This window comes from Pecten maximus, chromosome 10 (genome assembly GCF_902652985.1).
Source record: "Pecten maximus chromosome 10, xPecMax1.1, whole genome shotgun sequence".
NCBI classification, from domain to species: Eukaryota; Metazoa; Mollusca; class Bivalvia; order Pectinida; family Pectinidae; genus Pecten; species Pecten maximus.
The window spans coordinates 10,633,927-10,778,105 of NC_047024.1; the positions used below are offsets into that span (position 1 = coordinate 10,633,927).

General features: G+C 35.9%; 5 protein-coding genes across 8 annotated transcripts; 1 reads left to right on the forward strand and 4 right to left on the reverse strand.

Annotated features, from left to right (window-relative positions):
- Nucleotides 1-7,020: 7,020 nt before the first annotated feature.
- LOC117335376 (acyl-coenzyme A amino acid N-acyltransferase 1-like) lies at nucleotides 7,021-25,720 on the reverse strand. The gene is made up of 9 exons (XM_033895335.1): nucleotides 25,554-25,720; nucleotides 22,729-23,065; nucleotides 20,560-20,823; nucleotides 18,459-18,628; nucleotides 18,174-18,287; nucleotides 11,507-11,592; nucleotides 10,495-10,579; nucleotides 9,609-9,858; nucleotides 7,021-9,100 (listed from the first exon to the last, which is right to left on the reverse strand). The coding sequence occupies exons 1-9, from the start codon at nucleotides 25,605-25,607 to the stop codon at nucleotides 9,000-9,002; spliced, it is 1,461 nt and encodes a 486-aa protein (XP_033751226.1). The 5' UTR covers nucleotides 25,608-25,720; the 3' UTR covers nucleotides 7,021-8,999.
- A 4,174-nt stretch (nucleotides 25,721-29,894) lies between these two features.
- Nucleotides 29,895-55,613, reverse strand: LOC117335378 (tRNA (guanine-N(7)-)-methyltransferase-like). Of its 4 annotated transcripts, none has more exons than XM_033895340.1 (6): nucleotides 55,406-55,568; nucleotides 53,846-54,009; nucleotides 53,012-53,196; nucleotides 52,454-52,567; nucleotides 51,032-51,133; nucleotides 29,895-30,070 (listed from the first exon to the last, which is right to left on the reverse strand). In XM_033895340.1, the coding sequence occupies exons 1-6, from the start codon at nucleotides 55,486-55,488 to the stop codon at nucleotides 29,924-29,926; spliced, it is 795 nt and encodes a 264-aa protein (XP_033751231.1). In that variant the 5' UTR covers nucleotides 55,489-55,568; the 3' UTR covers nucleotides 29,895-29,923. The 4 variants fall into 4 exon arrangements, with proteins under 4 accessions (XP_033751231.1, XP_033751230.1, XP_033751229.1 ...); XM_033895339.1 differs by lacking the exon at nucleotides 29,895-30,070 and adding an exon at nucleotides 49,826-49,999; XM_033895338.1 differs by lacking the exons at nucleotides 29,895-30,070; nucleotides 51,032-51,133; nucleotides 55,406-55,568 and adding exons at nucleotides 51,154-51,788; nucleotides 54,244-54,488.
- LOC117335375 (bile acid-CoA:amino acid N-acyltransferase-like) lies at nucleotides 32,103-46,567 on the reverse strand. The gene is made up of 9 exons (XM_033895334.1): nucleotides 46,409-46,567; nucleotides 43,988-44,324; nucleotides 42,266-42,529; nucleotides 40,235-40,404; nucleotides 39,937-40,050; nucleotides 36,409-36,494; nucleotides 35,907-35,991; nucleotides 34,827-35,076; nucleotides 32,103-34,345 (listed from the first exon to the last, which is right to left on the reverse strand). Exons 1-9 carry the CDS (start codon nucleotides 46,463-46,465, stop codon nucleotides 34,245-34,247), a joined length of 1,464 nt encoding a protein of 487 aa, XP_033751225.1. The 5' UTR covers nucleotides 46,466-46,567; the 3' UTR covers nucleotides 32,103-34,244.
- A 160-nt stretch (nucleotides 55,614-55,773) lies between the features above and the next one.
- Nucleotides 55,774-60,976, forward strand: LOC117335377 (molybdate-anion transporter-like). Its single transcript, XM_033895336.1, has 2 exons — nucleotides 55,774-55,880; nucleotides 58,478-60,976. The coding sequence occupies exon 2, from the start codon at nucleotides 58,564-58,566 to the stop codon at nucleotides 59,920-59,922; it is 1,359 nt and encodes a 452-aa protein (XP_033751227.1). The 5' UTR covers nucleotides 55,774-55,880; nucleotides 58,478-58,563; the 3' UTR covers nucleotides 59,923-60,976.
- Nucleotides 60,977-78,042: 17,066 nt separating this feature from the next.
- LOC117336219 lies at nucleotides 78,043-109,345 on the reverse strand. The gene is made up of 5 exons (XM_033896676.1): nucleotides 108,882-109,345; nucleotides 101,074-101,188; nucleotides 80,093-80,167; nucleotides 78,783-78,862; nucleotides 78,043-78,177 (listed from the first exon to the last, which is right to left on the reverse strand). Exons 2-5 carry the CDS (start codon nucleotides 101,175-101,177, stop codon nucleotides 78,134-78,136), a joined length of 303 nt encoding a protein of 100 aa, XP_033752567.1. The 5' UTR covers nucleotides 101,178-101,188; nucleotides 108,882-109,345; the 3' UTR covers nucleotides 78,043-78,133.
- Between the last annotated feature and the right edge of the window lie 34,834 nt (nucleotides 109,346-144,179).

The following is a 144,179-nucleotide window of genomic DNA, read 5'->3' on the forward strand; positions in this document are numbered from 1 at the left end:
GGGCCTGTGTATAGTGTAAAGGAGGCCACAGACCAGGGTAATACGGAAATATAGTTTGTATTTCAATGGAAGCTGTATAAAGCTTGTTTCGTGGTCCTGTGGTGTGTCTGGTTGTTCTGTAGTCAGTACCCCGGTTCGATTTTTGGTGGTTTTTCTGGTTGTACTCTTGTCCCTAGCCCGGTTCGGTGTTCGGTGATGTATTTGGTTGTTCTGTTGTCACTACCCCGGTTCGATTTTTGGTGGAGTTTTTGGTAGTTATCTTGTCCCTAGCCCGGCCCACTGTCCTGTGTGCGTGTTTTGACTCATTTATATAAATGATTGCTCTTGACCTAGGTTTTTTTTTTAGATTAAGGCAAGAAATAAGGGGGTGGGGGAGATAGCATTGAGTTATCTCCCCTTGATCTTCAGGCTATATCTTATTTGTTTATATTTTTCAGTAGTACAATATCAATACTCTTGTATGACCAAAAGACATCTGTCTAGATTCAAAATTCATCAAGATATTTATATTTTAATTAAATGGCAGTTAGTTTTCATGGTTACTCTACACAAATATAGACTCTGAGTTACAATTGAAATAAATATTTTTTATATGAACATCGAGGGGTGTCATTTCCCCGAATGTTCGTTCATTTAAGAGCCAATTCCCAACTTCCAAATACACAGGTTACTGAGTAGGCCTAACAGTTACTGACAGTACCGTAGAGTAAACAAATTCCAGGGCCCCCTGCTGACGCAAACGGAACCATTTCATAGGTTGTGACGTTTGACATTTTCTTTTTTATATTTTTATATGTATGGCTTTTATTTTACTTCCTGTCATTGCCAGGTGATTGTGTGTGTTTACATGTTTTTATTGACAAATGACAAATCTGTCGGGTAGGCAAGTCAGATGAAATGTCTAATCGTTTAACCGTGTAGCCCTATTATATTGATTTACTGCTGAAATGATATATATTTATCTAAGAATGTATGTATTTTTATAGTAAGTCCAACGTTTCAAAACCGACACCGACGATAAGGACTGTCGGATGTGAACACAAGCAGACGACGTTGTGAGAGTTGTCCCCCTTGAACGCAGATTAATCCGCGCGCGTGAAATGCTATGTAAGATAGATTTATCTTACATAGCTATCTTACATGGGCAAACTCTATCCAACATGGCGAGATATGAGAGAAAGTATGATAATGAGACCGTATACTACAGTTAGTAATGATCCAGTCAGTGGAGAAATACAACTTGAGGTGTCCAAAATAAACAAATCGGGTCGCCATTCACTTTCGGTGTCAATAATCCGAGATTTCTGAATTGATGAGCCTTCAGTGTTATCAGCCACAAAGACAAATTATTACAATATGAATCTATTGACGCAGTAAGAAGTAACTTCAGAATTAGAAGGCAACAAAGTCCGGCAAGTCCAGAGTGCGTCGAGGAGTACCATTATTCATTTTGGCACAAAACAACAATTCTGTGGCACCAAGTGGCAAACTAGCCAACTGAAACATGTTAGAATACCCCAACAGGCAATTCTGGTCGAGTTCAGTCTTTACTGCCTCCTACCAGTGGCTTGGAACGGGTACCGGTGTAAGGTGAGCGACAGGTTTTGCGACGGAGTCCATCACGAGCTTCGTGGGAGATCCATTCATAAGTGGTATTGTCTGATGTTCACATGTGTAGAATGTGCTAACCTTCTATTGATTGTTAAGGTAATCCTTAAAACGACCAACGTTTTTTGGATGTGGTAAAAAAAGGCAGATGAGCTCGTGCGAGGTGTCATCTGTTTGGGCTTATTGGTGTTACCTGCATTGTCCTTCCGACCAAACGAAAAACAGTCGCCTCAATGATCTTGATATCACCGTATATTGGCATCGGTACCGGTATGAGTTCAGATTTCCGTAGAAAAAGGCTTTGGATAAGTTCAAGCAAGCGAGGCAACCAATGTCAGCCAGAGCCTGTGTCAATGTCAATGTAAAGCCTTAGGCAGCGTAGTCCATTAGCCACAATATTAACAAATGGTTGAGGTTTGGAGTAGCTAATTCTTCATAGACACGGAGGTCAATGCAGATTTAGCGTTCGATGCCAGAATCACTAACGGTATAATGTTTATATCGATATGAGTGTAATGTGTCGTACAAAGCACTTTCAGAAATGTATCACAGTCTGTTTGGATTTATTCTTGCTGCTACGTACGATTTCGAAATGATGTTCGTGACGACAATACCCATGTGTGTCAATATTCTCTTTGCTCTCTTTAACGTATGCAAGCAGGAGCAGATTTACTCTGGCCCTTTTCCCACAATGTGTACATTGCCCTGCTTAGTTGAAGGTGTCCTTGGACAAAGGTCTATCAGCCTTGCCCTTCCGGCACGAACTACTGGAAATATGTCTTCATGGTTCATGTCCTAGTTTTTGTGTCCATAGAATGAAATGTAATTGGCGTGGGCTGTACAATCACAAACGTAAATATTTTGTCAGTGACACTACCACCGGCTGATTGTGTCAACTCTTTCCCAAAAGGTTCGTCATAGCCTTCTAGAAGCTAGACTACTTTCTCGCGTCCAGTAATTTTGTGGCATTGACAAAATCCGATCACCGTGAAAAGAAATATACTCGCTCCTCACAAGATCATGTGGCACTAAGCGCGAGTCGCTTATTTTTCCCAACCTTAGAAGCGTGCTTTGGTTTTTCTATGTGTACAGCCGAGTGAGCCGTGATAAGTAACACGATGTTAGTTCATGCCAGGCCATCCGTGGCAGCCTGTTATAGGGACCACAGAACCAAATCAAAAAATAGATTGTGGCTTTTCCCCGTTTGGGCAGAAGATTTAATAGGACGGTGAATGCATCGGGGCCTACTGATTGGATATTTAGGTGAGAGAAGTTTCCAAAGTTTTATGTGTGGGCTGGGCAATACATGTAGATGTAAAATATATAAAAAAAAAAAGGGGGTAATTTTTTTCCTAGCCTGTTTTTGTCAGGGGCAGTTAATTAAGTGTGTATTTTGTTGTAAATTTAGATGAATTTTTGGTGCTGAATTCAATACAAGATGGTGGCCCCCATATAAAAAAAGTTCAAATTGGTAGAATTTTTAATCCTTCTATTTACAGGTTTCCGAGATGACATTCTTCAAAATTATGGCTATAGGACCAGTGTTGAAAACTCCATTTAAGCAGTACAGTGGTAAACGTTAACATTACCGTCTATGGGAAATCATTTGGTTCCGTGGTTCCTATAGGGAACTACCGGACATGATGTTTCTTTCAGCGTCCATGGAAACAAAATTATGGGACCCATCTGCACATTTTCGGTTGGGATTTTCATCATGGAGGTATTTTGGCAGAATTTAAGGAGGAAATTAGATTCTGGGATTGTTTATAGTGAAAATATGGGCCTGTGTATAGTGTAAAGGAGGCCACAGACCAGGGTAATACGGAAATATAGTTTGTATTTCAATGGAAGCTGTATAAAGCTTGTTTCGTGGTCCTGTGGTGTGTCTGGTTGTTCTGTAGTCAGTACCCCGGTTCGATTTTTGGTGGTTTTTCTGGTTGTACTCTTGTCCCTAGCCCGGTTCGGTGTTCGGTGATGTATTTGGTTGTTCTGTTGTCACTACCCCGGTTCGATTTTTGGTGGAGTTTTTGGTAGTTATCTTGTCCCTAGCCCGGCCCACTGTCCTGTGTGCGTGTTTTGACTCATTTATATAAATGATTGCTCTTGACCTAGGTTTTTTTTTAGATTAAGGCAAGAAATAAGGGGGTGGGGGAGATAGCATTGAGTTATCTCCCCTTGATCCTCAGGCTATATCTTATTTGTTTATATTTTTCAGTAGTACAATATCAATACTCTTGTATGACCAAAAGACATCTGTCTAGATTCAAAATTCATCAAGATATTTATATTTTAATTAAAAAAATGTTTCAATTTCATGTCTTTTTCTAATAGGAATCTCCATCTCGGGTACCAATAGAAGACTTGACCTACCAGCCCAAGACTTGCAGCTAGCCACTTCTTATTTGGACATCATACCCTATGGTCCTATCCAGTCCCAGAAAACGTAAATTTGAAAAATGTGTACGATTCTATAGGGACCATAGAGCCAAATCAAAAATAGATTGTGGCTTTTCCCCGTTTGGGCAGAAGATTTAATAGGAAGGTGAATGCATCGGGGCCTACTGATTGGATATTTAGGTGAGAGAAGTTTCCAAAGTTTTATGTGTGGGCTGGGCAATACATGTAGATGTAAAATATATAGAAAAAGGTTATTTTTTTCCTAACCTGTTTTTGTCAGGGGCAGTTAATTAAGTGTGTATTTTGTTGTAAATTTAGATGAATTTTTGGTGCTGAATTCAATACAAGATGGTGGCCCCCATATAAAAAAAGTTCAAATTGGTAGAATTTTTAATCATTCTTTTTACAGGTTTCCGAGATGACATTCTTCAAAATTATGGCTATAGGACCAGTGTTGAAAACTCCATTTAAGCAGTACAGTGGTGAACGTTAACATTACCGTCTATGGGAAATCATTTGGTTCCGTGGTTCCTATCAGGCGTGCTACAGCTGGCAGTGTGGTGCTTTGGGCATGTGATGATGTTGGAGTTCAGCCAATCACGCTGTGTAGATAAATTGGATTTTCTTCCGTTTACCTATTTTTTCAACAATGAACACGGTCTTGAAAGACGTATAGTGTAGTTGTAAATACAAATCAATGATAAGTATTAATTATGTATTTCAACTAATCATAACATACAATCCACTTACTTAATTACTTCAATACTGATCTTAACATCTCTTCATAAGTGGACGCCGGCGCTAGGGTATTGCAAAATGCCCATCAACGCTTCAATCATATCTGAAAATCACGACGATATCCGGGTGAAGGAAATAATGACTTACGATTTCTACCATTTTCTACATTTTGCGAAATCTTATGTTTGTTAAAATACAAGCAAATAACATCAATATTTGTACTGGTAAATACAGTCATGTAATCTCATTGACCATTTCTCCTGTTGTTAGTATAAACAGTCTCTCGATAAATCTTTCACTCTCGTTAGTTAATTTTTCAAAAGTTACAAAAACATCAAAGGGCCGAAGGCCCTGAGAAACGTCAGGGTCTGAGGTCATAAAATAAGGAATTTAAAATTGAATTTTATAGTCAGACAGCTACATTTGTATCAAATGAAATGTCTTAATCTGGTTATTCCTATTCTATATATATTCAAGAAAACATGTATAACATATTTATCTGCTGAAGGTTTTCCAATAGTTGAATAAAGTGCTTTCCCTGACCTTTTTCTTTAATGTTTGTGGAAGATTATTGATATACTTCAGTAAAGCTGCTTGTAAACTTTGAAAACAATTAACTGAAGGACAAATCGGTCTATTAACAACATGCAGAGATAAAATCCAAGATGACTTAGATGTACACAGCCTAACTTTTTTTTTAAATTTCTATTATAACATTTTAACATTGAAAATGCAAATATTTTTCCTCCGATAGAAAACTGCGGTCGCGCTGTCGGTCACGCTGTCCGATGAGACATATATAGGCCAACAGTTTTGACAAACAAAATGCTAGTGCTGTGGTACATCAGTCATGGATCATATAATCGTTAGATTTTTTTCAAATAAACAAATAATAATATTATCTAATAAAATCCTCATGAAAAACGGCAATGTAGTTTGTTACAACTTGCCTTCAATTCATGTTGATATTTCTTGCGTATTCTAGCGACATACAAATATGGTTTAGTTACATTAGACATAACCGTCATTTTGGCCGATAAGTGATGATCACGTGATTAGTCACGTGACAGCTGAAGTTATCCAGTGTAATGTATGGCTGCAAAGCTATTTATAGATAGTAAACATTTGACTATGTAAATAAACACGGTTGGTATTAGGTTTATATGAAATGTTCTTGCATATGAACTCAGAATGAACATATGAGTCTAAGACATGTGGATAGTTTCTCTGTGGACGCATGTAAAGTTCAACGACGATCAAACTGATTTGTTTTTACTTTCGTTTTCAAGGCAAGATTGAGACAGAACTACGTAATCCTACGCCAACAAAATTGCATATACTGATGTAAAAATGTTTATATTTAAAATCTATAATAATAATGTGGAACACCAAACATTCATATTTCATTTTTAATAATTGCAGTTAACACGGGAACAATCAGTTAAATCGTGTCAGTAATTGCTGCTAAAATAGGAACTATATTAGGCTGCAGATGTATATCATTTGTATGACAGAAAAGAGAAGTTGTAAGCCGGAAACAAAAGTGTGACTAACAAAATTTACCCACCACGACTAAAACGGCAGGTGCCAAAGGCATCCTGACGTTAAAAAAAACAAAAAAAAAAAAAAAAAAAAAACACAAACTTGAGCGAGTTTCCGTTTCAAAGGGCGCTTGGTGGTCAACCATTTAGCATTTATTCCACCTGTAGTATAAACTGAATGTGTTAAAACAGTTGTAACGATCATTTGATGCATTGGTAGTTGAAACCACCCACTTTTGTTGGTAGAAACATATATGTATCATACCTGTATATGTATATTATTGACCACAAATCGAATATCCAGAATCCGTCATTTTGCATATAAGTGTAGAATGTAATTTGTTTCCATCATCGGGCGTTGTTTCCATGTAAAAGTTTTAAAGAACAAAAATGGAAATTAGACTGAAACACGTGTTTGAACACGTCCTTGACTTTATATACCCTATATCATTAAATGAAGACTTTATAAACAATACATTTAGCGAGAAAACTGAACTGAACGAAAATCGTAGGAGAACTGGATTATGATCTCTGGAGGCAACTAAAGCAGGTTCCTGCCGAATAAGTCAATTTTAGAGCCCAAGCTTGTCCTGCCCATTTTACCTTTTCTTTTCTGCCGTGTAAGCTCTCTCTTACTTTTCTTTGTTTTCCTCTGTTAGTGTCTCGTTGACACCATATTTTATATGGCTATACAAGGTCTCTGAACCCAGTACAATAAATATTACAACATAAATTACCTCTTTCAAACACACGTGTTTTATTGGATACAGTAACAGTTGTTACAATAACATTAATTATAAAAACAAACATGTATATAGAAGACTTTACAAAAATGGGGTTCAGTTCAATAACCCGTTTTGTTTGTTTGTTTTCACCATGATTTCCATATCGCAATAATTAAACAAACTCGCATGTTCCTGCTAGTTCCACACAGGTACATGCACAAACATTACGATAAGTATAAACCAGAGGCACAGAAGGCCTGTATCTCTCACCTTGAAGTTTTGACCAAACGTCAAAATACTGTTCATAGTCTATTTGTTAATAGCTTTATTTGTTGATGTCTAACAATGCTATACATGGTTATGGGGTAGGGATCTCAACTGTTTCAAAAATATAAACCAGGAACGAAGTCCAGAATCAACATGATTGTGTTTAAAGAAACCAAAATGGGTGGGCAAACACTCCTTAGGCTATTTTTGCATCAGGATTGTGTTTATCTCTTGATGTTCAGCAATGCTATGGTTATGGTGTGGGGATATGAAGAGATATAACAAAGAAACTGAGCCCCTGGGGAAAGACACCAGGGACCCATTTTTATAGCGTGATTGTATTTATCCCATGATGCCAAACAATGCTACAATGTATTTATGGATATTGCATAGGGATCTCCACGGTTTCAAAGATATAATAAAGGAACTAAGATTTCAGGGGTAAGGCAAGACCCCTGAGCCTTTTTACAACATCAACGTGTCTACCTTTAAATGCCTAGCAATTCTATACATGGTTAGTCAATAATGTCAATATCGCCAAATGGACCCCTTTTGGCCAGGCCCGTCAAGCGCCTGAGTGGTCCGTCTCATCATTTGTAAAAATTTGAATCCTAGCCATCTAGGGTTGTTAACACTGAAATACCTATTTCATACATTGCTTAGTTCCAGAAAAGAAGTTGTTAATATCAATTTTGCCAAATGGGTCCCTTTTGGCCCCGCCCCCTAGACCCCTAGGGTGTCAGCCCGAATCATTTGTACAAATTTGAATCTCAGCTACCTAGGGATGTTACTACTTAAATATCAACGTCAGACATTGGTTAGTTCCATAGAAGTTTTTAATATCAATATTGGCAAACAGACCCATTCCAGCCCTGTCTCGCAGGCTCCTGGGAAGTCAGCCCCATAATTTATATCAATTTGAATCCCAACCACATAGGAATGATTCGTACAAAATTTTGTTAAATTATTATCAGTGGCTAAGAAGGAGAGTTCAATTGTTGACGGACCGACGACGAACGCCGGAATCCGGACGACGGACGCTGGATGCCGGACGCCACGGTATGGCATAAGCTCACATTGGTCCTTCAGAAATAGTGATCTAAAAATTATGTCTTGGTAAAAAGGAAATAATTTGAGGGGTATCAATGTGCACAAGGAAAGCAAGCGCAATCCAGAAAGTATGTGCTATGGGAGACAATTCCTACTGAAAGAACGAGCTTTTGATTACACTTTTCATTTAAAATCTTATTATGTTTCAGACGTACAGTATGCATGTCCTGTATGATCACAGACAACGCAATAGTACTTGGAATATATGCTTTATCCATCTACGTCTATGACAAACCTGATTACGATATAGTAACAGAGAGAAAAAGTTCTTGCCTAATATTGCTTTTAAGTCAAATTCATGTTCTGTGGGAATATCACACTAGTTTTCCGTACAGTTGAATATATTTTCATTTTTTTTTCTTTTATCATTTTACAATTACAATGTTATTCATATGAATTAATAACAAATATCAGCGTTAATTTGAGATAACAAAAATCATTAAATTGCAGTGTCAATTAGACTATTGTAGGATTTCGTTTAGTTGAAAATGATCAGATATACTTATTGTTTTCACTATTAACTGACCACAAGTCATAGCGCTCGTGTACAACTCGCACCTGGCTTTGATGCTATGACCTTGAGGAACAACTTTTAGGTTGCTGGGTCCTTCCTTCACCACAGATGTTTCCTGAGGAAGTTGAGTGATCGTTGCCAGGCGCCCCGTTGTGCCGCTGCGTGTTCCTTTGGATATCCTCCAGAGAGCAAGAGGTTATCTAAAAAAATCAATGCGTCAGGAAATGCCATTCACATAGAATAATTCGTAAATGATTAAAGCATGTCTAAGAGGTTATTAGTTTGGCCCTTTCTACATGTAAGGGATATGATAAACACAGAATGGCATACAAAATGCAATAGCAATGTTTCTAAATCATAAAAAGGTTAACAAACCAAACGAATTATAGATCCAAAACATAACTTAACGATCACTTCCTGGTATGAACACTTATTTGTTCTAGCACCTATCAGAAACAATTCCTAGCTCTGTAAAGAAGTTTCAAATTATTAAATGTTAACAAATTCTTATTACAAAGAATGACTATCATATTAAGAATAGACAGTCGATGACAGCGAATGATTCCGATTTGTTTAATATAAGAACAGCATTAAAAAGATATACAAGTAACACTGGTACAACTAATGCAATTTGATGTTTGTGATGATAAAGTATATGCTATGAATTAAACTGTTGTTTTTTTCTGAAAACAGTAACTTCCAACTCACTATACTGGTGTTTCGGGTTCGTCATGTTTAGAGCCTCTTGTATCTTGTCAGCTCCCTCGACCACTCGACATAAGGGGGTGTTTGGCAAATGTATCAGGTGTCCTGCGCCTGGATATACAACGAATTCCGTCTTCTTTTGGCGGTAATCTTGTGGCATGAATTCCTCATAAAATCGGATATTATGTTCCATCCGGGTCATTAGATCATCGCCACCCGATATTGTGAGGAGATTGGCGCCATGTGACCACGGCTACAACAGTAAAATTATTGATCACTCTACAGCTGAACTAAGTAAGGATATTTCATAAAAACAGTAGAGTAGTAACATCTAAACAATGTGAGCTTAGTTCGAAAGAAGGTAAGATAACTCCTCTGGGATAAAATGAATGCGACATGATATAAAACATACAACAAGTATATGTACAGTAATGATTAGAACAATATTTCGGTCCTCAGTGTTTGCTTGGTTGGCGTATAAAGTAGTTGTTTGATCTGTTAAGTTGTCTCGGACTGGTTGTTTTTAGATATGTTAAGTGGTCTCTCATTAGTTGTTTCGCCAGTATAAATGTATTTAGTGGTCTCATTTGATATTTTGTCAGCATTTAGTGGTCACTCTTTGGTTGTTGGTCCAGTGCATCATGTGTTCTTTCATTGGTTGTTTCGCAAGTATATTAAATGGTTCCTCTCCTCATCACTTAATCATTCAGTATTAAGGTTGCGGCCTCTCTTTTGTTCTTTGATGATAATATTAGCAACAGTATATTTATTGTGTGTTGTTGGCTGTAGTCAGTACCAAATGTATATTATTTGGTCACTGACCGGTTGTTAGGCCACTTTACTTTTAGTGATCTCTCATTTGTTACGTGGTCAGTGAATCAAAACTTACCTTTAAATACGAGTCATCATGGACCACAAACATGTACTTTACCGACATCCCCTCGTGGTTCGTTTGGATTAGTGAAACATCAGTTCTAGAAAATGAAGAAAATGCAAGTGTATACTAAATACAACGATATCACAAGAAGTTGAGGCTGTCAAAGCAAAACAGGGAACAGCTGTTTTGATACTGAATAATTCTTTAGGATTTTTCTATAGCTATTACGAAATTCATACTAAATAGCGGATATATTCCACGGGGCTAATATTTGGCGGTTTTCCAGTTAGAACTGGTTCGCGGGTATTAAATTTCGCGGAACACCGACTTGTACACATTCTGAGTAAACATTTTGGTGTGTCTGTATATATATAATGCTCTGTATTTAATGACCACGAACATAGCGCAATAAAATCCCTCACGCGTCAGCGCGTCATGTTGAAATATCTGTAAAAAAATGCCGTTCATACACCAGTGAACAACAAAAAATAACAATTATTTCTTATATTGACATTTCAAAACTATTTTTCAACGTAATCTTTGAAAAAAATCGAACAGTATTCTACGTTCGTTATACGTAGTGACGAAACAGCTGAATGATCGATGTAACAGCGTAACAGATATTTCCAATTTGGCGGGAAAGGTAATCAAGTACACGAGTACACAAAATATAGTTCTACACAAATTCATTATTTTAATCATCATGAAAGAAAAATATTGAAATTTTGTCTTCAATTTTACAATTATTACAAGTTTTAAAGTTGATAAAACATTATTTCATGTGTAATCAAACGCGATTTTATATTCACACTTCTGCATTGGCACCGTCAACAATGTACTGTATGTATTCATACGCGGCAGGTTAATTGTTCACCTAGGAATGAACGCTAATTTTGTTAGTAACTTCATATAGAGAACACACAGTGGAAATGTAAATATATATAAATGTGCTACTTTCTGACCCTGTAGAAACCTACAAATATAAGTACAGAAAGTATATCATTTGACGCCATTCCAAAGTTACCTTGTTTTGCACCCAATATCCACTCCATTATGTGTCCAAAACCGGTGAGTATATGGCATCCCATTGATATTGACGACTGCTCGGATCTATAATAAGAGATCCATATGCATTTACCAGTGCGCAAGCGAAGTAACATTTCATGTCAATATAAAATGTTCATGGCATCACTACCGACTGCGACAAGATGATAAATTTAGTCAATCTTAGGACTATCTACACTGTTCAAGTTACAAGTTCTGTTAGATCTATGGCAGATTTCATAACAAAACTGACGCACTATAATATATATATAAATCACATAGCTTGCCTTTTCAGCTACGAATACACTAACACCATATGATACTTGTGTATTAACACTAGTATGACGTCGTACATAAATGTTGTCAAACGAACATCTGATGTTTAAATTATTATACATTAGTATAGGATAATAAATCGATCAAAATGTTTTGTGAGTAAAGAGTTATGCTAGTGTGCAAACTCGTGAAATCCGCTACGACAAAATGACAGAATACACATGAAGATCCTCATCACTCTTCTCGATCATATCTACGGTGTTTATTTGTTTCTGACAACTTAGTAATTATATACGTTTCTACCGCAATAGGTGGGTGTTTTGATTGGTTGACAAGGTTACCTTCGACGGGGACTATTTTTTAATCACATGGTTGAATTCACTCGAAGGCCGCTTCGCGATGTCCGGGAAATGATAACGCACATTCTTTAAAATATATAAAGATTTTTATCAATTTATTGCTCTGAAAGAATAAACATACTTATTATTTTGTTATGATTTGTAATGAATTGTTATACTTCTATACAACGCATTTGTCAGATGTGCATATTAATTAGCGGCATTTGAGATTAGGTTATATCCTTACACCACACTTGATATTGCGGAAAGAACAAAATTTGACACAAAACAGGTCAATTCGTCCTCAGAAAAGCTTTTCAATTGTGGTAGAAACAGGTCACATAAACTCGTTAGTATTATTTTAAAAGTTACAAAAACACCAGAAGCTGGAGTTTTTGGAACTTTTGTAAAACAACTAACTCGAGTGAAAGAATTACCATATACAACAACCACTCGTTGTGTTACCTCTATATCCATAGAATAAAACAGTATTATTATGACCGAGTCGTTGGAGGAGGGACCTCTCCAAGAAAAGCCAGATACACTATTAGTGTACTTAAACATTTTTTTTTTTTATATTTTTTTTATCTTTAAAGACATTTTTAATACATAAATACATAAGAATCACACACACAAACACACATCGATTCCAATATGAATGGTTTGCTATCAACATAATCATAATATCATCTTCACTGTCATCATAACCTATATTTTTCATCATCATAATCTCATCATCCTACTTAAACATTAAAATCATCATCATAAAAATAATCATCATCATAATATCATCATCATACTAATCATCATCATCAACATACTCATCACCATCATCATCATCAAAAACATCATTATCATCCTCATCATCATAGTCATCATCATCATAATCTCATCATCATCATCATCATCATCATCATCATAATCATACTAATCATCCTACTAATCATTATCATCATAATCATCATACTCATAACCATCATAATCTTATCATCATCAGTCATCATCATAATAAACTTCATCATCATCATAATCTCATCATGATATCATCATCAGCATAGTCATCATCATCATAGTCATCATCATCATCATCATCATACTAATCATCATATAATAATAATCATCATCATACTTATCATCATCATCAATTTAACTACAAGGATAAATACATACAAACCATACATATTCCTATACCTGTATACATATTCTGATAAACATACATCCATCCCACACACACATACATATGTAATTAATAAATTTATTTGAATGGTGAGTTAAATTTAAAAATAGATTTTGTTTTAGGAAATAGAAGCATCAAATGGCATTTGTCAGGGACTGGTGAAAGAGTAACTCAATTTACTCAAGACTGTTCAATGATATAATTGTTGTTATAATAATATATACATGTAAATAGTAAAGCAAATACCAATATTAGAAAAAAGTTACACAGACGAAAATTAACATTTTCATGTACTTTTTGATGTCATATATTATATACATGCATGTACAATAGTAAGCATGTCATTGTAAAATTTGTATTAATTTTCCCACTTCCTCCAATCATTCACAATTTTTTCTTTAGCTCCCTCCCCTTTAATGTTAGTGATGCATTTCTGTACTTTATAGTGATCAAGTATAGAATAAATCAATGCATTGATGTTGAGAGACTTATGCAGACATCTAGTTCTGTAAATATATTGCTTTATTAGTAAAATTATTTGATTGTCAATTTTGTATAATGCAGGGTTATAAGTATTAATCTTGCCAAAAGGTATTGTTTGTTTAAAGTAAAAGGAATAAAAAGAGCTTCCAATAACAAATCTAAACTTTGTAAAAGATTTTGAACTTATCACATACCCAAAATAAATGTTCAATGGTTTCTCTTTCAGAGTTACAAAGATTACAAAGAGGACTATCTTCAAGTTTTACTTTAACAAAAAAGGAATTGGTGGTTAGAATATTGTGGAAAACTCTAAACTGTAACCACTGAAGTTTGGAGTCTTTAGTAATTTGATAAGGCAGTGTGTATACACTCAACCAGTCCTCCTGATTAAAATTAAAGATTTCTTCCCATTTTTCTTTGCCTTTGGCGACTAGAGTTTTTTTATTGTTTAACAAATCATAAAATACTTAAGAACCTTTAGTCCTTTTAAGAAATATATAGAAATGTTGGCCGGTAGAATAGGACGAGTTACTTTGTTTTCTACAATTACCTGTACATTATTTTGTAGACATTTTCTAATGGATGCTACTATTCCATTATATTTTAAAAAAGTCTGTTTGAATGTTATATTTATGTATAAATTCATCATATGTAAAACATGTATTAGTATTATGGTCCTTAATGAAGTCGCCTAAAACATAAATGCCTTTTTCATACCACCTGGGATATAATACTGGTTTGCCACCAATGGTTACACTATTATTAAGCCAAAGAGGTGTTTGCAAGAGTGACTTCCCCTTTACTAGTTTCATATTATCAGAGTTATCTAGTCTATACCAAGCACCTAAAACATCCTTCCAAAAAATATATTATTACAGTGTTCTTGACAAATCTTTATAAAGTTACCTCCAATATCTAACAGTCTTTTTATGTTCACTAATTTCTCCAAAATAATTTTCCATTTACCAGGGGATACATATAGTCTCTTGATCCAATTTAAATTCAATGCGTCAATAAAGTTATAAACATTAAGCATTTTTAGTCCACCCTAAGCATAATCTTGAACTATAACCTCCCTTTTAACTTTATCAACTTTACTGTGCCATAAAAATTCATATATAATTGCGTTTATTGTTTTCAATATTTTCTTACCTGGATTTGGAAGGGAAATAAATAAGCGATTGAACTGGGAAATCATTAACGATTTTATCAAGTGTACTTTTCCAATTGGAGTTAAATTTCGTCTACTGCAAGTTTTAATAAGACTTTTTAGTTTCACAATTTTTTTGTCAAAATTCATCTTTATCATTTCATGCAGATCAACACTGAACTATATTCCTAATGAACAAAATTGGTCCCGACTATATTGTTTACTCCCAATCCATACAATTTCAGTTTTGTCGATATTAATCTTTAAGCCAGAAATTTTTGCAAAAGTATTTAATTCACTTATTGATTCTCTCAATGACTGTTCAGTACCATCTTGTGTCAGATAAGTATCATCTGCATACTGAGAAACTAACACATTTGTACCATACCATACCAGGGATATTATTATTTTCTGTAAAACTCATAACATCATATAATAGTCTAGTGTTTTCACCTATATATCGCCCTTCAAGAAATCCTGTTTGATCCCTATTAATTATTTTATCTAGTACTGATTTTATTCTGCTAGCTATTACCCCGGACGCTATCTTATATGCAATATTCAGTAAAGTAATTGGCCTCCAGTTCTTTATAAAATGGTGCGGTTTATTTTTTTTAGGAATACAAGTAATAGTACCATGACGTTGTGTGATTGATAGTTCCCCTTTAACAAATCCATAATTTAATGACCGAACAACAAAGATACCAAGGTTTTTCCAAAAGTGTTTGTAAAATTCAACTGTAAAACCATCTGATCCTGGGCTTTTGTTATTTTTCATGTTTGCCAATATTTTACTTGCTTCATTTGTTGTTATTAATCCTTCTAATTTTTCAGAGTCAGAATGATTAAGTTTAGGTACGTTTTCAAAGTCAAGAAAAGTAGTAAGGTCAACATTTTCAAGATTTGTTTTAGAATCATAGAGTTTTTCATAAAAACATTTTACTTCATCTAGAATGTGTTCTTGCTTTGTAATAAAACTCCCATCATCACACTGTAATTTAGGAATAATTTTTGAAATGAAATTTCTATTTTTAAGACTAAAAAAGTAACTAGTAGGTTTTCCCCCTTCCTCTTCCCAACGAGCCCTAGATCTTACAATGCTACCTTTAATTTTCTTAATTCTAATATCTTCTAATTATTTTTTCTTATTATCCAACTCTGTAACATTAATTGTATATTGTTTTTCAAGTTCTTCTATAGATTCCCTAAGCTTATTTTCTTGTTCATTTTGTAATTTCTTCTTATAGGCAGCATATGATATAGTTTTACCTCTTATATTCATTAGTAGAGTTTCCAGAAATAACTGATCATCTATATTCAACTGCAAAAGTGAATCGGACAGATCATTAACATTAGCCAAGCTGTAGACAGGAAGACAATATTGTAATTTAGTTACTTTGATTACATTTTCAACAATCTCTGAATACTCTGCATCATATAATAGGGAATTATTAAACTTCCAAAGACCCTTGCCTTTTTTGAATTCATGGAGTTTCACAGTTAATTTTGGAAATGAGTGATCTGAACGATATCCACTTTCTATGGTTGAATCATGTATGCTAGCTAGTAAATTATCTGAAATTAAAAAGAAATCTAGTCTTGATTGTTTCAATGGGTTTGACTTTCTCCATGTTTATCTAGTACGGTCTGGGTGATATTCTCTATAGATGTCGATAAGGTTTTGATTATGAATTATTTCTAAAAGTTTTTCTCTTGCTTTTGGATTGTTTATGGACTTATAGCTGCTGTCATAATCTTTATTAGGATTGATCACCAAGTTAAAGTCACCACAGATAATTACTTTATCATTTCCAAAACTGTCTATTGTGTCAGTAAGCAGGTTGTAAAACTCTGGTTCATCAGAATTTGGACCATATAGTGTAATGAGTGTAATACTTATATCTTTAATTTCTACCTCAATAGCTAAAAAATTACCTGACAAGTCTTTTTTCTCTTTCTTCACCTTAAATTCAAAATTATTGTTAAAAAAATTGCAACGCCTCTTGCATTCGAATTGAAAGAATTGAAATAGCATTCATACCCCCACTCATTACGAATAATATTTTCATTTTCCTGAGTAAAGTGAGTGTCTTGTATACAATAAATGTTATGTTTTTTCCCTCTTAAGTACGAAAAAATATCTTTACGTTTGACCCTGTCCCCCAGTCCCTGACAATTGGCCGAGAGAATGTTTAATTCATCCATAATTAAATAGGTATATACAAATCATAATCCCACAGTTCGTACAATCACCATAACACTCAAATGTAATAGAGTATATCACTCGATAGAACAGAAAGGTACAGAAAGGAATAGAAAAGAGAGAAAGTATGTTTACAATCATGGGGTCTCGTTCATTGTTACGATTGCTCCGAGGCTCTGACAGAACTATCGAAGCAATCGCCGCCAAGAACATGACATAAACAGTAAAAAAAACAAAGATAAAAAATCATAACAATGTTGTCCAAGGTTAATGCAATTACCAACTCTCGCACCGTACCTAATTCTTATATCATCTCTACGTATGTCATGCTGCCTAGCGGAAGTGCAAAATAACCGGAAGTAGTATAGTACTATTAGAACATAGCGGTTTGTATTTTCCGGATATAATGCATACTACAAATAAATAAATAGAAAAACAAATAAATAAATGAATAAATAAATAGAAAAATAAATACATAAATAGAAAAATAAATAAATAAATAAATAAATAGAAAAATAAATAAATAAATAAATAAATAAATAAATAAAAGCAATTCAGTTGATGAATAGAGAAACTTTAGGTGAATAATAAAAACATTTAAGGCAATCACGCAATATAGAAAAAAAAACGTACTTAAAGTGTACTTAAACATTGTACATACACGCAATTACCTTATGACTAACCAATCATCATTACCAAATATTGAAATTATTTCAGCATACTTAATATTATCAATAAAGAAAATACAATAGTTCTTATAAAACGCCAGTTTCTCTGTAATAGGTTTGCAAAGACGCTCATCAAGTTGTTAGTTATTAGGGGAATAATAACAGCAATTAAAAAGAAAGCATTGATCCTGAATGGGTTAAACAGTTTTACTTTGGTGTACCAAAGACGACGATACTTGAGCAAATCATCATTTCTGAAAGGCTAAATACCTTAACAGCAGGTAGGTTATTTTCTTATTCTCGGTCTGTAAGGTTAAACTCTCGTGTGTTATAAATATTAAAGTATACATACATTCGGAATGGTCTGCGCCATCCACAATGCCATGGTTCCTCCAAGGGACAAAGACAATACTCCCAGACCATCTGAACGTACTGCCGGTAAACTGGCAAACCATTTCGCCGCTTCCTGTATACCAAATGTACCAGCAGAATTAGTGTATTAATGATAATAAAAAAACAAGACCACTGAATTACTCTTTTTCAATGAATTTCTACGTGTATATAAAATGGGTATGTCAGTCATCTTTTTAATTCCTTATTGGTCATTTGTTAAATCTGAAGTGGCCGTTATATTCACCTCAAAATAGCTGAGTTCAAAGTTCACCATCGTCTGTGGCAGACCCTTCCCCTCTACATAGGACAAGGACAGCGTGGCGAAGCCCCGGGATGCGAGGAGAGCGGCTCGTCCCTCCACAATCGGCACTAGACCGCCGTACATTTCGATGACTCCCGGGAATGGACCTGGCCCTGTTGAATGAATACTACTTTCAGATTACGTAATGCCGTCGAAACAGACGATGGCAATTAACCCCCGACTTATGTAGCATAAAAAATGACTTTGTAAATAATTGAAACATATCGTTTATAAATTGACAGATAGAAATGGTTACTTTGTCATAAACATGTCATAAACATGTCATAAACATGACAGTTAAGATATTGGCTACCAATAGCTTTACGATGCTTCAGAGATACGGGGAAATAATAGCTCTATTGAAAAAAGAAACAAATCACCGTTATGATGACCACCTTAGCGTACAACTTCTTTGTAGCTTTATCTATAATAATAAGTCAGGACAACAACTTTTAAAATGATAACGTGAAAATCAGCAATAGACTTAAGGGGATAGGACATGGTCTGACAATAATGAACCGATTATCTTGAAAATTGACATGGGTGATCTTTGAACCACCATTTGCTTTGCTGCAAAACTCACTTTGCTTTTTCGATGTTTATTTTCTCGATATCAAGACTTTTTGGGGAAAACAAATGCGATGATTAAAAACAACGCAGCGATTCTCTGTAGAAGGTTAGTGGTTACAAGGATAGTCCTAATTTAGTTGAAAAACTGAACGTACAAGTATAAACAAATATTTTGGGTTGAATTTTTATTTTTAGAAAATTATGTAAATTTTAACGTTTGAAAAAAAGGACTGAAATCAATACACTTTTTTCCAAGTGATAGATTATGATAAATATTAAATTATGGGAGAAAAAACATGAACTTACCATGTAAATAAAAAAGAATACAACACACATTTGTGTTTTTCTTTGTATCCTCAAAAAGAGTCATCTCCACTTTATATTTCATGATGTTGTTCTGTCGTTTTCTTGGTGTCCCTGACCAGCATGGCTTATAACTACATTAGCATATGTACTCAAACGTAGGCCTGACATTCGGTTAGAAATCTTTTACTTAGGAGACACCATCTTAAGAGAATTTCATATCACAGTTATGAGGACGTGAAAATCAGTAAATGTCTAATGAAAATGCGAAAACAAACAAATATATAAATGAGACCGTGAAAATCAGCTAGACACTTAATGAGAACATGAAAATCAGCAAGACACTTAATAGGAAAGTGAAAATCAAGAAAACAACGAGAACGTGAAAAGCAGCAAGGCACTCAATGAGAAAGTGAAAATCAGAAAGGCACGTTATGTTAACATGAAAATCAACAAGACACAAAACTAGAACGTGACAATCTTAAAAACACTTAATGATAACGTGAAAATCATCAAAACACTTAATGAGAACGTGATAATCAGCAAGACACTTAATGAAAATAGTGAAAATCAAATATAACAAATGAGAACATGAAATAAACAATCACTTCCGCTTTGGTTTTTTGTCACCGAAACGATGCCGCCTACCATTAGGATACGTCTTACTGGTGTTAATTCAGGGTTCATGCGGATTATGTCAAACCAAATTTAAATATCCAAGGCCCATTTTACCTGTTATCTAAGTCAGCTTGAGAAGAAACAAGAGAATAAAAAGCAACTTATAACTATCAACTTGATTAAAATACAACTTGACATGGTAATTATTCTTATCAAACATTTATCAAAACGGTAACGTCTGTAGGGAAGGCATCATAGACAACGCTGAATCCATATGACCAGTGACCAGCTATGCAGGGTTTCACTTATCGTAATGAAACTTTAATATTCAAAGATTTTTCAAGGCTGTAGACCAATTTTCAAGGCTTTTCAAGGCCAAGAATGAAATGCAAGGCTTTTAAAGGTCCAAGGTGTAGCTCAAGGGTTTATCAAGGCCCGTGCCAACCCTGTAATTAATAATTGGCTTCACATGAAAGCTCGCCAATCTTCATAGTGAGTAGTCAGAGTTATCATATACATGTATATCCGATTTAATTCATAGTGAAAAAGTTACCTTCCGGTAGGAAAACAGTGCCTTGAAGTCGTGGATGGTCGATAGGAATTCGTCTTGTGTTGGAAGATTTGTACCATCTTTTGTGTTCAATCGATGCTAGTAATTTCGTTTTGTCTGTGAGGTAGTCAGAAGGGCTATCAGACTCTGGGAAGACACTGAAGGTGATTATCCTAGGTTTGATAGCTCTGGATTGGAACATTCTCGTGTGTGCTGGTAACCATGGGGCTGCCACCATGCTCCAAATCAAACCCATAGGATCAGTCTCTGTGGATGAGAATAGTTATATATAACACATTTTCGCGGATATTTTACAAATACATGGACCGTATAAAAGTTACAAGTGAATACAACACTGAGAGAACAACAACATTCGTGTGGCATGCGATTGATAAGGAAATCACGGACGATTTTCTACTCCAGATCTACCGGGTAGTTCTTTCATTGAGCAGTATTTTACATGTGTAGACGTAGTATTTGAATTGTTTTAATTCGTCACAATGTATTACCCTATATGTACTTATTTGATTATGTTATCATTCCATATCCAGCTAGTAATCACTTTGTAAGGCGTTGTAAGACATTGTCGGTGGAATGTTGTTATACCATTTCTAGGAGGACTTGGTCCAAATATACGAGGACGTACAATCTCCAAAAACACTCAGGGCCTATATGTCCCAGTGTGCACACCATCAAACTGCCATCCCATAATAATAATTCTAGCCAAGTTTGAATCACCTTAAATGGTTATTTAACAGGTAAAAACTACAGTGAGTGTTACCTTCTCCTGGGGGAAAATGTAAGACACCGAGGTCATGAAATTCTCTATTTTAGAAACGCACCTTAAGACCGTCATCTATTTGCTAATGTATACATTGCAACAGTTAATCATATATTATGTGTCTTCATGAGGATTTTATAAAATTTCAATCGATTTGACCGTTTTGGCCTCGCTCATCATCCCTTGGGGGTCAGTAAGAGCTAGTAGGTACATAACGTCAACCAGACATCCCATACTGGTAATTAATATCAACTTCAGAATTTTTTTCAATGGCAATTCCAGCCAAAGGAATGGTGCTCAAAATGTCAGTTTTCTATGCAAACTACGGTAAATTGTACCTCTCCTCATGTGGAACTTAATATCCTATAGTCATGAAATTCACAATTTTTGTAAAACATCTGAAGACTAATCCATCTATGAAAGAGTTGCGAAATTTCGGTTAATTTGACCATGTTTTCTCCACAGCTCAGACCCCTAGAGATAACTTGACAGAGACCAGATACTTCACATTTTATTCACAATTTGGTTGACCCTTGGCCATGGAAGGTCTCAGCAAAATGTTATTGAATGTGATTTAGGTAGCAGACTACAGTAGGATTTTTTTGTTAAGTAAATAACTATTGTATTATGATATGCATAAAAAATGAAAAAATAAATGTAAACTATAACTGGTATATTCAGTGTGAAGTAATACATACAGGCTTCACATTTGTTAAAACAAAAATTAATAAATTGGTTCCGGATTTTAAATTTCCGGATTTTCCGAAAGTGTGTTTACACAGGAAATTTAGTTTTGTCTACAGCGAAAAATGGAAGCCCACAGAAAAGGTAAGATAGCAGGAAAACTTAATTTACAACATATGTCTAAACAAGATTCATTCTGTCTTTAAGATAGAGATATTTAATTTTAAATAGGTTTCAGAAAAAAAATTGTGTAGAGAATTGTGTCATTTTGGGTCAAATATCATAATATTTTGCAATTTTTGAGCACTTTTTAAGCTGTTACCATGGTATTCACAGCTCTAAAAATCACAGAAAAAATAAGTGTACTTATCCTTCAGAGCTGTATTAAAATTGCAAATGTTGTAAAGATTACAAATATATATACTTTATTAAAGGTAATATGTAGGGTTAACTGGCAATGTTCACATATTTAAAACATGTGCCATATTTTTCAGAATTGGGCATTTTTACTGTACTCTGCTACCTTAGGGGCTTATGAAACGAAATAGAAAATGTAAATTCTTTACGGACTGACGATGCATGAGGACGGTCAAAAGGCGATTCAAATAAGTCACTTCCTGTCAGGTAACCTAAAAAAGGTTTGTCGTGCAAATTACTGATAATGACTAGATATATATATGTATAATTGTGTGAAATTCCCACCATACCATCATAACTTCCTCTGATGGGTGAATCAGTACTCAGGTCTACAACACCACAGTCATTGGCGCGGAACAAGCCGTGTGACCAGAAAATGTTTCCGTCTCGGTCCATGGTTGCAAGGACAGTGACCCTTTCGTTAGGAGACAGTCCTGTGACCTTGACAGCGATGTCCTCGTCCATTAGACACTCGGACTTGTCCACGCCCAATCGAACACCTGGATTAGATGACGTCACGAATCCCATGGATTGCGTATAAGTAGATTGGCACTTCTGTGATTGTCGTGGACAACCCGAATGTTCATGAGCCAATAAATGCACAATGCGTTGTGTAGTCTTCAGAGTCTGAAAACAAGTATTTTATATTATATGAGCTTCAACGACACCCTCGTTTTCGAGTTCCTTGTCTCTAAATAGTATTTCGTCGACCTGTTACCTAAAATACGTACATTCATGTACATGTATGCATTATATATTGCAAAGACGACTGAAAATCCCGCAGGATGGAAAAACGTATATGTCTGTCCCTCGTTTCAATATTACATGCAGTGATGAGTCTGATAAAAGAGAACAAGTCAGTTACAAGGACAGTCAACAAAATATATATCAGCCTCAGAGAAATAATACACAGTTAAAATTATCCAGGACAAGATTACCATACCAGAGATACCAATACACTCAATCAGCATATGGAACTAGCACAAAGACGACGAGAAACAGGGCGTATTGTCAAACCAAGAGATCAAATCATAATCATAAAAATTGAAATAAGACAATTGAGCAACAGCCTTGAAAGTCACTTCCCAACTTTCTCATCAGACCTAGATGTCATATCTAAATAGCGCTGTGGAAAAGACGGGAGACTTAAGATCAGGAGAGCAGAGCAAGCAAAACAGGATTGTTGGAGTAACCAGCATGCATAAACCAAAGGCGTCTGCTTCTTGTTGATATTTAGTAGGAGTAGGGGCTTTTATTGCATTTTTGCCAGTGAAATATAGAAATGTATCAAACTAACCAAACTTATATTTTCACTGCAGCGAGGAGCAGTGAAAATATAAGATTTTGCAGTGAAAATATAAGTTTTGCAGTGAAAATATAAGTTTTGCAGTGAAAATATAAGTTTTCCGTTTTTGACCAATCAGAGCGGACCTTTGTATTCACTTCGTTTGAACTTGCCAATTTTTCCAATCGAAGCGGAGATAGAAAAATTGGTTATTTTGCTGTATTTCTGAAATTTTCAGACTAGTTTTTAACAAAATACTCTCTTGACGTTAGTTATTCACGCACATATTCTTCTATAACAGCGGAAAACGCTTAAATTGCGTTGATCAGTTCTTTCAAAATGAGGCAGTGTCAAGGGAGTGTCTGGACGGCGGACGGACGATTTCTGACAGATGGCCGAGTATGAATATTCGTTCTTGTTTAAGGGGCATCTAAACAGCAAATCCAGCCAAAACAATGATATTTTACAGGCTATACATCCCTACTAGGGTGCAATTTAATAGAAGTAACTTGATAAAATTTTGATATGTATCATGTCAAACTGTGGGCCCTGCTGTTGACATTTATTTTGTTCAATAGTTCGCAAATTTCAACAAAACATGAGAAAAATGCATGTTTCAGGGGGACATAATTAACTCATTCGTATCGCATTTATTGTGCTAAACAGTCATGTCGTTTTGCTCACAAGGGTCTAAAGCACAGAATAGGAGCAATGGTTTGACTAGATTGGACTTTATATGTATTAACACTGATTTCATTAAGACCTTGAAATGCAAATGGCGGTTGTAAATGATATCACACAATTATGGCATATAAGAAGGTATTTCAAACGTCAAAAATGCTCATATTAGATACTATAGAGAACTCTAGACATGGCAGGAAGACTGTTTTTAGGAAAAAATGTTCATCCGTTGAGTTTGGGGTAAAAGATATATATTTCTGAAAAAGGCCCATAACTCACCAGTTTGACAATTTGTCTTAAAAAGGTCATTCTTACTATAATCAGATGTCTTAAAAGTATGATATAGGAGCATTTTTAATGGCTGAAATGCCTCCCTTTATGCCATATTTGTGTAATATCATCCACAGCCGCCATTTGCATTTCAAAATATGTGTTTATACCTACATAAAGTCAAATCCGGTCAAACAAATGCTCCTACCCTGTACTATAGACACTTGTGAGCATGCCAGCTGGGTTATTTTTCAGGTTTGGTTATTTTTGTGACATAGAATTATTCCATGCTACAAGTTACCACAAAGTAACTCTATAGAAGAAATTGTTAGCATCTACATCAAATTATTTGTGATTTTAAGACACTGCATGTCCAAACAAACATTTTGGTATATTACAAGACTATTTTTGTGCAATTTTTAAGATATTTGTTCGTGTTTGAAATTCAACATCATTCTGCTATATAGATGACCCTTAACTTGACCTGTCAAAACTGCCTCGATATTGTACATGTTTACACATTGATTGCATGTACACGTTGAAACTCTGGTTAATTCACGTAGAACTGTATCGCACATGTCTGGCAATATACTCTTCTTCTATATATATATATATATACATTTCCTTTGTACATTTTGTACCTGCCACCACACATTCATGGCACAGGAGTTTGACGTTCTATCAATAATAAGATAATCCATATAAGATACTCTGTATCCACTATAAAAACAAGGTATGTATACATAAAGGGGTATTTTACATCGAATATTATATCTTCTTATTGGTGGAACGTGTTACCCTGTGTGCATATCCTGTTTACATACACACATACACTTGTAAGACCTACACCATACACACATAGTGACAAACAATACCTACAGGTTGCATCCATGCACGTCGTAAACCAAGTCCTAATGCTGTACAAGTTGTCATGGTGGATTGTATAATGTAAAAAGTATCTACACAACAGTGTTTATATTCACATTATATAACATGGCAGGTTACATTTCCTATCAGTCGTACAGCAACAAACCACACGGTATCAACGTACAGATTAGCCGTAGTTGCGTATTTTTGAGAGTGAAAGTGAAAGTTGATATGCAAATTCCGAACGCTAAAACCATTATTTCAAACTATACGTATTTACTTATATTCTTATATCGCAGTGTTACATTAAACACTTCAACACTAAATTGTTGAATTTTACAAAAATACAGATTCCAGCTCGCCTAGATCTTATTGTTAGGTATCTAAACTTATACGAGAAGGCCTGAATGTAATAAAAACTAGTTATTTTTGTCCTTCAGACTTTGACTTAAACAAAACTTTAAAATGAAGCAAAAGACTATAATATATACTGCTGTTTTATGGATTAACAAAAAGACGTTTGACTTTATAGATAGACAAAAATTATAAAGGAAAGACTAGACAGCAACATGTAAATTAGTGACCATAAAATTATATCACTGTATGATGGTGTTAAAGGCTGCATATATATTATGGCTTATTTAAATGTTTTCAAAGGTGAATTTCTTTTCCAGGGGGAAATTTTGTCACGGGTACTAGACAATTGTATGTAAATGATTTTGAAGTAGCTTTAATAAAAAAGATATATTGTTTATAAATAGACATGTATGTACTGACAATCAATATAGCTTTACTCGTGCATGCAGACGATATGGTTGTATTTTCTCAAGCCACAGATGCTCATCTCCCTACAGGAATATACAAAGAAATAAAGCTTTGCATGTTAAATATCAATGGTTTTGAATATACAAACGGGGCGGAGGGATAAGAGAAGCTGACAGGTGTTTTCATAACAACGAAGTAATTGAGGAAGTGGATGTTTCAATCATATAGATTTTCTGTTAAATTGGTATGTGTTGTAGGCAAAAGCATTTAAGGTGATATTGTATGCAATACAATTTTAAAATGTGATACATTGTACATGTATATGTAGTATATATACATCGTATGTGTATGTAGTATATAACTTGTATGTGTATGTAGCATATAAATTATTAGTGTATGTAGTATATACTATTGTATGTACGTTGTGTTATAACTTGTATGTGTATGTAGTATATACATTATAAGTGTACAATGTACGTTGTACATTGTATGTGTATGTAGTATTATATACAATGTACATATACATTGTATGTGTATGTAGTATATAAATTATTAGTGTATGTAGTATATACTATTGTATGTACGTTGTATTATAACTTGTATGTGTATGTAGTATATACATTATAAGTGTACACTGTACGTTGTACATTGTATGTGTATGTAGTATTATATACAATGTACATATACATTGTATGTGTATGTAGTATTATATACAATGTACATATATACATTGTATGTGTATGTAGCATATACATTGTATGTGTATGTAGTATATAAATTATTAGTGTATGTAGTATATACTATTGTATGTACGTTGTATTATAACTTGTATGTGTATGTAGTATATACATTGTATGTGTATGTAGTATATAAATTATTAGTGTATGTAGTATATACTATTGTATGTACGTTGTATTATAACTTGTATGTGTATGTAGTATATACATTATAAGTGTATGTAGTATTATATACAATGTACATGTACGTTGTTTTGAAATTGAAGCTCTTAGACCAAACTTTAGAAATGATGGGAAATCCAGACAAACTATACTTTTATATCTAAGTCAGCCACTGAGCATTACGTATATGTAGGTGGGAACTGGGGATGCGGGAATATTTGCATAATAACGAAAAACAATAATTCAAAAGAGTTTCTCCGATTAACCAACCAAAGCCGGTTAAATAATAGAAAATAGAGGTCGAATTATACATGTACATGCTTTTAGAGTAAAGTATTAGTATCCCTGGTTATGGTCTCTATTCGTATGACCACTATAGATAGATGTTATACGCCTAATGACATATTTTATTCTGCTGTACACTTGTCTGCGTCTACTTAATTAATACTACATTCTCATTTCTGGGGGTATTACTCTACGTAACATAGATACAAATGTACATGTACATGCAGTAAGATTCAGTATTGCACCACAACGTTTACTATTTCCCACACGTGCACAATTCTCACTTTCAGATTATTAACATGGGTGAAAGTACCCGGTATTTGTGTAGTTAGCATGTGTGCAAATCCCTCATGTCTGTGACGTGGCCAATATTCCCCCACAGACTGCTCAAACTTGATTCATGTCGCCTGTCATCGGACTGTGACGGCGGATTCGTCGACCGGATCCGCTGCGAATTCGCTGCTAGCACCCTGTGGACATCCCGCGGCTTCGAGCGACAGGGCTTAAAATGTTCCGCTCCCGCAGGGTTTGAGTACCAAATCACCCTTTGTATATAAGAACTGTATATTGACCGTTGTTAGGAAACTCGTGCCAAGCCAAGCCCCTGTGGTCTGTACCACCATTTGTACAAGTATACCGTGTTTGTAATGTAGTTTGTCAACGTCGTCTACTAGCAACGCTGAATATGTTTCTATCAAAATGTTCTATGAATCGTTGTCACCTATAGCTACTAAAAATAAACATGGATTCGCTTCACGGTTGCTAATTTCACTAAATGTGTGTTTCCTGTAGAATTGGGGACACATCCTGTCCATTTGGATCATTTTATTTCATTATTTTTCTACATGTACTTTGTTTTCTGCATCTCGTGTAGAGATATTTTCATTGAGCACAATACAAACAAAAATGTAACAGTATGGAGTATGGGGGCAGGCGCGTAGCCAGGTGTACGTCAGTACGCCCATGCTTCCACATCATTTTGTGAAGATAACTTTTTCCCCATTTGATTATTTAAAGAATTTATTATGTTAATAATAGATAAATTCTATCACATTAAAGTATTGGTATTCCTGTGGATGGTTTCCTGTCAAACTCTACGTGAACTTGCAAGGGTAGACCTATTTATCGGTGTCTAGATTATATAACTACCTGGTCAGCGTCCCACTGATTATTGCAATGTCTCCAGGTGTCTATAGATTATTCTACATATATATGTGTGCCTATTACGTCTGCGACTGTGAAACACTGACATACTGCAGATCAACCATGGGCGGAGAATGAATGTCCTCTCTGGCATTGTTAGATTTAGACACAGTGGTTACCATGGTTTTCGAAATTTATTATCATTACAAGATTTACAACATATCACAAAACATTAGCCATGGGTTTCAAGGTATGTTTTGTGAATGTTATTGAATTTAGGTCTGGCTACGCGCCTGGGAGGACTATCGCTCCTGTACTTATAGGTAATTAGTCGTAGACAGATCGTCATATACATGTCATATCAGACCAGGAACCGGCGCTTTTATTCCTCTGGTATCTGTGGCATTCCGTATTAGGATTCAGTGCATGCGTTAGATTGGAAAAACTCCTCAACTATCAACTCCACTTTATCTAATTCTCAAAATATGATGTACAGGGAAAACATAAACATTCATAAATCTACAGTGCATCGACTGAGACAAAGTATTACACGTTTTTAAACAAAACTTATAAACTTGCATCAATTACTGAGATTTTGATATTTGTAGTATTCATTAGCTTCTTGGAATTCCATTTAATATCTCCAAACACACAAATGCCTTTAACTATGCATATTTAAAGGGATATTCATTCTCCAAATTCTTTCCGACAATTTCTACAACACCTTCTACACAAACGATTTTGATTTTTGCACAAACTTTTATACATCCTTCCCTGCCAAATATCCAGTTCATGGCAAAGAAAGTACTGGTTGCATTTATACACCTAAAATATGCAACATAATCAATTCTTGGTACTTGATTAATCTGCCTTTATTCGAGAGCCTAACAAATTTATTGACATTTTGGCCAAAATGACTTTAATACAATGACCAAGATCTTTTTGACACAGTGAAATGAACTTTGATCCAGTGACCATCAACTTTAAATAGTTGATTCATGAATTTTTAATTCCTATCAACCTTGCTTCATAAGGTCATAGCTAAAATGTTTGTCAGTGAACAGATACAAAAAATGACCTTTAAAGCTTAGGATATAATATGTCCCTGGACCTAATGACTCTGACCTTTGGCCTCTGATACGGTGACCTAAATCAATATGTTATGTCCACATCACCATTTAACTTGACACCATGCAGTTTCATACAAAAGCATGGGCAGAGTACATACTCCATTATGGGTACAAAAATAAGCAAGATCAGCTATTCATCACTGACATTTATTAACAACATTCAACTTGGTGGTAGTGATGATGTGCTTAAGACTGCAGGATCCGGAATTCGTCTGAACACAGCCAAGTATTTATCTCCACAGTTCCTGGTGACCTTTTGACCTTCTTCAGTACTCGCATATAACTTCTCCACAACAATATCTGACTTCTGCGGCCAGAGCCTGTGTCAATGCCAATGTAAAGCCTTAGGCAGCGTAGTCCATTAGCCACAACATTAACAAATGGTTGAGGTTTGGAGCAGCTAATTCTTCACAGACACGGAGGTCAATGCAGATTTAGCGTTCGACGCCAGAATCACTAACGGTATAATGTTTATATCGATATGAGTGTAATGTGTCGTACAAAGGACTTTCAGACATGTATCACAGTCTGTTTAGATTTATTCTTGCTGCTACATACGATTTCGAAATGATGTTCGTGACCACAATACCCATGTGTGTCAATATTATCTTTGCTCTCTTTAACGTATGCAAGCAGGAGCAGATTTACTCTGGCCCTTTTTCCACAATGTGTACATTGCCCTGCTTAGTTGAAGGTGTCCTTGGACAAAGGTCTATCAGTCTTGCCCTTCCGGCACGAACTACTGGAAATATTTCTTCATGGTTCATGTCCTAGTTTTTGTGTCCATAGAATGAAATGTAATTGACGTGGGCTGTACATTCGGGGCACTTAATCAAAAACGTACATATTGTGTCAGTGACACTACCATCGGCTGATCGTGTCAACTCTTTCCCAAAAGGTTCGTCATAGCCTTCTAGAAGCTGGACTACTTTCTTGCGTCCAGTAATTTTGTGAAATTTACAAAATCCGATCACCGTGAATAGAAATATACTCGCTCCTCACAAGATCATGTGGCACTAAGCGCGAGTCGCTTATTTTTCCCAGCCTAAGAAGCGTGCTTTGATTTTTCTATGTGTACAGCCGAGTGAGCGGTAATGAGTAACGCGACGTTAGTTCATGCCAGGTCATCCGTGGCAGCCTGTTATAAGGCGTGCTACAGTTGGCAGTGTGGTGCTTTGAGCATGTGGTGATATTGGAGTTCAGTAATCACGCTGTGTTCATAAATACAATCAACAATGAACACGGTCTTGAAAGACGTATAGTGTAGTTGTAAATACAAATCAATGATAAGTATTAATTATGTATTTCAACTAATCATAACATACAATCCTCTAACTCAATTACTTCAATACTGATCTTAACATCTCTTCATAAGGGGACGCCGGTGCTAGGGTATTGCAAAATGCCCATCAACATCATTTAGATCCGCTTCTATTATATCTGAAATCACGACGATATATGGGTGAAGGAAATATGACCTGCGAGTTCTACCATTTTCTGCATGTTGCAAAACATTAGCTTTGTTAGAATGCATGTAAATATCATCAATATTTGTACTGGTTAATACAATCATGTGGTCCAATTGACCACTTCTCCTGCTGTTAGTATAAACAGTATCTCGATAAATCTTTCACTCTCGTTTGTTAATTTTCAGAAGATAAGAAAAAAAAAAACACGATCTTGAGCGTGTTTCCATTTCAAAGGGCGCTTGGTCAACCATTTAGCGTTTATTTCACGTGTAGTATAAACTGAATGTGATCAAACAGTTTTGATGCATTGATATGTATATAATTAGCATACCTGTACATGTATATTATTGACCACCAATCGAATATCCAGAATCCGTTATTTTGTATGTCAGTATAGAATATAATTTGTGTCCAAGTTTACTGAAACACGTGTTTGAACAAGTCCTCGACTTTATACCCTAACAATGCTAATCCCTATATCGTCTCATGCACGAACAAAATAAAGAGTTTTGGTCATTAAATGAAGACTTTATCAATATCAATCACTACTGTCGAGTTTCTAGTCCACACTCTAAATAATAGATAAATGAGCGAAAAAATTGAACTGAACTGAACGAAGATCGCAGGGGAACTGAATGATGATCTCTGGAGGCAACTAAAGCAGTTTCCTGCAGAATAAGTCAGTTTAAGAGCCCAAGGTTGTTCTGCCCATTTTACCTTTTCCTGTCTGCAGTGTAAGCTCTCTCTTGCTTTTCTTTGTTTCCCTCTGTTAGTGTCTCGTTGACACTATATTTCATATGGCTATACCAAGGTCTCTGAACCCAGTACAATCAATATTACAACATTAAATACCTTTTTCAGACACACGTGTTTTATTGGATACAGTAACAGTTGATACAATAACATTAATTATAAAAACAAACATGTACATAGAAGACTACAAAAATGAGGTTCAGTTCAATAACCCGTAGTTTTATCAAATACTGATAAAATAAACTTTGCTTTTCTTTCAACGATTCCGTGCAACATAGTCTTCCTGATTAAAAACACTAAATCATAGAAGCGAACATTTGAACATATGTAACGAAAATTTCCCATTCTTTCGGAGCGAGATACGTAGTAAAGCTAAAACGAATTCGATATAGTTTAAAAAGATTTTTTTCACCATGATTCCCCTATCGCAATAATTAAACAAACTCGCTTGTTCCTGCTAGTTCCAGGTACATGCACAAACATTACGATAAGTATAAACAAGAGGCACAGAAGGCCTGTATCGCTCACCTTGTAGATTTGACCAAACGTCAAAATACTGTTCATAGTCGATTTGTTAATAGCTTTATTTGTTGATGTCTAACAATGCTATACATGGTTATGAAGTAGGGATCTCAACTGTTTCAAAAATATAAACCAGGAACGAAGTCCAGAATCAACATAATTGTGTTTAAAGAAACCAAAATGGGTGGGCAAACACTCCTTAGGCTATTTTTGCATCAGGATTGTGTTGATCTCTTGATGTTCAGCAATGCTATGGTTATGATGTGGGGATATGAATGGTTTCAGAGATATAACAAAGAAACTGAGGCCCTGGGGAAAGACACCAGGGACCCATTTTTATAGCGTGATTGTATGTATCCCATGATGCCAAACAATGCTACAATGTATATATGGATATGGCATAGGGATCTCCACGGTTTCAAAGATATAATAAAGGAACTAAGATTTCAGGGGTAAGGCAAGACCCCCGAGCCTTTTTACAACATCAACGTGTCTACCTTTAAATGCCTAGCAATTCTATACATGGTTAGTCAATAATGTCAATATTGCCAAATGGACCCCTTTTGGCCAGGCGCGTCAAGCGCCTGAGTGGTCCGTCTCATCATTTGTAAACATTTGAATCCCAGCCATCTAGGGTTGTTAACACTGAAATACCTATTTCATGCATTGCTTAGTTCCAGAAAAGAAGTTGTTAATATCAATTTTGCCAAATGGGTCCCTTTTGGCCCCGCCCCCTAGACCCCTAGGGTGTCAGCCCAATCATTTGTACAAATTTGAATCTCAGCTACCTAGGGATGTTACTACTTAAATATCAACGTCAGACATTGGTTAGTTCCATAGAAGTTTTTAATATCAATATTGGCAAACAGACCCCTTCCAGCCCTGTCTCGCAGGCTCCTGGGAAGTCAGCCCCATAATTTATATCAATTTGAATCCCAACCACATAGGAATGCTTCGTACAAAATTTTGTTAAATTATTATCAGTGGCTAAGAAGGAGAGTTCAATTGTTGACGGACCGACGACAAACGCCGGAATCCGGACGACGGACGCTGGATGCCGGACGCCACGGTATGGCATAAGCTCACCTTGGTCCTTTAGAAATGATGATCTAAAAATTATGTCTTGGTAAAAAGGAAATAACTTGAGGGGTATCAATGTGCACAAGGAAAGCAAGCGCAATCCAGAAAGTATGTGCTATGGGAGACAATTCCTACTTAAAGACCGAGCTTTTGATTACACTTTTCATTTAAAATCTTATTATGTTTCAGACGTACAGTACAATTTGTATGCATGTCCTGTATGATCACAGACAACGCAATAGTCCTTGAAATATATGCTTTATCCATCTACGTCTGTGACAAACCTGATTACGATATATTAACAGAGAGAAAAAGTTCTTGCCTAATATTGCTTTTAAGTCAAATTCATGTTCTGTGGGAATATCACACTAGTTTTCCGTACAGTTGAATATATTTTCATTTTTTTTCCTTTTAACATTTTACAATTACAATGTTATTCATATGAATTAATAACAAATATCAGCGTTAATTTGAGATAACAAAAATCATTAAATTGCAGTGTCAATTAGACTATTGTAGGATTTCGTTTAGTTGAAAATGATCAGATATACTTTTTCACTATTAACTGACCACAAGTCATAGCGCTCGTGTACAACTCGCACCTGGCTTTGATGCTATGACCTTGAGGAACAACCTTTAGGTTGCTGGGTCCTTCCTTCACCACAGATGTTTCCTGAGGAAGTTGAGTGATCGTTGCCAGGCGTCCCGTTGTGCCGCGGCGTGTTCCTTCGGATATCCTCCAGAGAGCAAGAAGTTATCTAAAAAAATCAATGCGTCAGGAAATGCATTCACATAGAATAATTCGCAAATGATAAAGCATTTCTAAGAAGTTATTAGTTTGGCCCTTCTAAATGAAAGGGATATGATAAACACATAATGGCCTACAAAATGCAATTGCAATGCTTCTAAATCATACAAAGGTAAACAAACAAAATGTATAGATCAAAAACATATCTTAACGACCACTTCCTGGTATGAACACTTATTTGTTCTAGCACTAGCTCTGTAAAGAAATTTCAAATCCTTAAATGTTAAATTCTTATTACAAAGAATGACTATCATATCAAGAATAGACAGTCAATGACAGCGAAGGATTCCGATTTGTTTAATATAAGAACAACATTAAAATGATATACAAATAACACTGGTACAACTAATGCAATTTGATGTTTGTGATGATAAAGTATATACTATAATTAAACTGTTGTTTTTTTCTGAAAACAGTAACTTCGAACTCACTATACTGGTGTTTCGGGTTCGTCATGTTTAGAGCCTCTTGTATCTTGTCAGCTCCCCCGACCACTCGACATAAGGGGGTGTTTGGCAACTGTATCATGTGTCCTGCGCCTGGATATACAACAAATTCCGTCTTCTTTTTGCGGTAATCTTGTGGCATGAATTCCTCATAAAGTCGGACATTATGTTCCATCCGGGTCATTAGATCATCGCCACCCGATATTGTGAGGAGATTGGCGCCATGTGACCACGGCTACAACAGTAAAATTATTTTCTCGGATCACTCTACAGCTGAACTAAGTAAGGATATTTCATAAAAACAGTAGAGTAGTAACATCTAAACAATGTGAGCTAAGTTCGAAAGAAGGTAAGATAACTCCTCTGGGATAAAATGAATGCGACATGATATATAACATACAACAAGTATTTGTACAGTAATGATTAGAGAAATATTTCGGTCCTCAGTGTTTGCTTGGTTGGCGTATGAAGTAGTTGTTTTATCTTTTAGGTTGTCTCTAACTGGTTGTTTTTAGATATGTTAAGTGGTTCCTTATTGGTTGTTTCGCCAGTATTTTAGTGGTCTCTTGTTGGTTACCGGTATTCTGTCAGTATTTGATAGTCGCTAATTGGTTGTTTTGCAAGTACATTAAGTGGTCTCTCATTTGTTAGTTTGTCAGTATTTAGTGGTCGCTCATTGGTTGTTACGCCAGTATATCAAGTCGTCTCTCATTGGTTGTTTCGCTAGTATATTAAGTTGTCTCCCGTTGGTTGTTTTGTCAGTATCCAGTGGTCGCTCATTGGTTATTTCGCCAGTAAATTAGTTTGTCTCCCGTTGGTTATTTTGTCAGTATCCAGTGATCGCTCATTGGTTGTTTTGCTAGTTAAGTGGTTCCTCATTACTTATTCGTTCAGTATTAAGGTTGCGGCCTCTCTTTGGTTCTTTGATTATAATATAAGTATCAGTATATTTCTTCGTCTGTTGTTGGTTGTAGTCTGTATATTATTTGGTCACTGACCGGTTGTTAGGCCACTTTACTTTTAGTGATCTCTCATTTGTTACGTGGTCAGTGAATCAAAACTTACCTTTAAATACGAGTCATCATGGATCACAAACATGTACTTTACCGACATCCCCTCGTTGTTCGTTTGGATAAGTGAATTATCAGTTCTAGAAAATGAAGAAAATGCAAGTGTATACTGAATTTGAAGCTGTTTTTGCGCTGGATAATTCTTTAAGATTTTTTTCTATATCTATTACGAAATTCATACTGAATAGTGGATACATTTCACGGGGCTACTACTTGGCGGTTGTCCCAGTCGAACCTAGTACGCGGGTATTAAATTTCGCGGAACACCGACTTGTAAACATTCTGAGTAAACATTTTGGTGTGTCTGTATATATATAAACATTCGCCCTGTAATTAGTTTTGCTCTGTATTTAATGATCACGAACATAGTGCAATAAAATCCCTCACGAATATTAGAAATTGTACAGTACGCATATAAATGTGTTATTTTCTGACCCTGTACAAAGCTACAAATATATGTACAAAAAGTATATCATTTGACGCCATTCCAAAGTTACCTTGTTTTGCACCCAATATCCACTCCATTATGTGTCCAAAACCGGTGAGTATATGGCATCCCGTTGATATTGACGACTGCTCGGATCTATAATAAGAGATCCATCTGCATTTACCAGTGCGCCAACGAGAGTAACATTTCATGTCAAAATAAAATGTTCATGGCATCACTACCGACTGCGACAAGATGATAAAGAAGTTAGTCAATCTTAAGACTATCTACACTGTACAATTTAAAAGTTCTGTTAGATCTATGGCCGATTTCATAGCAAAACTGACGCACTATAATATATATATATATATATCACATAGCTTGACTTTTTAGCTATGAAATTCGTCTTTACACTAACACCATATGATACTTGTGTATTAACACTAGTATGACGTCGTAAATAAATGTCGTCAAACGAACGTCTGGCGTTTACGTTGCCTTCAGTATAGGGTAATAAATCGATCAGAATGTGTTGTGAGTAAAGAGTTATGCTAGTGTGCAAACTCGTGAAATGAATCCGCTACGACAAAATGACAGAATACACATGAAGATTCTTATCACTTTCCTCGATCAATGCAAATCAATGGTGTTAATTTTTTTTTCTAAACAAGTTTCTGACTACTTAGTTATCATATACGTTTCTACCACAATAGGTGGAAGTTATGGAATGATCATTACAACTGTTGAATAACAATCAGTTTATACCACACGTGGAATAAACTCTAAATGCGTTTTTAGGTCATATCCTTACACCACACCTGATATTGTGAAAAGAACACAAGTTGACACAAAACAGGTCAGTTCATCCTCAGAAAAGCTTTTCTATTGTGGTAGAAACAGGTCACACCAACTCGTGGTTGTTGTATTTGGTATTTCGTTCACTCTCGTTAGTTATCTTTTAAAAGTTACAAAAACACCAGAAGCTGGAGTTTATGTAACTTTTGAAAAATAACTAACTCGAGTGAAAGAAATACCACACACAACAACCACTCGTTGTGTAACCTCTATGTCCATAGAATACGTCCATACCATGTATATAAATAACATTATTAGTATGACTGAGTCGTTGGAGGATGGACTTCTCAAAGAAAAGCCTGCTACACTGTTATTGTACGTAAAGCCACTCCAAAGTAATGAGTTGTTCTTTGGGAAATTGGAAAAATAAAAGGGAGCGAACGAGCGAATTTTTTTTTAATATTTTTTGCCGGAAATTTCATTTAGAGATTTTAAGAGGCGAGGGTCCTGATGTCGTGCGAGCGATATTTTTTTTTTTTTTTTTTAACTTCATTTTTTAAATGCAACAACTATTTATGGACATACTGTTTCTGGATAAAATTATGCTTGTGTCATTTATAAAAAAAAAAAAAATAACATAAAAATACCATATAAAAAAGCAGAATATTGGGGAATGAGAGAAATGTTTTTGAAGAATTCACATTAAATGTGAAGTATTAAATAGTTGACTCAAACAACCCATTTTCCACCCACCCCACAATGATTACTTATATGAAATAGCCATAACAAAATATCATCAAGCTACATTTTTCTATCATGTAATGCAGTGAAATGTACATAATGAGTAATCTCATACCTAAACAGAACAGAGGAAGTAAATGAACTATAATAATTACTCTGGACCACATTACAATAAATTGCAATACTAGATCTCAAAGTGAAATTGTATACATCCTGGAAGATAGACGGAAAACAATACTGATTATTATATTACAACAAATTTACATTTCAACTCTGCACACACAGACAGGGCGATGGTTTTATAAGATATTTCTATCGATTCAAGTTTCAAAGGCGTAGCTGATATTTTAATCTTCTCCAGATTATCGAAGGGCATGTCGGATGCTGCGTTGAACGAATATTCATACCCTGCCTACACTGCTCTCCGGCAGGGTATGAAGGCCCTCCCATTGCCGATAGTGTAGCAAGCCCTGATGTGATTCAATGTGATTCACATCGGACAGTATTAAGCTCTGGTTATAATTTTCTCGGATAAAAAAAAACATATGTAAATTGATGATTCTTGTATCTATTATCAATATTCAATCCACAAACCTGCACATTACGTCAATTGTTTGAGAATAAATGGTAAAATCCAAAACGAGCAAGACACACGGAAATATCAGTTCAAACATACCGCCATCTTTGATACAAGCGTAAAGGTAAATTTCCTTATAAGGAAATCAAAATAACTTGATGCTAATGAGATTTCCCGCGAGATTTCAACAGATAAACAGATTCGGAGTTATATACATTTTGTACCTCGGTGAGGAAGGTAAATTCATTCTAAAATTGTTTAACTACACAAAGTAAGATGCGCTTTAATTTCTTCACAAGAGTTACAAAAAACTGGTTAAATATCTCTATGTATATTTTATCGTAGTAGCTTCATCCATATATAGTCACGGGAACCATATTTGGGTCAGCATCCTCGCGAGAGTTCTTCGAGAAGTATCATGGCGGATCACGGAGACAACTCCGAGCAGTATAATATCAGAATATGCGAATTAAAGATTTCCATATTAGACGGTAGGCTACGTAGATTGCAAAATAGTATTAGAAATGCTTAATTATACTAACTATTACTCCAAAGTTAAACGATATCCGCTATTTGTAGCATTTTCGAGGTTCACTGTTTTGCAACATTAGGAGCAATGGAAGGGAATCGTAGCTCTGACGACGACCATCTGTCAGAAATTGTCCGTCCGTTGTCCAGAGCTACGTTATCGCAGCTAGATGCTGCGCTGCGTGATGAATAAATCGCAACATCGTTGGCATCGATGGCCGTGTTAGACATTTGTGCAGCTGCGCCCCTATATACACTTACTATCAAAACACCCATATTAATACTAAAAGTATGCCCAAAGTCGGTTTCTTGTATTATCTATTTAGTTGTGGACCTATATCTCGTCTTCCCTCGCGGTTTCTGTCTTCCATTTTTTGTTATTATTCATCGGAATCAACGAGACGCTTATACGACTCTTGTTTCAAGCGTCTATGTGTGTTATAAATGACCGAGAAAAAACGGAAAACGGAAGAAAAGGGTGCGCGGCAAAATTTGTTTTTATTTTTTTCTGGAGATGGACATTTTCGGAGCGGGATTCCCGACGAATAACTGATTAATTTGGTGTGGCCTAAACATTGTAAATTCACGCATTTACTTTATGCTGACAACGGACAAACCAGTCCTCATCACCAAATATTGTAATTATTTCAGCATACTTAATATAATTAATAACCGTTACAGTTACAGTTACAATATAATAGGTTTGCAAAGACGCTCATCAAGTTGTTAGGTATTAGGGGAATAATAACAGCAATTAAAAAGAAAGCATTGGTCCTGGATGGGTTAAGCAGTTTTACTTTGGTGTACCCATGTCGACGGCACTAAGCAATTCATCATTTCTGAAAGGTCAAAATACCTTATTCGCAAACGCAGTGGGTAACAGCAGGTAGGTTATTTTCTTATTCCCGGTCTGTGAGGTTAAACTATCATGTGCTATAAATATAAAAGTATACATACATTCGGAATGGTCTGCGCCATCCACATTGCCATGGTTCCTCCAAGGCACAAAGACAATACTCCCAGACCATCTGAACGTACTGACGGTAAACTGGCAAACCATTTCGCCGCTTCCTGTATACCAAATATAACAGCAGAATTAGTGCATTAATGATAATTAAAAAATAAGACCACCGAATTACTTGTTTTCGATGAATTTCTACGTGTATATAAAATAGGTATGCCAGTCATTTTTTATTCCCTATTTGCGATTTGTTAAAGAAAATAATTTTCTTTCTGAAGTGGTCGTTATATTCACCTCGAAATAGTTGAGTTCAAAGTCTACCATCGTCTGCGGCAGACCCTTCCCGTGGACGTAAGACAAGGCCAGCGTGGCGAACCCCCGGGATGCAAGGAGAGCCGCTCGTCCCTCCACAATCGGCACTAGGCCGCCGTACATATCGATGACTCCCGGAAATGGACCCGGCCCTGTGGGTTGTATTATTGTATAAAATACTACTTTCAGATTACGTAATGCCTTCGAAACAGACGATGGCAATAAACACCCCACTTATGTAGCATAAAAAATGACTGTAAATAATTGAAACATATCGTTTATAAAACACAGACAGACAGAAATGGTTACCTTGTCATAAACATGTCATAAACATGTCATAAAGAGATTGGCTACCGATAGCTTTAGGATGCTGCAGAGATACGGGGAAATAGTAGCTCTATTGAAAAAAGAAACAGATCACCGTTATGATGACCACCTTTGCGTACAACTTCTTTGTAGCTTTATCTATAGTAATAAGTCAGGACAACAACTTTTTAAATGATAACGTGAAAATCAGCAATAGACTTAAGGGGATAGGACATGGTCTAACAATAAAGAACCGATTATAGGGGAAATTGACATAGATGATCTATGCACGACCATTTGCTCTGCTGCAAAACTCACTGTGCTTTTTTATGTTTATTTTCTCGAAATCAAGACTTTTTGAAGAAAACCGCATTTTTTTTCAAAAAAGCGATATTTAAAAATAGGAACGAAACAAAGCAGCGATTCTCTGTAGAAGGTTAGTGGTTACAGGGATAGTCCTAATTTAGTTGAGAAACTTTACGTACAAGTAAACAAAAACTTTTGGTTTGAATTTAAACATTAAAAAAAACGACTTTTTCATGAATGAAATCAATACAGTATTTTTCCAGTGATAGTTTATGATAAATATTAGATTATGGGAGAAAAAACAGATGAACTTACCATGGAAATAAAAATAATACAACATATATTTGTGTGTCTTTGTATCGCATAAAAGAGTTTATATTTCATCATGTTGTTTTCCTGGTGTCCATGGTCAGTATGGCTTACAACTTCATTAGCATATGTACTCAAACCTAGACCTGACATTCGTTTAGAAATCTTTTACTAAGGAGACACCAGTTTATGAGAATTTCATAACACAGTTATGAGGACGTAAAAATCAGCAAATGTAATGAGCATGCGAAAACAATCAATTACATAAAATCAGCAAGACAATTAATGTAAACGTGCAAATCAGGAAAACACTTATTGAGAACGTGAAAATAAGGAAACACTTGACGATATCGTGAAAATCAGCAAGACACTTAATGAAAATAGTGCAAAGCAGCAAGACACTTAATGAGAAAGTAAAGATCAGCAAGACACTTAATGAAAACGTGAGAATCAGCACGACACTTAATGAGTACGTGAAAATCAGCACGACACTTAATGAGTACGTGAAAATCAGCAAGATTAACTTAATGGGAAAGTGAAGATCAGCAAGACACTTAATGAGGTAGTGAAAATTAGTGAGACACGTAATGAAAATAGTGAAAATCAGTAATGTCAAATGAGAACAATAACAACAATCTCTACCGCTTTGGTGGTTTTGTCACGTGTTATAAACGTAAGTTCAGTTAAGAAAAGTATCTACGAATTATTGGGCAACTGCCGAGCGCTTTTACATTGAATATATGCCGCCTATCATTAGGATTCATCTTACCGGTGTTTATAAATAATTGGGTTTATGTGAAAGAGTTAGAGTTATCATAAATATTCGATTTAATACTGCTAGGGGCGGAGCAGCTTAAGAAGGTGAAAGACCACTAAATATTTATGTTAATTGCGGAAACTTTCACAATGCAAACAGTTGATCAACAATATTTTGTATCAACAAGTTAGTGACATATCACCTTCGTGACGACGAATGTGAACATTTGTATGAAACTATTATAAAAGTCGTAGTGAAGTGTTTCCGCTTCGTAGAGATAAAGGGAAAAGTGAGAAATACCAAATAACTGGAAATGATCATAGTGAAAAAGTTACCTTCCGGTAGGAAAACAGTGCCCTGTAGTCGTGGATGGTCGATAGGAATTCGTCTTGTGTTGGAAGATTTGTACCATCTTTTGTGTTCAATCGATGCTAATAATTTTGTTCTGTCTTTGAGGTAGTCAGAAGGGCTATCAGACTCTGGGAAGACACTGAAGGTGATTATCCTAGGTTTGATAGCTCTGGGTTGGAACATTCTCGTGTGTGCTGGTAACCATGGTGCTGCCACCATGCTCCAAATCAAACCCATAGGATCAGTCTCTGTGGATGAGAATAGTTATATATAACACATTTTCGCGGATATTTTACAAATACATGGACCGTATAAAAGTTACAGGTGAATACAACACTGAGAGAACAACAACATTTGTGTGGCATGCGATTGATAAGGAAATCAAGGACGATTTTCTACTCCAGATCTACCGGGTAAGTCTTTCATTGAGCAGTATTTTACATGTGTAGACGTAGTATTTGAATTGTTTTAATTCGTCACAATGTATTACCCTATATGTACTTATTTGATTATGTTATCATTCCATATCCAGCTAGTAATCACTTTGTAAGGCGTTGTAAGACATTGTCGATGGGATGTTGTTATATACAGGCAATATGTCTTCACGTGAATTTCACGTGAAAAGCGGTAAAAAAAGTGAATTTCACGTGAAGAAGAAATTTTTCATGTGAATTTCACGTGAAAAATTTCACATGAAATTCACGTGAAATTCACGTGAAGAAACATTGGCTGTGTACAGGTATCATTTCTAGGAGGACTTGGTCCAAATATACGAGGACGTAAATCTCCAAAAACACTCAGGGCCAATACATGTATGTCACAATGGGCACACCATCAAACTGCCATCCCATACTAATAATTCTAACCAAGTTTGGATTATCTTAAATGGTTATTTAACAGGTAAAAACTACAGTGAGTGTTACCTTCTCCTAGGGGGAAATGTAAGACACCGAGGTCATGGAATTCTCTATTTTAGAAACGCACCTTAAGACCGTCATCTATTTGCTAATGTATACATTGCAACAGTTAATCCTATATTATGTGTCTTCATGAGGATTTTATAAAATTTCAATCGATTTGACCGTTTTGGCCTCGCTCATCATCCCTTGGGGGTCAGTAAGAGCTAGTAGGTACATAACGTCAACCAGACATCCCATACTGGTAATTAATATCAACTTCAGATTTTTTTTCAATGGCAATTCCAGCCAAAGGAATGGTGCTCAAAATGTCAGTTTTCTATGCAAACTACGGTAAATTGTACCTCTCCTGAGGTGGAACTTGATATCCTATGGTCATGAAATTCACAATTTTTGTAAAACATCTATAGACTAATCCATCTATGAAAAGTGTTGTTATCAACCGTTTTTCGAAGAAAGAGTTGCGAAATTTCGGTTAATTTGACCATGTTTTCTCCACAGCTCAGACCCCTAGAGATAACTTGACAGAGATCAGATACTTTTATTTCACAATTTGATTGACCCTTGGCCATTGAAGGTCTCTGCAAAATTTTATTGAATATGATTCAAGGGCTTATGAAACGAATTAGAAAATGTAAATTCTTTACGGACTGATGATGCATGAGGACGGTCAAAAGACGATTCAAATAAGTCACTTCCTGTCAGGTAACCTAAAAAAACGTTTGTCGTGCAAATTACTGATAATGACTAGATATATATATGTACTAGTGTGTGAAATTCACATCATACCATCATAACTTCCTCTGATGGGTGAATCAGTACTCAGGTCTACAAGACCACAGTCATTGGCGCGGAACAAGCCGTGTGACCAGAAAATGTTTCCGTCTTGGTCCGTGGTTGCAAGGACAGTGACTCTTTCGTTAGGAGACAGTCCTGTGACCTTGACAGCGATGTCCTCGTCCATTAGACACTCGGACTTGTCCACGCCCAGTCGAACACCTGGATTAGATGACGTCACAAATCCCATGGATTGCGTATAAGTAGATTGGCACTTCTGTGATTGTCGTGGACATACAGCATGTTCATAAGCCAATAAACGCACAATGCGTTGTGTAGTCTTTAGAGTCTGAAAAAGGTATTTTATATTATATGAGCTTCAACGACACTCTCGTTTTCCAGTTCCTTGTCCACGTTAAATCAGTTTAACTTGTTTAGTGTCGCATTTATATGCAAGAAAACAAATTAAGCAAAGAAAAATATATGTGGCCAAATGGAAATTGGCAACATGATGCCATATTGATAGTATAAACGCTATATGTTTGTATTCTTACTCATTCATTGAAAGCATTAATAGGGAACATGAGTCATCTTGTATTGTGTTCTTAGAGCTGGTAAAATCATAGTCATTAATTTATTAACGACAAAAACACATAAAATTCACGGCTGTGGCAAATTCTCTAAATATGGTTTCGTCGACCTGTTACTTAAAAGACGCACATTCATGTATATATGCATTAACTATTGCACAGACGATTGAAAATCCCGCAGGATGGAAAAACGTATTTGTCTGTCCCTCGTTTCAATATTACATGTAGTGATGAGTCTGATAAAAGAGAACAAGTCAGTTACAAGGACAGTCAACAAAATATATATCAGCCTCAGAGAAATAATACACACGTCATAATTAGCCAGGACAAGATTACCATACCAGAGATACCAATACACTCAATCAGCATATGGAACTAGCACAAAGACGACGAGAAACAGGGCGTATTGTCAACCCAAGAGATCAAATCATCATCATAAAAAAATAGAATAAGACAATTGAGCAACAACCTTGAAAGTCACTTCCCAACTTTCTCACCAGACCTAGATGTCATATCTAAATACCGCTGTGGAAAAGACGGGAGACTTAAGATCAGGAAGTATCACAACTTTAACCTGTATGCAGATGGAGTGCATCCGAACAACCTACTAGGGAAAGTCTGGCTACAGAAGATAGATAGCAGAGCAAGCAAAACTGGATTGTTGGGGTAACCAGCGTGCATAAACCCAAGGCGTCTGCTTCTTGTTGATATTTAGTAGTAGTAGGGGCTTTTATTGCATTTTTGCCAGTGAAATATGGAAATTTATCAAACTAATAAAACTTATATTTTCACTGCATTCACTTCGTTTGAACTTGCCAATTTTTCCGATCGAAGCGGAGATAGATAAATTGGTTGAATTTGTGTGGAACTATATTTTGTGTACTTGTGTACTTGATTACCTTTCCCGCCAAATTGGAACTATCTGTTACATCGATCATTCAGCTGTTTCGTCACTACGTATAACAAACGTAGAATACTGTTTCTTACGATTTTTTTTCAAAGATTACGTTGAAAAATAGTTTTGAAATGTAAATATAAGAAATAATTATTATTTTTTTAACAACAACAATTATTTCTTAAATGAGGCAGTGTCAAAGGAGGTATAGCTACCGCTGTCATAGTGTCAAAGTCTGGTGTCAGGGTCAGAGGAAACTCGGGCTACCTACAATGTACTATGTAGTACATGTTACAGACATAAAAATTAGCATCTAAGATGTTAAACGAACATCTAAGATGTTAACCGATTCAATAACATGCAATGTCAAAACAGTGATACGTATTTGCCATATCATTGAATTGATAAAGTCCTATAATAATATTTGTTTGAGCGAGATACAATAACTTTAACTGCAATAATGTATTCTGGACGACGAACGGACGATTTCTGACAGATGGCTGTCGTCATGAAGAGATAGCAATTTATTGGCCGAGTATGAATATTCGTTCTAGTTTAACTTGACCTGTCAAATATGCCTCGCAATCGTGTTTACACATTGATTGCATGTACACGTTGAAACTCGGGCAAATTCACGTAGTATTTATCGCACATGTCTGGCAATATACTCCTCTCCTTATAGCCCAATTTTCCTTTGTCCCTGCCACCACACATTCTTGGCACATGGTAATACGTTCTATCAATAATAAGATAACCATATAAGATACTCTGTATCCACTATAAAAACAAGGTATGTATACATAACGGGATATTTTACATGGAATATTATATCTTCTTATTGGTAGAACGTGTTACCCGTGTGTATATCCTGAGTACATACACGCATACACTTTAAGACACACACCATACACACATAGTGACGAACAATACCTACGTTTACGTACGTACCTGTGATTGAATCCATGCACGTCGTAAACCAAGTCCTAATGCTGTACAAGTTGTCATGGTGGATTGTATAATATAAAAAGAATCTACACAACAGCGTTTATATTCAGATTATATAACATGTTACATTTCATATCAGTCGTACAGCAACAAACCACACGGTATCAACGTACATTGACCATTAGCCGTAGGCCTATGTGTGTCGACCAATGTTAACATTAGCCGTAGTTGCGTATTTTTTAGAGTGAAAGTGAAAGTTGATATGCAAATACCATAATTTCAAACTATACGTATTTACTTATATATCCTTATATCGCAATGTTACATTAAACACTTGAAAACAAAAATGACCCTGACATCATCGACCGTTCTTTTTTTCGGATAGAAACTGGTTTAGATATCTAAACATATACGAGAAGGCCTGAATGTAATAAAAACTAGTTATTTTTGTCCTTCAGACTTTGACTTAAACAAAACTTTAAAACGAGACAAAAGACTATAATATATACTGCTGTTTTATGGATTAACAAAAAGACGTTTGACTTTATAGATAGACAAAAATGATTAAGGAAAGACTAGATAGCAAAATGTAAATTGGTGACCATAAAATTATATCACTGTATGATGGTGTTAAAGGCTGCATATATATTATGGCTTATTTAAATGTTTTCAAAGGTGAATTTCTTTTCCAGGGGGAAATTTTGTCACGGGTACTAGACAATTGTATGTAAATGATTTTGAAGTAGCTTTAATAAAAAATATATATTGTTTATAAATAGACATATATATGTACTGACAATCAACATAGCTTTACTCGTGCATGCAGACGATATGGTTGTATTTTCTCAAGCAACAGCTCATCTCCCTACAGGAATATACAAAGAAATAGAGCTTGTTAAATATCAATGGTTTTGAATATACAAACGGGGCGGAGGGATAGGAGAAGCTGACAGGTGTTTTCATAACAACGAAGAAATTGAGGAAGTGGATGTTTCAATCATATAGATTTTCTGTTAAATTGGTATGTGTTGTAGGCAAAAGCATTGGAGGTGATATTGTATGCAATACAATCTTGAAATGTGATACATTGTATATGTATATGTAGTATATATACATCGTATGTGTATGTAGTATATACATTGTAAGTGTATGTAGCATATAAAGTGTTAGTGTATGTACATGTAGGATATACTATTGTATGTACGTTGTATTATAACTTGTATGTGTATGTAGTATATACAATGTACGTTGTACGTGTAGATGTAGTATATAAATTGTAAGTGTAACTGTACGTTGTACATTGTATGTGTATCTAGTATTATATACAATGTACATATACGTTGTATGTGTATGTAGTATTATATACAATGTACGTTGTATGTGTATGTAGTATTATATACAATGTACGTTGTATGTGTATGTAGTATATACATTGTAAGCTAATCAAGAAATTGAAATTGAAGCTCTTAGACCAAAGTTTAGAAATGACGGGAAATCCAGACAAACTATACTTTTATATCTAATTCCGCCACTGAGCATTACGTACACGTATATGTAGGTGGGAACTGCATGGGAATGCGGGAATATTTGCATAATAACGAAAAACAATAATTCAAAAGAGTTTCTCCGATTTACCAACCAAAGCCGGTTAAATGTTGGGAAATAGAGGTCGAATTATACATGTTTTTAGAGTAAAGTATTAGTATCCCTGGTTATGGTCTCTATTCGTATGACCACTATAGATAGATGTTTTACGCCTAATGACATATTTTTCTGCTGTACACTTGTCTGCGTCTACTTAATTAATACTGGATTCTCATTTCTGGGGGTATTACTCTACGTAATATAGATACAAATGTACATGTACATGCAGTAAGCTTCAGTATTGCACCACAACGTTTACTATTTCTCACACGTGCACAATTCTCACTTTCAGATTATTAACATGGGTAAAAGTACCCGGTATTTGTGTAGTCAGCATGTGTGCAAATCCCCCCATGTCTGTGACGTGGCCCATATCCCCCCCCCCCCCCCCCACTCCCCCCCCCCCCCCCCCCCCCCCCCCCCCCCCCCCGGAAACTCGTGCCAAGCCAAGCCCCTGTGGTCTGTACAACCATGTGTACAAGTATACCGTGTTTGTAATGTGGTTTGTCAACGTCGTCTACTAGCAACGCTGAATATGTTTCTATCAAAATGTTCTATGAATCGTTGTCACCTGTATATAGCTACTGAAAATAAACATGGCTTCGCTTCGCCGATCACGGTTGCTAATTTCACTAAATGTGTGTTTCCTGTAGAATTGGGGACATATCCTGTCCATTTGGATACCTGGATCATTTTGTTTCATTATTTTTCTACATGTACTTTGTTTTCTGCATCGCGTGTAGAGATATTTTCATTGAGCACAATACAAACAAAAATGTGACATTATGGAGTATGGGGGACTATCGTTCCTGTACTTACAGGTAATTAGTCGTAGACAGATCGTCATATATACGTGTCATATCAGACCAGGAACAGGCGCTTTTATTCCTCTGGTATCTGTGGCATTCCGTATTAGGATTCAGTGCATGCGTTAGATTGGAAAAAATCCTCAACTATCAACTCCACTTTATCTAATTCTCTTCTCAAAATATGATGTACAGGGAAAACATAAACATTCCATAAATCTACAGTGCATCGACTAAGACAAAGTATTAGACGTTTTTAAACAAAACTTATAAACTTGCATAAATTACTGAGATTTTGATATTTGTAGTATTCATTAAGCTTCTTGGAATTCCATTTAATGTCTCCAAACACACAAATACCTTTAACTATGCATATTTAATGGGATATTTATTCTCCAAATTCTTTCGCGACAATTTCTACAACACCTTCTCCACAGATTTTTGCACAAACTTTTATACATCCTTCCCTGCCAAATATCCAGTTCATGGCAAAGAAAGTCATGGTTGCATTTATACACTCAAAAATATGCAACATAATCAATTTGAGCACGACTCTTGGTCCGTGTTCAATCTGCCTAAATTTGCTAGCCTAACAAAATGTATTGAAATTTGGACCCAAATGACTTTAACACAATGACCAAAATCTTTTTGACACAGTGAAATGAACTTTGATCCAGTAACCATAAACTTTTAATAGTTGATTCATGAATTTTTAATTCCTATCAACCTTGCTTCATAAGGTCATAGCTAAAATGTTTTTCAGTGAACAGATAAAAAAAATTGACCTTTAAAGCTTTGGATATAATATGTCCCTTGACCTAATGACTCTGACCTTTGGCCTCTGATACGGTGACCTAAATTAATATGTTATGTTCACATCACCATTTAACCTGACACCATGCAGTTTCATACAAAAGCATGGGCAGAGTGCATACTCCATTATGTGTAAAAAAATAAGCAAGATCAGCTATTCAACACTGACATTTATTAACAACATTCAACTTGGTGGTAGTGATGATGTGCTTAAGACTGCAGGATCCGGAATTCGTCTGAACACAGCCAAGTATTTATCTCCACAGTTCCTGGTGACCTTTTGACCTTCTTCAGTACTCTCATATAACTTCTCCACAACAATATCTGACTTCTGTTCAGAGATAAAAAGGTATTTGTTAAATCATACATTACATGTACCGTATTTGACCTAATAAGGGCGCAGGGCGCGGGTAATTGACAGTGGGGGCGCCCTTATTAAGATTAGTTATTCTGAAGTTTTATGAAACAGACTATACCTTATAGCAGAATACCCAAGGTTGTGGAAACGGTAAAATATTCAGTCATAAAAATATTCCAGATGAAGATATCTATTCATTATCATATATTAAGCTTAAACATCACTTGAATACTCCTGTAAACTTGTAAACCATGCCAGCTGATCTTTAGACCAGAGAACGTGTGGTCCACCATTGATGTTCAAATGGATCTCTTTTGTGTTCTATTTATAGAAACAGGTGATTTCCCAGATCATATCAGACATCGTTTTCTTTGACCTCATAATTGATTTACAATGTCTTTTACTAGCTTTCTGTTCTGAACAAAAGTTATTTATCAACAAGAATGAAGTCTTTACTTTATCTTCAAATAAAGATGGTAAGTTATTATTTGTATGTGTGTTTAGTTTTGGGTGCTCTTTGCACTGACATGTCATCTGTAGCCTGTAGGAATACACAAAATGTGGCGAAAACATGTGTTCCAGTTACTTAATTTGCTGAGGAAAATTGAACACACAAAGTAGCAAAATATTTCACATCAATTATTACTTTTGAACACCATTTTGACACTCAGTCAAAGATTTATTTCCTTGAAAAAAGGTAGGGGCGCCCTTATTAGGGCAGGCGCCCTTATTAGGTCAAATACGGTATATACTTAATTTTAATAAATATCCACACTGTTTATCAGGAGAAACCAAGGGACAGAACAATATACATCCTAAAGTGTCAAAGGGACATAACTCTATGTATCATCATGCATACAATTTGAAAATATTGCAATAGTGACAGGCAGAATGGTTCAAAATGGGTCAAGAACCAATTGGACTTTTAAATACGTCAAAATGTGTGCATACATTTTAGGTAATAAGTCCAACAAAGGAATAGCAAGAAGATAGTATATGTCTTACCAGTTCCTCATCAGTAATTCTCTCAAATAAGGGAAATTCATCAAAGTGCTGTACCATCCAATCATGGAGGTCCTTCACATCAGTAAGAGTATACACAACACCCTGTAAACACACAGTAAGAGTATACACAACACCCTGTAAACACACAGAGTATACACAACACCCTGTAAATACACAGAGTATACACAACACCCTGTAAACACATCAGTGAGAGTATACACAACACCCTGTAAACACATCAGTGAGAGTATACACAACACCCTGTAAACACACAGTAGGAGTATACACAACACCCTGTAAACACACAGAGTATACACAACACCCTGTAAACACACAGTAAGAGTATACACAACACCCTGTAAACACACAGTAAGAGTATACACAACACCCTGTAAACACACAGTAAGAGTATACACAACACCCTGTAAACACACAGTAAGAGTATACACAACACCCTGTAAACACACAGTAAGAGTATACACAACACCCTGTAAACACACAGTAAGAGTATACACAACACCCTGTAAAGACATGAGTGAGAGTATACACAACACCCTGTAAACACACAGTAAGAGTATACACAACACCCTGTAAACACACAGTACAAATGTAAGTGCATACACAACACCCTGTAAACACACAGTAAGAGTATACACAACACCCTGTAAACACACAGTAAGAGTATACACAACACCCTGTAAACACACAGAGTATACACAACACCCTGTAAACACACAGTAAGAGTATACACAACACCCTGTAAACACACAGTAAGAGTATACACAACAACCTGTAAACACATCAGTGATAGTATACAAAACAACCTGTAAACACACAATTATACATTACTTTTCTAAACCACAGAAGTGCAAGCAATATATTAGTTGCCAAGTTCCACTGATGCATATCCTGTTAACATTGTTCCAAGAATAATAGCTATCTAGTGATTTATATACATTATCCCGACAACTGTGTGCAACACAATTCAAATCATTGATTAAATATATACATGTGTATGTACATGAAGTGCTTTTGTATTACAACCAAGTGAAACTGTATATGATTGCGCCTTTGTAGATTTCTTATTACTTACATTTCATGGAAGCAACATTTCACAATCGACCTTTCTATATTTTACACACCTTACCCATATTTTCCATGTAACGTAGAAATATATTTACATTGTGCTACTTCTTCTATAATATGACTAACATGGTCAGTAACCCACAGTAGCCTCATCACATTTTTTCATAGGCATGGGCTACCAACGATGTTAGACTTAATGTCCCCTGCAAAAGCTTGATTTACAAGAAAATATTCATACAAATATTGTCAAAACATTGTATAAATATATCAGCAATTATAAAGCCAGAAATTCTACAAAATACACTTAGCGAGAAAAAGGCAAATCTGTACACATACTCCAATACTCAGGACATAGGCATACTCCGCCAAAAGTGTCTCACTTATAATCCTCCATTTATGTTTGGTTTTCTTGAAGTGTGGGTCAGGAAACAGAAAAAACATTTTAGAAAGCTGAAATTTAAACAAGACACAGAATCAGTCAAAATCAATTGGCTTATCACCCTTAATGATAGTAACTTTATGGTAGTATCACAGTATAATTATAAATACAATGTACACTTTTACACTTGAAAATCATGTGTTTCCACTTTACAGTTTTATCATAACCCCCCCATTGAAGAGGTACAGGTGCCTGTCCCTGAGTGATACTATGCACTGACTAGGTAAAAGCACAATACCACCACTACTACTGTGAAATCATGAAACCAATCACGGCCAACAATAACTTTTAAGTTGCTGATATACTTTTTTTCGTACAGCATACATGTATGAATTGCCAAGATTATATTACTGGCAATAGTGATGCTGAATACTAGAACATTTTTTGGAGGATTTGTACCTTGTAATTTTATGATGCATGGATTAAATAACGTTGACTAAACTTGGTGAACTTACCTGACCCTTATGGAAAAAGTTTGGTAAAAATTTCATAGCATTTGTTCGGATGCATGCAACATTCTGGTATTTTCCTGGACTGTTTTCCCTCAAGGCCTTGATTCTGTCCTTTACATAGTCCGACACTTTCACTCGTATCTCCATTCCTAACATCAAGGAATCAGGAAATATAGGAGATAACTGGACTGGAAATTAAACAAGAAATATTAAATGTCATTAATTTTTTATATTTAACAAAATCTGGGTATTATATGTACTGGAAACCATGTTATACAAGGAATCACAATCAAACAAGTACTTAGATTCCCAAGACAGATATATTTTGATAACCATTTTACACCTTACCTAAGCACTGAAAACTTACACTACAAATTAATAAGCACCTATATATACTTGCTCTGGGTTAGAAGTTAATACAAATTATATATACATTTTATATCAATACTTACATTTATAAAGCACCAACACATAACACATAAATATTTTGTTTTTTTTTGTATCAAATCTAAATCAATTCATACAGAAATACATGAACTTCCTCTTCATTTCATTAATGTGCAAAACTATCAAAATTGTTCAATTCCAGACTATTTTTCCAGATTGACTTAATAATTTCCCCAAGGATAAAAATCAGGGGCATTAACTATACACCTTCCATTTCTGTGCTAGCTGTAAATGTGCTAGCTTCAGATATATTTGAGACACATAAACTGAATCTGTGGTCACTGAAGACACTTAATTTGCATATCAAAATTAGTGTCATAACTGCATCTGACAGTCGTTTAATTTACCTATCATTGAACACTAAAAACTAAATAGTTAAAGCAATATTACCCAATAAGCCTCCATATCCACATCCTATATCAGCAAACTCAACTCTAGGTAGTCTCTCCTTTCCACTCATTTCATCTTCTTTGTCGTCATGTTTGCTGTTTGGAGGAGGTTTACAAAACTCTGGGTAATACTCTGACCAATCCATGGTGTCCGGACTAAGGGGACTATAGAATCAATAAATAGTGTACGTAGGACAAATCACAAACATGGTACATTATGTATGCATTTGTGATCATCATTATTAGATAAATACAAATGCCACAATAATTGTCTATAAACTGTGGCTGAAAACTAAATATCTCCATTACTACATTTATTGAAACAGTTTCAATGAATGTTTATCTTATAACAAATTACAATGGGGTTTGACGCGTTCTATGACACAATGAAAAATTAACCTCAATGTGCAGCTCCCACATTTTTTTAGATCACTTATGTAACGGGACTGGACTGGGTCGATCATCGGTGACCAGGTAGCTCAATTGGTAGAGCATCCGGCTTGTGTTCGGAGGCCCAAGGTTCGAACCCCAGTCTGGCCGCTACATTTTCTCCTCTCCTGTTAGAAAATTGGCGCCCAGCTTAAATACCCACGGTGGTGGTATAAGGGTCTCGTGTGTCTTCGAGGGCGATGAGTTGGAAAAAAGGAGGGAGGTGTGTAGCGGGACTGGACTGGGTCGATCATCGGTGACCAGGTAGCTCAATTGGTAGAGCATCGGGCTAGTGTTCAGAGGTCCCGGGTTCGAACCCCTGTCTGGCCGCTACATTTTCTCCTCTCCTGTTACACTGTGACATTGGTTCCGGGATATCGGCATTTCAGCTGCATAGTCCAATAGCTAGCTTTTGTGGCTGTGCGGTTGAGTGTCGTATCTGTGTATCGTAGTTAAGCAACGTCGAGCGTGGTCAGCTCTTGGATGGGTGACCGCTCCGTTGTTCCCCCTGTGCACGTTACAACACTTACAATACAGGTATAATATACACAGGTACTTGGGGTCAGGAACTAAAGTTATAATGGAATTGTCTAATTTTAATTTGTAACATCATTTCTTGTCTATTAATGCACCGATACAACATTGGAATCGATTATAAAGCGCTTTAAAAAAAACACCAGTTTCTGGTTGTTATAATTAAAGCTCTAATATTATAACAACCAGAAACGGGTGTTTTTTTTAAAAAGCGCTTTATAATCGATTCCAATGTTGTCTCGGTGCATAAATAGACAAGAAATGATATTGCAAATTAAAATTAGACAATTTCATTATAACTTTAGTTCCTGACCTGTACTGTACCTGTGATATTATAGGGTTATTTTTTCATTCTTGGTCATAGCAGAGACCTATATACTATATACTAGTATATGTCTCTGGTCATAGGAACGTGTCGTGTTCCTGTGTTTTGTGCAGTACATGTCTAACTTCTGTTGAAGTGGAAAGGCATTCGTCACTTTTAAGTAGGCTATAGAGTATTCAATGCCAACTGAACAACATATAGTACACACTACTGACTACATGTACATAATGATAATCAGCTGATAATAACTTCATATCGTGTATCTAAACTTACTAATCAACTATATGGTCCGACATCGGGTTGGAATGTGCCCTCTGTCTGTAGTATTTCTTCTGTGGTAGCTTTCCTTCCATCATGTAGACTAAATATGCAACTATCCACAGAACTAACAACGGGACGACTGTTACACGTGTTTTCTCCTCCAGTTATTTACCCGGAAGTTAACATTTGTTTGTCTTCCGGTTTGTAGTACTCTTAAATCCAAATTTTGAAATAATGCAAATATTAATCGTTATCGGTACCTTACCATATAGATAAATGCAATGAATAAATTCGTGATTTTTTGATAATTCATAATGTAAACACTGTTGTGTACTTTAGTTATTTTAGCTCTGTTGCGTATTCTGTGCGGACGTCGTTTTGGGTTAGAGAGTTAATATGTGACATGTCACCAACCACAACTTCCTTTGGCTGTTTGGTCCTTACTGAAATTGTCAGTGATAGTTTGATACTACAGCATGCTCAAAAGGTAACATTAGAAACTATCGACTGTTTAAAATCGTTGTCGTGTACGGCATATTATTTTAGAATCAACTGTCGTCAAAAAATAAAACATTCTGTATTGAAAACCACGTCGCTCAATCCAGCCACTGGATCCAACCACAGGCACAGGTACTTGGGGTAAGAAAGTATATATTGTATGTATATAGTATATATATACAATATATAATTTCTTACTCCAAGTACCTGTGGATTCAACAGTCGTGACAGCTGCCTGCAGTTTTCATAGAAAAAAAATTATTAGCCAGTGGCCTAGCCCATAACTCATGCTAATCAACCTTTAAAACTTTAACTCTATCAACAAGGGTTGATAAAGTAGGGGTTAATATGCTTTTCTAGTAGAGTACAGTAGTAAATATTAACCAGATGCAGACGCATGTGCTGGCACCTAAATCTATAAATTTCATAAAAAAAAACCACTAAAGTAATAAAATTGTTATTCACACTGTAATTAAATGCTTACTCTAAAACAGAGACATATATAGACTATACTGACCAGTGCTCGAACACTTTGTTTATTTTTGCTTCTCCTTTCCTAAATCGTACTTTCCGTCCGTTCTTTCCACATGATTATTATGGGGTGTAACAGCACTTTCTTACCCCCGGTAGCGATAGCTCTCTATCAAGGGCGATAATCAAAATTTGAGCAGACGACAATGGTCATCATATAGTGTACAATCAAATATCATCAAACAAACATCGTTTCCGGAAAGGTTAGCATTCATGGAAAAATCTGTATTTTGAAAGAATTATAGTAAAATATATAATTCAAAAGTAAAGTAATGATTCCAATGTAGATCTGACACAGTTTTGAAAAAAATATCAAAATGACGGACGAAGACAGATTCTGGGTTGGGTGCGACAGGTGTGACAGCAGGTACCACTACGATTGTCTACCGTCACCTGTCCAAACAGAGGTTGACCTTAGCTTGATTGTCGACGAGTACCAATGGCTGCGTAACAGATGTAGACAAGAGGAATAAGTTTTGGCATTTCTAGCAAAAAATAATAGGTCTTTACTCGTTAACGCTACAATGATCTGAATCGGAAGACATGGGTACTGGTTCAAAATGTCAGCTTCCGCTGTGTTCCGATCTATATTTATCTCACGGGATGTTTGATAATCTGAACAATATTTTTTAAAGAAAGGATGTATATATGTATATGTACATTACAATATAACCGACTTTACCAAAAAAAAAACTGAAAACAAAAGTTTTATAGGGGTGTTCGAGCACTGGTCTGTACTTACGTAAACACCCGCCATTGCACAGGTGTCATGTGACCTGCTGCCAAAAATAAACCAACGTGCAAAAGTCATGGCGATAGGCTTGAAATTACTAACGGTAAGTCTGTCCTGTATTATTACAACTAAACTTTAACTTTTCAATAAGTATTGAAAATAAAACAACAAAAAACTATGTTTTGTGTTCGAGCACTGGTCGGGTGAGTCTATGTCTCTGCTCTAAAAGCACCAGGAGTGAAATGGATCCCTGAATACTAACAGAGTGTAGATCAGAGGATAATATTAAATATACAGCTACACAGATTTTATTCTGACTAGCTGTAGGCCTATATAGGAAATTGAAAAAATAAATCCTCTGCTGTCGGCTGTAATGTAAAGTTACAATAGTACATTTAGCTGGTTTAAACTGATTTGTACGAGTTTATTATATATAGTTGCACAAAGGCTTAGAGAATAAATTGATTATATCAACATTGTGAATTGAAAGTGTAGCTCATGCAAATACAAATGTTGGTATATACAAAGCAATAGCAATGTATATATTTTTTTTTCAACTTTTTGGTAAGATTTTGATGTCCATTGCAACTCTAGCTATGTGTTGGTCTTGGATGAGTTCCCTGTGGTTATGATTAAGTGAGTTCTTACAATGGCAATCAAGGCTATGTTCAAATGCGCGTACATGTATACAAAATGTATACTATATACATGTATGTTCACTTCTGACTGTTTGTGACATTACAACCTCTGATACCAGACTGTTCCGTATATCCACAGTTATGAATGGTTTACTGCACCCCAGTATAATTTTTTTTTTCAAAAAAAAAATGGCAGTGAAATGGATTACTGTCCAATGTTTCTGTTTTTTTTAGTTTTTATAGGGATTTATAACCTATTATATAAAATTCTTATCTTTTAATTCTTATTGATATCACAGACTCCTCAGTGTTTGAACTGTAAATGTTATTCAGAATATGAGGCATCAGAAATCTGACAATATATGAGCATTGACATCAGGGAATTCATACACTATGAAAAAATAAGTGTTAAAACATACAGTCCAATACAATTTCGCAATCAACCTGTATACATATAGCCTTTGAAGATTCTTGATTTAAAGATAAAAAGAAGATTGCTATAAAATGCTATTTCAGACACTGGTTTGTGATATTATAATTATGAGGCAGATTTCTATTATGTCAGAGAAGTTGTGAAAAACATTATATTTGATATCACAGTAATGAAAATAGCATTGTTTCACTGTATTTTAGTAAACTATTAATAATTATGTACTAATTGGTTGTTTTTGATATTGTTTTAAGGTTAGCATGGTCAAAAGACAAGAAATATTCCTACTGAGTCAACAGTTTTGAAAGATCTAAGAAAGGGGAGATAACTAGAACTAAAGATGATTGCTATAACCTACATCACGTTCTTTGTAATGCTGTGCCTGTGTGGAGGGTTTCAGTTTTTGGCTTATCAAAGGAGAAAAGATTTCTCGGAGGGGAACAATCCACAGTTCCTGAAATTCCAACGAGGATACTTTGCTGCATACCTAATGGCTGTGTTTGCTGATTGGTTACAGGGTCCTTACCTTTATAAACTGTACTCATATTATGGATACCAAGAGGCACAGATAGCCACTCTATATGCTGTAGGATTCGCTTCAACTATTATTCTCGGAACATGGACGCCAATCGCTGCAGATCAATTTGGTCGTAAAAAACTTTGTTTGCTGTTCACTGTCCTGTACTCTGTGTCTTGTTTGATGAAACTATCCACAAGTTATGGTATTTTACTTATAGGAAGAATTATAGGAGGCATTGCTACATCTGTGTTATTTTCTGCATTTGAAGCATGGTACATTCATGAACATTTAGAGACACATGACTTCCCAAAAGAATGGATTTCTGTGACCTTTGCTAAAGCCTCTACATGGAATGGTGTTTTGGCAGTACTTGCTGGTGTGTCTTCTAACTTGATGTCAGAAGGACTTGGGCTAGGCCCAGTCGCACCCTACATGCTTGCCATTCCATTCCTTATTTTCTCTGGTATAATGGTATCGACACACTGGACAGAAAACTATAGTGTCAATAAGATAAAATTTAAGAAATTATGTGGCGAAGGATTTAAGATGATTGTGACAAAGGAAGAAATCTTTATGCTTGGAGGTATCGAAGCGCTGTTTGAAAGTGTAATTTATATTGTGATTTTTCTGTGGACCCCAATCCTACAAACTGGTAATCCTTCTCTTGGAATAGTGTTTTCAAGTTTCATGGCAAGCATTTTGGTAGGGCAAGGATTTTTCAACATTGTGTCAACATCCAGACGTTTCCAGCCTTCTGTGTTACTCATGGTATCAATAGTAATGGCAGTGATAGCTAACATATTACTTATTATATCCACTCATCCAGAGAAAAGGGATGTATCGCTCTCTTTCTCGGCTCTAACTTTATTTGAGGTTGCAGTAGGAATATATTTTCCAGCAATGGGACATCTCCGGAGTCGAATTATTCCAGATACCCATCGCTGGGGTGTGATTAACTGGTTCCGTGTACCCATAAACCTTATTGCTTGTGTGATATTGATGTTATTACATGAGGATGTTTTTCAACATGGCAACAGGATGATCTTTGTCCTCTGTCTTCTCCTACTACTCCTTGCTGTCGCCAGTGGAGCTAGATTTCTCAAGGTCACAAAAGATGACGATAGGTTGAAACAGGATGCAGCATGGCTGGAGAGTGACCACATACATAACATTTTCTAAATCCTTTTTTTGAATATATTTAATTTACTGATGGTGATACTGAAATTCTTGCAGAATCTTTGTTGTCTGGTATTTACATTGTACGTGTACATGTAGATTACATGCAGACAGATTTTTGAGATCCCGGTTAAGGTTTTAAAATTTTGATACAACCCTAGCTGTTATATAAAATAAACCGACTAGGTACTGGAATTGTAATCACTGCATTTGTATCTGTTTAACTGCAATTGTATTAATGATATAATAATTATTAATGATTGAAAAAGTGCTAGCTACCTTATAAAATCCGTGGTTCATATATATGTATTCAGTAACATGATAGATAACAATTGTAACATTTTATTAGGTCATCATATAGGCCATCAGAGACAAATTATCATACATTGTTGCTTTTTGTGTTTTATCATACATTGTAATCGAAAAGTAGTTTTTTGACTTTTCAGAAACTTATGAAACAATTAAAAAATATCCTTGGGATCAATCATTGGCCAACCGTTACCGATACCTGTGACACGAGTTACCTATAGATACTCTCCTCTACCCAGTAAAGAAGGCTCTGAGGATTTTAGCAAATTCCTTTTGCTTTCAAAGTTGGTAAATTATTATGACACTTAAAAAAATGCCACTGTGACTGTGACCTCTTTCCTCATTAAAAATGATGCCATTTCAAGGGTTCTTGACCAGCTAAAATTCAAAATTCAATATTTTTCATTGATGTGTTCTTCAACCTTTAATCAGTCTTATATATGTACTGAATAGAAGATACATGTAAATGTTTTTTTTTTCTTCATTTTTTGACGGATAGCAGTTGTGAAATAAGAATACATGTGTTGAATTGTGAGATTATTTCTATGGGAGGACACAATGAAAAACAAAATCTGAACTCAGGTGACCTTGAGGCCCATATTGGCTTGTACATGTATTGCTTTATAAGGACATATCAAAATGTCCAACCTGTGGTTAAACATGATATGAACAAGTGTAACTGGTGTTTGATTGTTTGTATGGACAAACGTACGCGTGCACATGTCTTCAATAAAATGATAATTTCTGATTTGTTTTGTTAGTGTTTGTTACATAGGTATCAGTGTTTAGTATTAAAGCCTGAATTCAATGTTTTAAATGGAATAAAGATGCAAATTTCCCATTATTTGGTATCAACGGAAACATTTTTGTTTTGATAATTGTATGGGGAAGTTCCAGCATTAGTAAATCAGTAATCCTGAAATATTTAATGACCATCAAATTGATTGTTAGCTCAGGGCAAGTGAGTTTATATTTAATCCCCCGAGATGTTCTTCTGGTGGTCATCCAGCATTCTAACAACAGATATAGGATTATGATATAGGACCAATAGCAAACTAAGATGAGGGTCTGTCAAGTCAGGAGTGGATTTTCATCCAATCATACTCAACTTTGTCCACTAGGTATAAATGTACCTGCTCTGAAGTGCTATGAAGTTTACTCACTTCCATGACCTTGACCCATTTTCAAATATTTAAAAAAAAAAAAAAAGATCTCTTAAGTTCAAGAAGACTCGGGCTTATGCCGGTCAGTCTTGAGTACAGAGTGCAATAAAGCATTCATAAGTGGTTGAACGTGACCATTTTTCAAGGTCACAGGAGTCAGATAGGGAAACATCCCTTAGATAGTCTTCTCAAGTTGTACATGTACACTAGGTATATATGTACCTGCTACGAAGTGTTATTAAGTTTCCCAACACCTATGACCTTGGCCAATTTTCGAAGTCAGATGGGAGAAAAAACAAAAATCCAGAATCTTCCTCTCAAGTTACAGAAGAACCAGATGCCTTATACAAATGTACATGCATTTTGCCAGCGAGTTTCTAGGGTTGAGCACAATAAAGTGTGTGCATATATATACCTATAGTTGGCCTTTACATGTTTTCAAGGTCACAGAGGTCAAATAGTTAAAAACTCATTTGACAATTTTCTCATGTTCAATAATTCGAAGGTCTAGGATGCAAATCGTTGGTCAGTAGGTAAATAAGATGGAGTGCAATCAAGTTTTCTCATATGAATTAATGACTGATTTTCTCTGGTTTCAAGTATGCATTGACCTACTTTCAAATCACATTTGATTTCGGGCAGTAGCGTGCTAAGATTAATAACCTCCACCAAATTTCGAGGTCATAGAAGGTGGAACGATGTTAAAATCTTAAGACACTTTTTCTCATTAGCCAACAGGCTCATGATGGATAAAGAGCTAAATTTTGTTCGAATGAGTAAACTTAACCTACTCTTATATAAGTATATGATCATATGAGAAGGAACTATCAGAAAGAAGCAGCAAGGGGATACATGTACAGTAGTGCCGCCAATGGAAAATGAGGCAAGATAAGAATGACTGCAATGTGGATATGACATGGGGCCCCAGAAGGGAAAAGAGACAACATTGAGGTAAACGACGGAGAAAGAAAGAAGACGTACTGTAGGTTGAAGATCGTGGAACGAAACGGCAGCAGACATAGACCCGGAGAACTGGAAAAGCTCTATGAATCCCTTATGCATGTTTGTACATGTGTATGTGCCACAAGGCAGAGAATGGATCACAGGGGTATGTCTAGTTTTATATTTTTTAAAATAGTCAGAAATACCTAATATATTCAATAGATATAGGTATTTCTGACCATATTTTTTTAATATAAAACTAGACATGCCCCTGCGAATGGTAGATGAAATCTAACATATTAATCACAATAACAATTCGTATCATCGAATGGATTCAAATGGCATATTACACAAATATCGATTTTTTTTCTCTCTCTCTCTCTCTGTCTTTTTCCCCTGCTCTTGATTTCTGTGGGTTTTTGTTGTTTTTTTTTTCTGTTTTGGCCACATTTTGTTAGTGCTTAAGAAATTGCAGCATACATGCAACTGCAGTGGACTGAATATGGAAGACATTCAAAATGTCATTTGTTCACAAAAAAATGAGGTTTTTTTTCCCGCATAAAATGCTGAAAAAATATATATTATCGGCGGTATACTTACTGTTTTGGTATTTGTAAGTAGTTTATGGTTCAAACTTTCCTATTTCGTTGAAATGAATATTTAATTTTTATCAGTTTTGTGACAACAACTGCGTTCTTAGTTTGATAATTAGGTTACGTAATTAGTCAATTAGGCAAGTGCATCATCGGTTAATTTGGGTTAATTGTATAGCCAATTTTAAGGGTACCAACTTTGACGGCATAAAGCAATGTATCAGTGAGTGGTTTCTATAATTATATAAGTGTGCCGACCCCTATGGGAAATTAACATTGCTGGAAACCCAACCTCTATCAATGAATTCTTTCTCGAACCATGCCAGCTGACATATATGCCATCGCACGACCACATATATTTTCAGATGTTTTAAATATATGTTTTTAGCCCACCATCATCAGATGGTGGGCTATTCAAATCGCCCTGCGTCCGTGGTCCGTGGTCCGTCCCTCCGTCCGTCCGTAAACAATTCTTGTTATCGCTAATCCTCAGAAAGTACTGACGGGATCTTTCTCAAATTTCATATGTGGGTTCCCCTTGGTGCCTAGTTATGCATATTGCATTTTGAGACCAATCGGAAAACAACATGGCCGACAGGCAGCCATCTTTGATTTTGACAATTGAAGTTTGTTATCGCTATTTCTGAGAAAGTACTGAAGGGATCTTTCTCAAATTTCATATGTAGGCTCCCCTTGGTGCCTAGTTATGCATATTGCATTTTGAGACCAATCGGAAAACAACATGGCCGACAGGCAGCCATCTTGGATTTTGATAATTGAAGTTTGTTATCGCTATTTCTGAGAAAGTACTGAAGGGATCCTTCTCAAATTTCATATGTAGGTTCCCCTTGGTGCCTAGTTATGCATATTGCATTTTGGGACAAATCGGAAAACAACATGGCCGACAGGCAGCCATCTTGGATTTTGACAATTGAAGTTTGTTATCGCTATTTCTGAGAAAGTACTAAAGGGATCTTTCTCAAATTTCATATGTAGGCTCCCCTTGGTGCCTAGTTATGCATATTGCATTTTGAGACCAATCGGAAAACAACATGGCCGGCAGGCAGCCATCTTGGATTTTGATAATTGAAGTTTGTTATCGCTATTTCTGAGAAAGTACTGAAGGGATCTTTCTCAAATTTCATATGTAGGCTCCCCTTGGTGCCTAGTTATGCATATTGCATTTTGAGACCAATCGGAAAACAACATGGCCGACAGGCAGCCATCTTGGATTTTGATAATTGAAGTTTGTTATCGCTATTTCTGAGAAAGTACTGAAGGGATCTTTCTCAAATTTCATATGTAGGTTCCCCTTGGTGCCTAGTTATGCATATTGCATTTTGAGACAAATCGGAAAACAACATGGCCGACAGGCAGCCATCTTGGATTTTGACAATTGAAGTTTGTTATCGCTATTTCTGAGAAAGTACTAAAGGGATCTTTCTCAAATTTCATATGTAGGCTCCCCTTGGTGCCTAGTTATGCATATTGCATTTTGAGACCAATCGGAAAACAACATGGCCGGCAGGCAGCCATCTTGGATTTTGATAATTGAAGTTTGTTATCGCTATTTCTGAGAAAGTACTGAAGGGATCTTTCTCAAATTTTATATGTAGGTTCCCCTTGGTGCCTAGTTATGCATATTGCATTTTGAGAATTATCGGAAAACAACATGGCCAACAGGCGGCCATCTTGGATTTTGACAATTGAAGTTTGTTATCGCTATTTCTGAGAAAGTACTGAAGGGATCTTTCTCAAATTTCATATATAGGTTCCCCTTGGTGCCTAGTTGTGCATATTACATTTTGAGACCTATCGGAAAACAACATGGCCGACAGGCAGCCATCTTAGATTTTGACAATTGAAGTTTGTTATCGCTATTTCTCGGAAAGTAATGAAGGGATCTTTCTCAAATTTTCATATGTAGGTTCCCCTCGGTGCCTAGTTATTCATATTGCATTTTGAGACTTATCATAAAACAACATGGCCGACAGGCAGCCATCTTAGATTTTGACAATTGAAACTTGTTATCGCTATTTCTAAGAAAGTGCTGAAGGGATCTTTCTCAAATTTCATATGTAGGTTCCCCTTGGTGCCTAGTTATGCATATTGGATTTTGAGACAGGTCAGAAAACAACCTTCCCGACAGGCAGCCATCTTGGATTTTGACATTTGAAGTTTGTTATCGCTATTTTTCAGAAAGTACTGAAGGGATCTTTCTCAAACATTTTTGTAAGTTCCCCTTGGTCTGTAGTTCTGCATATTGCATCTTGGGACCAATAGGAAAACAACATGGCCGACAGGCAACCATCTTGGATTTTGACAATTGAAGATTGTTATCGCTATTTATCAGAAATTGCTGAAGGGATCTTTCTGAAATTTCATTTGTAGGTTGCCCTCTGTGCCTAGTTATGCATATTGGATTTTGAGACAGGTCAGAAAACAACCTGCCCGACAGGCAGCCATCTTGTATTTTGACAATTGAAGTTTGTTATCGCTATTTTACAGAAGGTACTGAAGGGATCTTTCTCAAATTTCATATGTAGGTTCCCCTTGGTCCCTGGTGTTGCATTTTGGGACCAATCCATTATCGCTAAATCTTAAATTTTTTATAGAGGTTCCCCTTGTTTGAAAAGTACTAGAGGGCTGTTTCTGAATTTACACAGATTAGTAAGACTTAGAGGAAGGGAAAAGTAGAGAAAAGATCAATCTGACATGGAACCTATAAAGATCATTCAATGGTGGGCGCCAAGATCCCTCTGGGATCTCTTGTTGTTATTTCACGAGACTCCATAATGTTATACTTCCTAACATATTCACTGCAACATCCAGCTGATGACAGCAGGTCTTGCTATTGAGCCCTCCATCGTCCTGTTCACAGAAGACATCGGCACCCTCGATTCCACAGAGATGCCTGAAAATCACCTCCCACAACAAAACAGTAAGATACAGCCTTTTACTCTCCTGTGTGGGTGTAAGAATTGTAAGTTCTGTACCCGTTGCCAGAACTGCAATGTTCGTAACGCTTGTTAGCGCACCCAGTGCTATTGGAGTGTGACGCTCTTAAGGTCGCAAAATGCAGCTTCATGCTATCACAAGGATGCTATATAACCGTACTAACCCACAAAATACACTGACCACACGCATGCCGCTCGCACTCTGGATGCTTTTCTTAATTCTGACCATAGGTCATGATGGAATATGAATCTTACTATCTGCCATAATCTTCCTTGTATAATCTTGCGCTTGATATATGCACTGAAGTTGCTCCTCGCGTTTCAGTAGATGAGTTATTTTCTGACTCCCTATCTCGTCTCGACGCCCAAAGCCAAGGTTATAATAACATTGATTTAGGTTTGATCAGTTCGAATAATTTGTTATATTCACGATTATTCATATTGTTTTGCTACTTATAAACACATTTGTAATAAGTGGTTTAAAATTGGTAAAATGGAGTTTAGAACAATCAAATTATATTACGAAGACTGTCTTTATAGCGCTGTTTACCTCATATTCCCACATCCCCAGGCAGTTTAGTGGCTGTAGAAGACATGATGGGAATTGAACTATATAATGAAATAACTTTTGGTATATCTTAAGGATATTGTTTGGGAGTAAAGTAGATTGCTAGCACCCCTAGAAAATATTGACTCATCGATCGACAACAGACATTAGAAACCAGCATTTTCCTTGCGGACATAACTGTCTTGTGAAGTGAAATATCATCCTGTTGGCGAGTTCAACAACCAAAGAGGGAATATTGAAAGCAACATCATGATCGTTACTGTTATACATTTTGATTATAGAATGCATTGACTTTACCATGATACGTGACCAATGCTATGTATGTTTCATTCCACACGATTTCTGTATCATAACTTTTTGATTATGTAATTAACATTTTCTATAATTTATTATAAAGTTTTGAAATAATTTCCTTTGCTTAGAGCATGTTTTAAGATATTGTTTTATATAGTATTAGATTGAGGTTTTTCTCGGCCATAGATGGATAACTTATAATGGGCCATGCGTCAAGCAACATGATTCAGGCACACGCTATATGCCTGGACTATGTAGTGTGACTTTCCACCCGGCCACACACTGACAACAATCTAAGCTTCCTTTAACAGTAACTTTTACTCGGGTCGACAAGCAGAGAGTAAGATGTACCAATTTCTTAAAGGTCAACCCGGGCCTTTAATTAGATGACGTTAGTCTTCACGTCTGGGAATAAACAGAATTGTGATACAAACATTGATAGTGATAGGATAGTGCTAAATATAAACAGCATTTCATTTTAAAGTTTTACGTTTATACATTGTATCTGTTCAAATAGAATAAGTCCAAATAAAATTGAGCTTGGCATGTACATGCAGATATATAGATATATCACATACCGTGGGACATCTCAAAACCCCAGTTATCTACAGAATTTCATCCGAATTTACGACCCAGTGATTCAGAAAATTTGTGATCAAGAACATCTTGTCTTTTTATGTTTAGTGATACAACTGAACCGATTGCGTAGTCAGGATTTGAACAGATTGGTGTCTGGAATACGTCAAAATATAATGCAAACAAATGTTTGCTTGTTTCAGATTTTACATACTTGGAACAGATACGGTCATATGACGAAAAATGTCAGGGAAAACCCGGCCAAGAACACAAGGAAGGTGTAGAAACGGAGCAGCGGGTCTATACTTTGAGGCCTGCCTAAGTGGAAGACAAAATGAGCCGATACTAAAGGGACACGATTTCAAGCCTACCATCACAATGCAGTGGGTTATGCCACAGGTCTTGATTATTGTGTTATTGAACTTCTCCTTGACAGAATACATCGGAGAGACCAACCCCGACCCTGTAGCAGCCCGCACAGTTCTCTTACGAGACGCAATGACACATGCAGAGAGCAGTCGCATACCGTCCGGTACATTAAAGATTGTGGTCGTCAAATCGAGATTGACAGGCCGATCGGAGGATCGGCGAGAATTATTAGTCTTCGCTGTATAAATAGTCCTCGTATTCCACGACGAGAGTTCCATTTATTACATTTAATTGAATATATACATGAAAACTTCGATCGACTACATTTATGTATATTGAATTTACAGTTTGATTGTTATGACTCTTAAATGCCCTCAGTCAGTCAATAACTATGTCAGCAACGTACGCGTAGTCAACGGAAAGCTATCATACGGCACTCCCTTAGTGACCAACATAATATGTTGCAGGTTAAAAGTGATAATTATGGAAGTTTTTGTTCATTAAGAGCCAGGTTTTAAAAAAAAAATGAAAAAGAAAAGAAAAACTGGTTAACAAAATATCACAAACTGAAACGGTGACCTGATTTTACGTCTGCTCTCTTTTGTTAGGAAGTACATTACAAAAGTTACCGTGAAACTTTCAAGATCCAGTCAACAGTAATCATGCCTCACATTTAAGTCATGATTTATATCTCGCAAGTTGCTGACCCTTTAGGGACCTAAAGGGACATGTTGGCTAGCCAATTTGAATTCAATAAGTTCGATCATGAGACCACAAGCCTGGTTTTAATCAAACATGGTGACAGCATTTGCCACCAGAGAACATTTTTTCCTCAACTGGTAAACATTACACCCGAATCCAACGAGTCAACGAGTGCATTTTCAGCATCACTTCAGCTTATTTGCCACTTGTGTTTCATTCTGACGAAACTTAAAAGTAAAAATCGGAGGGATATACTCGACAGATTGTCATGTCTATATGGGGGCGTGGGGGATGCAAAGATAAAAAAAAGTCTATAGTTGATTTCTGGCTAAGTGGTCAATGACTGCGTTTTCAACTTCGATCAACCTATCATATCGTTAGTTCTGACCAAACTTGGTAGCATAAATACTGTGTATATAGGACGTGATTCTATAATCACCGATATATGATTATATAAAGACAAAATACGTCTATTTATGTGTAAACTGAAGCCACAAAAATGCACACAAAAAAAACATTATAATTATGACCTTATTGTGACCACTGCCAACCATAGTCTCGCACCATCCCAACCCCACAACTGTCTAGTGAGCCATATGATGGGTATATAATCTGATTCCATCTACAGGGTATAATTGCAACCAAATTTTGTAAACATTGACCAAGCAGTATCATGAAGTTGAATTGATATGAAAATGCACTCTATAACGCCAATCTCAAATTACATTGTAGATTCATTGTTTGCCTCAGCATCCCTCTGAACCCTCAGAGAAGTGACCAAGTTGCTGGGTACAGATTATAATCTCAACTATCAAAAAATATTAGTGCTACCAAATTCGGTCAGTTGAATGTTACTCAGGCCCCTGGGGTCGGGTTTAACCAACTTGCTAGGCATATGTTTGTAGCATCATCAATGATCATTGCTACCTTGTTCGATCAAAATCAGACGTATGGTCTCAGTGAGAAGTTTGATTTAATCTGACAATGCACTAGGTAACCCATTATGGCCAATCGACTCTGAAGGGTCAGCAACTTGCCAAATATAAATCATGATCCGACTACATGATTGCTATTGAAAAGTTACTGGAGGGTGTATCATGGAAGTTTCTTGGTCACTTTTCTTAAAGTATTCGCTACCAAAATGGACATGACGTAGAATAAGGTCACTAGGACCTACTTTTTCAGTTTTTGACATTTTTAAAGTGAATTATTAAAGCCTGACACTTATGTATCAGAAACTTCCAACATTATAATTTTATTCAAATGTTGAATTTGTATGAGCTCGAACAGTGTTTGTTTTTTACAACCTGTGACCTTGACCCCTGGAATAAGTATGACCTCAGAAAAAGTCTGATGTTTCAAATACCATACCGTGTACAGCTAACCTTGAATCATCATCCTGGAAAATCTTGTCATTACTGTCATTGAGGGGCCACAGAATAATCTAAATGGGCAGTTTACAGAATCGGAATGGTATGGATGGAATTGCGATAAACATCAGATCTTACGTAGTTTTATTAACTCTCCATATAACGACAGTGACGATATCAAATGTTAAAGGAGTCCATTTTTGTGTTTAACTTTACTTCGCCTATTTGATTTAATAACTAATTGCAAATAAGACATTTTATCTGAAAGAAAACAAAAAAGAAATCCTGGAACCATCATCATCATCATCATTCTTTATTCCTCAAAAATGAGAGTACATGTATATAATAATAGTATTTACAAAGAAATTATGTTGTTTTGGTAGTCGTAACTACAATGTCTCTTATTTCATGGACATATATTTAGTTATCAATATTGAAGTATACGTTTGCAGCTTTTCGGAGGTAAAATGCACAGTCTAATATGAACTCTTGATGAATCGTTTCATTTTCAAAATATAGTTTTTCATGGTTGCCCTTAAAAGGGTCTTGACGAAATTTGTCTTCCGACAAGAACAACATATGTTTGGACGCCAAAATAATCAATTAGTTTAGTCATGAATGTGTCTCTCAGAAGAAAAGTAGACGTACAATTATTGGTGAAGTGTCTTATTGTATCAACCATGGGCCGCTCACAAATTCTACATATTTGTCCCTGTTCATTTGGCACACACGTCAACATTTTACATATATACAGTCTGGTTGAATTATGAATATTCGGCGTATTTAGCATAACATATGGTTTGCTATATGAATTGTGTATGTCTTTAAACCGCATGAAGTCACTATCAGCATTAATTCTACTTGTAAGTTGTTCATCTTCTCTAATTTCTATTGAACCTCTTACAATATATTTCCAGTTTAACTTAGATGGGAATTCCACACTATGAATGTAATCTTTGATAAATTCGATGAGGTTATATTTTTCCAGTATAGCTATCAGATCAGGAATAAATCCTATTTGTCTATCGTGAGTTCGTTATATGTATTTGTATAGTCTTCGGATGAATATTTGTTTTGGTATACTAGTTGCTTTGCAGTTTATTAAACATTGTAGAAAGTTCAATTTTCTTTTGTCTTTTACAGCAGTAATTCGATGAAGTCCGACTAGACTTTCACACATATCGGATCTTGTCGATGTTCGTAGGTTAAGGATCAATTAAACAGCATAATGTTGGAAGGTCTCTAATTTTTGTATATGGAGTTTTGTCATATTCGTCCACATTTCACATCCATATAATACTGATGGTAAAATTACTTTCTTATAGTAGCTGACACTATAAATCTGATGATATTAGTATACCTAAATGGGTTTCCGATTCCGATGTTTGTAGTGGGTAATTACTGATTTGCCATTGGAAGATGCAACAATTTCCTCCAAAAGTAAGGACAGAACATTTGTCCGAATTGAATTTGAATTTCCATTTTTCAGAGTAGTTACTTGCTACGTCAAGAAGGGTTTGTAATGCCTTTGGTCTTGTGGCTATTAAGGCAATATCGTCCGCCAAGCATGGGCTGCAGCTTTTGATTGAGAGGACACGGGCTCCGACATCAGTTGATTCTATCTCGTCTAGAAGGTCATTTATGTGAATAAGATACAAAAATGTGGAGATAACTCCTCCTTGTCGGACTGATCTTTTTACGGGAAACCACCTTGATGTAACATGATTGGTGACAACAGCACTACTGATTCCTTTGTACGAGTTGCAGAGTATACGGAATAGATTACCAGTTATTCTGCTATTTATAACGCTACAAACACCTTACTATTTTGTTCCAAGTTCTCGAATATAGTTTCATGTAGGTTAAATGACGCGGTAACACAACTTAGACCTCTCTGGAATCCTTGCTGTTGCTTATTAGGAAACGAAATAGATTGATTTTCCATCCATCGCGTTACGCGCGTGTATATCACTTTCTCCATCAGTTTATATAAGATCGGAAGCAACGATATCGGTCTATAATTATTTGGATCGTTTTTCTTCTTCTTTCCACCTTTATATACAGGAATTATTAGACCTCTTTTCCATGTTTTTGGAATATAACCTGTAGAGCGAATATTGTTGAAAAGAGTTGTTATTGCTTCAATCAACATTTTCCCACCATATCTAATGTGTTCGTTGGTTAATGAATCTATGCCGGGAGCCTTTTGCAGTTTGAGTTGTCGAATTGCCGTATTCAGTTCTTCGAATGTGAATGGAGTATCCAGTAACTCTACATTTGTATGCGGAAGTGTGGAGTTATAGTCGTTGTTCGTATTATCAGCATAGAGATGCTCATAGAAATCAGCAAAAGTTTCTGCGATTCCTGAAGGATCACGGATAACTGTATTTCCCGAAAGCAGTTGTGTGCATTGGTCTGGTGTTTGGTTTTTGCGTTTGCGAATAGTTCGCCAGAAGAGCCGGATATCCATATCAGCAGTTTCATCGAGTTCATTGTTCATATTTGTCATGTACGAATTATAAGCGTCAGTGTGCATGTTTCTGAAGTTATTTTTAGCTTCTTTGTAGTTCTTGTATGATTTAAATTCCATTCCCCGTGGTTTATTTTCTCTAATCCACTTCAGACGCATTATTATGCGCGTTCTCAAGGTCTTTTGTACAGTATGGCTTCAAGTAGTGTTTAAATGCTGACTTAGGGATAGCTTTATCGGATGCCAGGGACATACACAACACAAGTTGTTCATAAACTGCATCTAAACCAAACTGCGTAGTTCCATCAAAATCCTGGATTTTCGCAAGTTTTGCGGTTAATAATAATTGGTATGAAATCAGATTGTCTACACTTGCTTTATGCCATGCGATGCGGCTATCGGTATTTCGAATGTTTGTTTCGTGATGCGCGATGCCAAAGTCAAAGCTTGTCACGATTGGTAGATGATCCGATGCTAGTTCTATTTCTGCGTTGTTCATGATATAACTATTTGTGATATTTGCGACGGTAGATTGATCGGTGATGATATAATCTAGCGTTGTTTTACTCGGTCTAAACGTGGACTTTGTTCCAGAGCACAGGGATAGTTTATTTACTACACACATACACGTGTCATTGATGACGTCATTTAGTACAAGCGCTTTCTGTTTTGCCACGTGGTATTTAGGATTTTCAAGGATGCGCGCGTTGAAGTCGCCAGCCACAATGACTTTTCCTCTCTGTTCATAAAAGTTTAAAGCATCGCGGAGGTATTGCATCGTTTCTTTGTATGCATTGAGGTCATTGTTACTTTGCATATATACTCCAAATATATATAGCGGTCTTACATAGTTCTCTCCATATAATTCGATAGCTACTATACGATTGTTTATAATTTCGTCTAGTTGGCGAATGCTGAATTTCAAGGACTTTTTAACAAGAAGAGCCACACCGGTATTTTCCGTTGTTTCTATTGGTTGTTTGGCGTATATCGGATAGTACATGGAATTTATTGCTTCTAAGTATTGCAGCGAGTATTTGCATAGTTTATGTTCAGTTATCGCAATGACATCACAGTCCGTGTTTTGTATCAGTTCGGAGACACATTTGCTGGAGGAAAATAAACCTCGTACGTTCCATGTCATAATCGAGAACACCATAATCAAGGAAAGCATTGCTGGGATTGTTGATAACATTTTTGGATGTAGAAACAAGCAAACAATCTAGTTATAGTCGTCGCGATGCGGATTATATCTCCATGAGTTTTCAGAATCTCGATTGTAACAATCATAATAGTCTTTGTCTTCGTACCAGTCAGTATTTCCCTGTTCTATGATTGTCAGCAAAGATATTGTTATTTACTTTCCATCTAGATTTGTTACGTTCTTGCTTTTCTTTGTCGTCCATTCTTTCCTGCCATTCTTTATTACTTAGCCATGGTCTACAAACGACGCTTTCGGGCCAGAAATCGGTCTGGTCAATGATAACCGCATGGTCGGCAGCTATGTTAAGCTTGGCAGTGTATGAACCATTCCGCTGCCTGAATAATCTAAGGTCCGTTACTTTGACTCCTTTGTTTTGAACGTAATTCAGAATTCCCGTTTGAGTAGTTTCTGGTCCTATACCGCTAAGATAGTATCGCGCTGATCGTTTACGTTTTACGCCAATGAACACATCTTTACTGGGTATGTTTTCGTCGTTGATCGATGATTTATCAGACATTGTGTTGTCTTTGTCTTTGCAAAATTCATTACTGTTTCTTCCGTTCGTACCAGCCGGGGATGAGTTAAAACTACGGCTTATTATAATTTTATTCAAATGTTGAATTTGTATGAGCTCGAACAGTGTTTGCATTTTACACCCTGTGCCCTTGAAATCCTGGAACCATCTACTAGCCCGATTTCGTTTGTAATTTGTTGATCGACGCTAGTGTGTAAAGCGAGAGTTCTATAATGAACGGAAGTTAAATGCAACAAATGTATATTTGAGTGTTGTGTTTGTGTGCTACGAAGTGGAGAGAAGACGTGTGTAATGCGAGAATATAATAGAGGTGTTGATTGATAGATATACAAATGTAACAGGCGACGTTTTGTAATGCTTCACTCTTCTAATTCTTGTGTTTCCTCATCTTCGATACCTTGTGGATGAATCAAAAGGACCAGTTTCTTGAGGTCTTCATACCGTTAAATTGTCTGGCTTTGAACCTGGTTGTCCCTCCTCTGTGATATTTAAAATAAACACGTCAACTTAGCAATTTGTATTTGCCACCCGTCCCACTATGACTCTTGATATTGTCACGACATTTGATAACATAAAACAAAACAAAACAATAAATGTACTTGTGTATACTCTTTGTTCCATTGAAGATTAATTTTCCACTCATACACACATGGGTCAAGGGTCAATGTATTTATGACATCAACAGATAGTTAGTGCCTTCGATTTCGCCACGGCATTATGTATTCCAGGGTTAAAAGGAGCGCAAGTGAACGTAACCCCTGCAATATCGAGGTGTGTGGAAGTTGTATTGTGTGGTGGAAGTTGTATGGTCTGGTGGAAGTGGTATGATCTGGTGAAAGTTGTATGGCCTGCATCATGACCTCGATGGAATTGATATATTTCCTAGCGCGATCAGAAATCGGAATTGAGCTCGTTGCTTGGTTCCGTTATATTAATTTTCATTTTTTTCTTACTTTGTTACTAGACCACACTCGTCTCATCGAGTATTCACTCGTCGTATCGAGTACACCATCGTCTTATCGAGTACACACTCGTCTTATGGAGTACACACTCGTCTTATCGAGTACACTATCGTCTTATAGAGTACACTATCGTCTTATCGAGTACACACTCGTCTTATCGAATACACCATCGTCTTATCGAGTACACCCTCGTCTCATCGAGTACACTATCGTCTCATCGAATACACTATCGTCTTATAGAGTACACTATCGTCTTATCGAGTTCACCATCGTCTTATCGAGTTCACCATCGTCTCATCGAGTACACTATCGTCTTTTCGAGTACACACTTGTCTTATCGAGTATTATATCATCTTATCGAGTAAACTATCGTCTTATCGAGTACACACTCGTCTTATCGAGTACACACTCGTCTTAACGAGTACACTATCGTCTTATCGAGTACACTATCGTCTTATCGAGTACACACTCGTCTTATCGAGTACACTATCGTCTTATCGAGTACACTATCGTCTTATCGAGTACACACTCGTCTTATCGAGTACACTATCATCTTAACGAGTACACTATCGTCTTATCGAGTACACTATCGTATTATCGAGTATTATATCGTCTTATTGAGTACACACTCGTATTATCGAATACACACTCGTATTATCGAGTACACACTCGTCTGATCGAGTTGAATTGAATTACGATTTTATTTACTCTGTGTTGTTTTCCTTGATGAAGACCAGAACCCGCGTGTATCTAATAACATCACTCTTCTACGTTGTAGCATCCAAATACCTTTGATAAGGTCTATCATAGTTTTATTGACATAAAAAGGGAAAGGTAAAATGCAAGCACAGACTGGAATATTAGATAAACAAATCCATGATGTAAGTAACATTTGTGCATGCAATGATGCAAACTACTATGTGACGCTTTTGTAAATATGTTTGTAATTATACTACACTATTAAAATAATATGCATTAATTCATAACGTATTTAAAAAACTAAAAACATTTAAAGCAATTGTTTATCCATGTGTCAATTGCGTGCAAGATAGTTGACATTGTATGGTAATATCAAGGGGAACTACTTAATAATCGATTTTTTTATAAACACCCTGTCAACCAGCATTTTTTACCAGCCTTTTACTGCAAGGCCGGCCAGTGTGACTATATTTTATTGGGAATCACATCGTATTATTCAAATCAATCGTAAATTATGAAAAAGATGATGTTTATGATAATGTTAGTGGTTAAAAAATTTTCGTAATGAGATATTATGTCGCATATATGTTTATTATTAGCAATTTTTGATTGGCTGAAATCAGGTCGTATGATCACCTTTAAAACAATATTGACGTTGCTTCCCAATTTTTTTTTCTTTTTCTTTTTCTTTTTAATTTTTTTTTTTTTACAAAAATAGTGTATTGTTCGGTTATTTTTAGACATCTTTGACATCACAGACAGCTTAAAACAAGTGTTTTGCCGACCTGGACAAAGCGTAAACAATCAAAGATGGCAGACGACACCAGATTACCAAATCTATCAACTGACGATATTACTGCATTCTTGAAAATTCTGATTTAAAGAACACAAAGCGAGCTACTAGGGCGTCTTTCAGGCTCTTAAGAGTGTATCTGGCAGCCATGAATAAACAATTTCACTGCATCTTATTCTATTGATGAAGGTCAAGTCTTTATCTCAAAATGCTTGTCAAGCAACATTATTAGCGTATAGAAGCGGTATTCAAAGGCACTTGAAGAAGGAAAGACATGATGACATTAATCTCAGTAAGGGGATGTAATTTAGTAATCAAAATGTGTTTTCAACTCTATTACGAAGGAATTAAACCGTCAAGATAAAGTCTACCTACTCCCATCTATCAGGTGTTACTGATTTTGATCTACATACATAATAAGTGTATGTATCACCAGCGACCACGAGGACATACAGTTATTACAGAAAAAGATAGGACATGTAAAACAAATAATTGAAATATCAATCAAGTACCACAATAACAGGAATATGTTAATTTATATACTAAAACAACTTATCTGAAACATTCTTAAAACATGTCTGGAAAAAGTATTTTTGTTAGATTAAATTGTTATTGATGTAAGCTTTTATCGACGCCATGCATCAGTTCGGGCGCCCTGGGAGAGAGAATCTGACAAACTTCGGAAAAGTGCCACAATGTAACAAAACCGGCCCCTTCTTACTTTGTCCCCATGATCAAAATACCAGCCAGAGCCGCAGCAATAGTAGATCAGGAACGGACAAGTTACTGATATGGGCTCATTCCATCCCTTTTCTGATTCCCAAACAGAGAATTACATTGAAGATCTCTCAAATGACTACGACCATGTCGCCGACATTATTAGAACTGTCACTGTTCCTACCCACACAGAATATAGAACTTTGATATCTCAAACTATCAGATTTCAGCCTCCTGCACCTATGTTTAATTGTTGTTTCAATATAACAATCAATTACAATATTATCACTCAATAGATGAAATCTAATTAATTCATTATGCTAATTGTATCTGCAGTTATACGAATACATGCGGTGCAATGTCAATAATTATCTGTCCAGGAAGTTCATTCAGATATATATACTTGGACAATGTTAATGCTACATATATGTGTTATGAATACAATAAAATGCTATCGAAGATTAAATACCAATATCTAATTATTATCGGAGGATACTTTAGTCATAAATTTAAATTGATATCATATGATCGACCTCACCAAAATGCTATGTTTGTTATTGTTCTGTTTTATGATAATTAACTTATCTACAATAGTTTATGTTATTTGTTTTAATATAAATTCCTTTTCCCAGAATATGCATTAGGAACGTTCAGGAATCTTGATGCACGGCTTTTTGTTACCCTCAATATATTGCAAGGCCATTTAGTCTCATGGAACCAGAGCGCTTTATAACTACTTCTCCACCATGTATAGCCTAATGTTGCAAGCTGTTATGTTACATACAAATTCCGTCTTCTAAAAGAAATGTCTTGGGGTTTTTTTGTGCAGAAATAGTTAACTTAATGAGGCTTGGTTTCAACTTTTTCGAATTATCGTCCAAATAAAAACGTAAGTAATGATGTGAAAACATTCATTTTTATTCTTAAATGTTGCATGTTATAGTTATATGAAAAAAAGATATTTTGTCGTCAATTGACCACTGTGTTTGAACTACCTCCGGCCTGGGGAATTTCCGCTGTTAAGATGCTCACGGGCTGTAATCAAAGAAACATAAAGTACAGGCAAGTGATTATAACCTTAATATATTAATTTTAGTAATTGATACATCTAATCTGTATATTCCGAGTAAGGAATATAAAAATGCAGCGTGCCGCTTCCTGGACATTTTTACATGGTCGAAGTAGCATTTTTTTGATATGCTGTTTTATATAGGTATATGGTTACTGTGTTAAAAGGTAATTGACTAAACGTGAGAGCAAAATGATATACAAAAGCAATCTGGACAACCTTTCATATTTAATGGACGCTATTAGTAAAACAAATAATCGAATGCTAAAAGAAATAAAGAAATACAAATAAAATGTTATCAACGTACTTGTTGTATAAATTGATTTATAAGATATGGCGATAACGGGTGATTCCGGCTAAAAATCTTAAATCTCGCAAACAAGGCAAAATCTCAAAATACACCAGAGGGTTAATCATACTTTTGTATAACCTACATATGATCAAATCGAATCGCTGGGCCGTTATCATATACCTTTGAATGATAAATCGCAGGGTGGGGGTGGAGGGTGGGAGGGAAAGAGGGGGGGGGGGGGGGGGAATCAGTCTACTCCTGTAAGGAGACGTAACGTACCTAAGAGCTGATTGGTGAGCTGCTCTATAGACGCCCACCTGGATCCTAAACCTACGTCTGGGGTAAACCCACGTCTATCTCTGTAAAGAAAAAAGGGAAATGTGTTTACACCCCTGAACAAGTATGACAGCGACAACATACATTGACAGAAAATATAACAGTTGTTACACACCAATAGAATCTCCATCAAAGTGCCAACACCACATCCAGGGACGAAACACATCAAATATACCACAACGTAGTTACAGAGGTTTGGCTTGGCATGGTATTGTTTAAGGCACAATAAGGTCATTAAAGGAGCGGAACCACTGACATACACTTCTGTTGTCAGATTACACAGAATGTCACATTTAGACACAATAGCGTGCCCCTCCACTCGATCATATTAACTGACAATGGACAAACATGATCTTGCTGTCAGTTTTAAGCTTAACATCGAACAGAGAAAAGCATCTACCAGATAAGAGGCCAGAGCCATAAAGTACGAACGCTTAACTGAAGGCCAAACGTGAGCAAGTATCAAAGAAGACAATATTTATGAAAAAAACGGTTTTATGAATCATAGAAATGGACATCAAACACGTCTATCTGTACATCATCATCTGACAGTAACACAAACATTTCTCTTTTTTAATGTGTAATTTATAAATAATATAAATAATGTCAATGATTCACTATTACATTTCTAAAACGAAAACGAGTTTAACGAATTCCGGAAATGCCATTCGACACAATTGGAAGATAAAGTAATATTTGACTACACCATATGTATATACATGTATTTGATTTATTCGATAATACTGATTAAATGTTTATGGTTAAGGGAACTGCAACAAATCATATATACGATGTAAAGGATAACCATATAAATATCTCTATCTGGAATTTATACTCGATATGAATGACACTGCTTAACGTGAAAATATAATATTGTTCACAAATGAATACCAAATCATAGATAAAACAGTAATTCTAAACTGGAGCAAAATAGGAATAAATGAAATATTCACATGGCAATCTTGGAAATTACGTCGTTGAATGTCATTCAATCGCTAAACATTTTCTTGGTTTAATGTACGCCTATGCAAGAACCCCTAAGTACCAATATCAACTCTTTTTTAACACAATTAATTCGTTAGGTATAGACACATTATTTCAACCTGTGAAAATCCGAATACCAAAGGGTCGTTACGGGGCGGTTACCTTCCGGCAGTTGATTCATAATCACGCGGCCAAATAAAAAATAGAGATCACCTTAGTAATACATATAAATGCCTGTTCACGTGTCTCTACATGGACAAATGGCTCACCTTCCTAGGTCTTGTGTTGCTATTAATGTACTCAAGATATCATCAATGCTGTCAGCATAGTCTCTGTTTGCTGAGCTGAAAAGATAAAAAAAAACAAAAACATTTTAATGGAAACAGCAATATTATGGTGGGTATTTTGAAACGATCCCGACAATAACACGGTGAAAAACCTTGACACAGATTCCTCCTGAAAATATGTAAATAAAATCGGCATTTATGTAAAGAGACAAAAAAAGTATTCGCAATGCACGCGGTAACATATCTAACTTTACGGGAAATGAGAAAAAATGCTCTGTTCAGACCGGAGCTTATGCTTCATTGACTATGTTAGTTGTATGCTAGACGTTGGCTTAAGTAACAGTAAGTCAGAAGAAAAAAAATCTTCATTTCAAAGAGATAATTGCAACATACAAACATCATAACCATGTCTGCAGCTCAATAGTGTACCAATATTTTTGTAATTTCCATCCACCTTAACATTTACATAGCGTAGAAGTTGGCAAATTGTAAGACCTGTCTGCAGGTCGGTGGTGGGTTCTCCGATCTCTGGGGACATTGCGCATTGGAGAACACGGCATGTCGATTGTAGTAGGCGGATTTAAGCCTCCCGTGCAGAATCGGAAGGTTTCAATTCCAGTTATCTATTTGGGGCACATTGAAGAGATAAACAAATATCTATTACCCCCAATACAATACTAACACTGTGGAACTTGATGTATTTCCCTTCATTTCTTTTGTATTTCTCTCGTTGTCTCCTTGACACCGCAATGATTCTGGGTCTTGTAAGAACGTTTAATCCGTAAATAGAAACATATGATAATTGTATACATTATACTGGTAATCAATAATGCTCATATATTTCATGAGAAAACCAATTACGATAATATATACTTATATCAATATTATTACTCTGAATGTCATGAATCTGTCCATGCCGAAACCTTTTGGTGTCAATCCATGGATCTTAATACATGTCCTGCTTATATTGATGGTAAGGAATATATATCAAATTAAAAACCTGTCAATGACAGCCATATCCTTATGTCCCGTATCCCCAAAGACTATCGAAATGTTGTACTGACACGAAATGTCTCACACCGAACAAGAGAATTGGAGTCAAACATCTTTAACGAATCCCAGTGCTGATGTGATGCCATGGTGATATTGTTGGCAAATCTAAAAACCGCCATGCAGAACAAATCAATTCCACGTCTGAATCAACACAGACATCATGTATCGTACCACTAAAGATGGATGATGCTTCTGAAGGAGTCTACAAGGAGGATTTTATTAACTTTAGTTTGTTTCTGTCAATATCTGTTATTATATGTTCGTCCCAATGTCATGTCTTAAATATTAGTAGTTATCACAGATATATGATATATCTTGACATTGTGCATTGACATAAACTGTGTAATTGCTCAACCATTATAGTAAACGATATGCCATAAAACAAATCTCATTCGTCATCCAGCAAATATCAGCATCCAAATTGTTCCCATTAGTTTGAGATTGTATTTATATGTATATTACATTGAAAGGAAAATGGACCACGAGATATAACACAGTATACACATCACGTGACCATGAAAAGTCATTTTATCGCTTAAATATACCTGGGCAAGTCGGAAGTATATCGCCAATTTCCTGGTACCTTTTAGAAATTCAATTTTTATTCAAATGTATATAAGAATACAGCTGAAACTGGGAGATTCGCTTCAATAGTTATGCTTTGTTTGTGGGTCGGGGACACTTTTATACTGTTATGATATTTAGTGTCCATGTATCTTGGTTGAAATAATAATACACTATCCCAATGGTTTGAGAGATGGCTTTGGTTTCCTCCAATGCCAAAATCCATTTTTTTCTCAAGCAATACAATTCGTTGAAACAATGTATCGCAACAAAAGGGAGGCAGCTCTGAAACAAAAGACTCCTACATTGATGTCATAATATCGAAGAAATCTGAGCAGGCATTCAGCACGATAAATCGATTTACTATATAGTTTAATATTTTGTCAATAAATTGTATTCCCGAGTAGACGGTGAAAGAGCAGGTTACTAGGAACACATACATGCTGGAAGATAATACCGACATGCAAAACGAGACCGTTACTTTACCAAAAACCGGAACAGATTTTAGGGGTACCAATCTGCATCATTACTCGGTTATCAAATACTAGTTTCTAGTTAGTATTGTTCCAGTTTTCTGCCTTATTTGTTACTATAAGCAGCCATTAATGTTGAAAGATAAACAAGGGAAAGAAGAACAAACATAGAGAGGATATAGACAAACATAGTAAGGCTTTGCATTACCTAATTTCTTTGATGCAATGTCTAATTTGATTGGTAACCGCTTGGTATCGCAAAGCCGTACCTAACTAGAGGATACCCAAATTTCTGAGATCTAATAAAAAAGGTGTTTTCATAACAAGGTTCTTTCCTGTCCAATCGAAATCATTAACATTTATCAAGTGTGCAAGTCATCGCAAACACACGAATCATAACTTGACCGTGGATGTTTGAGCTATGTGTGCATATTATAGAATTTGTACAGAGTTTTGATTTTAGAAAGAGCATTTGGTAAAAAACATAAAGCGTATAACGGATATAATGGAGCTAATCGTGTCACTACATTTTCATAAGTGTATAGTTTTTATATAAATTTTACCATAATGCGTTTTAAACAGATTTATATAATTTCCTTTCGCAACCTGAAAGATGTCGTATTGTACAGAAGATGTGATATATTACAAAATTCTATTATCTTAAATGAACAGAGTACTGAAGTTTGTCTCTTGCATTTTTACGTTTGTTTGTTGTTCATTTACGGACTCTAAAGAACTTTCCTGTGTTGAGTCGTTAAACATGTAATGAAAATATCAGTTCTTAAATCTTTTCAGACGTTATTCAGGAAAATATCAATATCAATGCAACGAAGTGTTCTGAAGAGGAAGTGACCTATAACTAAATGAATTGCAGCTACGCCACGGTGTTATATTTACATTTGCTCCGCATTTCCCCATTGACACAATGCTTAGAGGCAGTTGCCACCATACGCCTATAACACCCAGTGCCTCGGGCTATAACACCCAATGGGTCATGTGACATTAAAAAAGGCGGGATTTTTCTTTGTGTTGGTTTAGTTTTTTCAAAGTTGCCGAAAATGGTAAGGCAATGCAAATAATTAAGTATTGAAAATTGGTTTTAATGTTATTAAAGTCAATATGGCAGCAAGATGTATGGTGGACAAATGGGTTCCCATGCCATTTGGCCACCATAGATCTTGCTGCCATATCGACTATAATCACATTAAAACCACTGTTCATTGCTTAAATATTTACATTTGCTCCGCATTTCCCCATTGACACAATCCTAAGAGGCAGTTGCCACCATACGCCTATAACACCCAGTGCCTCAGGCTATAACACCCAGTTGGTCATGTGACATTAAAAAGGCGGGATTTGTTTGTGTTGGTTTAGTTATTTTCCAAATTGACGAAAATGGTAAGACAATGTCAATATAAGTATTGAACAGTGATTTTAATGTTGTTATAATCGATATGGAAGCAAGATGTATGGTGGGCAAATGTACATTTGTAGCATGGGAACCCGTTCATTGCTTAAATCTTACGTAACTCTTTGCGGGAGGTGTGCAATGAAATGTAGTATTTTATAGGAATTATTTCTCAAAGAAGATAATTTATTGTATCCTATTCATAAGATTGTTTACTATACATATTTTATATTAAATATAACTGAAATGATTAACGTATGGGGAGCAAATTGCAGATAAAATATCCTGATACACTTTATAAAAAAATAGCCTTTAACACTGTTAAATATACATGCATTCAAAATTAAATACCACCCTAATTAATCGATGTTGTAAATAACACATGCTTTAGCACCCCTTGCTGACTAGGTCTTTACTGCCAATAGTATCGATAGCGTTGACCTGCAGATGGCACTATATCAAAGACAAACGACTTCCTGCAAAAATATCGTTTGATTAATGAAATGATAGAGAGCCCTTGAAAGAGCACGGGTTCATGGCAAATATCCCACTCACCAAATTTGAAAATGAAGAGTAGGAAATTATATTATATACGCTTCAGGTAGAGGGAAAGGATAAAGAAACCCGAGAATATATCTACAATAACCAGCAGGAAGATTAAGAAACAAGCCTTTATCTAATAATACCAAATCATTATCGGCCCTGGAACAGAAAGATGATGTTGGAATCAACTCGTATTAAATGAAACCTACTGAACACACGGAGTAGTGGTAGGGATTTATTTTGTCTCTGCTGTATCTTTCACTCAATTGGTATTGAAAGGTACTAATAATATCTGGTGTCTTTGTACAATCCCTTGACTTCAGAAACCATAAAATATCGCCGTCACGGATAGCTGTATTAACGTGTTGAGCATGTTTTGTACGAGATATAAGAATTGTATTATACATTGTTGCCGTTGTACTAGGGGAATTTCGCTATAACATCATTAGTAATGTTTGTGGAACTTTGAATTTTTTTTTTTTTTTTGCTGCTAACAAAGGGTTTAATAGAAATATTGATTAAAATATGCTATGATGATTTTCAGCGATGGACTAGTTCACACAACGGAGCGGGTTTTCATTTTAGTAATGCAATGTCAAAAAATATTTCAAGATTAAATTCGCCAAAACTGGCTAAATATCTTTAATCAATGAAAGATATTAACATTAACTCAAAACAAAAGAAAATATCAATTTAAGTAGTAAAACAAAAAAAATTAAAGAACAAAAAATAGATGTTATTATTCAGTTGCTCATTATTCCTAAAATATTGAAAATCTTCGCAATTACAGATGATGCTCTAATCTCTAAAGTAGCTTTTGTTCATGTCGCTTCATTTAATGTCGATGACTTGAAATGAGTAAGGCTATCAGGACGTCAGTATCATCAGTCAAAAAGTTAAGGGCGGCATCTTTTTTACTATTCCCTGAACAAGTCAGAGAAAACTACGAATCGATATTAATGTGTTTCCGTGTAAATTTTGTCAGTATGGAGGTCGTTATAGGATGCTAATGACCTCATTTAAATGGTAAACAAGTAATCTCACCACGATTTTACAATTGAAACGCGACATGGCACAATACTATGCATTACATTGACAGACTAATCAGTACTGATCCCTTCATTAAGAAACCTGTAAACAAGAACTTTATATATATAAGATACTCTATCGAAATAAACAATGCTACTCTATACAGGCTAACGTCAAACATGTTAGTTGGCATTGTCCGACTTCCAATCAACATAATAATGTCAATCTACAGTGGTGACTAGAAGAACAGATTTAAGGTGATTACCTTTTTATAGTGCAAGTTCACTGCAATGTCATGTCGTTAGCGCTTTTATCGACAGCAGAAAGAACCTGTTCTGTATCTTCAATGCTGGACAACAATCACGGAGCAACAAACGCCAGTTTTAATGATCTTGTCATATCCCAAAGTCAGTCGCCTCTTTTGAACTTGTGATTCTTGCGCTCTATTTTTAGGGCGCCGACTAATACTTTAAATGTTATGAAATGATTACTTCGAAGTATGATAATTAACCAGTTTACATTTGTTCGAGGAAGCAAGTTGCCTTACTTGACATAATCTGGCATGTTTCATGTTTTAAACTATTAATAATGTATTGTGAAGGCACGGGGGTCTAGTGGTTTGGCGCAGGGCTACATGACCGAAGAGTCGCTAGTTCGAGACCCAGCACGGTGGTCTAATGGTAGGACGCAGTGCTACGTGATCGAAGTGTCGCTAGTTCGAGTTCCGCACGGTGGTTTAGTAATAGAATGCACTTGCGCTGTGTTGTATACTTTATTCTGTTTTGTTCCAGTCAACTCAGTTGCAAATGTGTAGGTTTTAGGACTGTGCAAGAAGTGTCATGTGTAAGCTGTTAACGGCAGCCCCAGCGGTATGCTCCCCAGGGAGTGGAGACTTGGTTAAGACCATAGCTGCTTGCTAAAAGGCCCAATAACCACTTGTGAACCGCTTTGAGACGACTTCGTTCCTGTGCTATAGCCGGTCTGTATATATATGTACATATAGACAACTCCATAATATCATTTATTATTTTTATTTTAGTCTTAGGCAGGACAAAAAGATCTTCATATGATTCCAATTATTTTGCTTTGGCATTCCGTCCAGAGAAAAAAATATACACCTTCGAAACCATTTTACGTGTCATGTGTGCAAACACTTGTTACTTATATCTAGTCCGGAAATTAATCTGAACAAACAGTATTCGATTAAACAAGGGCTTAATTCAAATGTTATCTTTATTTTCACTATTGCTGTATTGACATCTGTTTTCACTCTTTTTGACATTAAACTAAAGATTGGTTTAGACATCATCTTCATATGACATTAACTGTTGCGAGAGGGACATAAAGCCACATACAAGAATGTATTTGCCCGTTAGTAAATTTTTCCTTTATGCTTACGCGATTTTGATTAAACGCTTGTTGTTATTCATTTTAATGCTTCTTGCACTGTAAGGGATATACAAAGAAACATAATTGGCACATTTCTTTGTAAGTATAACAGACAAAGCAAAATAATGCCCTGGCATATTGTGACATTATGAAATAGGTGCATACAATGTGTCTTGGTTGTCCTCATTCAAATAGACATCTCCATTAACTATCTAAATGTATCGATAGAACGTAAACCCAACACATCAACCAGTCGACCGTGAACCAAGTTATGCTACCTTCAGTTATTGCTGAAAGAAAATCTGATTTTTCACCTTGTTGTGTTAATGGGACTTAGAAATAGGAGACCTTCCACATTTAATACGGATACTTCACATACAACTAGTTTTTGTCTAAAATGCTCTTTTCATATCAAAAAAAAGAAGTTTTTGTTCAATTCATCGACCGCTTATAGTACTGCCAACCTACTGTAAAATGACAGTAACGGGCCTGGATCTGAGCTTTAGAGAAATAACTGATCTATTGAGGACAATAATAGAGTGATGCTATTTCACAAAACATTACCTTAAGTTTGCAGGAAAGTTAATTCCTTGACTTTATAGTACAAACCATCACATGAGGTGTAAAAATTGAATTTATATAGGAATATACTATTCTTCCTTTTCATCAGCAAAGTATAATCCTGTAAATGGGAGATGATAAACCTGATATAACGCTATTATTTGTCTCATCTTCAATATAATTTAACATCAATTACACAAGTATAGCCGTACGCTGCTCGGTGATATAAGCCGTAAGTGGTGATAATCTGACAACAGTTGATACATTAGCTGTAGAATCAAAGTATAATGTTATATTGGGACAACACGTATGTACCGTCTTAATGGTGAATACGAGAGTGCACACAAGTTTGCCGTGTACCGGTAAGCACTAATGACGACACGTATTAACCCTCAAAGATATGCTTCTTTATGAATGTACAATATCCTTAGTCGATGCTTTTTAAACATGCCACAAACTCTAATTCGATAATGGACTGACATCAGCTTTATGCTGCCTGTTTCCTGACTTCCATGTGTATTCTTTAGTAAACAGATTTAAATAATGTTTTTCTCGCTAATTTCTCTCTGGGGCCTTTTTATATTACGGATTATCGCTCTACCCCTTCACAAACGTCGAATACTGTGATAGTTAATCAATTACATACTAGTAAAACAACATTTTAGCCTTATCACAATTATTTTCAAATCGCGTAAATTATACGGTAAATGGTATTTATTAATATTTACATTCAGTATGCTTGAAAGCATTAGCGAAATGTGTATTCATTTTTCGTAACAACATTAGCCTCATCACAGTGTGTAGCTATGTCGGGGACCGCGTTACCATAAGCAGTGCTCTCAGCCATCACCCGAAACTATATATTATTGGTTTTTTTCTTTTCTATTTCCCCAGCAATGATTACCAAATCAACTGGGGAATGTCATCATCTAAAGTAGGAGTAGCATGCATGTTACTGTCTAGATTTGAAAAATGAATAATTTGGGAATTGAATTATTTACGTGTATCATTCAACTTAGTTTAAGCTGCCCATGCCGGCTTAGTTATAAGTTATGATGAATGTCAGCGTTCGGTGTTAAAGAGTCTGATTTCGCCTACCTGATCTGCAAAGCCGGATGCGGAGTTATGTTTGATTTTTTTTTACCTTTGAGCGTTAGTCCGTCAGGAATGTTGTGGATTTTATCACTCAGTTATGAATAATAAAGATCATTTAATTGCTCATGTTGCATCATTCATCGGGTTTACGTTTAAATTTGAAACATCCATGTGTTTTGTTTTCATTATGGAGATTTTAGTGGAATGACAAACCGAATTAAGCGGCCCTTAAGTTAGATTAATCACCGTGTTTACCTCATTGCGTTGATAGAACATAGAACCTTACCTCCAACCTATAGGTCGGCGTTCTAAAACCATCTGCATAAGGGTCAGGTCCTGAACTGGTTTGAAAATGTATGGTAATGGTAAATATGCGGGTAATGCATTAATGTATGCAATATTTTTACCTAGGTTTATTCTTTAATGACATTGTGAAGCATTGTTAAAGCAAAGCATTTTACGTCATCGACCAGGCTAGACATATAGATTCGGGACGCCAATGGGCTATTTTGAACGCACAGCACTACCAACAAATATGTAAATATTTGACGAAAAAAAGCGCTGAGATCATTTAACACATCTATGAAGGAATCTAACAAAATTTCCGAAAAAACAAGCATGTATCATCAATTGTGATCCAAGCACAATGAGTTACATTTTAACGGGGTAGTGAGCAGTCTTATATAGACAATTAAAGGTGCCGTATTTACAATGGATTTTGTAACGCGAACTAAATTAGGTAAGTTTGTATTGTGTAATGGAGATTTCGTAATTAGATTGTACTGTTACAGTGTAACACAGATGTTGCGTAATCACTATATCATTAGCTAATGTTATCTAAGGATGCCCCCCCCCCCCCCCCCCCTGAGCTACTTGCGTGTAGTTAAAGTGTGTGTTGTTGGAGGCTCAGGTAAGTTCATGCTTTGTCTCCTTAGCGATAGCGTGGAACTGATGCCGACTTAATAGTGCTATGGCACTGATCATTCTGCTGAAGATTCCCAGCAGGACACCCCTACTTGGTCACATTGTAATGACAAAATGCTATGCAGATGTTTAAATATGTTTTTCCTTATCTCATTTAAACGTCTATCAAGATAACTATATCATTACTAGAAGATACGTATTTTAACATAACGCAATCTAGAATGTGCTATCTACTTACATTTATCATTATAACCTGAAATCGATCTTGCTTTAACCAGATAAGCGATATTGTAATATCGAAATATTAATCTCATTGGCGTTTTAACAAGATAAAAGACTAAATCCAGTTGTAACGTATATGCTTCCATATTAAAGATATAAGATATAAATATATATTAATGATATACATGTATATTCAACGATTCAGTAACCTTGATCTTCCTTTTTATTCAATAACCTTAGTTTCCTCCTGATTCCGTCAATTAAATACTTTAGGATTCAGTTGCGCTGGGTTCTAGCATCGCTGAAGAGTCATGACATGACGAAACGGCTGAATGATAAGTTTTCTGTACTCGGTATTAACTGGATCTATCACTATATAATAATCTGTACAAAACTCACAATAGATATATCATCGTCACGTGGATTCATGATGATGTCACAGTTGATACTGTGTAACTTAATTATTTCAGTTTGAAAAACTTACGATTAAGAACATTTAGCCAATTCACCGTGATAAGAAATAACAGAAAAGGGTTAGTTCTTGCGAACAAATATATGTGTATTCCCTTCTCCAAAATGCTTAGCATGGGATATAAAGGTATTCAGCAACTTTTATCGAGATACATGTATATGTAACACTTTAAAGTGATCGCACGGACAGGAAATTATTCGGACAATTCGCTCTTGCTTGACATTTGTTACAGTTATCTAAGCATATGGCAGTGAATATCAAGTTTTGGCAAACCAGCTTCAGTTGCCCATACAAGAAATTATTAGAGTCAGAACCAGAAGAACCGATACTAATACAATGTTTTTCCCTTAGAAATCGTAGTTTTACCTAAAAACCGATGCAACAAGAGCTAGGTCTACCAGACAGCAAAACTACTTATATTGAAGAAATAGAAGTAGTATCTAACCAGCTGTCCCGAGAGGAGGGAAAGACACACATAGTTGGCATTTAAAATATTGGCTCACGGTGACCTACTCTTTGATTATAGGTCGTTTTTGAAGTTTTTCAAAATTGGGCCAATCGAGAAATTGACCCTTCACTTTAACCCTTAATTTCATGTCATATCATAACCACATAAACTCAGTGTATATATATATACAAAAACAGAAAAAAACAAAACAAAAAAAATAAACGAATCGGTGATAGTCACAAAAATTGCCCTCAGAAACACTAATGGCTGTAGAGGAATATATTTATGTAAGCCAAGTTTCTTGGGCCAGGGGGTTGAGTTCAGCAGGAAACGTTTGGAATCCTTTAGAATATATATATGTACCGCTGTATGAATTAAGAAGCTAGAGGAAGTAGTGACGAACTCCCAATCTCTATGAGTACATAAAGTGATTTTTTCTTAATATGATAATTAATCTTGCTGGGAGAATAAAATTTAAGAATACTACTGTAGTTGAAATGGTTGGTGAAATCTTTGGGGACATAGGCGCGGGACCCATTAGGAAAACAAGATAAATCTTTAAAATTTCTCTTGTTTCGTTGCAGATGAAGAGATATTGATTGAATTTGTTCCAGATTATGATTTGGTGAGGGATACTAAATATTCTGATTAAAGGGGTATTGGATGTCTTTATCATTCATCTTCATTGCAGATAAAGACATTTTGATAAGATTAGGGTATTTTGAAGAAATTAAAGAAGTAAAATAAATATGGTATAAAAGGCAATTTTGGACTCGAGCCAGGAGTCATCAGGGGGAATTGTAAAGTAAAAACTTGATTTCCTATGATTCATCGTTGGAAGTAAGACATTATAATCTATTGTAGTATTATCTTAAAGGAATATTTCACACAAGTTGGGATTCCATACCCAATACTTCGCATACATCTATGGTCTAGTGACTTTTCAACTCCAATTTAACTAATGCGCTATAATTATGCGGTGTAATTACAAATTGTCCTTTGGGAATTCTCATAACCTATTTTCTTGTCAAAACTGAACACAGGAAAGAAATTCTGATGATGAAAATAGTTTAAATATCATTAGATAGAGTTTTGAAAGGATACATAACTATTCCGTCTTGAGCGGAAGATCCCTTTCAATATCAATGATCAAATATCTTCATCAATGTGGTCTACACATGTATGATAACTAAGGAATATATATATATGTTTAACCACTGTTTACAATACAAGATATAGTATGGTCGTAAATGTAGATAGAATCCTTCTTTTGGGGGACATTTTCATTCCATGTCACCAAAATATTCCTATGATTTTAGAAAGACAAATTAAAAGAATAAATCAATTAAAATGCCAGCTGATTTTTTTCAAAGCGTCACGTTGTGTGATGTATACCATCGTATATATAATACCCCTACTCCATCCAAGGTAATGCTGTTAAACACTATAAACAGAGATATGTTTGTCTCTGATCAGACACCCTGACACAAGCTAGCATGCGGGTAAAAGTGACCTAACATACGACTACCGCTATATTCCTATTTATATGGTCAGGTGGCACATGACCACACGTCGCCATTGCATTTTAACGCCTAACATAAGGGTCGTTTGTTGTCAGAACGACATGTTAATTACCATTTTTATGGCGTTAGGTTCAGGTAAGAGGATGTCGGTTTTCACATTGTTTTATTGATCAGTATAAACAAGACTGGACATAGTTAGTGACATGTACAAGAAGGCTCCATCTCTCCTGAGAGGTGTACCATTAGGGCCTGTCACTCGAAACAGGCCAGCATCCACAGTAAAGAACGGAAAGGGTTTGACTGTCTGCGGTAAAAATCTGTATCGTAATGAATAGACTATATAGATACTGATATGAAGTCGTGACCAAACTATTGTTACAATAGTGTGAATATATTTTATATGATTTAATAGATATTAGTGATGGGCGGATTAACAGTAAATCTAGCTACACATTAAAGCCGTTCTGTTTTAGGTTTTATTAAACATATAACAATATACAATGAATGAATATACAAGATATAGTTTCGATCATTTTATCACATACAGTGTTTTGTAATTAAGTGTGAAAATGAAATTCTGCGTAGAATATGACGGTGCAGCTTACTTAGAAAGGTTAGACACGAATACCTGGCCGATGTATTATGAATATGCATATTTTTTTTTAAATTTATACTATATCTGGTATATCAATTATGAATTAGTATATGCAGGCTTCACATTTGTTAAAAAATGTGTTCGAGATTATGAATTCCGTGATTTTTCGTAAGAGTGTTTATATCGGAAATTTAGTTTTGCCCAATATTTTCCATGTTACCTTCAATATTACTATGTGCAACTACATTGTAACGTAAGAAGACATATTTCTTAACATTAATAAATTGTCCCTTTTGGTATAGTTACCCCTTGAAAATAACATTAAATCTATATGTACATGTATGTACCGAGAGTCGTTAATGTAGCGCTCAATATAAAAATGTTCTTTATTTCACCAAATTACACCATTTCACGGTGATCTTAAAATAGTCGCTTCTGCTATCCAAGTTAACGTTTAACCATTTGATACTCCTCGGTTAACGGACTACTTATCATTTACATTTTATTGATAAATGACAACATAACCATTGTTATTAAACAACTTTCATTTAAACAATTATCAAAAGCGATACTGCAAAAACTACATAAAATCAGGTCAAGTCATAACATACGAGTATACACTGTTAAATTATACAGTACCGTGAATGGAAAATAATGTCCTTGCTTTCCATCCCTCATTTGAAGTTCAAGTGATATAAAATTTATTTGTTTGAAGAGTTTGCTAACTCGGAAAAGATGTTATTGTAAAGTTTAATGGCATGTAAGAGCACCCGAGTTCTCGAAAGACAGTAACCAAACCTTGGGAATTCCCGCCATTGTTCACTTGTAGTTGTAAATCATTCTATTTTCAGTACGAGTATATATTTTTGTTTTTCAAGTCTTAAAATATTACCCTTTATTCTCGTATCATATAACGTACATATTCTATATGTTAATTACTCAAGACAATAGCTACAAACCTCTGACACACATTTTTGTTAAGGACTTGGTTCAGGTGAATGCCAACTAATTGGATGATTAAGTTGTGCGAGTCCTTCACGATCATCCGACTTCTAGTAGTACAGGGCACACATGCAGTATAGTGATAGTTTGGTTTAGTTTTGCTAATTTCATCTAAGGACGGCCTCTCCTTTGTGCGAGATTTATGTGAGACAGTGTGAGAGTGTTTGTATGTATTTTGCGAGGATGCGGAATGGTCCTGTTTGTTTCCTTGTGATAGCGCGGAGCTGATGCCGACTTTATAGTACTACCTTACTTAAGCATTATACCAAAGACACACAGCAGGACACCCTATCCGGTCATGTTATACTGACAATGGGCGAACCAGTTGTTACACTTCCAAATGCAGAGCACTAACCATGAGCAGAAACAGCCCTTTACGAGTGTATACACTCTGGTACGTCTCGGCAATGGGACAGAACCCTGAATCTTCCTCACAGGAGCGAACGCTCAACTAAAGATCAAATGTGAGGAAGTGTCATGAGAGACACTAGGAAGAATAAAACTATTTAGAGAAAAAATAAGGCCTCAAATGAAGTAGCATTTAACAATCATTCGATTCTTATCCCAAACTTGTAGGGCAGATGTTGTGGAAGAGATAACAAGTCATGACATACTTTACAAAGTGATTCTTTGGTGACTAAAGATGGGATACATTAATCTCACAAAGGAAAGACAGCTAGTTTTTAGAGTTTGGCTGGCCAGCATTCGTGATTACCAGCCAAATTGTTATACGGAACATACCAATGTTATATTATATAATGCAGAATATGTTGTCCCGAAAATAAAATTATTTGGTTTTGGACCATATAGGAATCATTTCCTTTCACTCACTTACACTCACAACAAATTAGGGACCGGGTCACATTTGGATGTTCCGTAAGATATATAATTTAACAAATGATTGTAGATAAGAGTCAAATGTCAATAAGCAAATAAATATATATAAATAGATAATAACATCCATGATAATCTTGACGCTAGGATGAGGCAACAACATCTAAACGTCATGTTAAAAACTGATTAACATTAGTCTAATAACTACACCGCGACAAACAATACGTAAATGTCGAATAGTTTTAAGTTGTGTTCGTGAACATGTTTAAATAAGGACTAACGATAAGACTAATCGTGCGTTAGTGACATAACAATTGGATATATTGTACAGAAAACAAATAAAATGCTATTAAATCTACAATTGATGACTGGTGCCCTTGCTACAAAAAAAGGGCGTCCTAACGTCTGTAAATGATCTTTCGTACATATCAAGTTCTTGTTTATTGAAACGCTAGGACAAACGTCAGTGAATTACACTTGACGAGCCATTTCAAGAAGAATACTTTTTACACGTTTTATTTGATTATACTGACCGTCAGCGAGTGCGAGATCACTAAAGAAAACATAAAGCAGACATCTATTCGAAGTTGATTAAACAACCACGAGCTTAGAATAAATCAAAACTGCCGATCTGCATTACCAAATCAACCATTGTTTTGAACTATTGAGCGTGAACATGCCTGCCGTTTGTCGTTTGTTTGATAATTGTTGGGAACACTGACTGTCTTTCTCTTTTTGTTTGCAATGGTGGTATTTCGTTTGCAATATTTTTATCGTCAGTCATTGGCCCTAATGATGTATTATTGTGTTCATGAGATGCTCATAATTGGTTAATGGTTAATTCAGAAGTGATTTCGATTCCGACTTTGAAACACTAGGTCCCATATTTTCACAATACTAGTATATTAATTTCGTTTTGATATAGGATTTAGGTTCACGCCACAGCTAAGTTTACGTGCGAACTATATTCAATGATGAATTTTGATATACCGGCTACCTCTGCGCAATCAATCTGAAACAGTATGTCACTGAATGGGAAGCAAGACTTGTAAAACTTATAGAAAACAAGCACTTACAATCGTCTCGATATCCTTGCATAACACATTGATTGTATTATAGACGTTCATAATCCAGAATATCTAGTCCTTAACGATTTCAAGGTATTTACGTGATGTTTGGCATTTCAGAAAAGTATTCGTCTCTGTAAGTCAGCATTTTTGTTATATCCCCAGACCGTTATTGCCAAAGTCATTAAAATGACGATGGTGCTACATGTTTGAAGCTGAGCACCTACGTTGATGCACAAGGATACAAGTGTCACATTCTGTTGTTTGTATACGTATACCGGGAGATATGTAATGGCTTCGATATGATGCATCTTTGGAATTTTCCTACAAAGTGGCATTTAAATTGGCCCATTGAAGTAGGAAACGACCATAAATCGTGTTGGCATATATCACGTTTGCAACTATCTAGGTATAATATGTGCGACTTAAGCATGGTAAGTTAACCAACCAGGGTTTATTGGATAGATTCTATATTTCACTGCCGTTAGTTATTTCTCAAAGTTACAAAAGACATAAGCCTTAAAACTAACGAAGGTGAAATAAATACCATATCCAACAAACACGGGTTGTGAGACTTGTTGCTACAACAATAATACGATAACGGCGGGATTGTGATATGGTTTAAATACATAAGTGTTTGTTGAACTACCAAAACAAGCCTTGGAGATATCACCATATGTTAAAAGTCATTTATTATTATAAAAAAGTTAGCTTTTCATAAAAATCATTATTGTTTTTGAATTCATTAAGTAAGGAACAAATATATGAGAAAACCATGGAAGTTAGACATTTTCGAAAAACATAATGACCGTCATTTTTGAAATTCGAATTGTTTGGTCTGAAAAGTTTCTGCGACAGACTATTATCAATGCTGATTATGAATTCCTGTCCTGTACAGGATCTCTAAATAGGAACGACAGAAATACGTTTTGTGAAAAGATATTATTTCAATCGGCCACTTTTCTCCGAGAACATTGTAACAGGAATCTTGACTTTCTTCAAGGCACCAACATTTATTTTCGTTTATCTCTGATGCAATAAAGCGATCGGTATCACAATCATCGATAGAGTTTTTGTCGGACAAGTCGTTTGCATTATTCATTGATCTTTGCGACTGGTCATTGTTTGACAAAGCAGTAAGCGATCCCCATTAAGTAGACATCAAATTTGATAGATTAAATAGATATTTATACTAATGTCACTGTCAATGATTTATATCGGTTTCCAAATATAGTATGTAATATCCCTACAGTAACTCGACTCTCCGATTTGTCGACTTCTAAATCAGGACAATTTATTGCTTGCATTCGTACATTCGAATGAAAGGCGACATGAAGTCTCCATTCTATATGTATTAATTGCTGCCGTTTTGTGTATATGTCAAGAAAACTTTCAAAACATTAACGCTCGGTTATCCAATGACAGCAATATATGATCGAAGGTAAGCCGACACTTTCTTCCTGCCTTTAATCTTCTATTTTTGACCCTATGTTATAAAACTAATACTTTGTTATCTGAGGCCTTTTGTAATTTATTGAGATAAATAAAGCTACATTAAAGGTCGTTGAGATGTTGCGTTTAGGACAGGCTGTGTAATAAAATACACGCTAGGTCCCTCCACAATTAAGGAGGTGACGTGTCTATTAGCATTTTGTTTAATCGGTCAGCAATTGCAAACACGTAATTTGAATCAAGCTTGTTAATGCCGCATACTATTGATACACTCAAGAAAAAATGGAATGACACATCATATATGCTATAGCAGAAAGACTTTATAAAGGTTAAGTTCCAGCTAACATGCGCCAATAACAAGTTTTTATACCACCTTCATCATGAATTATTATTTTGTTTCCTTCATGAAACCTAATTCAAATTTGTAATGGTATTAGGTTAAACTGATGGTTTAAAAAAGAAAAGTGTATTTTAAATATTTTCAAAATATGACTTTCTCTACAAATAAAATAACCTGGTACATGTATAGTGTAATTTTTTTTCTCACCAATTTGATTTACATATACGAGTACAAGCTGGTGTCATTCCTAAATTTCCTCTGCCCTACATTTAGGGCTTTAGAAAAGAACCTGCTGCCCTAATTTCATGATCGAAGTCGGCGACTTTAATTTGTTTCTTATCGTTCTATTCTCTTTCTAATACCTCTCTTGACACTGCCTCACGTTTGCATTAAATTAAACGTTGGCCCCTGTGAGGAAGGCTTAGGGTTCTGTCCCCGACAGAGACAAACCAGAGTCTATATAAAAATTGTATTTGCTACTATTGCTTAGCGCTCAGAATTTTTGAAAGTGGGAACACTGGTTCGTCCATTGCCAGTAAAATGTGACCGGGTTAAGAGCAGTGCTGGGTGTCTTCGGCAGTTTGCTTAAGTTATGCATAACAATAAAGTCGGCATCAGTTCCACGCGATCGCAAGGGGAAAACACGACCATACTGCAGTCCCCCAAATCACACGCATATTCATACAGGGGAGGCCGTCTTTGAATGACCTAAGTTGTTGATAGGACTTAAGACAATACATAATACATTTTTATGCAGAACGATTATCTAATGGTAGAAATATAGCTTGTGTTTGGTCAGGATGCAATTATGGTGTAAGGGATGGTCCAAAATAACCAAAAATATCTTGCAGAAGGTTGGTAATCATGAGTGGTTCTGCGAACTTCTTTCTGAATAAGGTATACACTAATCAATACGGTATACCTGGTATTTTTCGCCCAAGGTTATTTTCGCCCTTGCGCAACACAAAAGGTATTCGCCCCGTTTTAATTTTGCTCCAAATTACTTTTTAAGAAATGTCCTTTCCTCGTTTACAATCGGAAAAATCCGTTCGGAATTCTCGATACAATTACACTCGGAACACTCGGTATTTATCCAATTCCCCCATTTTCTTTTCTTTGCATATCCCGCTGAGGTGTGAAATGTAATCAGGTGTGAAATAAACAACTTTAACCTGTGTTCAGATTTACTTTTAGCCTATATTGATTCAAATAATATCAGGTATGCACGGTCGATTTTAAGCAAACAAGACGAGTGTTAAGTTCACCGTGCCGTGACTAATTGCTGACCAGTGTTTTCTCTTGTTCATTTGTCATCGATGGAAGCCACAAGCGAGGTGAACTCATAAAATCAGTTTTCACAATGGCAATAATCGGATGCTTTTTTGTATGCATCATTTTAAAAAATGAATTTTAAAAGTTACTTAGTATTTATAGTTTTAAAAAAATCAAATATACTAAGTCTATTACGCTGTCTTAGCTCATATTCTCGATTTAACTCAACGTGATATTGCAAATTGTCTAGGCCTAGATTTAAATTTAGATTTTATTTCACATGCATAGATTGGAATAAAACAATAAATTATTTTATAAATTTGGTTTAAATATATAACACGTGTTGCTTGTAATTGTATAGAATAAAACACACTTGAAAAGTACGAGGGTATGTTTTGGATCCGACTGCAATAAGCCTATGTACGATATCTTGTAAATCCTGCAATTGAGCTTGAAATGTTCGCCGTCATCTTAAATTTGCCCTATCATCAAAGGGCGAAAATGGCGTAAATTAATCGGGGGCGAAAATTACCAGGTATACAGTAGTTAATGATGCAGTCATTTGTTACGAATGATTTAAACGCTATGAGAAGAAGCCAAGACAAGTTGGTGTCAGAGAGGTCTTAATCTGTGCGAATCCTAATGAGGTACTGAAATCTGATGAATCCTGTGCAAATAAATGCTCAGATACATCTGAGGATAGTTTGTTCTATAAAGAAAGCTCCCACAGGCGATGTACAATTTGTTTGCAGTACTTTTTCTGCTATCTATTGCCTCTACCTCTGTTCTGGACCCAGTTGTTCAAAATTGATTAGGGCTAATCGCACTTTAACAACAATTTTGAAATATTGATGAAAACAACTCTGGTACAATGTACTTCACAAACGTTTACCAAGCTAAAACACTCCTCAGTCTCTTCCTACCTGATTATCTTATATACACACTGATTTTGAAATAAAGGAGATATAAGAGTAACTAATCAAGTGATTAAGCTACAACAACTTGGCCCAACACATCTGACTCTCTTATTGAAATTAAAAACAGCAGAACCTTGTGTATGCTCAAATTGTTTCATTTCCAGTAGCTTACATCCATATTCACAAGTTAATATGGACAGTCATGCTCCATTAAAGGGGAACCTCTGTGACAAAGAAAACATCATGAATTAACAAGCCAGGGACTTTGCGTCTCTTTCCGATGAGGACTGTAAGGCATGAACAGGGTGGTAACTTGACGACATAGATAAGGTCCATCAGCAACATCACTAACACAAAATGTAGTTCTACATTCAATGGATTAATCTTGTTTTGGGTTAAACTTAAAACAAATGTATCTTGGCTACATCTGGCTGCACTGTATGGTTATTAGTCAGCCTGATGTTTCCAAAACGTTCTCACAACACCTCTTTCAAAACAACCTTCGATGGAAACGTATTCCGTCCTTCCAGATAGTTATGTTTCTGATACATTCAGGCCATTGTATTGCAATGAAAACTATGCCTAGATAACAACAAAATATTGAGTGGAAAACATGAAAATGTGGCTACATAGGGATAACATTATTGTTGACTGAGGATTGACGGATGTTGATGACCTCACCAAGTCAGCTGGTATGGAATCACGCATGCCTTCATGCTTGCAATGAGGTAAGTCACAGCTTGACACGGAAACCGTAAACAAAGACAGACAATGCACAAAAACACGCTGGGTTTTAGAAGGTTACTACAGACGATTCAAACAGTGCGACGTTTGTTTATACAAGATCAGCCCGTGGACTGTATATCATGATTCTATATTAGAGCTATTTTGAATTGATAGGACGTTTAACGGTCTATCTTACTCAATCTTTAGGCAAAATAGTTAGTACCTTTTGTGCGTAAACGAAGAATGGCCTGCATGGTATCTATGGTAACCATTTTGTATCGGGAAGAACTTATTAGATATAAAATATCATTTTTATTGTTTTTACCACACAAACACCATTGATTTATAACTTGAGCTGAAATATCAAGTCGGCAATTAACGATAAAATAAAATAAATTTAATTGAATTCAAAATTATTATGAAACCACGCGGATTATGGATTAAAGTCGTGTTGAAAGCTTGTCATATGCCTTATAATAATTATGTTCATTATTACAGATACAATATTGAGTTGCTTTGTATTGTTTGGCGGTGTTATAAGAATGCTTCGCCGCTGTTTCTAAAGGAATCAATGATGTTTGTTTAAAATGTAAAATCATGGATCTTTTATAGATTGTGTGCATATATCCATCAACGTAGTCCACTGCGTCGGAATCACGCTTTCAATTTTGGTTTGTTTTGATTAACGTACTATTAACAGCCAGGGTCATTTAAGGACGTGCCAGGTTTTTGAGGTGGATGAAAGCCGGAGTACCCGGAGAAAAACCACCAGCCTACGGTCAGTACCTGGCAACTGCCCCACGTAGGTTTCGAACTCGCAACCCAGATGTGGGGGGCTAGTGATAAAGTGTCGGTACACCTTAACCACTCGGCCACCGCGGCCCCCTTCATGTTTTAAAAGTCAACTTGATATCACTACGAAATTGCAATGAAAAAGAATAAAAAAAAACGTGTATAATACTATCAATATATCGAAGAGGTGTATAATATACAACGAATGTAAATATTTACAGCTGATGTACATTCTCACAAATAACTGTAAACCGATACTCACCGCTTGTCTGTATATATCGCCATGTCCCCATAGAGAGGTATACTAGAAACCATGGCAACGAAAGGAAGCAGAATGTATAGCAGCACCCAGGTCTGTAGTCTCATCTCAGTAGAATCTTGTGACGAAAGGATATTAAAAAGTTAGTAATAATTAGTGTTAAGTTAATTTTAAGAAATATTTTCTTATTTCCTTCTTCAGTAGTAAATTTAATCTGAAATAAATTTTATAGAAGGACACTTTTGTTTTCAATTTCTTTGTTTCGCACTAAATACATAGTAGTTTTCAATTACAGTTTAAGAACAACTCGTGGACACAGTAATAATACCCAAACAAACAATACGAATAATTGATACATGGGAAAGAGTATCTTACCGTAACCTGATTGACTTTGAGAAAAACTTGGACGATTTTCGGAAATATCTTGCGTTCAAGTACAATTATGCAGCGTATCATATACAAGCTTATTTCCTGTTTGACACAATGCATTCCATGGATATATATGCGGCAATCTCTGCGTACACTAATATCATATTATATTGGTGTTAATATAGAGGCACCAATGCTTGTGTCGACGATATATCCTATAATATTGATGTAGATATTGAGGCAGCAATGCCTGTTTCAACTAATATCCAATTACATCCTATTAAAAAGGGAATTAACTTTTGTTCTTTATTTTTCGCAGTGGCTGTGAACACTTCTCCGTATTTTGTGGATTGACCAACAGACCGATGGCGATTAAATCGTTTTTACTTGAGCTTAACGTGTAAAACTCAAAAATATTCTGCTGTAGTTTTTCCATAGATACGCTATTACAATATCATAGTATGCGATCGTTAAGTTATCATGTAAAACACTGAAACATGGCTATGGATGCTGGTATCTGATAATAGAAATGTTCATTTTATCAATTAATGTAGATACGTTTTCGTTCTGTTTGTTTTGATTAATTCTAATGAAAATGGAAATCCATCAATTTTAATGGGAAAGGGAAATGATATACAAAACATTATGATTAAGCGTAAGAAAAAGTAAACCGTTTTCCGAATGTAGAACTAGTTATTAACAGTTCAACACCTGAGCATTGATACGATTTCACAATTGTGCATGACTCATTTTTTCAATGACAAATTATGATAAATTTTATTATGTTATCATGGCACATGATACAAGTTATAATTCATTATGGTGAATCTAATATTGAATATTTAAAATAATAATCGTGTATAGTGTATGCGACAATACAGAATCAATTAATTGATAATCCATGGAATCACAACAACCCCTGACCTTTGCTGTTTAACGCCGGGAAGAGTCATACATCGACAGTAAACTTTTTAACGTATGTTTCCCTCAACATACTCGCAGATATTAATGAAATGGCTAGCGGCCTATTCCATAGTACCATCACGCTAGAATGCCAAATCTGGACACATTAAACATTAAACTGACAGCGAACTAACCAGTCTCTAAGACAAACTACATGACAAGCAGAGAGCACAAAGTACCATTTTTATTGACCTTTGTACATGTATGTCTCGGCCAGAGGGACAGAAGCCATAACCCTCTTATCAGGGGGTAAAGGCCAAAAGTGAGACGATGTTAAGGGAGACATAAGGAGAAAACGGTTGCTTAAATAAGAAACAAAATATAGATTCGAAAATGTACTCTCCTATTACGAATCACGCAGATTGGGCAGCCGGTACAGTTCTGTTTTTCTACCTGCGACACATATGGTAGAATTATAATAATATTCAAAGATAACGACTTCCCCTAGACTATTTACTTATGGTTTTATATTGTCCTTCCTCATTAGTATCCATGCAAATATCTTCCTTGTATGTACTATCTCCATTGCATGATCGTAAGAGGCGATTTTCTTCTTCCGAATGTCTTCATTGATACTGCCCCATCTTTTGGTCTTTGCGCGTTCGACCCTGTTAGGAAGGCTTTTGGTTCTGTCCCCAGGCCGAGACAGGCTAGTTCTGTGTAAGGCTCGGCGTTTTGGAGTAGGGCGACTGGTTCGACTGTTGTCAGTATAATGTGACCGGCTGGGGTGATCTTATCAAAAGTTTTCTCGGGAATTTTTGTTTACTCATAATCTGCATAAACGTTTACACTAATGCCTTTTATAAGAGGATAATAGGGTAAGAAGTGACGCGGACCAATCGTAAAACTGGACAATTTCTGACGCCGTTGATTGCAATGTACATTTGAGTAACAGACAAGTTTAAAAATAAATATATATTTCGCTAGCTCTCTGTTAATTAGATGTTATTAGTGCATGATAAAATGTGTGAGCATCTGAACAGAACAAAGAAGATACACAACCAGCTTATGATATATTTTAAAAAACAGGTTTGTCACTATGAACTATGTAGATTTTTATTGGACATGAAAAACAATATACTTAACTGGGTTTTCGAATTAAACCATTTATCGGTTATCACAGGGCTAGATCGAGGGGCCATATTTGTCTTATATTTACATGAATGACATACATGTAGCAAAATGCATTCTGTCAAATATCAAATATTTGCCAGATGATACAATGTTATTTGTTGTTAACAACAAATGATAACATTAATGTGGTTGGAATAGTACACGACCTCATTTGAATAGACAAGTGGTCGTTCTGGTACGTGTTGATTAGGTACACAGCACAGGTTTTGAAGTAAAGGTGAAATAAGATTTTCACTAATCAAGTGATTAAGCTAATTATCTTTTGAAAAACTCGGCCTATGTCAGTAATAGCTGATTAGCGTAAATGTCTGTGTGTGGCCGGTGATTGAGTAGGGGGTATCCATATGTTAAGTATTTTAGTATTTTCTATCATCATCTTATTTCAAAATTATGTCTTTATTTATCATCCAGAAGCAGCAGTCAAGGAATAAAAAGTGATAGGGATACCGCCGAATTAATTGATAGGAATACAGCCGAATTTTCGTTTCCATCGTCACAAATAAATTATCATAATGTCACGCCATGTACAAGTGTACCGTACGGATAAAACCTGTGAACCATCATTATTTCATTTCTCTGAATTAAGAAATATGTAGGAATATATATACTACATTGACTGGGTGATATCAAAGCAGGGCACATATAGAACACGCTATTCTGAGATAATAATGTAATTCTCAGTGCGTTATACGTGCCATTGTCAGCACACATATTTCGAATTGCTTGTCAACGTTAGAGGTCTAGCGTGGCATGGGGACGGGGTTTGGGGGTTGGACGGTTAGTACGGCGTATAAGTATTAAAGAGATTACAAAGGACAAGAAGTCTAGCGTGGATGGGGACAGGTTGGTGTTGGGTGAAAATGGGCAACCATTTACCTATTACATATGTAATTGGAGACAAAACAATTATAGAAGTGTATAGGCGTGCAAAAGAATCACATGACATAACGTCTAAAAGTACACTGTATTATATTATTATACCGAATAGTAGACCGTATCACTATTATATAGAGTTATATATACATGTACATGTAGCATTGGCAGTGTTTGTTTTTGCGAGCCTTGACGAGCAAAAATGAAATCTTGAAGACGTGTTTCGAGAAAGCTGGTATGAAATGAAAACGATTTTTATAGGTAACAACAGGGAGAACCTAATCAAAAGAAAACAACCATTTTGTTTCGTCATTTAAACTTCATGACGTCACGCCTATGTACATATTATGACGCCGCAATCGATTTCTGACTGGCTAATGAAAAATGTTCGAGATTATGTTACACAAGCGACATATGCAAAAATACAGGCAAAGCTGGGTAACATTAACATAATATGATAAACTTGTATGTCTGGTAATGTATGCAGTTGTTAGTGTTGTGATGAATGCACGTGTCTATCATCTCGATTCAATATTGCGTCGGTTTGTTGTACATTATATACAAAATTACAAACAGTCATATTACTCCGAATATAAACATCCTGTCATGGGCGCTAAGTACACCATGTCTGCGTACAATCTGGCACACTTTTGGAGGGATCGGTACACAGGGGATTGAGGAGGGGAACATGAGGGTGGTCAGAACAATGATACGAAAAGCGGAGACATATTTGTAAACATATCTATAAAAATAGTGAATCACTCCCTCCTGAAACATGTTTTTTTTCTAAATATGTTTTCATACATCAAAACAACTTTGCCTCACGTACACACCTTGCTGTAGCAGCAATATAGTTGACATATTACTACATCTAATTAAAATACTGACGAAGCACGTAATATATCAATTGACTTGATGCAGAATATAGCTGAATCAATACAGGTGGTGGACACTGCTCCGGACTTTAGTCCCTAGGAATGCCGTACAGGTGGTAGACACTGCCCGAGACTTTAGTCCTTAGGTTTGCCGTACATTTGGTAGACACTGCCCGAGACTTTAGTCATTAGGTTTGCCGTACATGTGGTAAACACTGCCCGGGACTTTAGTCCCTAGGAATGCCGTACAGGTGGTAGACACTGCCCGGGACTTTAATCCTTAGGTTTGCCGTACATGTGGTAAACACTGCCCGGGTCTTTAGTCCTTAGGTTTGCCGTACATGTGGTAAACACTGCCCGGGACTTTAATCCTTAGGTTTGCCGTACAGGTGGTAGACACTGCTTGGGACTTTAGTCCCTAGGAATGCCGTACAGGTGGTAGACACTGCCCGAGACTTTAGTCATTAGGTTTGCCGTACATGTGGTAAACACTGCCCGGGACTTTAATCCTTAGGTTTGCCGTACAGGTGGTAGACACTGCCCGGGACTTTAGTCCTTAGGTTTGCCGTACAGGTGGTAGACACTGCCCGAGACTTTAGTCCCAAGGTTTGCCGTATAGGTGGTAGACACTGCCCGAGACTTTAGTCCCTAGGTTTACCGTACAAGTGGTAGTCACTGCCCGAGACTTTAGTCATTAGGTTTGCCGTACATGTGGTAAACACTGCCCGGGACTTTAGTCCCTAGGAATGCTGTACAGGCGGTAGACACTGCCCGGGACTTTAGTCCTTAGGTTTGCCGTACAGGTGGTAGACACTGCCCGGGACTTTAGTCCTTAGGTTTGCCGTACAGACGGTAGACACTGCCCGGGACTTTAGTCCTTAGGTTTGCCGTACAGGTGGTAGACATTGCCGGGATTTTAGTCCCTAGGAATGCCGTACAGTTGGTAGACACTGCCCAGGACTTTAGTCCCTAGGTTTGCCGTACAGGTGGTAGACACTGCTCGGGATTTTAGTCCCTAGGAATGCCGTACAGGTGGTAGACACTGCCAGGGACTTTAGTCCTTAGGTTTGCCGTACAGGTGGTAGACACTGCCAGGGACTTTAGTCCTTAGGTTTGCCCTACAGGTGGTAGACACTACCCGGGACTTTAGTCCTTAGGTTTGCCGTTCATGTGGTAAACACTGCCCGGGACTTCAGTCCTTAGGTTTGCCGTACATGTGGTAAACACTGCCCGGGACTTTAGTCCTTATGTTTTACGTACATGTGGTAAACACTGCCCGGGACTTTAGTCATTAGGTTTACCGTACATGTGGTAGACACTGCCCGGGACTTTAGTCCCTTGGAATGCCGTACAGGTGGTAGACACTGCCCTGGACTTTAGTCCCTAGGTTTACCGTACAGGTGGTAGACACTGCCCGGGACTTTAGTCCCTAGGAATGCCGTACAGGTGGTAGACACTGCCCGGGACTTTAGTCCCTAGGTTTACCGTACAGGTGGTAGACACTGCCCGGGACTTTAGTCCCTAGGAATGCCGTACAGGTGGTAGACACTGCCCGGGACTTTAGTCCCTAGGAATGCCGTACAGGTGGTAGACACTGCCCGGGACTTTAGTCCCTAGGTTTACCGTACAGGTGGTAGTCACTGCTCGGAACTTTAGTCCTTAGGTTTACCGTACATTTGGTAGACACTGCCCGGGACTTTAGTCCTTAGGTTTGCCGTACAGGTGGTAGACACTGCTCGGGACTTTAGTCCCTAGGTTTACCGTACAGGTGGTAGACACTGCCCGAGACTTTAGTCCCTAGGAATGCCGTACAGGTGGTAGACACTGCCCGGGATTTTAGTCCCTAGGAATGCCGTACATGTGGTAGACACTGCCCGGGACTTTAGTCCCTAGGTTTACCGTACAGGTGGTAGACACTGCCAGGGACTTTAGTCCCTAGGTTTGCCGTACATGTGGTAGACACTGCTCGGGACTTTAGTCCCTAGGAATGCCGTACAGGTGGTAGACACTGCCCGGGATTTTAGTCCCTAGGAATGCCGTACATGTGGTAGACACTGCTCGGGACTTTAGTCCCTAGGAATGCCGTACAGGTGGTAGACACTGCTCGGGACTTTAGTCCCTAGGAATGCCGTACAGGTGGTAGACACTGCCCGGGACTTAAGTCCCTAGTAATACCGTACAGTTTGTAGACCCTGCTCGGGACTGTAGTCCCTAGGTTTACCGTAAATTGCATACCACGTTTGAATTAGTTTGAATAGTGGAATGGCTTAAGACACGCCCATATGGTTATGTACTTTAAAAAGCAATTCTCAACGATTACTTACATTTCAAAATGATGACATGAAGAGAATGATGAGGATATCCTACCTCTCCATCTGATCTTTGTATTTCTTTCGACCTATTTTGAGTTTTTTCAATCGCTTCCAACAAATCAACATTTTATATCTTTTTTAACGTAACCCTTTCTGTGTTTTACATGTACAATTGCAAAACAAGTATCAACCATACTACTTGGCCCTGATGGCAGCACGAGGGGTCTTACTTTGGGAGGGAACCGGATTATCCGGAGAAACCCCACTTAACTACACAAGACAATGTATATACAATACTCGGTAAGGCTACATACCACCTTAACTACAGAATATATAATACTCTGTAAGTTTACTCAACTACATAATTTTATACACTTGGTTTTAATGGAATAGCTGTATACTGAATTCAATGCACTTTTTGCGCTTTTAAAATCTATTTTTTAAGCTTGTATGAAATGTGATATTGATATCTTGTGTGTCTCCCGTACAATCTCTATTTTAATTCCTTCCAAGTCAAACATTCATCTATCGATTTGATATCGAAACGATATCCCGTAAGTTTAAAGTTAAATATGAAAACCCTCATAGAATATAAGTAATTATCTGGATTTCAAATTATAAATACTGCAGCATACTATAATCCACTGGATAGAAATACGTTGGAATATGGGCTTTTGTGTTAGTTATTTTCATGTTTTGAAAAAGTAGTTTGGAATTCAACCAAAAAAAAAAAAATACAAATACAAGTAATTATATGATAGTACCAATATTAGCCACATCATTATAAACGTTCTCGCTAAACAGATGTTAAATAGAAAGAAAAATATCAGTAATTTAAAAAACGTTTCATGAAGAAATGATTAAATGAAAAAAATATCTAGAGCATATTTATATAATATTTCCATGTCAGCTGATACATTATTCGGAGGTCACATGTATTTCAAATTTGTTTACATATTTACTTTTTTGTTGAACAATCGAAAGCTAAAAATATTTTGCAACAATAACAAATTCATAGTGGACTGTTTCATATCTTCATAGCCCTGAAATTGAAAATTTTATATATGTATATTTGAGTATGTTCTACCCCGAAGTTATAACATATCTTTAAGTCCAATATATATCTATATCATGCATATCTTAGACTTAAATACATATCGCGTGATGCGCAAAGCCATATAAGCAAATATTGCAAATACTGTAATGCATTGTATTACATAAAAGGTTAAAACCCGCTGATAGTATTCAATAAGTAGTGTATAGGAAATAATCTGATTTCACTTACCTTTTCTGGTAGCGATTGGTTTGCACAGTAAGAGTTTCCGTTTCAATGACAAAGTGTACTTTGCCTGGCTGATCACACAATACAGTAGTCACCGTATCTATTGGCGGGAGCTGTCTGATATCTCAGCCTCGTAATTCTATTGGAAGTCCGCCTTCAGTAAGAATTTATATTGCCTTGAAGAGAGGCCGTCCTGCTTTGGTTCCGTTACGTTCAACAATTAAAGTGAACTGTAAATTATTCATACTGTATCAACATAGGCGTGTGTTCCTGTCAACACTCGCAGTTTCGTAGCTTTTAAGACAAGTCGCTCAACGGTAACTCCTACATTAATATTGAATGCGATATTTATAAATACTACATTTTGGATAATCCCTGAAACTTTGTACAAGTTACTTTAGGAGGATTACGCTTGCTGATGTACTGACAACCGCCTACTGCTGTTAGCCTACGGTGATAGGTACATTGTAACTGGCGAGCGTTTCAGGTCTGTCAGTGTTGGAACGGAGAGTGACATGTCTGGAACAGATTTTTTTAACAGTCTTTATAAGAACTATACCCATATCTACCCAATACATACTTTTAAACTGTGTTGCAAACAACATATCTAAATCATATATGTTGTATAGATATTTGTTTACAACTTAACGATTAAACCATCTTATTTATGTTTGGATCGTATTATATTGATTGAAATGCAGTTAAGTACAATCACAACAGCTATACATATTGAGGAGAATGTATAACTCCGTTGATATTTGATTTGCAATGTGATCATTATTCAATAAACCCCTATGAGATTCAGGATATTGCATGTCTGGAAATCAAATCTGCTACATTATACAAGTCTGGTTAATTCGCACTGTGCTCTCTCCAGGCCTGTGGACAGCAGCTCATGCTATTCGACGTATAGAAAATGAGCCCAGCCAACTCATTTCCGTTCATGAACACTCATTTGTGTACAATGGTTCCATTAATCTTTTTTTTTTTTCAAAAGTTAATAAAAGTTAAAATACATTCAAAGGAGAAACCTCCAATCACACTTTCGTGGATATATTAGGATTATAATTTTTGATGCATATTCACTGTATGCTATGATAAGTTGGCCTCATTGGAAGTTCCTGTCATTAAACTAACACGTTTTGGTGGGTATTGGTTGCAAGCAATGCCGAGATAAGTATACGGAATATAACTTTTCATTACCAGTTTCCCTTTTGCGTTGAATTTTTCTCCGATATACTGTTTTGTTACATAGTATTACGTTTCAAATGGATATTTTTCATTGCACCGTATAATATAGCAAGTGATTGTACTAAATAACAAACGATTGATTATGGATACCATTTTGAAATAATAATTGAATTCAGTTAAATCTAAATAGCTTAAATGTCAAACTATCAATACACATCTGCGAACTACAGTTGTTTCGTCCTTCAGGGACTCGTCAGTAATATTGATACTAGGATCAAGAATGTGGAAATTCAGAAGAATGGATGAGCATATTTGTCCTCTTTTGCGACGGTTATTAAATTAACGCATACTGCTTCAAAGCAGACAAATTTGTTGCAGATTATACTTAAGAAAGAATGTTTAAAATATATAGCCTAGCATAAAGCTACCTTTTGGATGACTGTCGCATGATCCTATTTTTAAATTTACTTCGTTGCCTTACCAATGGACTGGGCATATTACACCAATACCCGTTCATGGGCGATTTGTTTACTATTTCTATCAGCTTTAGGGATGTGATTTCCTTTTATGAGACATCTTCTTCGTCACTCTCTGTTTTACCAAGAGCATTCCGTAGGTGAGTTGATGATCTATATAATTCCTGGGTTTTTATTATCTATCAGTCACACGAGTAAAGAATCGTCGGAGTCATCTCTAAAGGTCACACCACATGCGTTGACATTGTAGACATAATTGTAGTGAATTTATATGGTCAAGGGTACAGTTAAGTTAGGGCGGTATTAGACATTTTCGTCTTTCTGTCACGAGGTTTGATAAAGCCTACATTTCTATATGCTTTTCTATATGTTTTACTTGTTCTTTATAAACCATTTTATTATCAAATCGTATTTGTTAGGAAATGATGCTTAAACGTTTTTATCAATTCAAGACATGTATGGTTTAAATATTAGTGTTTGTGTCTTATAGACGATACGTGCATTTTAATACATGTGTTTAAACAATCAATACCCGTATACAGATATGGTGAAATAATCTATAATGGCCACCCAATAGAAATATACTAATGTGATCCTAGAAATCTCAATGGACACCATATAGATATATATAAGTGTGATCCTATAAACCCTAATTGACACCCAATATATATGTGCAAGTGTGATTCTAGAAACCCCAATGATCACCAAAACGATATGTACAAGTTTGGTCCTAAAAACCCTAGTGGACACCTAATAGATGTGTACAAGTGTGATCCTAGAAACACTACTGGACACCCATAAGCTATATTCAAGTGTGATCCTAGAAACGCTTTTGGACACCCAGTAGATATATACAAGTGTGATACTAAAAACCCTAATTGACATCCATTAGCTATATTCGGTGTGATCCTAGAAACACTTTTGGACACCCATAAGCTATATTCAAGTGTGATCCTAGAAACGCTTTTGGACACCCAGTAGATATATACAAGTGTGATACTAAAAAACCCTAATTGACATCCATTAGCTATATTCGGTGTGATCCTAGAAACACTTTTGGACACCCATTAGCTATATTCGGTGTGATCCTAGAAACACTTTTGGACACCCATTAGCTATATTCAAGTGTGATCCTAAAAACCCTAATGGACACCCATGAGCTATATTCAAGTGTGATCCTAGAAACACTTTTGACATCCATTAGATATATTCAAGTGTGATCCTAGAAACACTTTTGACATCCATTAGATATATTCAAGTGTGATCCTAGAAACACTTATGGACACCCATTATATATATTCAAGTGTGATCCTAGAAACACTTTTGACACCCAATAGATATATTCAAGTATGATCCTAGAAACACTTTTGACACCCATTAGCTATATACAAGTGTGATCCTAGAAACACTTATGGACACCCATTATATATATACAAGTGTGATCCTAGAAACACTTTTGACACCCAATAGATATATTCAAGTATGATCCTAGAAACACTTTTGACACCCATTATATATATACAAGTGTGATCCTAGAAACACTTTTGACACCCATTATATATATACAAGTGTGATCCTAGAAACACTTTTGACACCCATTAGATATATACAAGTGTGATCCTAGAAACACGTATGGACACCCATTATATATATACAAGTGTGATCCTAGAAACACTTACGGACACCCATTATATATATACAAGTGTGATCCTAGAAACACTTTTGACACCCATTAGATATATATACAAGTGTGATCCTAGAAACACGTATGGACACCCATTATATATATACAAGTGTGATCCTAGAAACACTTATAGACACCCATTATATATATACAAGTGTGATCCTAGAAACACTTATGGACACCCATTATATATACAAGTGTGATCCTAGAAACACTTATAGACACCCATTATATATACAAGTGTGATCCTAGAAACACTTATGGACACCCATTATATATATACAAGTGTGATCCTAGAAACACTTTTGACACCCATTAGCTATATACAAGTGTGATCCTAGAAACACTTATGGACACCCATTATATATATACAAGTGTGATCCTTGGAACCCTAATGGATTCCCAGCACAATTGTACAAGTGTGATTCTAGAAACCTTAACTGACCTTAGTTTATCAAGAATCCTTGACGTTATTGTAAACGAATGATATTTATAATCTTTTCGATGTTTTTATTGATTGATCATGACGAACTTGCATGATGCACGTGCCTTCTGTGACTACAAAATGAAGTATTTTCCCCAAAAACATAAAAAAAATGAATAAATAAAAAAATAACAAACTATAGAGCCATTACACAAACATTTTAGATGCAAAAGATTTGTATTAAGACAAAAGAAGGAAATTACATTCCTTTGACAGTAAGCTCTGTAATAAATAATTTATTGAAAAAAATGAAACATTCACAGTTCGAATTTTGCTTTAAAACAACAATACTTCTGTGGAAGATTTCTCCAATGTTGGTCTAACTTATATTCAAATGCCTTGACCGTGTTTGCATCTACTACATTCGAGGGGAGAGTGTTCCCTTCATCGATAGATCTCTGTGTAAACAAGCATCTAATCTTCAAAGGGTTTTTTTATAGATCTTGAAACCATGCCCTGGTCTAGAGGAACCATCCACGATTTTAAAAATATCTGACACTTCACAATCATATTTCGCAGATAGTATTTTGTAGACCTCTATCTATCGCCACGTGATCTCCTGTATATGCTAGTGTTAGTTGATTCAGTTTTTGTAACATTGCGGTATAAGGCAAGTCCTTCAGTCCAAGTGTTTGTTTTGTTGCTCGACGTTGAATATTTTCTATCATTTCCATGTTTTTTTCGAGATGGGGGTTCAAAACTTTATTCGCATACCCGATAGGTGGTCTAACCAAAGCTGTATACAACAACGTTAAATCATCCTGGTTCATGTATTATATTGTTCCCCATAACATGCACATTATCGAGTTAGCTTTATTCACTTTTTCTTGTGTATGTTTATCAAACGATGGTATTTGTCTATTGTGACCCCGATGTCTTATTCGAAAATTCACAAAATCTATTACCCTGTATCTTCCTTGAGGTTGTAGTTAACTTCATGTTATTTGATTTTCCCTCGCGCATAATTTTTCAATTTATCGATTAAAACGGAGTTGCCAGACTTCGGACCACTTTGTAGAGCAAATATGTCTTGCTGTAAAATCTGACAGTCAAAGCCTTTTTATTCCACTGATGATCAAAATCCTACCATTCCATTGGTTAAAACACACCACATGCATATGGCGTCATGGATAATACCGTATCGGGTTAACAATCCGAACCACGTCACTAAAATATCGTCATGGCTGCTCATCAATGCTTTGGCGACACCACAGAAGATAAATTTGTCGAGAAACATTTGAAAGTAGATTCGGACAATACTTTCAGTTGCAATGAGAAAACAGCGCGAATATTGAAAGCGTATTTAAGCAAAACGAACAAGGAAACTTCGTTTGAAAATTTGAGGAGGTGAGCTTGGCGGGCATATTTATGTAGACGCCCGAATGTCAGACGGTTTATTTTTTTTAATGTTATTTATCTAATCAATTACAGGAGTATAAGCTTTCGGCGGGATAAACTCGTTGCACAATTTGTTGGTCACCTGATACGGAACAATATCGGTTTTACACCCAACATTTTCCCGTATCGTCAGAGAAAAGGAATGTATTCGCTCCGGGACATTTGAATTCCGGCGTATCAGTTTGTGTGCATGTGCATGTGTGTGCGTTAATTATAGTGTGCGCGAGCGTGTGTGTTATGACCCATAACAAAGCAAAGTAGATTTAATCTAATCCTAAATGGACAAAAACCAACATCATGTAGCATTTTTCTAGGTCTCGCCGGCAATGCTGCGGCATAATGTGTGCAACTTTTGATAGACATTTTAGAAAATCAAAATGGGCCGAGACTGGTGCTACAACATATGAATATAGGGGAAGGAAAGAGATAGCCCTCAATCTACAATATAGAGAAGGCAAAGGAGGAGCTCTCAGCCTACAATATAGAGAAGGTAAAGAGTGGGTTATCAATCTTCAATATAGGGAAGGGTGTCCTCAATCTACATTATACGTTCTCTATCCCAAACTCCGATAATTTCTTTCCTTGTTGGTATATGCCACATACATTTGTTGCGATGTTAATGAAATATTTAATGTTTATTTGAAGTAGATGCAGTTGGTGTAATGTTGACCCCATTTCTGAAGCAATCATAGATAAAACATGCAATGTTTCATTTTGTACATGCCGATGACGTGACATTGTTTACAGCTTCCGAGTTGGCTATGTCCGCATGATACGAAGTTATGAATTGATGAGGCCTTGTACAGTGTTAAGCAAGAGCAAGAAATACCCGACATGAGCGCATCTTTACTTTCATACGAAAACGGTTTTTCAATTTCAATTGATATTCATGATCCCATATTGAAACCAAGCAGTTTGTAAGAAACATATTCTACACAATACAATAAGTTAATCGAAAGAACATTGACGTAATGAATGAAAACACGGCCTATTGTATTAAAATACGACCTAGTGCGTTCGTGTATCAATGTGTATTCCTGTTTCTATATTTGGCTACTAAAACCGTTATATATTCTTTCATTTCGTACACAATGAGAACAAATGAGAATTAATTGCAAATTCTGCAATGATATCCTCTTTTGTACACTTAAGCGAATATTTGTAAGATCGTATTGCACTTTACTCTGGTGTATCAAGTTGGTTCACACAATGGATTGTTATAATGGGATATGCTGATTCCTTTACGGGGTATCTCTCTTATGGGGTTCTTGTGCCCTTTGACATCGGATAATCGATCCGTCTATAAAAAGTAAGAGCCCCGTGGGGCCTGTATCTCTCACCGAATTCATATACTCACGTAGAACTAATGAAGAAATGATACAGTTATACACTGATCTGAATTTCATCATGGTTTTAGTATTTGTCAATTTTATATCTTATTGTATAATAAATATAAAGTAGTTCAAATGTTGCGGTGTATGTTTATCGTGTTCGTCGTCAGCATGGAAATATTCTTCGCCTAAAATCTTTTTTTTTTTTTTTTTTTTGTGCGCTAAAAACTAAAATTGGGCCATTGAATTTGGCACAGATTAACCACATTTTTAAAAATATTGGAAACAAGTGTAGCATCTAGTCAAGGGTAGCTTTAATTGTAAGATGCAAGGCAGGCAGTGATAAGACATTAGAGACATTGTTTACTCGACTATTGCAATGCCTTACGTTGCACTTGCCGTGTGGCGAGTGTGTGCGCGATTTGGGATCTTGCGATATATGTTCGTGATTTTGTTCCTATTTATTCAGAGATCCTATTGTTGCGTTCTCCAAAATTTCTTAAAAAGAACACAACGAAGAACCAATCCAGATATATTTCACTCATTGTGTATTCTGACGTCAAAATATGCTTTCTCAGATATATATTTGGATTATAAGACACCAAGTAATGGATGTGCGGGAATTCTCTCGAGAGCATGATAAATTAGGGTATGGAATGTGCTCTGCCGATAGCTTTATCCAAAATTATGATACCCCAGTCGGGAATATTTAATCCACCTACCACTAAATATAAAAGGCTGGTTTCTTCTACTAAACCCATGTAATAAAGTAACTACTAAATTCCAACATTCCATTTCGTAAATGCGTATGTATGATCGCCATTTATTTTTCGTACGTTAGTTTTCAAGTAAATAACCATAAAATATCTACATTTCAACAGCAACATCCCCAACCTTAATTACGCAGTGATTTGCTTGTCATTGACATTTACATTATTCAAAAGTGTATTAAAGAATTTCTAGGAGTGCAAATGTACATAACTACTTCACAAAACATATATTTTTATTGCAATACAATTAAGACAATAAATTATAAGTTTCATTTCGTTATTTCCTTTCTTTTTGTATTGTGATAATGCATCGGATGGATGCATGCGCAAAAAATCAGATGGCTTGTTGAACCGTCGTTAATCCACCAGGCGTACGATCTATCTCGCCTGATATATGCTTAATCTGAAGTAAAACTTAAAGTTATAAATGCACTGATGGTTAGAAGTTAATTATATCTCCTGTCACAGACACTATGATTCGTATGCTATAATCAATAAGTCATTACTTTGTGACAACAGATATTCATAGAAGTTATCATGGGATATCGTGTATATATTGAACAAGTCACACAAATATTCCCATTGGTACTTTAGACACTGATCACATTCTACAGAAAATAGTAAAGAAATAGACGCAGCGTGTGAATTAGAACAGAAACAACATACTTACTGCGATTTAATGTTATCACCATGGTAATTATTTCATGGTAATTAGTTACAAATGTATTTTACTCGTGTGGATGTCCCCATGACGTGTTTTCAAAACTCAATATCTTTATATGATATATAAAACCTCATCACCAATTGTAGGAAGATAGGACATACGGTATCAAATATATTAAGATAGGCATGCTTTATATGTACAAGGTTAAATATGAACTTAGTATGACCAAAATACTGTTTTTCACAGACATCACTTTTACTCATGAATAAATTCGGGTACGTTAACCTTGTTATCAATTAGGTAATCCATTCCCTCTCGCTCGGCTTGGGGTATTTTCTCCTAAGTAGAATCAACGGAGCGGAAATAATATACTAAACACACCAGACATTCTCTAGATAAGAGTATAATACTGAAATATGCATTACTGCATATTATGACTATGATGCCTTCTAGTTTAACCTAAAAGACATGTTCTCGTTATCGATTTGTAACATATATGAGCATACTTAAACAAGGTATTTTGAAAATTGGATGTCTATCCGTCTTTTGTTTGTCCGAAGATCTCCTCTTTGTAGACGTTATAACTATGAATGTAGTTTGAATTGGCCCGCTGCTGTATACATGTAGTGGAATAATGTACGTGGCCTCGAACTCATGAGAACACGATCAGTAACCTAAAATACAATGAAAGTCTTGGACCCAGTGACCCCATCACTCTACAATTCAACTACAACTGTTACTTTGACCCTCCTACAAGCCTTAACAACCTGGAACGCAAGAACTTTCACAAAGGTGACTATCATGCCATCCGTAATGAACTAAAAAACATAGACGTAGAGGAGCTAGCAGCTAAACTGGATGTGCATCAAGCATGGGAATGCCTTGTAGAGATATTATCTAAGATTATTGACAAACACATACCCGTACACAAGGTGAATGCTAAGCATAGATCCAATTTAGACCAGCAAACACGTCAGTCTATGATCACAAAGTCAAGGAAATGGCAAAAGTACCTACATTGTAGAACTCAAGACAACTGGGAAGCCTATAAGGAAGCCAGAAACCAGACAACTAAAAATATAAGGACTTCAGCATACAACCTTGAAAGAGACCTAGTAGAGAAAATACAAACCGATCCTAAACTATTTTGGAAGCATGTTAGGTCAAAGACAAAAACAAAATCCTGTATCAAGGAAGTTAAGAATGAAAACGGAATACTTACCCAGGATGATAAAGGAACAGCTGATGCCATGGTAAGATTTTTTGCAACAGTCTTTGTCAAAGACACAAATAATCCTCCACCAGCACTTAGTATTTTAGAACTTTTAAGGTGTATATACAATTTTACGATTATTAAGTGTATGTGCAACCGGAACGAAGTCGCGAAGGACTTTTAGTTGTGGGAAAACGCCAAGATACATCAAAGAAGTCTAACAAGACCTATATCGATGTCATCCAGTGATTCCAGTGATTCTTCTAATGACTGCTAAATGTAGTGTGATGTCAAATGTGATATTTCGTCTTGGCCGATAACCCAATGTAGCACTTGACCTTATGATAATGTAGGTCGGCAAATTGAACAAAACATGTTAAGGATACATAAAATATGTTGCGCAAATAATTCAGTTTTTTGCGAGAATCAGTTGCATAATTCATGACGTCAGCGCTTAGTGACGTAACTTCACGTCAACTTGACGGCGCCATTTTGAAAGGACTGATCAATGCAATTTGAGCGTTTTCTGCTGTTGTGGGAGAATCTGTGAATGGAGAGCTAATGTCAAGTGAGTATTTTGTCAAAAACTAGTCTGAATATTTAAGAAAAGCAGCAAAATAACCAATTAATCTACAGCTGTTTCTTCGCTTCGATTAGAATAATCGGCAAGTCTCAATGAGGTGAAAACAAAGGTTCGCTCTGATTGGTCAAAAACGAAAAAAAAAATTCACTGGACAATCTTATATTTTCACTGCTCATCGCTGCATTGAAAATATAAGTTTTATTAGTTTGATATATTTCTTTATTGCATTTTTGCCGGTGAAATATAGAAATTTATCAAACTAATAAAACTTATATTTTCACTGCAGCGATGAGCAGTGAAAACATTTAAGCATTGAACTGCTTTCACTTGGAAGTTATGGGCCGATGAATGCCAACTGGACAAAGGCAAATTTAACGAAGGGCGCTAGCGCTTCATGTTGAATTTGCCTTTGTCCAGTTGGCATTCATCAGCCCATAACTTTCAACTGAAAGCAGTTCAATACTTATATTTACATTTGACAACGACTTTTAAAGATTATATCCAGGAATTTGGCTTCTACGATTAATGAACACATTATTATTGTCAAAGACGGAACAGCCTTTTCAACAGCCATCTTTCGTTATCGCCGATGTTACAATTATGACGTCACTATAATACTGACGTCATAATAGAGATTTGGAAGTTATGGACTCGTTACCTTCAAGTGGGCTTGGTAAAGTTATATAGTGGGGCTGCAGTGTAAATGTAAATATTTTAGCATTGAACGGCTTTCAGTTGGCATTCATATTGACTATGAATGCCAACTGAAAGCCGTTCAATGCTTATATTTAGCATCTGCGATTTTTTATTTGTCGTGCGATTTTTTTTTGAAATTTTCAAATTCAAACTTCAGTTAGCAGCTCATAAGCTGGTGAACTCGCAACTGAATTGGTAGGGTTATATAGTGGCACTGCCATACAATGGTAAATATAAGATTTTGCAGTGAAAATATAAGATTTTGCAGTGAAAATATATAGAGAATACATGGTCAGTGTCTTAAAATATAAGCTGTATTTTGGCGGGGGTAAAGAAAGACAAAAGTGGCGAGCCTTGGCGAGCCACTTTTGTCTTTCTGTCCCGAGCCAAAAATACAGCTTATATTTTAAGACACTGACCATGTATTCTATTTATCCTGCAACAGTCATACAGATAATCATCAAAAATAATCATTTTTAAGTGAAACGGTGTCAAAAATGACAGAAATATGTTCGCCTTTTAAACGTAGTTTCACTTTGAAGTAGGTCAGTCGAACTGACGCACGTGCTAGGATTCCAAAATACAGCTGTTTTCCGTCACTGCCGTATACAGCAAAAATATATACGGTGGGTGTATTCCGACAATGCGGTGGCAGTTGCAGGATAAAAGATTTTCTAGTGACAATATAAGATTTTGCAGTACTGTATAAGTTTTCCGTTTTTGACTAATCAGAGCGGACCTTTGTATTCACCTCGTTGAAACTTGCCGATTTTTTCAATCGAAGCGGAGATAGATAAATTGGTTATTTTGCTGTATTTCTGAAATATTCTGACTAGTTTTTGACAAAATACTCACTTGACGTTAGCTATTCATGCACAGATTCTCCGATAACAGCAGAATACGCTTAAATTGCGCCGATCAGTCCTTTCAAAATGGCACCGCCAAATTGACGTGGAGTAACGTCACAAAGAGATGACGTCATTACTGATTCCCGCACTTTTTGACTTTTGATTTTTCGATGTTTTTAATTTTGTTTTTAAGTTTATGAAATGCAATGAAAAGAAAATTTAATGGTTTTCCGTTAAATATAACATATATTTCACTCGTATCGCAGAATATTTCGATATTTTTCACTCGTGCTTCGCACTTGTGAAAATATCGATATTCTGTCATACTCGTGAAATATGTGTTATATTAAACGGGAAAACCATTCAATATCCTCTATATATTTTACTGGGGAAAATGTGATAAATGTCTGATTTAAACAATTTTGATCAAGTTCCATGGATCAACTGTAAAATAATGTCGATGTTATATCACGACCGATTTTATTGTGTTTGTAAAATCAAAACAAATAAAACGCGATGTGGACTTTCTGTCTGGAATCAAATGCGCTGCAGTATTATTGAAATGGTTGTTTTAAAATTTCCTTTGTGTTACTATATAATATCAGTTGCTTTACACTGTTATATTGCTACCAGCTACATCTCTTAGTATACTTAATTGTTATGTCTGTAGTACAGCATACTACAGTCACACAAGCAAACATAGCTATAATTACAGAGTGATGTATTCGTTCGCACCTAAACACTCTCTCGTTAACGCTCCATGCCTACATACGTACGCCACGACTTTGTAGGAAAGATCGAATTAAGCTATTGAACTAACATATAAAACAACTATCACCAACACTCAAAGGTGAGGTATTTGAAGTTACATTTATCTGTTCGGATAAATTTTTGATGTCCCGCAGCAAGCAGCATCCAATCTTAGATCGCTGCTTCTACAAATAGCCATTGTCTCCGGCTCTGATTTTTCATGCCCTGCCAAGTACAGGACTAAGGGATGTCATTCGAACTGCCCCGTAATGTTTACCGAAGTTTATCATTACAATGAATAGGCGTAATACCGCAGCGTATATTGCCTAATTAAATAATTAGTTCATTTTATAGTAATTGGAAACAAGTGTAGCATCTAGTCAAGGGTAGCTTTAATTGTAAGATGCAAGACAGACAGTGATAAGACATTAGATACATTGTTAACTCGACTATTGCAATACCTTACGTACAGTGTTTTCTTTTTTAAGCTTGTCGTATTAAGATCTGGGTCACAAGCATGCAGAATAGAGGGACGAATGCGCATGCTGTATCTCATTAATGCTTCGGTTTAATTTAGTACATTAGTGTATTGGTAAACGTTCTATGGCCATTTGATGACTGCCTTCCCTGTGTACGAGATGCCTCCGTGTGGTGAGTGTGTGCGCGATTTGGGATGTTGCGGTATATTCGTGATATGTCCAGAACCTTTCCCGATTTATAGTGCTGCCTCACAGAACCATACGGCCGTCGACAACCAACCCGGTCACATTATAATAATTGCAGAATACCCCCACAGAATCAGCTGGGATCGTTCTATTCTATTCTCTCTATTCTCTTTCTTCTTCTCTGTGGTTTTGTTTTCCTCTGTTTGTCATCTTCGACACTCGTCCTGTACTATCCGGAGTGTTCAGGGGACATTTACTATTTTACAAACAAGCGGTGACTGCGAATGAATGAAGGAAATAAAGCCGTACTAATTGTGACAATTGTCTACTGAAAATAAAATGGATTCGTCTATATTACGTTATCCGTACAAAGAAATACATCGGTGTATTATACAAGTAAAAGCGAGATTAAGGTTTCCACAGCCATTCTCCTGTCACTGATATCAAGTTAACATGGCTTCAGTGCTGACATCTACCGACAAACTAAGTTGTTTGTGTCCATACGCGTGGCACCGCCATTGTGCTATATAGAAGGGAAGTATCTTACTAACACATGCTTGTTCTAACAACTAATCTCACTGCCAGTGTAAATGGAAATAAAACTGACACCGAACATTGATACACGGTATCTACGCCTACACACGTATTATTTGTTATGTTACATATTTACAGGTTTTACAAGATGCCTGTTTGGGATAGCATGGCATTCACAAATCAAAGCCATGTGTAGATTCTTTAATGATTTAATGTAATTTCCTGTACATGTATGTAGTGAAACAATTTGCTGACATTCTTTTTTATAAATGTGTCTGATTAAATTTATTAAAATAAGGATATTTTGCAAAAACAGATTCCTGCATCCATTGCATGATTCGTAAAGATGTTGAATATAATTTTCTATTTCTTTCTAAAGGTTTTGTCTTCTAAATGCTTCACTTGATACTGGCTTATAATGTTGTCTATTATTGAGCGTTTGTTCATGTCAGGATTGCTATGGGTCTGTCCCTAAACCAAGACAAACCAATAGGTACCTGGTTTGTGTTTGACCCTTATCAGTACAATCTCTAATGATCGGTGTGTCCACTGACAGTATGATGTGGCCGAGTGAGCCACTGCGGTAATAATGTATTAGTGTGGCATTTCAATGTGTTGATGTCATTTCAAATGTGATAGATAGTGGCCCTATAATTTGTGGACATCGGATTATTTCAAGACCTTGTTTTTAATGGGAAATCCAAACAATAACAATCTAAACTAACATCAAACGATGAAATATTGTCATGTCAAAATGCATAATCCTTATCTTCATCAACGAAATCAATTATTTACTCTGTACGGTGGAGTTTGTAAAGCAAACCACACCTAATGAGAAATTAAATTTTAAAAAAAAGACGCAAAATTAGTACCTGTATTGAAAACATACAAATGTACTAGACAGGACTAAAGTACATACGATCTAATATACATGTATCTCTTTTGAAAGGGTCAAAGAGAACACCTTGAAAACCGTAGATTTGTCTGTGTCTAATACAAAGCCGACCTTGAATATAATCTTACTGATATGTTGTCTATTATTTCTGTTCTCTCTTTCTGTACTTTTTTTTCTATTTTCTATTTTTATGTTTTAACTGTGTACCCGTCCTCATTCAGCAATGACATGTATATCTACTCTCAACTCCCTAACTGTCCTTTTCTTTACTGACTCCTTGTTTTGATTATCACCATGGAAGTCGTATGGTTCGGTTCGCATCTCTTAACCGCATTATAATAAAGATGTTATATAAAATACATCAGGGATAATAGCAACGTCAAGCTCGTACTAAATGGTCAGATTTGTAGATATGTTAGGAACAGATGACTTTTAAGTGGATACAGATTCAGCCTTGTGGTGACACGTGGCTGTTTAAACGGATTTATGAAGAGAATATGATTGACAGAAGTAATACTATCAATGACAGACTGGTCCCTTAGACGCCCCTCGAGAAACCCTCACAGGAAGTAGATTATTTGTTGAGAGGACAAATCGTGAGACCGAGAATTTAGCCTCACTGTCATTACATAACATGTATGAGTAACTGGTATGACATTCAATTTTCTTGATTTCGCAAGCGTTTTTCTCTCCCAAATCAATTCTACCATTCGAGGTACGAAAACGAAACATTTATAGTTACGTCTTATCAGCAGAGCTCGGGGAAAGTAATACATGACCCATTTCTTAAGTTCCTTTGTGACATGAATTTCGATTTGTTAGCTACTCTTATTATTCTCACAACCCTGTGGGCTGTTAATTAGTCTGGATATGACCAAGATTTACATGCAGAATGTGATTTCGTTGTTTAACCAGAATCTGGGATAAGCACACGACCTTAATAACACTATTGTGTTGTTGGGATATTATAATTAATACACCATAAAATCATTGAGAAACACCTGACAGTGTCATTCGTTTTGTGTTTTTCACGGGTAATCATACCGCAACCATTCGGTACAGTATAATAACATCGTGCCAATTCAAGCCACATACCGTTACGTTTATGGAATTAAAACGCGGGTTGAATTGAAATAACAATTCTCATCAAACTTTGTATATGTACATTTACAGTTTTTATTTGATACTAGACCTTTTCCTGAGTGTAAATTTTGGTCAACTGCAAGACATTTAATGGCAAATAACGAGATAATGAAACGTTTTCTTCGCCAACTGGGGCATATCAAAAACTTGACTTTTAATGTCAGACATTTAAATGCCTGCTTCAACGGTTTAAATGTAGATTTTATTTGTTAGAAAGTTTAGTTACCGTAGCAATGGGATGGATATAAAAGAAAGATTTGTGATCTGCTAGGCATAATCGCACTGGTAAAACATGACCGCGTGACAAAATTTCTCCTCGAGCAAAATTAGATCAATAACCCATGACAAAAACAATATCGTCTAGTTTGTGAGGGATCGGGAGGAGACCGACTAAAACGCCGATTAGTTGCCTTTTGTTTGTTTACGGTAGAAGTCCCTCGCCAGGGAGTTATTAAGACGGTACCCGAGGATGACGGAGATATCCAAGGACAAGATACCGGGACATGCTACCATGAGTCCTCTTCCGGTTACATTTAAAAAGAGGTGACAAACAATCCAAGAGGATATGACATTCTGATTATACCATTATAGAACTTGGTTTATATCGGTCAGGTGACCATGACATACTAGAGTGTTAGAGATATACTAACGTGTGACCAGATATACTAAAGTGTGACCAGTTATACTAAAGTGTGACCAGTCATACTGGAGACTGATCAGTTATACTAGAGAGTCTCAAGTCATACTAAAGTGTTACAGATAAAAAGTATGACCTGTTATACTAGAGTGTGACAAGTCAAAACAGAGTGTAAGAGTTACATGTATAATAGAATGTGACATTTTGACTGGAGACTGACTAGTTAAACTCGAGTGTGACAGTTATACCAGAGTGTGACAGATATACTAGAGTGTGACAGTTATACTACAGTGTGACAGTTATACTAGAGTGTGACCAGTTATACTAGAGTGTGACCAGTTATACTAGAGTGTGACCAAGTATACTCGGGTGTGACGGTTATACCAGAGTGTGTCAGTTATACTAGAGTGTGACCAAGTATACTAGAGTGTGACCAGGTAAATCAGAGTGTGACCAGGTATACCAGAGTGTGACCAGTTATACTAGAGTGTGACCAGGTATACTAGAGTGTGACAGTTATACTAGAGTGTGGCCAGGTATACTAGAGTGTGACAGTTATACTAGAGTGTGACAGTTATACTAGAGTGTGACAGTTATACTAGAGTGTGACCAGCTATACTAGAGTGTGACCAGCTATACTAGAGTGTGACCAGCTATACTAGAGTGTGACAGTTATACTAGAGTGTGACAGCTATACCAGACTGTGAACAGTTATACTAGAGTGTGACAGTTATACTAGAGTGTGACAGTTATACTAGACGGTGACCAGTTATACCAGGGTGTGACCAGTTATACTAGAGTGTAACCAGATATACTAGAGTGTGACAAGTTATACTAGAGTGTAACCAGTTATACCAGAGTGGACCAGTTTGTACTAGAGTGTGACCTGTTATACTAGAGTGTGACCAGTTATACTAGAGTGTGAACAGCTATACTAGAGTGTGACAGTTATACCAGAGTGTGACAGTTATACTAGAGTGTGACAGTTATACAAGAGTGTAACCAGTTATACTAGAGTGTGACAAGTTATACCAGAGTGTGACCAGTTATACCAGAGTGTGACAGTTATACAAGAGTGTAACCAGTTATACCAGACTGTGACAGTTATACTAGAGTGTGACTAGTTATACCAGAGTGTGACAGTTATACCAGAGTGTGACAGTTATACAAGAGTGTAACCAGTTATACCAGACTGTGACAGTTATACTAGAGTGTAACCAGGTATATCAGAGTGTGACAGTTATACCAGAGTGTGACAGTTATACCAGAGTGTGACCAGTTATACAAGAGTGTAACCAGTTATACCAGACTGTGACAGTTATACCAGAGTGTGACCAGGTATATCAGAGTGTTACAGTTATACTAGAGTGTGACCAGTTATACTAGAGTGTGACCAGTTATACTAGAGTGTGACAGTTATACTAGAGTGTGACCAGGTATATCAGAGTGTGACCAGTTATACTAGAGTGTGACAGTTATACAAGAGTGTGACTAGTTATACTAGAGTGTGACCAGTTATACTAGAGTGTGACCAGGTATATCAGAGTGTGACCAGTTATACTAGAGTGGGACAGTTATACCAGAGTGTGACTAGTTATACTAGAGTGTGACCAGTTATACTAGAGTGTGACCAGGTATATCAGAGTGTGACCAGTTATACTAGAGTGGGACAGTTATACCAGAGTGTGACCAGTTATACTGGAGTATGACCAGTTAACTAGACTGACCAGGTATACTGGAGTATGACGAGTTACACTAGAGTGTGACCAGGTACACTGGAGTATGACCAGTTACACTAGACTGTGACCAGGTATACTGGAGTATGACGAGTTACACTAGACTGTGACAAGGTATACTGGAGTATGATAAGTTACACTAGACTGTGACCAGGTATACTGGAGTATGACCAGTTACACTAGACTGTGACCAGTTATACCAGAGTGTGACAGTTATACTAAACTGTGACCAGTTATACCAGAGTGTGACAGTTACACTAGACTGTGACCAGGTATACTGGAGTATGACGAGTTACACTAGACTGTGACAAGGTATACTGGAGTATGACGAGTTACACTAGACTGTGACCAGGTATACTGGAGTATGACCAGTTACACTAGACTGTGACCTGGTATACTAGAGTATGACCAGTTACACTAGACTGTGACCAGGTATACTAGAGTATGACCAGTTACACTAGACTGTGACCAGGTATACTAGAGTATGACCAGTTACACTAGACTGTGACCGGGTATACTGGAGTATGACCAGTTACACTAGACTGTGACCAGGTATACTGGAGTATGACCAGTTACACTAGACTGTGACCAGGTATACTAGAGTATGACCAGTTACACTAGACTGTGACAAGGTATACTGGAGTATGACCAGTTACACTAGACTGTGACAAGGTATACTGGAGTATGACCAGTTACACTAGACTGTGACCAGGTATACTAGAGTATGACCAGTTACACTAGACTGTGACCAGGTATACTGGAGTATGACCAGTTACACTAGGCTTGTGGCCAGCTATGAAAGAATCATACTGAAGTGAGTCTGATTATAAAATCAAGTATTATTGAAGGCATTGAAGTTATAGGAAGACATGCTGGCTGATAAAATGCATATCACTAGCTATGTAGTAAGATCTTTGATGTATTTTGGCAGGATCCAATTTTTATTCTCTTGCTGATTGCACACAATCTGTTTTATATGTAGACTCTTTGTAAATATTACTTTGTACATTTCCAACTGACAAGCCAGATTATTGTTATATCAAAGCTGTAAAGGGATGTTGACGTATACGGGAATGTGTTGTATAGAATGTCTAAGTAAAATCAGGAAGGTGCTGAACGACGCAATACATTTAGGACCATTATGAGGAGATACTCCGCCTACAAGTATTCCCAGGAAAGAATCGTGATGCAAATATAGCGAGTACACTTGGTAAGATAATTATCAAATACGTATAAAATGACGCACCGTTAACAACTGATTCACTCCTCATATAAACTGCAGAGACAGGAGAATTGTCCTGGCTCAATATAATGGCATAATGTCTCCATATAGAACGGAAGTCGTATTAAAGGCATCAACACGCCCGTGTTGCCACGACCCACCCATAAAGTCTTGATGACCTCCTTATACAATAGTTTTGTACACGAAGAAGTAAAACGCTCACGTCTCGTCGTTTTGCATTGCTTATCGGTTATTGCACATACCATGTCCCAGTACAATTTACAACAAAAGAAAAACCAAATCTGTATGGTATAATACAGATCCCTTGCCATATTGAGGCACAGTGGTTTAGTGGTAGGACGAAGGACTGCGTGACCGAAGGGTCGCTAGTTCGAGTCCCGGCACGGTGTTCTAGTGGTACACGACTCAGCTGTAAATGAGTACGTGGTAGGTCGTGTGTAATCTGTTAACGCCGAAATAGCAGCTCCGGTATTATGCTCCCCAGATAGTTGGGAAAGACATCCGCTGGCTGATAAAGGCCAATTAACCACGACTGATAATTTTAACCGCAGTGAGCCCATGTTACCCCTTAGAGATCACGAATCCTAAAACAGTCGCCATGTTACCCCTTAGAGATCGCAAATCCTAAAACAGTCGCCATGTTACCTCTTAGAGATCACGAATCCTTACACAGTCGCCATGTTACCCCTTAGAGATCACGAATCCTTACACAGTCGCCGTGTTACCCCTTAGAGATCACGAATCCTTACACAGTCACCGTGTTACTCCTTAGAGATCACGAATCCTAAATCAGTAACCATGTTACCTCTTAGAGATCGCAAATCCTAAAACAGTCGCCATGTTACCTCTTAGAGATCGCAAATCCTAAAACAGTCACCATGTTACCTCTTAGAGATCGCAAATCCTAAAACAGTCGCCATGTTGCCCCTTAGAGATCGAATCCTAAAACAGTCACCATGTTACCTCTTCGAGATCGCAAATCCTAAAACAGTCGCCATGTTGCCCCTTAGAGATCGCAAATCCTAAAACAGTCACCATGTTACCCCTTAGAGATCACGAATCCTAAAACAGTCGCCATGTTACCTCTTAGAGATCGCAAATCCTAAAACAGTCGCCATGTTACCCCTTAGAGATCACGAATCCTAAAACAGTCGCCATGTTACCTCTTAGAGATCGCAAATCCTAAAACAGTCGCCATGTTGCCCCTTAGAGATCACGAATCCTAAAACAGTCGCCATGTTGCCCCTTAGAGATCACGAATCCTAAATCAGTAACCATGTTACCTCTTAGAGATCACATATCCTAAAACAGTCGCCATGTTACCCCTTAGAGATCACGAATCCTTACACAGTCGCCATGTTGCCCCTTAGAGATCGCAAATCCTAAAACAGTCACCATGTTACCTCTTAGAGATCGCAAATCCTAAAACAGTCGCCATGTTACCTCTTAGAGATCGCAAATCCTAAAACAGTCGCCATGTTACCTCTTAGAGCTCGCAAATCCTAAAACAGTCGCCATGTTACCTCTTAGAGATCGCAAATCCTAAAACAGTCGCCATGTTACCTCTTAGAGATCGCAAATCCTAAAACAGTCGCCATGTTACCTCTTAGAGATCGCAAATCCTAAAACAGTCGCCGTGTTACCCCTTAGAGATCGCAAATCCTAAAATATCCCTATTTATTATTCTACTTAGTATAGTATCCTTACCCCCATATTACTCTGCATATGTCTATCGCCGTGACACTGACACACACTTCCCTTGATCCCCATGTCAAATTTCACTAATTCGTTGATATAATACATGTTAAAAGAAACAAACCTGTTCATCGATTGTCCGGATTAATAATCAATGCAGAACCGACCATATTTGTTATTGTTTTTCGTCGCCTAACAACAGCTCAGGGATTGAAAAACAATGATTTTCGATACTGGAATAGAACATCGTACTTTCTATGGACTATTTATGTAGGTTGTAAGGTTAATTTACAGAAATACGACAACACGAAATAAAATTTAATGTTTAATGGATTCCCGTCCCGTCCAGAGACCAATCATTAGACTTGTCTTCAGTATTTAATGCCGGATGGATGAGGGCAGGCTGTCCGAAAGTTTCTGATCGCTGCCGCCTAAACATTCATTGTAATTCGAAGATCAATAAAGATATTGTCTTGTTTCCTTTGTAGTTTTATGTTTATCGCCATATATGGCTCTGTTATCGGCGGCCGACTGGCTTGATGTCATGTTAATGTAACACACGGTAAGGCTGCCTTTCTCTCGCTATTAAAATTTCAATGAAGTAGGAAGACAGATCATTACACGAATGCGCTGTTCTCCCAGGCAGACAGAGTACATGCCCGCTAATGATAGAAGAATTTGAAGACAACATCCGCGCTATGTTTTTGGTCCAAAGGCTATGATGATGTAGGGCGCACACACTGTATGAAGTACGACGAGGAAGAGGCGTCTGAATTGGAAAAGTATCACGCGCGTTAGCAAATGGAACTATTATCCTGTAAAGACAAATCCTATTCCTATAATAATAAGCACTCATCACGCTTTTTTCACTAATATCAAATATTTCCATTTGTTCGGTATGGCTATTATATATACCGAAGCCCTGGAGGGACATTTTGAGTTACTACTTATTACTTATAACTTATTAGTTATTACTTATTTGTTATTACTTATTTGTTATTACTTATTAGTTATTAATTACTAAATTTGTGTATAACAGTACGTTACTTTATCATATCGTCAAGATAAATGATGTTTTATATAAATAGTAATATAGTAAAGTATAGTAATAAATGTCTGATAAAAATCCCGTTTTTAAACAAAACCTACTTAGTTATAATTCATTTAATTTGTTATTTCTTACTTGTTATTTCTTATTTGTAATTTATTATTTCTTTTTTCTTATTTCTTACTTCCTATTTCTTATTTGTGACTATTTATTGATAAGAAATAAGAATTAACAAATAAGAATTAACAAATAACAAAAAACAAATTAAATGAATTATAACTAAGTACGTTTTGTTTAAAAACGGGACTTTTATCAGACATTTTATTACTATACTTTACTATATCACTATTCATATAAAACATTATTTATCTTGACGATATGATAAAGTAACGTACTGTTATACAAAAAATTAGTAATTAATAACTAATAAGTAATAACAAATAAGTAATAACAAATAAGTAATAACTAATAAATTATAAGTAATAAGTAGTAACTCAAAATGTCCCTCCAGGGCTTCCGCATTGGTGTAGTGATACATTAAATTGAAGACCAACGTTCAGGACGCCATCACTAAATGACACCGTTTTGTCTGACGTCACTAAATTTAGTGTATTTTGATTTAATGTAGTTATGTCGTATAAAAGGTGAATTTTAGTTGCGAACAGTGACACCTCCAGAACAATTGATGTCCCGTTGACGTTGGAGTTACAGGTTAAATATAAGAATAACTTGAATTTGATACGGAAGAATACATGTAAGTATTAAACTACATTCTTTGGATATTAAACGTCCTAATTCGGTGAGAATGATAGGACAATTAAATTCCAAAGAAGGTAGATTAATACTTATATATATATATATAACAACATATATGTATTGGATTTTTTTTTGTTTTTGTTTTTTTTTTTTTTTTTTTTTTTTTTATGAAATATGTAATAGTTCGTTCTAAGACTAAAGAAGTTATTGATTCTTCTATGACTGAAAATATTACATTGCCTCTCTGAGTGGATACCGAAGTACATGTATATTCCAATGTTGATATCTTAAAGTGAAAACAACGTTATGACATCACGTTGAACACAGCTGAATGAGTAGAACAGAAATCTACATAATTTGTTTAAACACGAACTGATGAAAACTATTTTGAAATTCCAACAAATGACGTTCGTCATTGTTATAGTATGTACCTTTGATGACAATAGTAGTGACATGTAGTCTGAAAAATATCTATCTTACGAAGTTTTCTGACGTGTGTGTACATAAGATGCTAATCTAAATCAGTTCGTCACGTGCTCCTTTTTTTTTTTTTTTTTTTTTAGTTTTTTCTTATAATTGTTAAAAGGTAGTCGGAACTTCGATATCGATCTTTAAATGGAAACGCTGAGAAAATGTGGCAAATCAAAAGGAATTTAACGGTATGCATCAGATTAGAAACATAATCTTAACAGACTTTATGTGCTGTTTGTTTCTCTGAAACCTTATTGGCGTTTTCCTTTCAAACACCAGCACAAGGATCAAAGCGCACACGATAAAGCAGCCCCACCTAAACCGTTCACAGTCAGGTTAGTGGATAGGAACTAAATGTACACTTTACAACCAGTACACGTTCCGGACTTTTGTGAAAAGAAAAAAGCAAAACCTGTTCGCATTGAGAAACCAGCGAAGTTAAAATGATAGATATTTCTGAAATCACAAGATAAGGCTTTTGTTATAGGTCATCAAGTAATCAGACATTGTACACGTACACCACAACTCTTTTTTTTTTTTGTTGGTGTGGGATGTTTTGTTGACAGGCTTCACTAATTATGTTCCTTTCAAAATACCTCACAGATTTACCATTAATTACAAAAAAATATAAAATCCTTATTACACATTCATATGATTTTAATGACATAGCCAGAGACACGATAAGTAAGGGCTTTCAAATTATCATATAGATGAAATAAACCTTACCAGCCATTGCCCATTGTTGTAGTTTCATGTTGATGGCTTGATTATTCTTTTACTCCTGGAGAGTATACCGACGGTTATACCAATGTGAGATTAATATAATCCCCCCTAATAAATATATAATATATTTTGATTTATAGTATACATCTCCATGACGACAAACAGGTCACAACTTGAACTATGTTTCTGGATAAATACATATATCAAGAACAACCAAAGAGAATTGAATCTAGTAAATGTCATCTTATTAAGACGAATAACATAGCAGACATGGCAACAACAATGTCAGCCATGTTGTATAAAACTATTTACAACATAAACAATATTGTATTATATGTATACAGCCAAACAGGTGGAGCACAAAAAGACACCACATGACTGCAATGCTATTATATATATGTAATCATTTCAGTCCAGCGCCACCCAAATTGATATACTCGTGAAATATGTCATATTCAACGGGAAACTATTTATAGCCTCGGTATATCTGTTGTGCTATTTTTTGTGACACTTGAAGTTATAAAAGAAACAATCAGCACAAATAGTAAACAAACAAGTTACAGTTTTACAAGTTTAATCGACGCAAAGGGGTATCGTTATATAATGTTTTCAAGGCTCGGACAAACGTGGCATACAAATGCTTTAGCAGTAACAGAGGCAGACGTAATGGCCCTGAAATTAATGAAAAAAGTATCATGGAATTTTAGTAATGGGTGGCCATTATCATCTTGTTTTTGTGGATAAAAAATAGAGGAGAGTTACCTTTAATTTAGACTTAATCATCATCAACATATTGTAAAAAGTGTTTGAAGTAAAGGATGATTTCGGTCACGATCATTAACAAAACCTTTGATCAGTTCTATAACTCGAACTTTCAATTAGAAGTTCGTGCGATTGATTCGAAATCTAAAATCTAATCGTCTAGCTACTGTACTTTTGTCAGGCGATGTTCTCGTACTGAGTAAACACATTTAAACAAATAGTAGCGTTTAGTGTTTGTTATATTTTATTTGAAGAACATTAAACAGGACAAGTCGTTAGTGTTCACCATTAAAGGGTTGTTACAGCCTAACGTCTTACTACAAACACTCACATTCGGAGGAACGGTTCATAGGCGCTGGAGCTTCCACGGGTCTCTTGAGTATGAATGAGTGATGATTCATACAACAATGGGAAATAATTAGCTATTTTATTTCCGTTTCAATTCATTTTTGATAATCAATGTTTATTTCATTGAGAAGGAAAACTAATGAAAATATATTGTTCACATATGTCACTATAATTGTACAACGTAATTGTTGTTTTTACGGTTTAATTACAAATATCAAACCTTTAAGATATCATTTCAGGCTTTATTAGTGTGTATAAAACTATTATTTTAAAGAAAACGAATTAACCGATTAAAAAAAGATACATTCAGTTTCATTCATTTTAAAATCACGCGTATATAATAATTCTACCTCACTGTGTCTCTCATCACACCCATTCCCCTGTATTACTTGCTAAAGCGTAGAACGTTTAATAATTATGTCCTTAATACTGCCTTACGTTTTGACTTAAGTTGAACGTTCGCCCCATGATGAAGATTCAATTATATCCTCTGTAAGAGAGATAGAGACAAGCCAACGTCTTGTTTAAGGTCTTGTCATATCTAACCAGATGTTGTCTTCCGTGTCCAGTTATGGTATTCCAGTGAGATAGTACTACAATGTATATACACGTCCGTCAGTGATACCATGTCGTCATACGTAAATGACCTTATTGTGCTGAAATCTCGAAAACTTATTAAACCATCCAACTTTGTGTTGTCTATTTCCTTGTAGGAGTTACTTTTAGCGTGCATCAAATATATGAACACACGGTTACGGCAGGTTTGGTACACTAAAGTTATACTTTATCACATATTTGGTTTAGGTTGATTTTGTTTAACGTCCTATTAACAGCCAGGATCATTTAAGGACGTGCCAGGTTTGGAGGTTGAGGAAAGCCGGAGTACCCGGAGAAAAACCATCGGCCTACGGTCAGTACCTGGTAACTGCCCCACGTAGGTTTCGAACTCACAACCCAGAGGTGGAGGGCTAGTGATAAAGTGTCGGGACACCTTAACCACTCGGCCACCGCGGCCCCTTTATCACATATTACGAGGACTGATTGATAAGTTGTGAGCCTCATACTGAAGGATGTGAATTTTGCCGGACATATTGGCAAAACTAGACGTTTGAACAGGAGCATTGTCCTAATGGAGTAACACACCTTTAGACAACTTTCCGCGGCGCTTAAGTTTAATATTTTCCCGTAACTGCCTCAGAAGTGAATCATAGTATGTGCCATTGGTTGTTTTTTTCCTTTTGGAGATAATCTATCAGCAGAATACCATCTTCAACGCAGAAAACCGAGGCTAAAACCTTCCCAGCTGATGGAACAGTCTTTGCCTTCTTTGGCGGGGTAGAGACAGGGTGCTTCCATTGTTTCGATTGTTGCTTGGCCTCGGATAAAATGATGGACCCATGTTTCATTCATAATGACAAATCCCTGAAGAAAATTGGCAGGATCTTCCTAAAAAAGTTTAAGATTAGTATGCGATCAACTGTCAGAAGACTTGGTACCCATCGGGCCGAAAACATTCGCATTGCAAGATCCTCACTCAGAATGGACTCTTTCCTGTGAAATACCAACTCTACTGGCTATATATCGTTCTGTAAATCGTCTGTCAGTCGTAACAATATCATGAAATTTCCTGAACATTTCTGAGATTGCAACATTGACAGGCCATGAAGAACGGGGGTCATTCTCAAGCTCTGTCAGCCGCGCTTAAATTCCGCCACCCACCTTTTCACTGTAGCATATGAAGGGGCATCTTTGCCTAGTGTTGCTACCGTATCATTATGAATATCCTTAGGTGCTAAAGCTTTTGATGAAATTATTGGATCACTGCTCTTTCACCAATTTTGTCCATTTTGCAAAAGCCTCTTGTCTTGTTTTTTCAGGGTGCCACCTCGTCGAATAAATTAAAGTAAATTAACCAAATGAGAGCAATCCTTGGGTACACGGCCCTATATAGTCAGAGTCAGAGAATAGCAGGATTTAAAAAGAACATCTTTGAGTACCTTCTTCAATACGAGGCTCACCACGTATCAATTATCCCTTGTAATACACTCTAGGTCTTCTTTCAAGTGAAAATATAACACCTGAATGTCTTCATTGCCAATCAAATAGAAACATTAAATCCAAAATAACCCCTGTACGAGTTTCGAAAAACCCTAATTGCTACTACGAGAAACTGTAATAGCTGGGCGTCTGCAGACACGGGTTGGTTTCTTTGATGCAGTTTGTGAGTTAGGGACATTTGAGTACCCGTTCTTTACTTGAAATACATGATAATTGTTTGTTTCCACAGATGAAATGTCAAATTGTAGTATCTCGATTGAATTGTTCGGTATCATTGTATGTCCTTTTAAAAAAACAGGGCTATGGATGTACTGTATCCACGAATGATATGGCCACTGACACACGCTTTAACAGCAGATTAAGACCATATACAGCTGTATGGTCGACATCATGTTCTCCTGTAGAGCATTTAACTTGTCAATCAGACACAGGTCATGCTCTCTGCCTGCAATGTAGTGGATCATTATATTGCCTTTAACCCGAAATTGAAAGCAGTTTAATGCGTAAATGTACACATTCTTTGGACAATCCGAGACGATTTCTCGAGTGATTATAATGATGAAGTTTGTTAAATGTAACGTTAATGATATGTAGTAGATAAAGGTCTGGTAAACCATGACTAAACTGATTAAAAAACATCTTTATTGTATCTGTCAATTTTCATTTACGGCTTGTTTCTAGTTTCGAAATAGGAGATAAAACGATATCTTATCACACAGAGTAAGCATGGTTTCTTTTTGTCCTAGTACATCACCATGCAGGCGGCGCGTGAATAAAGGGAGATCACTGCTAATTATAGCGCAATACTGACTTATCGAAGTTGTCTCCCTTCTAACAACTAAAGTGTTGTAATAACTCGCTGTATATTCCATTGTGTCATTAGATTCCATTTTCTTTGTGTGTAAAAATAAAGGTAAATGTTCGAAACATCATTGAAGTGTGTCCTTGCATGATACATCTATAAACCCAACCGTGCATACGAATTAGCATCAGTATGGCGTCAACGGGATGAAAACACACACAAAAATATAGATTGGATCTACATAATCAAACTAAGCCAAGTTGACCTGTTTTTTTAGTGTTAATAAATCTGTAATAAATAATTAAAAACGGTACATTAACGTTTAACAGCGATGATAACGACGGCAGAATAAGGCCAATATGTATAAAGGACACACCAATCTAGATAGTTACAATAAGGTCAATATGTATAAAGGACACACCAATCTAGATAGTTATAATAAGGTCAATATGTATAAAGGACATACCAATCTAGATAGTTACAATAAGGTCAATATGTATAAAGGACACACCAATCTAGATAGTTACAATAAGGCCAATATGTTTAAAGGACACACCAATTTAGATAGTTACAATAAGGCCAATATGTATAAAGGACACACCAATTTAGATAGTTACAATAAGGCCAATATGTATAAAGGACACACCAATTTAGATAGTTACAATAAGGTCAATATGTATAAAGGACACACCAATTAAATAGTTACAATAAGGTCAATATGTATAAAGGACACACCAATTTAGATAGTTACAATAAGGTCAATATGTATAAAGGACACACCAATCTAGATAGTTACAATAAGGTCAATATGTATAAAGGACACACCAATTTAGATAGTTACAATAAGGCCAATATGTATAAAGGACACACCAATTTAGATAGTTACAATAAGGTCAATATGTAAAAAGGACACACCAATCTAGATAGTTACAATAAGGTCCATATGTAAAAAGGACACACCAATCTAGATAGTTACAATAAGGTCAATATGTAAAAAGGACACACCAATCTAGATAGTTACAATAAGGTCAATATGTAAAAAGGACACACCAATCTAGATAGTTACAATAAGGTCAATATGTATAAAGGACATACCAATCTAGTGGTTACAATAAGGTCAATATGTAAAAAGGACACACCAATCTAGATAGTTACAATAAGGTCAATATGTAAAAAGGACACACCAATCTAGATAGTTACAATAAGGTCAATATGTAAAAGGACACACCAATCTAGATAGTTACAATAAGGTCAATATGTATAAAGGACATACCAATCTAGATAGTTACAATAAGGTCAATATGTAAAAAGGACACACCAATCTAGATAGTTACAATAAGGTTAATATGTAAAAAGGACACACCAATCTAGATAGTTACAATAAGGTCAATATGTAAAAAGGACACACCAATCTAGATAGTTACAATAAGGTCAATATGTATAAAGGACACACCAATCTAGATAGTTACAATAAGGTCAATATGTATAAAGGACACACCAATCTAGATAGTTACAATAAGGTCAATATGTATAAAGGACACACCAATTTAGATAGTTACAATAAGGTCAATATGTAAAAAGGACACACCAATTTAGATAGTTACAATAAGGTCAATATGTATAAAGGACACTCCAATTTAGATAGTTACAATAAGGTCAATATGTATAAAGGACACACCAATTTAGATAGTTACAATAAGGTCAATATGTATAAAGGACACACCAATTTAGATAGTTACAATAAGGTCAATATGTATAAAGGACACTCCAATTTAGATAGTTACAATAAGGTCAATATGTAAAAAGGACACACCAATTTGGATAGTTATAATAAGGTCCATATGTATAAAGGACACTCCGATTAAATAGTTACAATAAGGTCCATATGTATAAAGGACACTCCGATTAAATAGTTACAATAAGGTCCATATGTATAAAGGACACTCCGATTAAATAGTTACAATAAGGTCAATATGTATAAAGGACACACCAATTAAATAGTTACAATAAGGTCAATATGTATAAGGACACACCAATTAAATAGTTACAATAAGGTCCATATGTATAAAGGACACTCCGATTAAATAGTTACAATAAGGTCCATATGTATAAAGGACACACCAATCTAGATAGTTACAATAAGGTCAATATGTATAAAGGACACACCAATCTAGATAGTTACAATAAGGTCAATATGTATAAAGGACACACCAATCTAGATAGTTACAATAAGGTCAATATGTATAAAGGACACACCAATCTAGATAGTTACAATAAGGTCAATATGTAAAAAGGACACACCAATTTGGATAGTTATAATAAGGTCCATATGTATAAAGGACACTCCGATTAAATAGTTACAATAAGGTCCATATGTATAAAGGACACTCCGATTAAATAGTTACAATAAGGTCCATATGTATAAAGGACACTCCGATTAAATAGTTACAATAAGGTCAATATGTATAAAGGACACACCAATTAAATAGTTACAATAAGGTCAATATGTATAAGGACACACCAATTAAATAGTTACAATAAGGTCCATATGTATAAAGGACACTCCGATTAAATAGTTACAATAAGGTCCATATGTATAAAGGACACACCAATCTAGATAGTTACAATAAGGTCAATATGTATAAAGGACACACCAATCTAGATAGTTACAATAAGGTCAATATGTATAAAGGACACACCAATCTAGATAGTTACAATAAGGTCAATATGTATAAAGGACACACCAATCTAGATAGTTACAATAAGGTCAATATGTATAAAGGACACACCAATCTAGATAGTTACAATAAGGTCAATATGTATAAAGGACACACCAATCTAGATAGTTACAATAAGGTCAATATGTATAAAGGACACACCAATCTAGATAGTTACAATAAGGTCAATATGTATAAAGGACACACCAATCTAGATAGTTACAATAAGGTCAATATGTATAAAGGACACACCAATCTAGATAGTTACAATAAGGTCAATATGTATAAAGGACACACCAATCTAGATAGTTATAATAAGGTCAATATGTATAAAGGACATACCAATCTAGATAGTTACAATAAGGTCAATATGTAAAAAGGACACACCAATCTAGATAGTTACAATAAGGTCAATATGTATAAAGGACATACCAATCTAGATAGTTACAATAAGGTCAATATGTAAAAAGGACACACCAATCTAGATAGTTACAATAAGGTCAATATGTAAAAAGGACACACCAATCTAGATAGTTACAATAAGGTCAATATGTAAAAAGGACACACCAATCTAGATAGTTACAATAAGGTCAATATGTATAAAGGACACACCAATCTAGATAGTTACAATAAGGTCAATATGTATAAAGGACACACCAATCTAGATAGTTACAATAAGGTCAATATGTATAAAGGACACACCAATCTAGATAGTTACAATAAGGTCAATATGTATAAAGGACACTCCAATTTAGATAGTTACAATAAGGTCAATATGTAAAAAGGACACACCAATTTGGATAGTTATAATAAGGTCCATATGTATAAAGGACACTCCGATTAAATAGTTACAATAAGGTCCATATGTATAAAGGACACTCCGATTAAATAGTTACAATAAGGTCAATATGTATAAAGGACACACCAATTAAATAGTTACAATAAGGTCAATATGTATAAGGACACACCAATTAAATAGTTACAATAAGGTCCCTATGTATAAAGGACACTCCGATTAAATAGTTACAATAAGGTCCATATGTATAAAGGACACACCAATCTAGATAGTTACAATAAGGTCAATATGTATAAAGGACACACCAATCTAGATAGTTACAATAAGGTCAATATGTATAAAGGACACACCAATCTAGATAGTTACAATAAGGTCAATATGTATAAAGGACACACCAATCTAGATAGTTACAATAAGGTCAATATGTATAAAGGACACACCAATCTAGATAGTTACAATAAGGTCAATATGTATAAAGGACACACCAATCTAGATAGTTACAATAAGGTCAATATGTATAAAGGACACACCAATCTAGATAGTTACAATAAGGTCAATATGTATAAAGGACACACCAATCTAGATAGTTACAATAAGGTCAATATGTATAAAGGACACACCAATCTAGATAGTTATAATAAGGTCAATATGTATAAAGGACATACCAATCTAGATAGTTACAATAAGGTCAATATGTATAAAGGACACACAAATCTAGATAGTTATAATAAGGCCAATATGTATAAAGGACACACCAATTTAGATAGTTACAATAAGGCCAATATGTATAAAGGACACACCAATTTAGATATTTACAATAAGGCCAATATGTATAAAGGACACACCAATTTAGATAGTTACAATAAGGTCAATATGTATAAAGGACACACCAATTAAATAGTTACAATAAGGTCAATATGTATAAAGGACACACCAATTTAGATAGTTACAATAAGGTCAATATGTATAAAGGACACACCAATCTAGATAGTTACAATAAGGTCAATATGTATAAAGGACACACCAATTTAGATAGTTACAATAAGGCCAATATGTATAAAGGACACACCAATTTAGATAGTTACAATAAGGTCAATATGTAAAAAGGACACACCAATCTAGATAGTTACAATAAGGTCCATATGTAAAAAGGACACACCAATCTAGATAGTTACAATAAGGTCAATATGTAAAAAGGACACACCAATCTAGATAGTTACAATAAGGTCAATATGTAAAAAGGACACACCAATCTAGATAGTTACAATAAGGTCAATATGTATAAAGGACATACCAATCTAGATAGTTACAATAAGGTCAATATGTAAAAAGGACACACCAATCTAGATAGTTACAATAAGGTCAATATGTAAAAAGGACACACCAATCTAGATAGTTACAATAAGGTCAATATGTAAAAAGGACATACCAATCTAGATAGTTACAATAAGGTCAATATGTAAAAAGGACACACCAATTTGGATAGTTATAATAAGGTCCATATGTATAAAGGACACTCCGATTAAATAGTTACAATAAGGTCCATATGTATAAAGGACACTCCGATTAAATAGTTACAATAAGGTCCATATGTATAAAGGACACTCCGATTAAATAGTTACAATAAGGTCAATATGTATAAAGGACACACCAATTAAATAGTTACAATAAGGTTAATATGTATAAGGACACACCAATTAAATAGTTACAATAAGGTCCATATGTATAAAGGACACTCCGATTAAATAGTTACAATAAGGTCCATATGTATAAAGGACACACCAATCTAGATAGTTACAATAAGGTCAATATGTATAAAGGACACACCAATCTAGATAGTTACAATAAGGTCAATATGTATAAAGGACACACCAATCTAGATAGTTACAATAAGGTCAATATGTATAAAGGACACACCAATCTAGATAGTTACAATAAGGTCAATATGTATAAAGGACACACCAATCTAGATAGTTACAATAAGGTCAATATGTATAAAGGACACACCAATCTAGATAGTTACAATAAGGTCAATATGTATAAAGGACACACCAATCTAGATAGTTACAATAAGGTCAATATGTATAAAGGACACACCAATCTAGATAGTTACAATAAGGTCAATATGTATAAAGGACACACCAATCTAGATAGTTACAATAAGGTCAATATGTATAAAGGACACACCAATCTAGATAGTTATAATAAGGTCAATATGTATAAAGGACATACCAATCTAGATAGTTACAATAAGGTCAATATGTATAAAGGACACACAAATCTAGATAGTTATAATAAGGCCAATATGTATAAAGGACACACCAATTTAGATAGTTACAATAAGGCCAATATGTATAAAGGACACACCAATTTAGATAGTTACAATAAGGCCAATATGTATAAAAGACACACCAATTTAGATAGTTACAATAAGGTCAATATGTATAAAGGACACACCAATTAAATAGTTACAATAAGGTCAATATGTATAAAGGACACACCAATTTAGATAGTTACAATAAGGTCAATATGTATAAAGGACACACCAATCTAGATAGTTACAATAAGGTCAATATGTATAAAGGACACACCAATTTAGATAGTTACAATAAGGCCAATATGTATAAAGGACACACCAATTTAGATAGTTACAATAAGGTCAATATGTAAAAAGGACACACCAATCTAGATAGTTACAATAAGGTCCATATGTAAAAAGGACACACCAATCTAGATAGTTACAATAAGGTCAATATGTAAAAAGGACACACCAATTTAGATAGTTACAATAAGGTCAATATGTAAAAAGGACACACCAATCTAGATAGTTACAATAAGGTCAATATGTATAAAGGACATACCAATCTAGATAGTTACAATAAGGTCAATATGTAAAAAGGACACACCAATCTAGATAGTTACAATAAGGTCAATATGTAAAAAGGACACACCAATCTAGATAGTTACAATAAGGTCAATATGTAAAAAGGACACACCAATCTAGATAGTTACAATAAGGTCAATATGTATAAAGGACATACCAATCTAGATAGTTACAATAAGGTCAATATGTAAAAAGGACACACCAATCTAGATAGTTACAATAAGGTCAATATGTAAAAAGGACACACCAATCTAGATAGTTACAATAAGGTCAATATGTAAAAAGGACACACCAATCTAGATAGTTACAATAAGGTCAATATGTATAAAGGACACACCAATCTAGATAGTTACAATAAGGTCAATATGTATAAAGGACACACCAATTTAGATAGTTACAATAAGGTCAATATGTATAAAGGACACTCCAATTTAGATAGTTACAATAAGGTCAATATGTAAAAAGGACACACCAATTTTGATAGTTATAATAAGGTCCATATGTATAAAGGACACTCCGATTAAATAGTTACAATAAGGTCCATATGTATAAAGGACACTCCGATTAAATAGTTACAATAAGGTCCATATGTATAAAGGACACTCCGATTAAATAGTTACAATAAGGTCAATATGTATAAAGGACACACCAATTAAATAGTTACAATAAGGTCAATATGTATAAGGACACACCAGATAAATAGTTACAATAAGGTCCATATGTATAAAGGACACTCCGATTAAATAGTTACAATAAGGTCCATATGTATAAAGGACACACCAATCTAGATAGTTACAATAAGGTCAATATGTATAAAGGACACACCAATCTAGATAGTTACAATAAGGTCAATATGTATAAAGGACACACCAATCTAGATAGTTACAATAAGGTCAATATGTATAAAGGACACACCAATCTAGATAGTTACAATAAGGTCAATATGTATAAAGGACACACCAATCTAGATAGTTACAATAAGGTCAATATGTATAAAGGACACACCAATCTAGATAGTTACAATAAGGTCAATATGTATAAAGGACACACCAATCTAGATAGTTACAATAAGGTCAATATGTATAAAGGACACACCAATTTAGATAGTTACAATAAGGTCAATATGTATAAAGGACACTCCAATTTAGATAGTTACAATAAGATCAATATGTAAAAAGGACACACCAATTTGGATAGTTATAATAAGGTCCATATGTATAAAGGACACTCCGATTAAATAGTTACAATAAGGTCCATATGTATAAAGGACACTCCGATTAAATAGTTACAATAAGGTCCA

What these genes read in the sequence shown, in the direction of transcription:
- LOC117335376 (XM_033895335.1), bottom strand. Translation starts at nt 25,607, where the DNA reads ATGACAACTTGTACAGCATTAGGACTTGGTTTACGACGTGCATGGATG. An exon ending in GACGTGCATGGATGCAACCT is followed by an intron (nt 23,066 to 25,553) that starts GTAGGTATTGTT and finishes ACTTGTTTTCAG; the next exon opens with ACTCTGAAGACTACACAACG. An exon ending in TTGAACTCAGCTATTTTGAG is followed by an intron (nt 18,288 to 18,458) that starts GTGAATATAACG and finishes TTTGGTATACAG; the next exon opens with GAAGCGGCGAAATGGTTTGC.
- LOC117335378 (XM_033895337.1), bottom strand. Translation starts at nt 55,488, where the DNA reads ATGATGGAAGGAAAGCTACCACAGAAGAAATACTACAGACAGAGGGCA. An exon ending in ACTTTTTCCATAAGGGTCAG is followed by an intron (nt 52,568 to 53,011) that starts GTAAGTTCACCA and finishes TTTAAATTTCAG; the next exon opens with CTTTCTAAAATGTTTTTTCT. An exon ending in CCTATGTCCTGAGTATTGGA is followed by an intron (nt 51,789 to 52,453) that starts GTATGTGTACAG and finishes GTGTGTTTACAG; the next exon opens with GGTGTTGTGTATACTCTTAC.
- LOC117335375 (XM_033895334.1), bottom strand. Translation starts at nt 46,465, where the DNA reads ATGACAACTTGTACAGCATTAGGACTTGGTTTACGACGTGCATGGATT. An exon ending in GTGCATGGATTCAATCACAG is followed by an intron (nt 44,325 to 46,408) that starts GTACGTACGTAA and finishes TACCTTTTTCAG; the next exon opens with ACTCTAAAGACTACACAACG. An exon ending in ATGATGACTCGTATTTAAAG is followed by an intron (nt 35,077 to 35,906) that starts GTAAGTTTTGAT and finishes TTACTGTTGTAG; the next exon opens with CCGTGGTCACATGGCGCCAA.
- LOC117336219 (XM_033896676.1), bottom strand. Translation starts at nt 101,177, where the DNA reads ATGAGACTACAGACCTGGGTGCTGCTATACATTCTGCTTCCTTTCGTT. An exon ending in GCGATATATACAGACAAGCG is followed by an intron (nt 80,168 to 101,073) that starts GTGAGTATCGGT and finishes TTATCTTTTCAG; the next exon opens with CTCAGCAAACAGAGACTATG. An exon ending in GCAACACAAGACCTAGGAAG is followed by an intron (nt 78,863 to 80,092) that starts GTGAGCCATTTG and finishes TTTTCTTTACAG; the next exon opens with AGATAGACGTGGGTTTACCC.
- LOC117335377 (XM_033895336.1), top strand. Translation starts at nt 58,564, where the DNA reads ATGATTGCTATAACCTACATCACGTTCTTTGTAATGCTGTGCCTGTGT.